This window comes from Heterodontus francisci, chromosome 4 (genome assembly GCF_036365525.1).
Source record: "Heterodontus francisci isolate sHetFra1 chromosome 4, sHetFra1.hap1, whole genome shotgun sequence".
NCBI classification, from domain to species: Eukaryota; Metazoa; Chordata; class Chondrichthyes; order Heterodontiformes; family Heterodontidae; genus Heterodontus; species Heterodontus francisci.
In genome coordinates this window covers 123,968,990-124,113,168 of record NC_090374.1, presented here as the reverse complement: position 1 = coordinate 124,113,168, position 144,179 = coordinate 123,968,990, and the positions used below count along the sequence as shown (strand labels likewise).

The following is a 144,179-nucleotide window of genomic DNA, read 5'->3' as shown; positions in this document are numbered from 1 at the left end:
GTTAAAAAAAAAACCCTTTCATTTATATTGAACAGTGTTTTTTAGTTCAGTGAATAATAGTTGCAATCAAAAACTCAATCTATCCTTAGTTTGTATCACAGTGATTCTGTTCATTTGCACACTGTGTCACAGTGGTGCACATTCAAATTCCCTTGAAATTTCCCCATGCAGTGAGTTCTAAACCTCAGGCTACATGTGGAAGACAATAAGCAAAGGTGAGATATGGAAATTACACAATTCTACTGGGAGCAGCTTCAGCAAAGACCTGAGGAGAGACTATCTGTTTAGTCTCTCAGTTAATCAACAGAGCATGGCTTCAGAAAACGTAAAGAAGTTGGGGAGAATAAGTTTAAAGCTGAACCTCTTTGAAGGTATTAATGCAGCAGTATGTTAAAATGCCAATTGTTAGAAGAATTAAATTTTAAAAAGGCAGAAAGGCTGGTTTACTAAAATGTTCAAAAACACTAACGGGCATAAGTTTAAAAAGTGAGATGACAAACACAATTCTACTTGTTAAGTGGTTATGAGTCTCTTGTGATTCACTGTAAGTGATCTCAGTGCTGTCATACACCTCATTTGAAGAGAGAGCGAGAGCTGCAATAAACTGGACATTATCTTTGGTGTTATGCTTGAACATCTATTACTCTTATTTATTTATTTTTTTATTTAGAGATACAGCACTGAAACAGGCCCTTCGGCCCACCAAGTCTGTGCCGACCAACAAACACCCATTTATACTAATCCTACATTAATCCCATATTCCCTACCACATCCCCACCATTCTCCTACCACCTACCTACACCAGGGGCAATTTACCTATCAACCTGCAAGTCTTTGGCTGTGGGAGGAAACCGGAGCACCTGGCGGAAACCCACACGGTCACAAGGAGAACTTGCAAACTCCACACAGGCAGTACCCAGACTGAACCCGGGTCGCTGGAGCTGTGAGGCTGCAGTGCTAACCACTGCTCCACTGCGCCACCCTCACTTCCATTTTGAGTTTGAGTCTGTTTCTGCTCTGCAGGCAAGAATTTGTGTTTTCAGTACACAAACTCAATTCTATGCCAGCTATACCCTATTAGTAATGGCATGTGAAGTTTACATGATGTGGAGGGGGTTAGGATACTAATTGTTTTTAGTTTAGTTTAGTTTAGAGATACAGCACTGTAACAGGCCCTTCGGCCCACCAAGTCTGTGCCGACCATCAACCACCCATTTATACTAATCCTACACTAATTACATATTCCTACCACATCCCCACCTGTCCCTACATTTCCCTACCACCTACCTATACTAGGGGCAATTTATAATGGCCAGTTAACCTATCAACCAGCAAGTCTTTGGCATGTGGGAGGAAACCGGAGCACCCGGAGGAAACCCACGCAGACACAGGGAGAACTTGCAAACTCCACACAGGCAGTACCCAGAATTGAACCCGGGTCGCTGGAGCTGTGAGGCTGCGGTGCTAACCACTGCGCCACTGTGTGTTTCTATATGATCAGCCATGAATGTAACTTAATTAAATTTTAGGGAACGCACCAGAATTTCAGAGTATTATCAGACCCAATGTCAAATTTCTGGGAGACATTCAGGTTGCTTTATGTGCTCTTGTTTAATCACCCCCATCTCAGGTTGATTACATTCTGGCTCTCATTTGAACAAATGTCAGTACAGCAAATGATATCAAATTGTCTTACTGCATTTCTTTTTTGCCTTTTTTTTTCCATTGTATCTTGTCCTTAGCTCAGCCATTTCATTCCACCTGCTGTCATATACTATACCGTTTCAATGTTTAAAAAAAGTTGTTAAAAATTCCAGTACATCCACAAGTATCCAATGCAGAATGGACACTGTGTGTAATGTAGAGGAGAGATTAGAGGTGTCCAGGGAAAAGGGAAAGGGTTGCACAGGTGCCAGGTCTCTGGAGGGCGAGGTCATACACGAGTTTTGCTTCAGTGGATTCAGATGAGCACTTCGATGGGACTGGCTACAGGAAAAGCCGATGAGCAACATTCCCTTTAAGCTGAGAGGGTGCGTGACTGCACAGCAATCAGGAATGTGCCGCGCAGGGCCAAACAGACCATGCACAAGTAGCAGCCCCTTTAACATGCACGGATGCACAGCTACACTTAAAGGGACCATCTAGTACAACAAATGGGCCGAGCACAGCTAAGTGTGCGTACCCATCAGCAACATTCCCTTTAAATTCAATGAAATGCTTGTTGCATTGGCTGGCTGCCAGAAAGCCTGCATGCAATTTCAAGCTGTATAGAAGAGTCCAGCACCAACTTTATTCAGGGCTTTGCGCAGAGCTTGAAGCCCATCCTTTCCAATATGTAAGTAGCGGGCAACTCCATTAGCACCCTTGTGGACCTGACCATGATGCAGCGAGCGATGAATGATGGCTCAGCTTCCATTGTAAAGGAAGCAGAATCTATCCAATGTCTGGTGCTGAAGTGGAAGTTCAGATTTCTATTATGCAAGGTCAGCTTGCTGCCATGTGAGTTCAGACAGCTGCCATCATGGAAAGAGATACCAGTATTCAATCAGTATTGCAGGGTGTCGCAGTAGTCCAGCAATCTGTTCTCCAACAGATTACTAGGACTTCTGAGGTGCTGCCTCGAAGGAGTTGAAGTAGCTCTATGGAGCACGAACCTCGCTCTTGGGGACCTGTCTCTTCGCCCTGCCCCTGTTAGCAGAATACAGATGTTAGTCTGTGATGCCAACACAATGGAAGCAGAAGCAGAATCTGCTGGCTTGTCTCATCTCTGCCACTTGACCAGTGTCCTTGCTGTTGCCAGTCAGCCAGCCAGCCAAGACTGCAGCTGCCCATGCCAAGATAGTGCAGTCCACAGCCAGGCGTTCTTGGCCCAGTGCTACTAAAGGTTGCCCTTTAAGGCCATCAGTCTTCCCCATTGAAAGTCAGCAGCTTTACACCAGTCATGTTGCAGGCACTAGGGTATCACTGGATAGGAGCAGTAGTACAGGCAAAGGCACAGGAAGACAGGCACTTAGGGAATGCATAAGGATGATTCGTTGATGTTTGTATGATTGTATAAGGATGATTTGTTGATGTTTGTATGATTGTATAAGGATGATTCGTTGATGTTTGTATGCCATATGACATGGTTTGATTTATAAATTTGATTTGGAATGTTTATTTTATGTTGGCTTTTATTTTTTGCATTGTGCCTAAGTCGACGTTGAAAAGGCAAGGTAAGGTGTGGAACTGTAGACAAATGGGGAATTGGTCCGGTATCACAGTCAGATGAGTTGCTCACAGTCAGCCCGGTTAGAAGGGTGCTGTCTAGGTTGCCTCCTCCTCGAACTCCTCCTGCACCTCAGCTGATTGCAGTATAACTGGTGGCAAGGGCTGTTATGATGGCAAGGTTGTGCAGCATGCAGCAGACCATCATGAATCTTGACACCCACTCTCTTGAGTACTGCAGGGCACCTCCAGAGTGGTCTGGGCAGCAGTAGCGCCTTTTCAGCATACTGATGGTCTGCTCTATCACATTTCATGTGGCAGCTTGGCTTTTATTGCCTGCATGCTGCCCAAGTGTGGGTGGATTGCAGAAGCCATTAGCCATGTGGTTAGCATATAGCCCTTGCCACACTTTAGTCTGTTATGGTGATTCAAGTGCAGGTGGCACAGCGGACTGCTGCACAATAAAGGCATCATGACTGCTGCTGGGATGCAGGGAATTGTTCTGCATGATTTGCTGCATATGGTCGCACACCAGCTAGATGTTGAGGGCATGGAATCCCTTTCATTTGCTGTACATCTCAGAGTTGATATGCGGTGCCCATAAGCGATGTGCATACAGTCAATGGCATCCTGCATCATGGGGAAGTCTGCAATGAGAGAGAATGAAATGTAGTCAGCTCTCTTTGAATGAAGAGCATCAGTGACCTCCCTTATGCAAGTGGATGCTAAACTTCAAGATGTTGGCTGGGATTTTACTAAGCTTCTGACGCGGGCTCCATGGCGGGGGTGGGGGGGGCCGGAAGATCGTTCCGGCAGCAGCCCGCCACAGAGCCCAACACCGGGAGTGCCGGGCCCAATCTTCCCGGCGGTGGCGAGGCTCCATGGCGGCCCCCCTGCCGCTGGGCGACAGGACCCAGATTAACATATTTAAATTAATGAAATGAATACATTTAAATAAAATCAACAATGATCTTACCTTTGGTCTGCGATCTTCCGAGTGGTGGCCGGCACTCGCGCTTTCACTTTCCCGTCCTGTGAAAGTAGGTGCCACCATGGTGGGGAAGGGGGGAACTTATGATTTTTAGTGCAGTGGGGCGGGGTGGGGAAACGGGCTCTAATGCAAACTTTTTTTTACTCGTTCATGGGATGTTGGTGTCACTGGCTAGACCAGCATTTATTGCCCATCCCTAATTGCCCTTGAGAAGATGGTGGTCAGCCGCCTACTTGAGCCGCTGCAGTAGGTACACCCACAGTGCTGTTAGGAAGGGAGTTCCAGGATTTTGATCCAGTGACAGTGAAGCAACGGTGATATAGTTCCAAGTCAGGATGGGTGTGGCTTGGAGGGGAACTTGCAGGTGGTGGTGTTTCCATGCAACTACTGTTCTTGTCCTTCTAGGTGGTAGAGATCGCGGGTTTGGAAGGTGCTTTCTAATGAGCCTTGGTGCATTGCTGCAGTGCATCTTGTAGATGGTACACACTGCTGCCACTGTGTGTCGGTGGTGGAGGGAGAAAATGTTGAAAATGGTGGATGTGGTTCCAATTAAGCTGGCTGCTTTGTCCTGGATGGTGTCGAGCTTCTTGAGTGTTGTTGGAACTGCACCCATCCAGGCAAATGGAGAGCATTCCATCACACTCCTGACTTGTGTCTTGTAGATGGTGGACAGGCTTTGGGAAGTCAGGAGGTGAGTTACTCGCCGTAGGATTCTTAGCCTCTGACCTGTTCTTGTTGCCATGGTATTTCTATGGCTACACCAGTTCAGTTTCTGGTCACTGGTAACCCTCGGATGTTGATAGTGGGAAATTCAGTGATCGTAATGCCATTGAATGTCAAGGGGAGATGGTTAGATTCTCTCTTGCTTGAGATGGTCATTGCCTGGCGCTTGTGTGGCTCAAATGTTACTTGCCACTTATCAGCCTAAGCCTAGATGTTCTCCAGGTCTTGCTGCATTTCTACACTGACTGCTAGTGTAGGGGAAGGTAGGAAGGGGAGACCTCCGCATTTTAATCGGCTTGGGGTGGGGGGAAGATCAAGTGTTGAAGGTAAGTGTTTTGTGGGGTGGGGGAGAGACGGCAAATGTTGAATTTAATTGTTATTGCAGGGGGAAAGGGGAAATAGATTTATCAGTGGGGCATTGTGGGGGGATAGCCCTTTAAAATTTCTAATGACCCGGTAGGGCTGGCTGCCCTTTAAAAATTGCGTCATGCCTGCGCACAGGCAGCTGATACCATTGCCAGTGTCAGAGAGCCCACCCCCTCCACATGATTGGGGGTGGGGGTGTGGTGGCCTGACTGGCTCATTATCCTATGCTGCCACAAAGAAGATCACGGCGGCATGGCGGTGCTTTTTTTTTGCACCCGTTGTCGCTCCCGGTGGTGGGAGAAGAAAATCCAGCCTGTTGTATATTCTCCAGCTCAAGCCTGAACGTAGTCTGATGCATAAAAGCTCATGGCCACAGTCACCTTCACAGCCACTGGCAATGCCATCCTTGCCCTGCTCTGAGGTTGCAGTAGTGGCAAATTTCATTGAGGACACGCTTAGTAAAGCACAGACCTCTCACACGCTGTTCCTAGCTGACACTTAGTTAGCAGAACTGCTCCCTGAACACCCTCTTGCTGACAGCCCTTCTCCCACAGGCATACTCCCTCCTTAGTAGCTTGTCCTGTTCTGCATGCCCTCAGCTCACTCTCCCAGTAATGCTGCATTCCTAATACTGCACTTTTGTCTGAAAGCAGTTAGTTTGTGCAGAGACCTTGAAGTCAGGATGAACTACTTCAGCATCTGCCACACCATACCTGTAGACTTTAGCAAATTTAAAGAACTCTGGAATGCACCAAAGACTTGTACGATCATGGCTACAGCTAATAGTGTTTAGCCATGCGTGATTAAGAGATGGTGTTAGTTGATACATTGACCTCCAAAATGGCAGGTCTGGCAGCAAATCAGCATTACATGCTGATTGATGTCATGATCTGCTGACTCTGCATATTTCTGGTGGACACCCACTGTGTGCGCGCTAGTGTCCTCACCAGTATGGCGTCTGGCGCGACTTGCACCCGAAGAGTTTGTGTGTGTCGCTGGAGTCATTTTGGCACTTGTTGTATTGAATAAATGGATGCAGTGCATCCAAACTTTGTACCAGAAGAATGCACCACTTCAACAAGGTACCAGAGGGTGCTGTGGAACTACACCTCAGCAATGATTCATTGCCTTCAGTGCAGGGGTGGGTGGGGGGGGGGAATTGATGAAAAAAAAATTAATATGTATATTGGTCAGTATGGTGCCAGAGCACACTGCAGGAGAATCCCAGTTTTGGAAGACATTGATCTCATCCTCATTCCACTAAGTTCTTGATCTCAGTTGTGTCATTATACAGAAAATTAGCACTTCCCTGCAGGGAAGGAGTGGAATTGGATAGTTGTTCTTGTTCACATCCCATGGATTACTAGTTTGTATGTACTTTCCTGAGGTCTGGAACCATAAAACGAAAGCCAGAATTACAGTTTTTACATAATTACATGCACAAGCTTATTGGATTCATGTTGCTCATGTAGCCCTGCAATATAAAAGGGCAGACTCTTGAATGCTGGCTGCAAGGATAAGCACAATATTAATAGAATCATAGACTGAGGTTTTATGGCTCCAAAGTGAATGACATTGGAGGCGGACGTGTGGGGGTGGGGGGGGGGGTGCGGGAGCGGTTGCGAAGGAAGTGGGGGTGGTGTTGGCATATGGCATTGGGTGGTGTTAGAACCGACCTGTGATGTCATCATGGTAGGTACACATTTTACAATGCTGGATGGCAAGTCGAGTGAGCACAGCATGTGCATTTTCAAAACTGGTAATTGAGAGCTTGTTAAGATTGTTGAAGACACAACTGAATGGCATTTTACATGACCATTCGAATTTTACGAGGAGTGCATGGGGGCTATTTTTAAGGGCAGCAACAGGGCGACAGCTGAGATCATTGCTTCATTCGTCAACCGTAGGGGTCAGGGAGTTGCCTTCACAGGAAGGCTAGTGCAGCACGGCCAATGTGTTTAATGTGGAGGAGGGGGAGTTGAGGAGCCAGGCATCTGGGGTCAAGCTGCCATCATGCCATCAAGCTCCTGGTACAGGGTCAATTGAGTGGTGGCTGAGAGGAGGTGGGATGGGCAGTGTGGAGGAAGAAACTGGCACAGTGGGACTTCAGACCAGTAGTGCCAAAGTGCCATGGCCATTGTCCATTTAGGAGGCTGGTCCTCCAGCAAGGAGGAGAACCTGAGAGGGAGGGAGGTGTAGGCACAAGGATCTGGTCAGCAACAACCTCATTGCCACCTGCAGGGGCAACCTCAAGAGGGGAAAGCAGCAGAAGGCTGCAGAGGGGACAGCGAGCAGGCGCCAGCGTAGGGAAGAAGGTACCTGTAGCAACAATGCACAGACAAAGGATGAGGTACCTCCAGATGTCTGAGTGGCAGTGCCGCCTAAGACTGCGCCTCTCCCTAGAGGCCATCAAAGATTTTTGTACCATGATGGCAGCTAAAATCAAGGAAAACCCAAAGATGTTCTATCAGTACATTAAGAGCAAGAGGATAATTAAAGAAAGGGTAGGGCCTATCAGAGATGTACAAGGGAACATATGTGTGGATGCAGAAGATGTGGGCAGAATTCTTACTGAGTTTTTTGACTCTGTCCTCACAAAGGAGAGGGTTGAAGTAGACATTGCAGTTAAAGAGTGTGGGAAGAGTGAGGTAAGGAGTGTGAAATATTAGATACGATAAGCATAATGAGGGAGGAAGTACTAGAGGGTCTGACATTCTTGAAAGTGGATAAATTGCTAGGGCCTGATGGATTGCATCCCAGGTTGTTAAAGGAAGCCAGGGAGGAAATAGCGGTTGCACTGAGGATCATCTTCAAATCCTCACTAGATACAGGAGAGGTGCCAGACGATTGGAGGTCTGCGAATGTTGTACCATTGTTTAAAAAGGGTGCAAGGGATAGGCCGAATAATTATAGGCCGGTCAGTCTGACCTCCGTGGTGGGTAAATTGTTAGAATCTATTCTGAGGAACAGGATAAACTGCCACTTAGAAAGGCACAGATTAATCAGAGGGATAGTCAGCATGGATTTGTTAAGGGATTGTCATGTCTTACTAACTTAATTGAGTTTTTTGAGGAAGTAACAAGAAGGATTGATGAGGGTAGTGTAGCAGATGTGGTCTACATGGATTTTAGTAAGGCATTTGACAAGGTCCCACATGGCAGACTGGTCAGTAAAATGAAAGCCCATGGGATACAGGGGACTGTGGTAGGTTGGATCTGGAATTGGCTCAGGGCCAGGAAACAAAGAGTAGTAGTCGACAGATGTTTTTGTGAATGGAAAGCTGTTTCCAGTGGCGTTCCACAGGGCTCAGTGTTGGGTCCCTTGCTGTTTGTGGTATATATTAATGATTTGGACTTAAATGTGGGAGGCATAATTGGGAAATTTGCTGATGGCACAAAAATTGGCCTTATAGTTGATGGTGAAGAGGATAGCTATAGACTCCAGAAAGATATCAATGGTTTGGCTGAGTGGGCGGAAAAGTGGCAAATGGAATTCAATCCGGAGAAGTGTGAGGTAATGCATTTGGGGAGGGAAAACAAAGCGAGGGAATACACAACAAATGGGAGGATATTTAGAGAGGTAGAAGAAGTGAGAGACCTTGGAGTGCATGTCCACAGGTCCCTGAAGGTGGCAGGACAGGTAGGGAGAGTGGTGAAGAAGGCATATGGAATGCTTTCATCTATTGGCCAAGGTATAGAATTCAAAAGCAGGGATGTAATGCTGGAACTGTATAAAACGCTGGTGCAGCCGCAGTTGGAGGAAGTATTGCGTACAGTTCTGGTCACCACATTAAAGAAAGGACATAATTGCTCTGGAGAGAGTACATTGGAGATTTACAAGAATGTTGCCAGGCTCGAAAGTTGCAGCTATGAGGAAAGATCGGATAGGCTAGAGTTGTTTTCCTTAGAACAGAGGAGGCTGAGGGGTGACTTAATAGAGGTGTACAAAATTATGAGGGAACAGGAAGGGCCTGTTTCCCCTAGCGGAAGAGGTCAATTACCAGGGGGCACAGATTTAAGGTGATTGGTAGAAGGGTTAGAGGGGACATGAGGAAAAACTTTTTCACCCAGAGGGTGATGGGTGTGTGGAATTCACTGCCAGGAACGGTGGTGGAGGCAGAAACCCTCAATTCTTTTGAAAGGTACCTGGACATGTACCTGAAGTGCTGTAACTGGCAAGGCTATGGACCAGGTGCTGGAAGGTGGAATTAGATTGGGCAGCTAGTTTTTTCAGCCAGCACGGACACAACGGGCTGAATGGCCTCCTTCTGTACCAAAATTTTTCTGTGGTTCTATGATGGCGGATGAGGTGAGCTCCAGTTGCATTGGTGGTCACCTGATACCAGTGACCCTCAAGGTCACTGTGGCCTTAATTTCTATGTGTCCGGTTCATTCCATGGGGCCACTGGAGACATGTGTGGTATCTCCCAATCAGCCGTACGTTACCGCATCAAGGTGGTGACCGATGCCCTGTTCAGCAGGACCAACCAATACATACACTATCTACTGATGTGGACAGTCAGTCCAAGACAGCCAGAGGTTTCTGCACCTTCGCTGGATTTCCCCAAGTGCCAGGTGTCATACAGTGCACACATGTGGCCCGCAAGGCTCCCACAGGCCAGCCAGCAGCCTTCATTAACATGAAGGTATTCCATTCCATTCTAACTGGTCTGCGACCATTGCCAGCAGGTGTGTGCTTAATACCTTGGGAGCAGCCAAGGCGCCTACATACTCAGCACCTGGGAGTGCCTGAGCTTTTCAACCATGCCCCATGCTGCCCGACAATGCACGCCTTCAAAGATGAATTCTTGCCGACAAGGGCTACTCACTGAGGAGATGGCTGCTGACACCAGTGAGGACTCCTAGGACGGAGGCAGATGAGTGATACAATGCCAGCTATGCAGCAACCCAAGCCACCATCAAACACACCATAGGTCTCCTAAAGATGAGATTCTGTTGCCAGGATCGTTCCGGTGGGGCACTTCAATATGTGCCCAGTAAGGGTCTCTCATATGGTGGTGTGCTGCGCATTGCACAACCTGGTGCTGCAGAGTAAGAGAGGACCTGGCCTCCGAAGAGTTAGTGGGATGCAAGGGATCCTCAGACGAGGATTGAAACATATAAGGTTCTAAGGGGGCTTGACAGGGTACATACTGAGAGGATGTTTCCTCTCATGGGGTAATCTAGAACTAGGAGGCACAGTTTCAAAATAAGGCAGAGATGAGGAGGAATTTCTTCTCTCAGAGGGTCATTAATCTTTGGAATTATTCTCCCCAGAGAGCAAGTGGAGGCTGGGTCATTGACTATATTCAAGGCTGAGTTAGATTTTTGATCTTCAAGGGAGTCAAGTGTTAAGTGGGGGGAGAGGTAGGCAGGTAAGTGGAGTTAAGGCCACAATCAGATCTGCCATGATCTTATTAAATGGTGGAGCAAGCTTGAGGGGCCGAATCGCCTAATCCTGCTCCTATTTCTTATGATCTTATGACTGATGACCAGCTGCAGTATGGGGAAAGACATGAGAGGCTGCATGTAGGGCGCTAAGACATGGGCACGGGAGGCACTCTTAAACACTTGATTTGGATGATCCTTCTCACTGCAGCCATCAAACCAAATAAAGGTCCACATTCAGCCTCCACTGTTGCCACTTATCTCGGTTCTAAGGCCAGGCCCCCTCGCCCACTGCCATCTGGGTGCTTCAGGACTGTCCAAAAGGTGACCACACAGGCCATAGTCCCTCCCAAACAGCCTTTGGGATGAGACTTAGTACTCCTGCACTTCAAGAGGACCTCCAACAATAGATGTAAATTTGAAAAAAACAAATCACACCTTCTATTTAGAGATACAGCACTGAAACAGGCCCTTCGGCCCACCGAGTCTGTACCGACCATCAACCACCCATTTATACTAATCCCATATCCCTACCTGTCCCTATATTCCCCTACCTATACTAGGGGCAATTTATAATGGCCAATTTACCTATCATCTGCAAGTCTTTGGCTGTGGGAGGAAACCGGAGCACCCGGCGAAAACTCACACAGACACAGGGGGAACTTGCAAACTCCACACAGGCAGTACCCAGAATTGAACCCGGGTCGCTGGAGCTGTGAGGCTGCGGTGCTAACCACTGTGCCACTGTGCCTTTGTTTTACACATAATCAGACACAAGCAGTAATACCTTAACTATCTATTCACCTATGATCCCCACGTACATCTAGTGTGTCTTCTTAATACTTTTATGAGTGCTCCTACATGGTGCTCCCCCTTCACTGCTAGCTGCAGTGGAGGCAGGCTGCAGATCTGGCTGCCCCGGCCAGGGATGCCCTTGGTGGCTGCCCTCTGGCTGTCTGAGGCCTGGTGGGCCCTGGCATGCTGAGGGGCTCCTGCATCGGTGCAGGAGCCTCCTCTCTCATCACAGCAACTTGAGGCGCTTGTGTCACTAGCAGAGGGGCTAAGGAGCCTCTGTCCAAACTCAGAGTGCCCTGAGAAGCGTGCCCAGAAGCAGAAGGCAGCCACTCCTCCTTCCTTGTGAGGCACACTTATACCTCTCTGCTGCGCAGAGATGTACAGGGACCTAATGGAGGCTCCAGGCACCTTGTTTCCCTCTCACCTTGCCAGTGCTCCCTTAATCTCATGGGCAAGGCGATGGCATGCAGGCATCCACTTACTGGTCTGCTGGATCCGTCTCTCCACGAGTCACCAGTCTCTTAATGGAGGAGGCCAAGCTTGCAGATAAGAGGGAAATGGCAGCACTCATGGCCTGGATGAACTCCAACCCTGTCCGAGCCAGGGCTTGCATATCCTCTGGAAGCTCTACCAGATCTTCCTGCAGCTCACGCTGTACTTCTAGCATCTACTACCTTACGGCACGTTATCAACCTCAGGCTCAGTACAGGCCTGGCCTCCCACGCTCCTCTGAGTGTCAATAGCCTCAGCTGTCACAGCCTCAGACAGCTGGTCAGGCATGCATGTGGTGCTCTCACCAGGTTGTGAGCCCAAATCTAAGTATGAACGTATACCCATCGACATGAAAGTATCTGTGCTGGTGGAGGGTGTGGGGGAATGTTGAGATGTTGCACCCTCTGAGTTTTCCACTCCTCCTCAGAGGCAGACGAATGTCCCCCACAGATGACAGTTCTCTGTTCTTGTGGTTGACCTACGTGAGAAAACAGAAGAATCAACAGTTTTTTCCCCTCCAAACGAGCCTCCAGAATCAGCTGGTGTTCAGATCGATGTATGTACAGTGGTGGACATATGGACACCATCACTCGTGCTCACCTAAGGCTCCCTCATGCATGCTCATGAGGCTACTCACCCTCTTGCAGCCTCGCCATCCGTGGTGGAGTGGCTGCCATGATGCCCTGCCAGCTCTTGAGCCTCCTCCTCCATGAGCGTCAGGATGGTAAGAATTGGGACCCCCACAGCCAGTCCGGGACCTTTCCTTTGTGTTTTGGGCCCTCTTCTCCTGTGGGAACACAGAGCAGTAATGTTAGTCACCCAACATGAACAGGCACAACACTTAAGCAGCTTGCACCCGAGCTGCTGGCTTTGTGGTCACTGGCATGCATGTGTCATTGGGCCACTCTGGAGCAACCTTGCAAGACTACTGCCAGGCTCGCACCTCTTGACAGAGCTGCAGCCATTCTTTTCCAAGAGGATGTTGCAGCTCACCCCATTGCCACCAACATGGTGGGCTCTTCCTCCCCAGCTGCTGCACCTTTACACTTATCCAGTTGGTAACTCCAAAGGAAATCAAGGTTTTGGTACTCATACTTGTGCAATGGAGAAGGTCATTGATGCACTCAAGGCACTGCAGCCATGACCACATGGCTGCTGACCTCCTCTGTGACCTCCTTCCAAGCTTGCCCGCTTAGGCGGGGATGTCTCCTCCTTCTGTCGCTGGCGATGAGGACCTCCCGCCTCGCCCGAGCAGCCTGGAGGAGAATATGCAGGGAGTCGTCATTGAACCATGGGACACCTGAGATCTTCCTTCTGCCATGCCGACACGAGTGGCTTTCCTCAAGCCTTCAGTACACTTGCTTCGGTGACCTCTTCACCCTCTCCCAATGGCAGGTCTACACTGCTCGCTGGATGTATTCTGAGGCTGCTGCATAGTTAAATTCAGCCCCCCGAGTCTCAGCAACACTGTATGCTGCCCTTGAGGCAGCTGCAGTGGGGAAGAGACCATCGTCCACCTCTTTGTAACTTTGTACAGAAAATCTGGAAGGAGATGCATTGGTTTTATTGAGGTTTATCATGAGCAGCTCCGTAACGCAATACTCTGTGCTCTTTTGGCTCTTTCCAGGAATGCACACCGAAACGAACATAACTGCTGCTGGAAGTCTATCAACTTGGTGAAAGATGCTTTTTGGTCTGCCAGAAACTTGCTGGTCTTCCAGTGCAAAGAGCTGTCAACGACCGAGCGTTGTAGACTGGCACATTCGAAGGTCCAGGACTACATGTTGAGGGACACACTAAAGCTTGGGGTAGCTGCTGCAAAGGCTCAATGGGGAAAGGCCATAGTCTAAGGCATAGTATACTGAGGGGCTGGAACCCATGTAAAACCCCTCTGGCTGCATGCACCAGAGAATGTTTGACATTAAATATATTTTGTAAATATAACCTGTAATTGTAGTGCGTCATCTCGGCGTGCCACGTACTGTATTGAAAAAAATTGAACTGTATTGCACTTTATGTAATGTTAATTTGAACTGTTATATAACGTACTTTTGTAAATTTTACAAATAATGTATATTTTTTGAAAAAAAGAGTTACACAGCTAAATGCCTTCATGTCTGCAGTCAAAGTAAAACCTGTCACACAGAATAACAGAATCCCAGCTTTGAATCTATGAGGCCAATAACAATTCCTTTAGTCACTCAATACAGTGATGATTGGACTTTTCAAAGTCATTCGAAGGAAGCTGGCAGGCTTAATTCTGTACCAAAAAGCTATTGTGAAGGGATTCAGAAAAGCTGGAGTAAGATACCAGAAGACTAATATAAGTCTGAATCAAATTATATCAGAATTTCACTTGATGCTCATTATCTTGTTAACTAGATTAATTCCATCAAAACTTTCTTTCACCCTTTCTGTCAAGAAACTAACCATTATTGCCAGGGTACTTTAAAACAATCTTGCACTCACAAATTCCAGAATTCAGTAAGAGCAAATCTTGAAGAATCAGATGGAACTTCCATTTCTGAAAACACCACGATTTCCTGCCAAGCTCGCAAACAAAAACTGTTTTTAAGCTGTTTTGTTTCTCAAAAAAAATCCTGTCCAGCTGATTTGTTTCTTACTGCATAATAAATAGGATTCAGCATGTCGAAATGCCTCATCAGACTGATTGGAACTCTTCAATACGGTCATTGATGTATGCTTCCAAACTAAAGAATATGCGACTATTGATGAATGGTACTGAAGACTTGAATGACATGCTAATCAATATTCAGTTTGATTTCTGCATTATGTGCTTAGTACGTGGCTTGGTTACACTTTATAATTCTCTGATTCAATTTGAAATTGATGGAAAACTATTGAAACATTCTTCCATACCTAATAATTTTATATAAAAATAATGGAATCAAGGGGAAGATTTCCTTGGGTTCACTATTTGTAGTGAAATTGTAAATGACTGCATACACATGTTTACAATTTGCTAGGAATAGCGAATGTAGGAAATCCTCCTCTTCAGGGGCCAGGTGAATATTAGTGCGTAACCGTCTCTAACACAGAGAACCCAGGAAGCTTGATAGCTGCTTTAAATGATCTTGCAATGGTATGTTGGTGCCATCTATTAAACCTCGCACTTTGGAGAAACCAGCAGCACATAGAGCTACAAGGCACTGCTGCCTAGCTGACATGCCAATTGGATGATTGCACAGCTTTCCTAGAAAGTGTGTCAGTTACCAAATGATGGCCACATGGCCGATATTACAGAGATTCTCCTCGGCTGCTGTAAATAAGCCTGTGGAATAAAGTTTGAATGCAGTCCAAGGCAAAGGTGGCTAGAGCAGATGATCTTAGCAACAGGGCTTCATATAGTAGCTGGTACTGCCTGAGGGCCTATTACCTCATAGGTGAAGCACACTCTTCTAGTACAGAGCTCTTCATTAGGATCTTTATAGGATCTGTGTGACCTGTATATTCTTTGAGCGGGTGAGTGGGTGGTGAAGTTAAAATCTTGCAGGCAATGGGTAGTTTCCCGACCGAAAAGGTAAAAAAAGATTTTGATTGCAATTAATCCAGTCGTTAAGATGATTAGCATCAAATGAGATTCTGACATTATTTGATTTGGACTCGCACTCAGATGAATGCTTGTCTTCTGAATTTTGATTCCAGCTTTTCTGCTTCCTCAAATACTGCTTTACTGTCCTTTTCTTGATTCTTCAATGCTTCTCCTTCTGCTCCTCATTAAAATAGCAAACAAGGGAATACCCATTGGGAATTCCATACCTGCTACTCAGAACCTCTAACTGTGGATGGAGACATAAACTTCCAGTGGTCTCAGAGGCCCTCAGGCTGTCAGTGGTAAGTTCAGAACTTTTCAAAGCTCTATTTCAACTCCAGCAATCGCTCTTGAAAGTTGCTTCGGGCTGCAGACTTCAAAGTAAAGCAGTTCCGTCAGTCTCAGTTGATATCAGAAAGGTATTCCTCTATTATTTAATTCTAAATTATCCTTGGGACAATGGGAAAGCAAGCCGTGGGATTTGAGAACTCTAACATCATATCTTCTCATATGGAAGGCACCTGATCACCTTGTAAACTATAACGCAGTCATTAGGGGATGAAAGCCTAATGGAAATGGGTCCCACTCCAGAATCTACCCACAAAATTGACAATATGCTGCTTTTGAACCCCAAACATGCCAAAAATGTTGAGTAAATTGAAGGCCATGAACAATATTTTTTAATAGGAAATGGGGTATTCTATTGTACAACAGTTTTGCTGTCTTAAAATTAAAATGAAAAGAATTCACACTTAGGTCGGTTAATAAAGCAAACTGTGTCTCTTCCCTTTTGTGGCACACTGCACAACAGAATTGCATTGACAAATAGGGAGATCTTATTTGTCCAACGGTAAGATGAACTTGAACATTGATTGTTGTGTCACAAGCATACAATTTATCACAAAATGATTGACAAACTATCTGGGAAAGTGAAGCATTTTTTGCACGTATTTAATTAAATTCCAAATACACCAGAATAAAGAAGAATTTTTTGCAATAGCATATGGTAGTTTATACCATCAATCATTAATGTTAAGCAGAATCAGTATGTTTCCAAGTAATTTTCATACATTCGAATACAACATTTGTTATAATATATATATATTCTGCACTGAAAAAATAAATTTTAGACTGCTTAAAATATAATTAGAAAATTAAGTTACTACATATTAATTGCAATATAACAAAGCTTTATAAGGTGCAGAAAGATAGTGAAGCATTTCTAGTATTTTTCTTCATTTGGTATCTTTTGCAATTCAGTTCTTCCTTCTCCTATTTTCTTCTCCTAAGCTACCTCCACTGAAGACAGTGGGATATAGTTTCATAGATGGCAGCAACCGTCTGGTACCTCATCCAAGTGGCTATTCTTTATATGTGAGCCTGGATTGTGAGTGTTGTTGGGCTATCACAGCCAAACTTAACCCTATCCTCATCTGACATTCATGCACATGCACTTCCAATAAGAGGTTCCAAGATCGCTATCACAACTGGAATCTGCACCAATGTTTCTCCTCTCACTGGGACATTGAAGCCAATTATAACAACCACCATTATTTCCCTGGCTGAGACTGGCAACCTCAACATAGGCCAAAAATTGGGAACTTGGGAGCTCCCTGGTCTGTATGGTTAAGTGTGGTACACTTACATTGAATCTCCTTTACAATTTCACTTCATATAGTGCACAAATTAAACCTTTTCCAAAGAGGAGCTCCATTTATTTTATTAAAACAATCCATTTAATCAGGAATAATAAATTTTCATGGAGAGTGATTAATCGAGATACAAAAAATTCATTTAGTTTAGCTTACCTGTGTGTTATGGTACAGAATAAGGTTTAATTTACAACATTATTTAAATTGGAGAATAAGATGGGACTTTCTAACTGTTCTGCTTACAAAGCATCTGCTACAAATTTTAATTTATTGTGACATTATTCAATACACGAACATTATGGATATATTTTTTGGCAGTGGTGGTAAACAGAAATTGAGTTGGCATTAGCAATGAAGGGGTTTTCCACTTATCAGTGATAGTAAAAAGGCACTGCCACAGGTTTTCCACTTTTCCTGCTCTCAGACAGCATTCACACAGAGAGATTCCAACATAACACAGAACGGGGACTGTTTGGTATTCATAGTGATTGCCACCCTAATCTTTTCCTTTGTTGGCGCTGATAATGTCAGCTGGGAAAACACCAGTTAGTGTATTGTTTATGCCAGACTCATTTTGCTGGCAGCCACTCAATCTTGAAAGTCCAATTATTGTCCATTAGAAGAAAAAAAAACTGCCAGATACTTTGGGGCTGCTGTGACATCTGTCCAGTGAATGAATAATGTCATTTATGTTTGTCTTTGGAGACTACAAGAGAGAAGGGAAATAATGGAATGGTTGATTGTGGACTTGCACGCAACTGAAGGAATTAATAGATGGTGGAAAGTTACCTTAAACAGTGAAATCTTTTTAGGAACTTTTAAGAGTATTCTAAATTATGCTGTTGTATTTTTTAATATCTCATATAAGGAGGAATAAAGGTGTGAATACTAATCCAAAGCTGATCTAAATGCTCTCATTTTACAATAATTGAAACAAAGAAAATACCCTGTATGACTATGCAGGTTCAGGTACCATCCTAAAATATCTTTCTAACTGTGACTGGATTCTGCTGCAACATTTTGAATTAAAACTCAGGCCAAGAAAGGCAGAGGAATTATGCATATTTCTTCACAATCTTTCCATTATAACTAAAATAACTGTAATACATCCATGTTAGAGACATCCAAATAACATCATTATTCCTCACCTTTAACATTTGGTCGTGTAATCCTCTGAGCATTTTACTTCAATCAACAAACCACCTTCTGGTCAGCCACTGAAATGTGCCACAAATAAAGGCAACATACCTACAGTGAAATCATGCGCTAACTGTCCTCTATGTCCCTAAATCTGACTCAAGTGAGTTCTAATATTCCATGTCATTTTCCTAATGGAGTGGATAGGTTCTTCACAAAGCATCACGCATCATCTGTTCTCTTGAGATCCAGTTCACATTTTGATGAATTTTGGTAGCACACGTTGTCAGAGCTGTAGGCTCAGAGATACCCTTGTAGTATAGGCAGGAGCTGTTTCTGCAGCAAAGCAAAGGTTGTTTTATATTACAAATAAATAATGCTGATATGGACTGGTTGGGGGAAATTTTTTACTTTTGTGCCAAAAAGCTGCTGGAGCAGATCACCTGCCCTTTATAGAACCCACCCAATTTTCAGTCTCCAGAAGGGTCACAAATTGCACAGAGTAATTTTTTTATTAAAGTGAATTAAGATAAGTTATGACTAGGACCAGAAATAAAATGTTACTTCAATGTATTTCTCACAATGCTCCAAATAGTTCCAGGTAATATAAACAGCCTCATTAAGTTACACTACTTTTCTAAATACTAGAATCTAGCGATCCACAAAGTGTAGTATTTAAATATCCAGCACAAGTGGGGAGAGATGCTCATTATTTTTTCAAAAAGAGGTTAGGGCATGTAAAAATAAAAGCAACTACCGTTGAGAAATCTAGTGACTGCTACCAAGCAGGGTAAATATGGATCCCAAACCAAACCCCATCCCCACCCTCCCTACTTCCAACCCTCGAACAAACTGCTCTCAACTCCTGAGAGGATTTTAACATTCTCCACTCAACTGAAACTAGGCAGGATGGAAGTTAAAATGAAAATGGTGTACTGTTTCTGTCCCACAGCCTTTCTCACACGGCTGTTTTTCTGAGCGGTCAAAGCCATATTAATGCACTAATGAGAGGGTAATCTGTCATTCATACTCCATTCAGAAGCAGTTGGGGTAGTAGTAGCGAAGATGCCAAAAGGTTAAGTACAACTTATCTTTGTTGAGTTCCTCCTGCTCCAAGAAAGAAAACATGAGTTGCTACTGCCCCAGGTTCTCCCCACCCAGCCTTTCTCGCTCTTGGTACGCTCCCAACCTCCACAGCCCCTGCATCCCCACCCCCCTCTCATCGCCCTGATGACTTACCTGAGGGCCAGCTGGACAGACTCCAGGTTTCCCGATATTCATTGGCCAGAACCCAGCAAGCTGCCACTGGACTCTGATTTCAGGTAGGCTGTTTGGTTGCTACATTTAAACAAGTCTCAGTTGTTAAAATTGAATTAAAATTCCCTTCTCTAGTCTTTGGATGGAATTTTATCTGAAGAAAGCCACACGCGGCAGGAAGGTCAATGGCAAGTCAAGAGGGGCTCTTTAACTCAGGTCTGGCTTTTGCATCCCACTTCCGGGTTTCCTGACCAATCACAGAGTGTGAGCATAATGATTATCCACACTGTCAATGAAGGATGTCTATTTAAAGGGAATTCAACAGAGGTCAGAATGGCTGTGGTTGCAGCAAATCTTGATTGTGAAAGCTTCCGGAGGTAAATAAATGGAAAGAAGATATGGGAAGGCTGCCCCGCCCCCCGCAACCCCACCATTTCTCTGAGTCTTCCCTGTAGACTATGCTGAGGGTGGTGAGGGCCAGAAGGGACATGCTGCTTTAATAAAAGCAAAATACTGCGGATGCTGGAAATCTGAAATAAAAACAAGAAATGCTGGAAATACTCAGCAAGTCTGGCAGCATCTGTGGAGAGAGAAGCAGAGTTAACGTTTCAGGTCAGTAACCCTTCTTCAGAACTGGCAAATATTAGAAATGTGAAAGGTTATAAGCAAGTAAAGCAGGTCTGGGGCAAGAGATAACAAAGGAGAAGGTGTCGATAGGGCTAGGTCACAGAATAGCTGACCAGAAGGTCATGGAGCAAAGGCAAACAATATGTTAATGGTGTGTTTAAAGACAAAGCATTAGTACAGATAGGGTGTTAACGGACTGAAAATTGAACAGCCGCAAGTACAAACATGAAAAAAACAGTGGGTAAGCAAACTGAACAAACTAAGATGAAATAAAATAAAATAAACACAAAGAAAGATAAAAAAGAAAAAAATAACTAAAAATAAAAGTAAAATGGGGGGCCCATCATGCTCTGAAATTATTGAACTCAATTTTCAGTCCGGCAGGCTGTAGTGTGCCTAATCAGTAAATAAGATGCTGTTCCTCGAGCTTGCATTGATGTTCACTGGAACACTGCAGCAAGCCCAAGACAGAGATGAGAGCAGGGGGGAGTGTTGAAATGGCAAGCAACCGGAAACTCAGAGTCCTGCTTGCAGACTGAGCAGAGGTGTTCCGCAAAGCGGTCACGCAGTTTGCGTTTGGTCTCCCCAATGTAGAGGAGACCACATGGTGAGCAGCGAATACAGTATACGACATTGAAAGAAGTACAAGTAAATCGCTGCTTCACCTGCAAGGAGTGTTTGGGGCCTGGGATAGTGAGGAGAGAGGAAGTAAATGGGCAGGTATTACACCTCCTGCGATTGCAGAGGAAGGTGCCGTGGGAAGGGGGTGAAGTGGTGGGGGTAATGGAGGAGTGGACCAGGGTGTCGCGGAGGGAACGATCCCTTCGGAATGTTGACAGGGGAAGGGAGGGGAAGATGCGTTTAGTAGTGGCATCACGTTGGAGGTGGCGGAAATGGCGGAGGATGATCCTTTGGATATGGAGGCTGATGGGGTGGAAAGTGAGGACAAGGGGAACCCTGTCGCGGTTCTGGGAGGGAGGGGAAGGGGTGAGGGTAGAGGTGCAGGAAGTGGGCCGGACATGGTTGAGGGCACTGTCAATCACAGTGGGGGGGAATCCTCGGTTGAGGAACAAGGAAGACATATCAGAAGCACTGTCATGGAAGGTAGCATCATCAGAGCAGATGCGTCGGAGATGGAGAAACTGGAATAATGGAATGGAGTCCTTACAGGAGGCAGGGTGTGAAGAAGTGACATGCTGGGACATGCTGCTTCACACTTCTCTGCATTAAAATGCATCTATTCCACCAACTTGTCTATATCCTCTTGAAGACTGTCATTATCCTCCTCACAGTTCACAATACTACCAAGTTTTGTGCCATCTGCAATTTTTTAAATTGTGCCCTTTACACCCAAGTTTTGGGCATTAATATATATAAAGAAAAGCAGTGGTCCTACTACCGACCCCTGGGGAGCCCCACTGTATATTTTCCTCCAGTTCAAAAATCAACCGTTCACCACAACTCTGTGTTTTCTGTCACTCAGCCAATTTTGCATCTGCACTGCCACTTTCTTTTTTATTCCATGGGCTTAAGCTTTGTTGGGTAGCCAATTATGTGGCACCTTATCAAACGCTTTTTGGAAGTCTATATACACCACATAAACCACATTGCCCTCATCAATCCTCTCTGTCAACTCATCAAAAAGCTCAATCATGTTAGTTAAACATGATTTGCCTTTAATAAATCCATGCTGGCTTTCCTTAAGTAATCCACATTTGTCCAAGTGACTATTAATTTTGTCCCAGATTATCATTTCTAAAAGTTTCACCCCCATCAAGTTTAAACTGACTGGCCTGTAGTTGTTGCTGGGTTTATCCTTAGACCCTTTTTTGAACAAGGGTGTAACATTTGCAATTTTCTAGTCCTCTGGCGCCCCAGTATATAAGGACGATTATGGCCCGTACCTCCACAATTTCAACCCTTACTTCCCTCAGCATCCTCGGATGCACCCATCCAATCTTGGTGACTGTAACCTTAAGTCCAGCCAGTCTTTCTAACACCTTCTCTATCCATTTTTAGCCCATCCAGTATCTCAACTATCTCCTCTTGCACTATGACTTTGTCTGCATCTACATGCTGGGACATGCTGCTTCCTCGGGAGAGGAGGAAAAGGCCACAAAGAGCACAGCCACTCAAACAATGATCGTAGTATCATAAGGTTTAGGTTAGCTATGGAAAAGGACAAGGAGCAATCTAGTGTAATAATGTTTAATTGCAGGAGGGCCAATTCCAATGGATTTGTCCCAGGAAAATTGGAATCAATTGGAATCAGGCAAAACTGTAATGGAACAATGGGTTGCCTTTAAAGAGGGAATGGTTCGGGTACACTTGAGGTACATTCCCACAAGGGGGGGGGAAGATAGGGCAATAAAAGCCAGAGCTCCCTGGATGATGAAAGGGAAATAGACTAAGATGAAGCAAAAAAAGGGTGCGTATGACAGATGGCAGGTTGATAATACAAGTGAGAACCAGGTTGACCAGAAAGTTCAGAGAGTAAGTGAAAAAGGAAAAACCAAAACCAAAGAGGAAGTATGAAAAAAGACTGGAAGCCAACATAAAGGGAATCCAAAAATATTCTATCGGCATATAAATAGTAAAAGGTCCGTAAGAGGATGGGTGGGGCCAGTTAGGGACTAAAAAGGAAGTCTACACATATGAAAACAGAGGGCATGGCTGAGGTACTAAATGAGTACTTTGCATCTGTCTTTACCAGGGAAAAAGATGCAGACAAAGTCAGAGTGCAAGAGGAGATAGTTGAGATACTGGATGGGCTAAAAATTGATAGAGAAGGTGTTAGAAAGACTGGCTGTACTTAAGGTTACAGTCACCAAGATTGGATGGGTGCATCCGAGGATGCTGAGAGAAGTAAGGGTTGAAATTGTGGAGGTATGGGCCATAATCGTCCTTACATACTGGGGTGCCAGAGGACTAGAAAATTGCAAATGTTACACCCTTGTTCCAAAAAGGGTCCAAGGATAAACTCAGCAACTACAGGCCAGTCAGTTTAAACTTGATGGGGGTGAAACTTTTAGAAATGATAATCTGGGACAAAATTAACAGTCACTTGGACAAATGTGGATTACTTAAGGAAAGCCAGCATGGATTTATTAAAGGCAAATCATGTTTAACTAACATGATTGAGCTTTTTGATGAGGTGACAGAGAGGATTGATGAGGGCAATGTGGTTTATGTGGTGTATATAGACTTCCAAAAGGCGTTTGATAAGGTGCCACATTATTGGCTCCCATGGAATAAAAAAGAAAGTGGCAGTGCAGATGCAAAGTTGGCTGAGTGACAGAAAACACAGAGTTGTGGTGAACAGTTGATTTTTGGACTGGAGGAAAATATACAGTGGGGCTACTCAGGGGTCAGTAGTAGGACCACTGCTTTTCTTTATATGTATTAATGCCCAAAACTTGGGTGTATAGGGCACAATTTTAAAAATTGCAGATGGCACAAAACTTGGCAGTATTGTGAACTGTGAGGAGGATAATGACAGTCTTCAAGAGGATATAGACAAGTTGGTGGAATGAATGCATTTTAATGCAGAGAAGTGTGAAGTGATGCATTTTGGTAGGAAGAAAAGGAGAGGTAATATAAAATAAAGGGTACAGTTCTAAAGGAGGTGCAGGAACTAGATATTAAAGATATTAAGGGATGTGGGGATAGTGCAGGAAAATGGTATCGAGGTAGAAGATCAGCCATGATCGGGTTGAATAGTGGAGCAGGTTCAAGGGCCGAATGGCCTACTCCTGCTCCTGTTTCCTATTATATTCCTCGGAACAGGGAAATCTGGGGGAATTTGTGCACAAATCATTGAAGGGGGCAGGGCAGGTTGAGAAAATGGTTAACAAGGCAGTTCCACGCATTCCTTTCTCTCTAGGCACCTCCTCAAATCTCCATCTGAACTGCCAACACTCACACTCACCCTTATCCTATTGCCCTCTCACACCCATCCCTCACAGTCACTCTCCTCAAATATTCTCATTCCATCCTCAACACTCATTCCACTTCTTAGACTCAGAACTCTCTGCCCAGTGAAACGAGGTGACCTCCCTGCAGGCTTGGGGTGGGTCCCTCCGTAGGCAATCTACGGCCCACGGAGGGCCACCGGCAGCAAAGGCCACCCCTCCATTAACACCTCCCCCAACCTCATCGACCCCCCCCCTCGCCGCCCCCCCCCCCCCCACCCCCCATCTCTGCGGCCTGCCAGACCGGCCCCAACGACCCCACCTCACTTACCTCCTCTCTGGGTTGCCAGTGCTGGGCTTGCTCCCAGACCTCCACTAGTACCGGTAGTGGCTACCACTCCTGGTGGCGCGGCAAATACTACTGAGTTGTCAGTCCTCTGATTGGCCAGCAGCTCTTGGAGGTGGGATCCCTGTCCTTAAAGGGACAGGGATCCTGCTGATAGGCTGTTAGTTGCCCAAGCACCATTGAATTTCCCTGGGAGGGGGCTCCAAAAGGCCAAGATAGGGCGATGGGAGACCTGCCGACATGACTAATTTCAGCCCTCAGTCTGCCACGTTTCACAGGATGGAGGGATGCCTCACCTTAGTGACTCACTGAAATACAACCATGTGCTCTCCAACTATGAGTTAGCAGCGAAGTGGAGGTGCACCATGAGATGGAAGATGGAGAAAGTACGCAGTGCAGAATCTTCTCAACGTGCTTGCACTTCTCATCCCTTTGCCCTCCCACCTCTGACAGCCATGCTGTCTCCTGCCCCAATGATGTGTCTGCCCCTGCACAGGTCCAGGAGGGACAGTCTTTGGCGGTGCCCTGACAGGTTCCAAAACCCAGAGGACATCTGTCACTGGCATCTCATCTGTCAGAGCAGGGGAATGAGCAACCTGCCTCCAGCTCAAGTGAAGTCACAGGAGTTGCACCACGGAAGCAGATGAGAAAGAATTATTAGCTGCACAAGGGGACTCACTTGGGTATGCATAGCAATGTTTATGGTGTTAAGTTAATGTTTATTTCAATGAATGAAACACTTTATTTGAACTCCTCATTCTCCTGGCCATTTACCCATTTACACTAGACAGTAGCTTTCAGGTGAATGGTATGACCATGTTTTATGAGAGGAAAAGTTGGAATGTACTGTGTTGGGAGCGTGGGGACAGGGTTTCTGATGGTACTTTCAGATGGCCTCACACACTCAGATTAGGTGAAGTGTCCTTGCATGAGGCCATCCCAGACTTCTCTGGCAGCCAGTTGAGAGGCTGCAGGCACCATGACCATATTTGCCTTCTCATCCTCTTCCTCAGAGGTTGCCGGGTATTATGAACCTTCCTCTTCCTGCAGCTCCACTCCTCTCTGCAGGGTGATGTTGTGAAGGGCACAGCAGATCACAACCATTCTGAGACCCTTGGTGGAATGTACTGAAGGACACCTCCAGATCTGTCGAAACACCTGAACTGCATCTTTAGCAATCCAATGGCTTGTTCTATTATTGCCCTGAGGGAGTCATGTGGCTCCTGTTGTAGCTCTCCTCTGGTACACTGGTAGGGTTCCTTACAGAAGTTATCAGCCAGTTCTGATCAAAGGTCACAGACCTGAAACATTGACTCTGTTTCTCTCTCCACAGCTGCTGTCAGACCTGACGTGTATTTCCAGCACTTTCGGTTTTCACTCCAGAGCCTTTGTCTCCCTGGAGCCAGCTGCTGAGGCTGTGTGGAGGAGTGAAAACCTAAGGGAAATGTGACTGCTGCAGAATGAATGGCAGCTTCCAGGATATTTTACAGAGACGTACATGATCACCTTCCGATGGTCACAAACTATCCGAACATTAAGGTATTACTTGCGATTGACGAAGACTCCAGGCTGATCTGAGGGTGCCTTGATTGCCACATGTGTGCAATGTATGAGTCCCAGCACCTGTGGGAAACCAGCCACTGCAGCGAAGTCGCCAGCTCTCTGTGTTTGACTGGCCTAATCCATGACAAAGTGGACATTAATGGGAACCTTGGAAAATAAGGCATCAGTGACCTGGGAGATACACTTGTGGGCAGCAGGTTGTGAGATCCTGCAGATGTCACCAGCAGATTCCCGTAAGGAACTGGAAGTGAAGAAATTCAGGGCTTGACGGCCACTGTCAATGCATGTCTGCCTGGTCCTCTTGGAAGAAAACTTTCTTCCAGGAGGTTATAGATGCCAGCAGTCACCTGGCACAAATAGCTGAGACTCCTCAGGCATTGTTGCTCCGTCATGATGAGGAAGCTCACCCTCTGCCTATATACACTGTGCTGTGGTATCGCCTCCTTCGAGCTACAGCTCTGTGTCCAGCCCTCTGTCCTATGCATGTTTTTTTAAAAATCATTCATGGGTTGTGGGCATCGCTGCCCAGGCCAGCATTTATTGCCCATCCCTAGTAGCCCTTGAGAAGGTGGTGGTGAGCTGCCTTCTTGAACCGCTGCAGTCCATGTGGTGTATGTACACCCACAGTGCTGTTAGGAAGGGAGTTCCAGGCTTTTGACCCAGCGACAGTGATGGAACGGCGATATAGTTCCAAGTCAGGATGGTGTGTGATTTGGAGGGGAACTTGCAAGTGGTGGTGTTCCCATGAATATGCTGCCCTTGTCCTTCTGGTTGGTAGAGGTCGCGGGTTTGGAAGGTGCTGTCTAAGGAGCCTTGGTGAGTTGCTGCAGTGCATCTTATAGATGGTACACGCTGCTGCCACTGTGCGTCGGTGGTGGAGGGAGTGAATGTTTGTAGATGGGGTGCCAATCAAGCGGGCTGCTTTGTCCTGGATGGTTTCGAGCTTCTTGAGTGTTGTTGGAGCTGCACCCATCCAGGCAAGTGGAGAGTATTCCATCACACTCCTGACTTGTGCCTTGTAGATGGTGAACAGGCTATGGGGAATCAGGAGGCGAGTTACTCGCTGCAGGATTCCTAGCCTCTGACCTGCTCTTGTAGCCACGGTATTTATATGGCTACTCCAGTTCAGTTTCTGGTCAATGGTAGCCCCTAGGATGTTGATAGTGGGGGATTCAGCAATGGTAATGCCATTGAATGTCAAGGGGAGATGGTTTGATTCTCTCTTGTTGGAGATGGTCATTGCCTGGCACTTGTGTAGCGCGAATGTTACTTGCCACTTATCAGCCCAAGCCTGGATATTGTCCAGGTCTTGCTGCATTTCTACACGGACTGCTTCAGTATCTGAGGAGTCACGAATGGTGCTGAACATTGTGCAATCATCAGGGAACATCCCCACTTCTGACCTTATGATTGAAGGAAGGTCATTGATGAAGCAGCTGAAGATGGTTGGGCCCAGGATACTACCCTAAGGAACTCCTGCAGTGATGTCCTGGAACTCAGATGATTGACCTCCAACAACCACAACCATCTTCCTTTGAGCTAGGAATGACTCCAACCAGTGGAGGGTTTTCCTCCTGATTCCCATTGACCTCAGTTTTGCTAGGGCTCCTTGATGCCATACTCAGTCAAACGGTGCCTTGATGTCAAGGGCAGTCACTCTCACCTCACGTCTGGAGTTCAGCTCTTTTGTCCACGTTTGAACCAAAGCTGTAATGAGGTCAGGAGCTGAGTGACCCTGGCGGAACCCAAACTGAGCGTCACTGAGCAGGTTATTGCTAAGCAAGTGCCGTTTGATGGCACTGTTGATGACACCTTCCATCACTTTACTGATGATTGAGAGTAGGCTGATGGGGCGGTAATTGTCCACGTTGGACTTGTCCTGCTTTTTGTGTACCGGACATAACTGGGTAATTTTCCACATTGCAGGGTAGATGCCAGTGTTGTGGCTGTACTGGAACAGCTTGGCTAGGGGCGCTGCAAGTTCTTCAGTACTATTGCCAGAATATTGTCAGGGCCCATAGCCTTTGCAGTATCCAGTGTCTTCAGTCGTTTCTTGATATCACGCGGACTGAATAGAATTGGCTGAAGTCTGGCATCTGTGATGCTGGGGCCTTCAGGAGGAGGCTGAAATGGATTATCAACTTGGCACTTTTGGCTGAAGATTGTTGCAAATGCTTCAGCCTTATCTTTCGCACTGATGTGCTGGGCTCCCCCATCATTGAGGATGGGGATATTTGTGGAGCCACCTCCTCCAGTTAGTTGTTTAATTGTCCACCACCATTCACGGCTGGATGTGGCAGGACTGCAGAGCTTAGATCTGATCGGTTGGCTATGGTATCACGTAGCTCTGTCTATCGTATGCTGCTTATACAGTTTGGCACGCAGATAGTCCTGTGTTGTAGCTTCACCAGGTTGACACCTCATTTTGAGGTAGGCCTGGTGCTGCTCCTGGCATGCCCTCCTGCACTCTTCATTGAACCAGGGTTGGTCTCCTGGCTTGATGGTAATGGTAGAGTGGGGGATATGCCAGGCCATGAGGTTACAGATTGTGGTTGAGTAGAATTCTGCTGCTGCTGATGGCCCACAGCACCTCATGGATGTCCATTGCTCGATCTGTTCGAAATCTATCCCATTTAGCATGGTGGTAGTGCCACACAACACGAAGGAGGGCATCCTCAATGTGAAGGCGGGACTTCGTCACCACAACAACTGTGCGGTGGTCACTCCTACCAATACTGTCAGGGACAGATGCATCTGCGGCAGGCAGATTGGTGAGGACGTGGTCAAGTATGTTTTCCCCTCTTGTTGGTTCCCTCACTACCTGCCACATACCCAGTCTAGCAGATATGTCCTTTCGGACTCGGCCAGCTCAGTCAGTAGTAGTGCTACCGAGTCACTCTTGGTGATGGACATTGAAGTCCCCACCCAGAGTACATTTTGTGCCCTTGCCACACTCAGTCCTCAGTGCTTCTTCCAAGTGCTGTTCAACATGGAGGAGTACTGACTCATCAGCTGAGGGAGGGCGGTAGGTGGTAATCAGCAGGAGGTTTCCTTGTCCATGTTTGACCTGATGTCATGAGATTTCATGAGGTCCAGAGTTGATGTTCAGGACTCCCAGGGCGACTCCCTCCCTACTGTATACCACTGTGCCGCCACCTCTGCTGGGTCTGTCCTGCCAGTGGGACAGGACATACCCGGGGATGGTGATGGCAGTGTCTGGGACATTGTCTGTCAGGTATGAGTCCGTGAGTATGACTATGTCAGGCTGTTGCTTGACTAGTCTGAGGACAGCTCTCCCAACTTTGGCACAAGCCCCCAGATGTTAGTAAGGAGGACTTTGCAGGGTCGACAGGGCTGGGTTTGCCATTGTCGTTTCCGGTGCCTAGGTCGATGCCGGGTGGTCCGTCCGGTTTCATTCCTTTTTATTGACTTCGTAGCGGTTAGATACAACTGAGTGGCTTGCTAGGCCATTTTAGAGGGCATTTAAGAGTCAACCACATTGCTGTGGGTCTGGAGTCACATGTAGGCCAGACCAGGTAAGGACAGCAGATTTCCTTCCCTAAAGGTCATTAGTGAACCAGATGGGTTTTTACAACAATCGACAATGGTTTCATGGCCATCATTAGACTAGCTTTAAATTCCAGATTTATTAATTGAATTCAAATTCCACCTTCTGCTGTGGTGACTGCGGAGAAGGCAGCTACTGTTGCTGTTGTTGCTGCTTCTGGTGCTGCTGGTGCTGCAGCTGTTGGTGTGGTCCCTGATGCTGCTCCTCATCAGAGATCCATGCTATGGCTGCTTAAGTTGCTCCCATGCTGCACTGAAGGCTGACAGCAGGGAAGTTGAAATCAAGGTGAGTAAAGTCCAAGATAAAATGGTTTTCAAAAGTTGGAAATCCCCTTCAAAGCAGTGAAATTAGGCTCTTAGGACAGGTTCTGTGAGCGCAAGCCTTTCACAGAGGCTGGCCACAAGCTTTGCAGTTTCACTCTTTAAAGGCTTTCCAGCACATCAGTTTTATTTAACAATGACACCCCCGTTCCGACTTTGGAGGGGAGAGCATATAATCAGGCAGGATGGTGGCGGGGTTGGGGGGGGGCCCTGCCACCTTCCCACCTCCACCCAAACTAAGTCCTGGGTGGGAAGGCCTCTGAATGGCCTTCCCGCCCCACCACCAATTGAGGCCCTTAACTGGGCAATTAATGCCCAATTGAGGGCCTCATCCCACCTCTGCTGGTATCAGCTCAGTGGCAGGCGGGCCTGTCACCTCATGGGGAGCATGCCAAGCAACCCCGTGCAGGTTGCTTGCTGGGTCTGTGGGGGGACGGGGGGGGGTCCCTCGTTAAAAGGCACGGTGCCTGATCGAGGGACCTGGCAATGGGAAGGGGTGGGGTCTGCTGAGAGCTACCCCCTTGCCCTTGCTGCTGACCCCACTACACCCCATTCTCCCATGACCCGCACCCTACGAAACACCTTCCGCCCTGACTCACCTGTGGCCTAGATCCAGTGCCTCCAGTGAGTCCAGTACCAGAGTAGCCACTGCCTCTGTGGTGGTGCTGCTCAATGAAAGAGCTGCTGGCCTCTGATTGGCCTGCAGCTCTCAGCAGGTGGGACTTCCATTGCCAGAGTCCTTAATCCCGGGGAAGGTCCGCTACTGTCCACTTAAGTGCCTAATTGGCACATAATGCAGCAGGCCTTCCCCAGAGGAGGCGATGCGGTGCTCTTGCCAGCTGTTTAGCCAGTGGCTGAGACACCCATTGCCCAGATAAAATCTCAGCCTCTGTTTCTCTTTTGTTATATTGATCAATTTCCACTCGTCATGCACCATTCACTGACAGTAGAACTGTGAAGTAGAGATTCTGTTATTTCTTACCCATTTTTCTTAGGATTACTGGAGGTATTCCATCAGGTGCCAGAACTTTGTCCTCCTTTAACTTAACTAAACTATCCAGTAATTTATTTTTATTTATTCTGTTATGCCCAGTAAACACATATCATATTCCTAACTTTTAAGATGTGAACTTTATTCGATGTGGACTCTTTGAAATTGACTTTTCCTTTTAAAAAGTGGACAATGTGCTGAAAAGAGGGCTGTCAAAGATCATATGACCCGGCCCGAGTATTCAAACACTGCCTCACTGTCTCAAAAGGATAAAAGGATACATTCCAGACTAAAAGGTATCAACTACACATATCCTGAAACCATCAAGAGACATTTCTGAATTGAATGGTTTTCTTTTGAGACAAAGGTGTGAAGTAGCCTTATCATAACAGAGTTGTACCCAACCAGACATCAATAGATAGCCATGAAATTCCACATCTTGCTCCATTATGTGGTCACATCAGGGGAGAAGGCCATGTGTTAACTAACAGAAATGCTAATGTGCTGGCTTTTGACCTTAAAAGGTTGCCTTCTGGAGAGAGAGGGAAGATCACAACATCACAGAAAGCAGTCCAGCGAGAGGCTGTGGAAAGAGATTCAGCCAAAACAAGGAAGAAGCCCTGCTGCTAATTCTATACTTCAACTTGGTGCAGCAGAGAACTGAAAGTGACCACCACCTCCGATCTGAAGTCTTAACCACCAGGAATCTACAACACCTCAACAAGTTCAAAACTACAAACACCCAGGCCTGTACCTTTAAAAGAGACTGTCCTCCTTAGAAGATTCAAAAGGTTTACTGTGAACCACGAACACCTACCTCACTTTAAACCACTTACCCTTTTCCTCTCTATCTATTCTTGTGTATGTGTGTGTGAGTGAATGCGTGCGTGAGTGAGGTTGCAACCATTTTGGGAATTGTGTAAAGATAGTTATTTTTTTTTAACCTATAAGAAAACCTGTCGTTTGTCTGTTTTTTTGACCCTAAAAAACAATCAGAGACTAACTGTTCATTTTAAACAAAACACGATTGCGGTCAGTCGGGAAGTGAACAGTGAGAACCACCCACACCCCTTACCACCTGCCCACAACAATTCTAATATCTCTCATCTTACTTTTAACTAATTCAGAATTTGTCTTCTCCCCAATATCGTTCTCTCTTATAAACCATAAATTAAAGTACTTATTAAGTATCTCAGCTAATTTCTGCTTATCCCCTATTAACTCACTACACTCTCTTCTCAAAGGTTCTGCCTCACAGTCAACAAAGCAGCACACAAAAACCTACATCTTCATTGTGCTGAAATTGAGACTCATTGCACCACCTACTAATCTAAATCTACTTCCTAGGAACTTAAAAATATTCTTCCTTTGGTCTTTCCCTCCTACAATTTGAAGACTTTCAAACAAATGCTTGCTGATGCTTAACTACTCTTTCTTCATTTTCTTCACCTTTCCTACTCTTTTTAACCTTGCTGGTTAAAATCCTAAACTTCAATGTGGGCTTTTTCTTAGTTTCTCAGTAAAAAAATCTCCAATTTGCATGTAAATTAACAAATTAGCAAATCTTCAGGCTGGATTTTCAGCCCCTCCTGGGGCCAGGATAAAATAGCTCTGCCACCTGGCATGCCAGTTCCCCAGCACCATCCCACTTCTAGGCCATTTTTGTGGAGGTGGGATCCGGGGTCAGCAGGGCTACCCACCCGCACACGGCGTATAGCCAACACGGCTCACTAACAGCCTAATTGAGGCCAATTAAAGGAGGTCAACTGGAATTTTCCAGTTGGCCTCCAGGTTCCCGCAGGTAGTGGGGGCCAGTTTAGGTGCCTGGAGGGGGGCACATGATGTCAGACTGGGGGGGCAGCATTCCAGGCAGACCTAGAGGCCCATCCTGTAGAGGGGATCCCCCACACACAGTAGTGACCTGGCTGCTGACTCTGCTTTTTAAATAACGATTTTACAAAGTTGGAGAAAGGGTGCCTCTATCTTGAAGCACCCTCTCCCTTACTTACCTTCCATTGCAGCCTGCTGCTCCTTTTGAGCTGATTGGCCCTCCAGTTCCAAGAGTCCGCCTACCTTCCTTACTTGTACAGCGAACCTACCCTCTGGCCATTAATTGGCCACCCTGGGGAACATCATAGGTGAGTGACTGTTTTCCCCCTGGGGACAGGTTTGGGACTCCGGGGGGGAAATTCAGTCCTTCATCTTTATATCATTACATGCCTTTATTGTTATTTATAGCCACTCCCCACGAGTGGCTCTCGAGCAGAGCAAGACTACACCTTCTTCTGGCAGGGCAGGGATCCTGAAGAACCAAGACAGCATGGTGTGGGCTTCGCCATCAGAAACTCCTTGCTCAGCATGATAGAGCCTCCCTCAAATGGCTCGGAACGCATACTGTCCATCCGACTGCTCACCACCTCTGGTCCAGTACACCTACTCAGCATCTATGCTCCAACACTCTGCTCCCCACCTGAAGCTAAAGACCAGTTCTATGAATAACTCCATAACATCATTAGCAGCATCCCCAACACCGAACACCTATTCCTGCTGGGGGACTTTAATGCCAGGGTTGGGGCCGACCATGACTCATGGCCCTCCTGCCTTGGGCGCTATGGCGTTGGAAGGATGAATGAGAACGGGCAGAGACTGCTTGAGTTGTGTACCTATCATAACCTCTGCATCACCAACTCCTTCTTTCACACTAAACCCTGTCACCAGGTTTCGTGGTGGCACCCAAGATCGCGTCGTTGGCACCAGCTAGACCTCATTGTCACAAGGCGAGCCGCCTTAAACAGTGTTCAAATCACACGCAGCTTCCACAGTGCGGACTGCGACACCGACCACTCCCTGGTGTGCAGCAAGGTTAGACTCAGACCAAAGAAGTTGCATCATTCCAAGCAGAAGGGCCACCCGCGCATCAACACGAGCAGAATTTCTCACCCACAGCTGTTACAAAAATTTCTAAATTCACTTGTAACAGCCCTTCAAAACACTCCCACAGGGGATGCTGAGACCAAGTGGGCCCACATCAGAGACGCCATCTATGAGTCAGCTTTGACCACCTACGGCAAAAGTGCGAAGAGAAATGCAGACTGGTTTCAATCTCATAATGAAGAGCTGGAACCTGTCATAGCTGCTAAGCGCATTGCACTGTTGAACTACAAGAAAGCCCCCAGCGATTTAACATCCGCAGCACTTAAAGCAGCCAGAAGCACTGCACAAAGAACAGCTAGGCGCTGCGCAAACGACTACTGGCAACACCTATGCAGTCATATTCAGCTGGCCTCAGACACCGGAAACATCAGAGGAATGTATGATGGCATGAAGAGAGCTCTTGGGCCAACCATCAAGAAGATCGCCCCCCTCAAATCTAAATCAGGGGACATAATCACTGACCAACACAAACAAATGGACCGCTGGGTTGAGCACTACCTAGAACTGTACTCCAGGGAGAATGCTGTCACTGAGACTGCCCTCAATGCAGCCCAGCCTCTACCAGTCATGGATGAGCTGGACATACAGCCAACCAAATCGGAACTCAGTGATGCCATTGATTCTCTAGCCAGCGGAAAAGCCCCTGGGAAGGACAGCATTACCCCTGAAATAATCAAGAGTGCCAAGCCTGCTATACTCTCAGCACTACATGAACTGCTATGCCTGTGCTGGGACGAGGGAGCAGTACCCCAGGACATGCGCGATGCCAATATCATCACCCTCTATAAAAACAAAGGTGACCGCGGTGACTGCAACAACTATCGTGGAATCTCCCTGCTCAGCATAGTGGGGAAAGTCTTTGCTCGAGTCGCTCTGAACAGGCTCCAGAAGCTGGCCGAGCGCGTCTACCCTGAGGCACAGTGTGGCTTTCGTGCAGAGAGATCGACCATTGACATGCTGTTCTCCCTTCGTCAGATACAGGAGAAATGCCGTGAACAACAGATGCCACTCTACATTGCTTTCATTGATCTCACCAAAGCCTTTGACCTCGTCAGTAGACGTGGTCTTTTCAGACTACTAGAAAAGATTGGATGTCCACCAAAGCTACTAAGTATCATCACCTCATTCCATGACAATATGAAAGGCACAATTCAACATGGTGGCTCCTCATCAGAGCCCTTTCCTATCCTGAGTGGTGTGAAACAGGGCTGTGTTCTCGCATCCACACTTTTTGGGATTTTCTTCTCCCTGCTGCTTTCACATGCGTTCAAGTCCTCTGAAGAAGGAATTTTCCTCCACACAAGATCGGGGGCAGGTTGTTCAACCTTGCCCGTCTAAGAGCGAAGTCCAAAGTACGGAAAGTCCTCATCAGGGAACTCCTCTTTGCTGACGATGCTGCTTTAACATCTCACACTGAAGAGTGCCTGCAGAGTCTCATCGACAGGTTTGCGGCTGCCTGCAATGAATTTGGCCTAACCATCAGCCTCAAGAAAACGAACATCATGGGGCAGGACGTCAGAAATGCTCCATCCATCAATATTGGCGACCACGCTCTGGAAGTGGTTCAAGAGTTCACCTACCTAGGCTCAACTATCACCAGTAACCTGTCTCTAGATGCAGAAATCAACAAGCGCATGGGTAAGACTTCCACTGCTATGTCCAGACTGACCAAGAGAGTGTGGGAAAATGGTGCGCTGACACGGAACACAAAAGTCCGAGTGTATCAGGCCTGTGTCCTCAGTACCTTGCTCTATGGCAGCGAGGCCTGGACAACATATGCCAGCCAAGAGCTGGCATCATTCCATCTTCGCTGCCTCCGGATAATACTTGGCGTCAGGTGGCAGGACTATATCTCCAACACAGAAGTCATCGAGGCGGCCAACATCCCCAGCTTATACACACTACTGAGTCAGTGGTGCTTGAGATGGCTTGGCCATGTGAGCCGCATGGAAGATGGCAGGATCCCCAAAGACACATTGTACAGCAAGCCCGCCACTGGTATTGGACCCACCGGCCATCCATGTCTCCGCTATAAAGACGTCTGCAAACGCGACATGAAATCCTGTGACATTGATCACAAGTCGTGGGAGTCAGTTGCCAGCGTTCGCCAGAGCTGGCGGGCAGCCATAAAGACAGGGCTAAAATGTGGCGAGTCGAAGAGACTTAGTAGTTGGCAGGAAAAAAGACAGAGGCGCAAGGGGAGAGCCAACTGTGCAACAGCCCCGACAAACAAATTTCTCTGCAGCACCTGTGGAAGAGCCTGTCACTCTAGAATTGGCCTTTATAGCCACTCCAGGCGCTGCTTCACAAACCAGTGACCACCTCCAGGCGCGTATCCATTGTCTCTCGAGATAAGGAGGCCCAAAAGAAAAAAGAATAGAGAGAGAGTAAATTATAAAGATACTCCAGCTTTTACCTCTCTCTTTCAAATCCTTAAAGTACATTCGCATCAAGTCTTTTTCAAATTCTTCTTGATCTTCATCATCTTCAAAGATTTCACTGAGCATCTCATCTTCTATGCTGTCAAGTGGATTTTCCCGCAGATCAATGTATCTGTTAATACAAAAGAGAAGAGGTTTAATCCACCCATCTAATTTGACATTGGCCTTTTATTCAGGACAATATCAAAACATTAACCACTTTTTTTGTATACTGCTGAGTTTGGAAAAAAACAGATGGCCTTACTTTCTGACTGCCAGCTCCCTTTCAACCAGCACCAAGGGATTTTTAAGCACCACTTTTACCAACCAAACAGATAGATTGGACGCTGAAATAAAAGCAAAATACTGCGGATGCTGGAAACCTGAAATAAAAATAAGAAATGCTGGAAATACTCAGCAGGTCTGGTAGCATCTGCGGAGAGAGAATCAGAGTTAACGTTTCACGTCAGTGACCCTTCTTCAGAACTGACAAATATTAGAAATATAAAAGGTTATAAGCAAGTAAAGCGGGGGGGGTGGGGCATGAGATAACAAAGGAGAAGGTGTAGATAGGACAAGGTCACAGAATAGCTGACCAGAAGGTCGTGGAGCAAAGGCAAACAATATGTTAATGATGTGTTGAAAGACAAAGCATTAGTACAGATAGGGTGTTAACGGACTGAAAATTGAACAGCTGCAAGTACAAACATGAAAAAAAACAGTGGGTAAGCAAACTGAACAAACTAAGATTAAATAAAATAAAATAAACACAAAAAATATATATATAAAAAAAGGAAAAAGAAAAAAATAACTAAAAATAAAAGTAAAATGGGGGGGGCCCGTCATGCTCTATAATTATTGAACTCAATGTTCAGTCCAGCAGGTTGTAGTGTGCCTAATCGGTAAATGAGATGCTGTTCCTCGAGCTTGCGTTGATGTTCACTGGAACACTGCAGCAATCTCAGGACAGAGATGTGAGCATGAGAGCAGGGGGGAGTGTTGAAATGGCAAGCAACCGGAAGCTCGGGGTCCTGCTTGCGGACTGAGTGGAGGTGTTCCGCAAAGCAGTCACCCAGTCTGCGTTTGGTCTCCCCAATGTAGAGGACGCCACATTGTCAGCAGCGAATACAGTATTCTACATTGAAAGAAGTACAAGTAAATCGCTGCTTCACCTGCAAGGAGTGTTTGGGGCCTGGGATAGTGAGGAGAGAGGAGGATGATCTTTTGGATATGGAGGCTGATGGGGTGGAAAGTGAGGACAAGGGGAACCCTGTCGCGATTTTGGGAGGGAGGGGAAGGGGTGAGGGTAGAGGTGCGGAAAATGGGCCGGACACGGTTGAGGTCCCTGTCAACCACAGTGGGGGGGAATCTTTGGTTGAGGAAAAAGGAAGACATATCAGTAGCGCTGTCATGGAAGGAAGCATCATCAGAGCAGATGCATCAGAAACAGAGAAACCGGGAGAATGGAATGGAGTCCTTAGAGGAGGCAGGGTGTGAAGAAGTGTAGTCGAGGTAGCTGTGGGAGTCGGTGGGCTTATAATGGATATTAGTCGACAGCCTATCCCCAGAGATGGAGATAGAGAAGTCGAGGAAGGGAAGGGAAGTGTCAGAGATGGACCATGTAAAGGTGAGAGAAGGGTGGAAATTAGAAGCAAAGTTGATAAAGTTTTCTAGTTCGGAGCGGGAGCAGGAAACGGCACCGATACAGTCATCAATGTACTGGAAAAAGAGTTGGGGGAGGGGGCCTGAGTAGGACTAGAACAAGGAATGTTCGACTTATCCCACAAAAAGACAGGCATAACTAGGACCCATGCGGGTACTCATAGCAACACCTTTTACTTGAAGGAAGTGAGTGGAGTTGAAGGAGAAGTTGTTCAATGTGAGAACAAGTTCAGCCAGGCGGACGAGGGTGGTGGTGGATGGGGGCTGGTTGGGCCTCTGTTCAAGGAAGAAGCGGAGAGCCCTCAAACCATCCTGGTGGGGGATGGAGGTGTAGAGAGATTGGCTGTCCATAGTGAAGAGGAGGCGGTTGGGGTCAGGAAACTGGAAATTGTCAAAATGATGTTGGGCGTCAGAAGAGTCATGGATGTAGGTGGGAAGAGACTGGACCAGCGGAGAAAAGATAGTCAAGATAGGAAGAAATAAGTTCAGTGGGCAGGAGCAGGCTGACACAATGGGTCTGCCGGGACAGTCCTGTTTGTGGATTTTGGGAAGGAGGTAGAAGCAGGCTGTCTGGGGTTGTGGGACTATGAGGTTGGAAGCTGTAGAGGGAATAGAGATAGATTGGACCTCAGTTTAACATTTCAACTGAATGATGTGACCTTCAACAATACACTCTCAATACTAGATTATATACTTAAATCTTGGAGTTGGACTTGAGCCCATAACCAAGTGACCAAGGCAGGAGTGCTACCAAATGACTTTACCTGTAAGAAAGTAGTGGGGGTAAAGGCTAAGTTAATAGTAGCCAAAAGAAATTGCCAACACCAGATGAACCTTCCCAAACCCTCAGCTGCTCATCTCCACTTCTGGTATTGTACCTCCTCCTACCTAACTCTTCAAATCAATGGAGGAAAGGTATTTGAAAGCAGAATTAAATACTGATGTGGTAAATTTTCAGGGTTACAGAGAAGGCACAATCTCTGTAGCTGGTGGTAATAATATTTTACTTGGAATTAAATAGAATGTACAGCACAGAAACAACCCATTCGGCCCAACTAGGCCATGCCTCTTCCCACCCCTCTTCATTGTTATCAGTTTCACTTTCTATTATTTTCTTCCTCATGTGTTTATCTCGCACCATCTTAAATGCAACTGTTATTTGTCTCAACTACTCCTTGTAGTAGTGTGTTTCACATTCTGACCACTCTCTGGGTAAATAAATTTCTCCTGAATTCTCCACTCAATTTGTTAGTGACTATCTTATATGTATGGCCCCTAGTTTTTGTCTTCCCCACAATTGGATACAACTCTTTGTGTCTACCCTATCAACCCTTTCATAATTTTAAAGACTTCTATTAGGTCACCTCTCAGCCTTCTCTTTTCCAGAGAAAAGAGTCCTAGCCTGTTTAATCTTTCCTAATAGAAATACCCTCGCAATTCTGATATCACTCCAGTATATCTTTTTTGCACCTTCTTCAGTGTCTCTCTGTCTTTCGTAAAATAAAGGAGACCAAAACTGTGCACAGTCTTCAAAATGTGGTCTAGCCAAGGTTCTATACAAGGTTAACATAATTTTTCTGCTTTTCAATTCTATTCTTCTATAAATTAACCCCAGTGCTTTGTTTGCTTCCTTTATGGCCTAATTAACCTGTGTTGCTACTTTTAATGATTTCTGTATTGTAAGGAGAAGCTTTTTATGTTGTCTGATGCAACATAAATGAGATGCGTGGAGTTCAGTTGGTTGAAGATCTCAAACAGTTTATTAACAGCCAACAAGTATATACAGTGCAGAGCAATCTATTTACAGGATTTGCCTCTTGGTGTTACAGTAGCAGAGTGAGACTAGTATGTAGTCACATAACTGCATCCTGGTACTCAGCACATTAGCATACTAAGATCTTAAAAGGACATCACTCTTAAATGCAATCATACAACATATATCTGCAACCCCTGTGTCCCCTTGCTTCTCTGCTCCATTTGGACTCTTATTTTCTAAGGAATATGTGACTTCTTATTCCTCCTACTAGAATACACTATCTTACACTCGTGTAATGAAATGAATTTGCCAATTACACATAATTTCTGCATGTTTATTACTATGTATATGAGGATGAGCAGAATGACATATAGAAGCAATACATTTTTATTCTGCTAATTAAACCTGTACTCTTAAAGTGGACGATTTTAGAATGCATACCCAGGAAAATCCCACCAGTTGAGCACCTGATAGCTCAACAGGACCTAAGTCTCCTTGGAGGAGGGATATGTCTCTTGCAAATCTAGATTGGGGCCAGAAGTTGCAAAGCTGAAGGGCAATCAATGCTTGAAAGAATGGGTCCCATTGCAGCGGGGACAATACATCACCCCAATAATTAAAAAAAAATCTTGGCCTTTTCTTCAGCATGATTCAAGCCTTGGACCATCCCTTTTGGAACAGCTGGATGCCAATCTGAGTTTCAGCTATGTCAGCAAGGTGGGAGCCCCTTTTTTTATTTGTTCATGGGATGTGTGCATTGCTGGCTAGGCCAACATTTATTGCCCATCCCTAATTGCCCTTGAAAAGGCAGTGGTGAGCTGCGTTCTTGAATGATTGCAGTCCTTGTGATGTAGGTACACCAACAATGCTGTTAGGAAGGGAGTTCCAGGATTTTGACCCAGTGACAGCGAAGTAACAGCGATATAGTTCCAAGTCAGGATGGTGTGTGGCTTGGAGAGGAATTTGCAGGTGATGGCATTCCCATGCATCTGCTGCCTTTGTTGTACTATTCGAGGCACTGGTCCCTGTGCAGATTATTTCAATAATCCCTTTGCTGGGATTTGGGATAGAAACATTGACGAGTGAAAATATCAGGTGTAAATTCTGCCTTACTGCATTTCCAATGATGCCATGAGATTTTTAGGACTGGGAACAGTGTCACCCTAAGGAAGTAACACAGTGCACTTCACAATGCAATGCTCAACTAATTCTAACTGCATTACTCTTAATTATTCATGCATACTGTTGTAACATGTGCCATGTCAGAACAAAGTGTTGCAGTTTCAAAAGTTATACAAAACAAACTTCAAAAATATGGAATACTGATGAAAGGTCACAGACCTGAAACGTTAACTCTGTTTCTCTCCACAGATGCTGCAAGACCTGCTGAGTATTTCCAGCATTTTCTGTTTTTATTTTAGAAATATGGTACCTGTTTGTTTATAATTGAGATATGTATATATATATATATATATGTATGAAATAAGTTTATGCCAAAGCTGTTTTGAAAATGCAAATGTAGGAAGAAAAAAATTATTCTTGATTGTCTGCTAGATTTACAATGTTTGATCACGCCCATTGCAATAATTTTACTTAGCTTTTTTCCTTCCATAGTTATTTTCAGATTATTTTTATTGTAGGAATGCTACCTAATGTAGTCAATAAAAGGTTAAGTTTATTGTTTGCTGGAATAAACGCTTTGGTGCTACACATTGTATTGTGGGACATTCCTCTCTGATTAGGAACAAAGGCAACAGAGCGAAGACAAGTTTGATAAATCATTTTACCAAAGCGCAATGCTGCTTTTTATGAAATACACAAGGCCAAACAAAACAGAGCAAACAGAGAAAAAGCGATAAATCTGTTTGACTGACTGGCTGAAAATGATGTTGCTAAAACATCCAAGATAATTCTTAAAACAACGGTTTGTGCCAGTGTTAACTAATTTACCTTCAGTTTCAAATCACTGCAGGAGCCCATCCAGTAAAACCTTCTCAAGTTTAATGTCCCAAGATTTTCCACCTTTTTGGTCTGGTTTACAGTGTGCCCTGTACTCTTGACTGCACTATCAGCCTTTAGCTGTCACCTCTATGTACCTCTCCTCCCAAACCCTTCTTTCTTGCTACATCTCTCCTTCAACAGCCTTCTCAAAATCTACTTGACTACTCCTTTGCTCACCTTTTCTAAATAGTCTCCTACTCCTGGTTGGTGCTTTGCTTTGTTAAAGATGCTGTGTAAGTCCAAAGTGATGTTGATTTGTGACATTGGACCCCCACCCCCAGCCCATGCCAGTTCTAGTACCTCACATCGTCCCAGGATGCCCTCCATAAGTGCTGTACATCGAGTCCATGCTGTTCATTCAGTGAGTGCCATTCATTCAGTAAGTGTTGTTCATTCATGTGCACCAGTAGATATTCTTTCTGTCAATTAATTAATGTGCAGGAGTAGCCTCACAGCTAATGATAGTCAGCCAAGAATTTAAATCTCAGCTTCGAATGACACTGGGTAAGTTTCGTCAGTCAGACTCTTTCCACTAAATAGAAAATTGCACAGCAATGGAATGGTCTAGTTAAGGGGGTAGGAATGATCTATTGGAACTGGTGCCACCTCGCACCCCTCACAATAGCAGATTTTTGAGTGAGTCAAACGGTAGCATTGAGAACACTATGGAAGTACCAGACCATACAGCTCTTGCAGTTGAAGGATTAGCTGGTGACAGTAAGCATAATTGAGGGCTTAAAGGGAGAGTCAAGGGGCAAAAAAGGAAAGGTAGACAGAGTATTTAAGTATTTATAAAAGTTGAAAAAGGAAAAATTATATTGTGTAGTACTTACTTTAGATTGGGGTCAGTTGTCAGAGAAGTTGGTAAATTCTTTATGTCATCGCCACTGACAACTAACATCTTTAGGTTAGTCATTCTGCACAAGACTTTGGACAGGTAGGTCAGCTTGTTCTTCTGAAGAAACAGAGATTCTAGCTCATTGAGTCTGTGTAAATTATAAAAATAGTACACAATATTGGTCCTAGCTTCACAATCATAGTAACGGAGACATTGATCCTGAGTAGCTCAGTTTTCCTTCCTTACAAGTTTTTTTAAAAATTGTATCGATTAGATTATGATTAGAGATACAGCACTGAAACAGGCCCTTCGGCCCACCGAGTCTGTGCCAAACATCAACCACCCATTTATACTAATCCTACACTAATCCCATATTCCTACCAAACATCCCCACCTGTCCCTATATTTCCCTACCACCTACCTATACTAGTGACAATTTATAATGGCCAATTTACCTATCAACCTGCAAGTCTTTTGGCTTGTGGGAGGAAACCGGAGCACCCGGAGAAAACCCACGCAGACACAGGGAGAACTTGCAAACTCCACACAGGCAGTACCCGGAATCAAACCTGGGTCACTGGAGCTGTGAGGCTGCGGTGCTAACCACTGCGCCACTGTGCCGCCCTCCTGTATCCTTAAAAAAAACTGGAGGTTTCATTATTTAAAACAATGTATTTTTACACTTAAGATTGTGGGGCCAATTGTGCAGTTCTGTTGCTGTGGTGTTATTGGGGGGGGGGAGTTTTATGGATATAGCGAAATTTCTGACGGCAAAATCGTAAATTGGTGGCACTTCCACTTCCACCCATTTTGCCAGTTCCCACACGATTATATATTAAAAGTTAAGTTCTGACAGCGGGAAAGGGAGACACTTGCGATCATGCAGTGGAGATAGCTTTCCATTGGTGGATCTCGCTGTTATTCTGCAAAGCACCATTAACACCACGGCTATAAAATCATTCCGCGTTGCAAGCATGGAGGATCACCAGTCTGCCTGTTCTTTAATCGTTTGCAGACATTTATTTGAAATATAGCTTAATTCATTCTTATTGTTTATCCTCCCTCATCTGTTACTCATTCTCTGCCACACCAGCACCAATTCCCATTTATCTTTAACTCATCTCTCCATCACCACTCCCACCACCACCGTTATGGCAGCCAGTAGGCAGAATCCTGCCCCACAGTTCAGTGATGCTTCCCTGCATGTCCTCCTCCAGGCTGTCAGGGAAAGGTGGGAGGTCCGTTCCCTGCAGATGGACTCAGAAGAGCCTCCCGCCTGACCAAGGCAGCCTGCATGGAAGTGGCGTGGGGTCACTCGTAGGACCTGGGTTCAGTGTTGGAAACGGGTGACTGACTTGCTCAGATTGGCGAGGTTAAGTGATGTGGACAAAGCTGTACAAATGTTTAGTTTAGTTTTAGTTTAGTTTAGTTTAGTGATACAGCACTGAAACAGGCCCTTCGGCCCACCGAGTCTGTGCCGACCATCAACAACCCATTTATACTAATCCTACACTAATTCCATATTCCTACCACATCCTCACCTGTCCCTATATTTCCCTACCACCTACCTATACTAGGGGCAATTGCTAATGGCCAATTTACCTATCAACCTGCAAGTCTTTGGCATGTGGGAGGAAACCGGAGCACCCGGAGGAAACCCACGCAGACACAGGGAGAACTTGCAAACTCCACACAGGCAGTACCCAGAATTGAGCCCGGGTTGCTGGAGCTGTGAGGCTGCGGTGCTAACCACTGCGCCACTGTGCCGCCCCATCTCGTTGGCTCCGTAAAACCTTATCTCTGGCAGTGGGCAGCCATGCCTGTGTTCGAATGTGTGTTCAGCCTTGGTACCATATAGTAATTGATTCTGGAGAATGTGTAAGTCTGGCGCCTGCTTGCGCTTGGATGCAACCTGCGACTGATAGGTGAGAATGACTGATGTCAATGTATGTAGACAATGGATGTTGGGCATCATTTGACATGTCATGAAATCAGAACATTCTCCTGCAGGACAGGCAGACTCATAACTAAAGGGAGCGGACCAAGACAGGGGGTGGTGTCCCAGATCTCCATCTCCTGACCCCAGCAGAGAAGGAGGCTCCACAGATAACTGGAGAGGAGGGACGAAGAGCGGTAGCATATGGCGAGGCAGGATCATCAAGGCATCAGGATGAAGTGAAATAAAAGCAAAATACTGCGGATGCTGGAAATCTGAAATAAAAACAAGAAATGCTGGAAATACTCAGCAGGTCTGGCAGCATCTGTGGAGAGAGAAGCAAAGTTAACGTTTCAGGTCAGTGACCCTTCTTCAGAACAGGTGGTGACAGTAAGCATAAGAAGGGTCACTGACCTGAAACGTTAACTTTGCTTCTCTCTCCACAGATGCTGCCAGACCTGCTGAGTATATCCAGCATTTCTTGTTTTTATATCAGGATGAAGTGTCAACTTTACTGTTGCAGCCATATGTGCACACAGGAGGATCATGTGAAAAAGTGTCGACTTCATGCTGTGATGATGCTTAATGTTTGTTTTCCACTGCAGGCACCCACACTCGAACGATGGGACGTCATGAAGCCGAAGACACCAGCTCTGGGGAAGATGAAGCTAATGCCCCAGAGGGTGCACTATCATCTGCCTCTTCTTCCATCTCTGTCAGCACAGATCCATCCACACAGTCTGCAAGGGATTTGCAATCAGAAGCAGGGTCACAATCTGGTGGGCATGGCACAGACACATCCCAGCAACTGCTCAGCCCCACGCTGATGATGATCCTCTGTTTGAGGCTACAAGAAGACTGCTGGAAGTGCAGCGATCTCATGGGGAAAATATGTCGGAGATGCCTGAGGCCAAGTGTGGCTTTGCGCATGCCATGGAGGAGTCCCCGCAAGCCATGATGTCTGCCATGCCCCAGCCGTATAAGCGTTTGGCTTACTCAATGAAAAGTTTGGTGAGCTCCGTGGTGAGTCTGGTTGAGCACTCAGCCCATATGTGCTCTGACCTGCACTCCATTGCTGTAGCCTTGGTCTCCATGCAGCAATGCCTAAGCAAAAAGGGGACAAAAAACCTGGACCTCCCTCCAGGTGACCCTTCCCTTCATGGAGACAGGCAGTGCCATCGTGCACCCAGATGGAGGAGGAGCACGTGCCAGATGCCCTGGGACCTTCCACTCAGGACATCCCCAGGGTAAGCGGTGTCTCTTCTCCACCGCCCCCCCCCGACATTGACCCTCTTACCTCCAGCAGGCAAGCACACGGGGGATGCTCAAGAACCAGTGCTGGAGACCCTTAGTAGAATGGAGCCATCAAGGCCCGTTCCTCCAAAGGACACTCGCCACGGTCATCCAGGGCAGAAGGGCAGCACAATGCGCACACTGCCTCCACCTCAGCTGCTAATGTTGGGGTAGCACCAAGACCTACTGGGAGGAAATGCAAACTGAAGGAATTATGAGCACAAAAGTGGCATGGGTGTTTAAAATAGTTTCTCTGCAAATGTTAATATTTGTCAATATATTTATTTGATTTAATTTTTGATACATTATCATATCTTATTTAAAGTTGCCGAGGTGAAAAGGATAATGATTATGGATCCTTTATGGCCGGCGTGCTTTGATGCTTACAAAGGATTACCAGACATGGCCATTGTGTTGTCCACGCTGACATTTGAGCCTTCAGTCTTCACTGACAGCTAGTTGTAGCTTGAAGTATCATAACAGTTTTCCATAGGGACATGCCTTCAAATGTATGTTCTGTATGCCCCCCCTTATCTGCTTTTATAGGAGCTGTTGCGGATCCATCACAACCCGGATCCATAAGAAGGTGCAGGTATAATCAATGTGATGTAATTGTGTAGGAGCCTCTGATCAAGGGGTAATGCCTGGATGCAAGACACTTTTTCCAGTGAGCCACAGGTTGTTTTAAAAGTCGTTTCGAACATATAGGGCATTCAGCATATCTCCACTGCAGGTGCAATTGCTGTTAGTACACGATGCCTGTTTTTAGATTGCAGTAATGTTTAAACTCACATAGATATGTGAACATTCCAGGAAGGTAAAGTTTTTTTGCATTTGAACTTTAATTGTACACGTGCCTCACTCTTCGCTGAAGCGTCCAAAGATAAGGTTCTCTCTGATGTCTTTTGCATGTCACCCCATGGTCCTAGCATCCATTAAATTCTCGTTCACATTATTGGCCTCTTCCTCAGGGTCTTGAAATTCATCATCATCTGAAAAGGACTGCTGCTCCTCCCATTCCTCCTCATGCAAAATATGTCCACGTTGTATTGCCAGATTGTGCAGTGCACAGCAAACTTTGATTATTTGTGAAGCCCTCTCTCTGTGGTGCGTACTGAAGCGCCCCTCCAGACCATTCAAGGCAGCGGAAGCACATTTTCAGCATGTCAATGGTGTGTTTGCTGATGGCTCTGGTGGATGCGTAAGCAGCTTTGTATTGCTCTACTGCTGCACTTCGGGGATGCCTCACTGGTGTCATTAACCAAGTCCAAAGTGGGTAACATTTGTCACCTAGGATTCAGCCATCAACTTGGGCTGGTTCTTCAAAAACTCCTGGTAGTTGTGAGAGTCGTGACAGCTTCCTGGGAAACGAGCACAGACCTGCATGATTCTTCGCCTGTGGTCACAAACCAGTTGAATGTTTAAAGGGTAAAACCCTGGAAAGCACCGCCAGCAAAGAAATTGAGTACAGCAGTCACCCTGAGGACAACTGGCATGGGGATTCCCACCAAAACCACACGGTTGCAGGTCATGTCGCAAGATCCCATAAATTTCAGTGCTCATGTCATCTCTCCCCCAATTCCCACACTCGTCACCATCGATATGTGCACTCTCACCCTTGATCCTCAAGTTCTCCAACTCAATGTCATTGCCGAGTCCCATTCACCTCCCTATGATTCCATCGATAACCCAACCCTAAGATTAGACCTGCCTCCCCCTACCGAATCCAACTGTCCTCTGTGACTGTGACCATTCCCTCTGCCACTCAGTACCCTGAGTTCGTCCCACAGGACCCCGACATTGACAGCACTCACCTTTAGGCCCGCCATGACCATCACATGACCATTATCTGCTCCAAATACCACCACCCCCCACCAACTGCAGTAACAGCAAAAACTAGTTAACACCATAAACGCTAGATCATTTCCTCCCCTGCACCTCCAGGGACCCGAGACCCCTCCCTGTGTCCTCCTAGGCTACCCTCCCTCTGCACCTCCAGGAACCCAAGACCCCTCCCTGTGTCCTCCTAGGCTACCCTGCCCTGCACCTCCAGGGACCTGACACCCCCCTGCGTTCTCCCCTCCTCCCCTCCCCAGTACCCTCCAGGCCCCTGAGACCCCACCCTGTGTCCTCCCCGGCTACCCTCACCCATACCTCCAGGCCCCCGAGACCCCACCCTGTGTCCTCCCAGGCTACCCTCCCCTACACCTCCTGGCACCCGAGACCCCACCCTGTGTCCTCCTAGGCTACCTTCCCTCCGCACCTCCAGGGACCCGAGACCCCTCCCTGTGTCCTCCCTGGCTACCCTCTCCCTGCACCAGGGACCTGGGACCCCACCCTGTGTCCTCCTAGGCTACCCTCTCCCCGCACCTCCATGAACCCAAGACCCCTCCCTGTGTCCTCCTAGGCTACCCTCCCTCCGCACCTCCAGGAACCCAAGACCCCTCCCTGTGTCCTCCCTGGCTACCCTCCCCTGCACCTCCAGGAACCCGAGACCCGACTCTGTGTCCTCCCAGGCTACCCTCCCCTGCACCTCCAGGGATCCGAGACCCCTCCCTGTGTCCTCCCCGGCTACCCTCACCCATACCTCCAGGCCCCCGAGACCCCACCCAGTGTCCTCCCAAGCTACCCGCCCCTGCACCTCAGGCACTGGAGACCCCACCCTGTGTCCTCCCTGGCTACCCTCTCCCCACACCAGGGATCCAAGACCCCTCCTAGGCTACCCTGCCCTGCACCTCCAGGGACCTGACATCCTTCCCTGTGTCCTGCCTGCCTCCCCTCCTCCGTACCTCCAGGCCTCTGAGACCACACCCTGTGTCCTCCCAGGCTACCCTCCCCTGCACCTCCAGGAGCCCGAGACCCTACCCTGTATCCTCCCAGGCTACACTTTCTCCGCACCAGGGACCTGAGATCCCACCCTGTGTCCTCCTAGGCTACCTTCCCTCCGCACCTCCAGGGACCTGAGACCCCATCCTGTGTCCTCCCTGGCTACCCTCTCCCTGCACCAGGGACCTGAGACCCCACCCTGTGTCCTCCCTGGCTCTCTCTCCCTGCACCAGGGACCTGAGACCTCACCCTGTGTCCTCCCCGGCTACACTTTCTCCGCACCAGGGACCTGAGATCCCACCCTGTGTCCTCCTAGGCTACCTTCCCTCCGCACCTCCAGGGACCTGAGACCCCATCCTGTGTCCTCCCTGGCTACCCTCTCCCTGCACCAGGGACCTGAGACCCCACCCTGTGTCCTCCCTGGCTCTCTCTCCCTGCACCAGGGACCTGAGACCTCACCCTGTGTCCTCCCCGGCTACACTTTCTCCGCACCAGGGACCTGTGATCCCACCCTGTGTCCTCCTAGGCTACCTTCCCTCCGCACCTCCAGGGACCTGAGACCCCATCCTGTGTCCTCCCAGGCTACCCTCCCCCTGCACCTCCAGGGACCCAAGCCCCCACCCTGTAAACCACACCCATGTTTTCCCCACCTCCCCTGCAAAGGAATCATCCTTGCTGGTCCCAAGCCTGGAGCCAAACATTCATTCCAATGTTGGCCTTCCTTGTGCCGAAGAGTTTAAGAAAGAAAACCACAGACCTCAGACACAACTGCACAAAGCTGACTGGTGCACACCACCTTTAAATGAATGTGAACCGGGTGCCACGAGATTCCCGTGTGACGCTGACTAAATCGGGTAGGTAGGAATTAATTGGAAATAATTGTAAGGTAATTATAAATATTTATGCTTGATGAATGTATGGACTGGCCCTCCCACTGGACGCCATGAACCCCGACCAGCCGCAAATATGCCGCTGACTTAATCTCAAAAATAAAACCCGCCGTCGAGAATGCAAAATATCACCTCCCCCCTAATTAAGTCACTCCGTCCGCCACAAAAGCCATTCTTGCAGGCCCCATTAAATTCCCCCCATGCAGTGACTAGACGTCGTTCCGCCAGGGACGGATCTTAGCAAGAAGTGGTTAACTCATTTATGAATATTAAAAATGCTCTGTGTCTATGCTGGCCCAGGCAAGGAGTGTGATGCATGTATGGGTGGAATTTCCAATGAAGTTGTACTTTCAAAGTGCAGGATAGATACAGAGAAACTATTTCCTCTCAAGATTAAGGGGACATAATCCTCAAATTTGAGCTTGGCCATTCAGGCGCAAAATCGGGAGGTGCTTTCCACATAAAGAGTAATAGAAATCTGGAACTCTCTCCTGATACCACTTTCAGGCAGATCTCAAAATGGGAAACAAACACTCCTTATGAAATAGGCAGAAATCTTCATTAAATAGTTAACTCTATTAAGTTACTTCTATTAAATCTATTAAATCATTGTAAAACCCCGATGTTATGTTTACGTACTAATATGTGGAGCATGTGCCATGCACATTCTGCCCATTGGTGCCAAGCATTAAGCAGCATAATTAGTTGTCCTTAAATGGACCATTGGAGGCTTCTCAGTAAAGGGTCCCAAAAGCTTTTCTTTTACAGTGACTTTTGTGGAGTCAGGAGGTGTGTGAAGTGTGTTGAAGGTGGTAAAAGTAGGATGGGTGCCAACCCTGGCAGCATTTAGCTACAAGAAATAGAGTGGGGCATGTGGGCCTGGCAGGTATTTTGGTTAGAGGGGAGCCAGAATAATCAGAAACAGAAAGTACTTGGAACTGTATTTTAGCAAGGTGCAGGCCAGGAGTTATTTCAGTGGGGAACTGAGGCTTGCTAAGATGGCAGGTGAAGTTACTTGACAGGATCAGGAAGGATTTACCTGAAGAATTACAAGATCAAGGAGATGCAGCAAGGGCAGTCATGTGAAGGGTCTGTGGAAGAGAGGTTTGGAAGTACTACATGGAATTCTGGGTGGGGGAGGAATGGGAGAGGGGTTCTGGGATGTGGAAGCACTAGTGAGGAAGTGCTGGGTGCAGTGGGAAGGTGGACTTGATTGTGGCAGCATGGAGAGTGCAGTGATGGGTTGTGGTAGCACTAGAAGAGGAATGCTAGGTGTGGATGTGGTGGGAGGGAAGTCTTAGGGGAGTGGCAGCACTGGAAAGGCAATGGTGGGGCATTGGAGCTTTGGAGAGGGGGTTGATTAATGTTTTAGGGTACTGCTGACAAATGCTCAATGAAAGGGGTTTTGTTGGGGTGAGACTGGCAGTGGGCTTAAAGTAATGTGTACTTGGCATCAGGCTGGTATTAATTGGCAATCTCATTCTGAGAGGCTGGTTTGAGAAATGGAAAAATTGTCATATGTCTACTGGGAACTGTATTGATATTGCCCAGACTCATTTCACATCGAACCTTTGGAGGAGGCTGTCAATTTATCAGTCTGGGATGGATTTGAATCCAAAGGTGAAACACTAGGACTAACAAACTGCAGCATCGTATTACCTCCAGTAATGTACGTTTATGAACAAAAACCCACCTGAAAGGAAGATTCCTGCATTGCAGTTTCTATTGTATATGGGTTTATAGCCTATGCGGTACTAGTCAGGTGCATGTCACATTGTTGGGGTCCTCTACTCTTTTGCGTATGAATTGGAGCTCTAATGAGCCTAGCACACAACCAAGGCACAGAGTCTGATTTTTGGAGGTATTTTTGGGCCTTTTACATAGCACTGTCCACATATGGCACTCTGAAGGCTTCAGGATCCCATAATGTGTAGAGCCAGAGCCTTGGAAAGACTGAATTGAAATTCTGCCAACTCCTTTTACTGAGAACCCTTAATGTAAAGAAGAGAAACCTTCATCCCCTTAGTTTGGATTGGATTTAGTTTAGTTTAGTTTAGAGATACAGCACTGAAACAGGCCCTTCGGCCCACCAAGTCTGTGCCGACCATCAACCACCCGCTTATACTAATCCTACCCTAATTCCATATTCCTACCATATCCCCACCTGTCCCTATATTTCCCTACCACCTACCTATACTAGGGGCAATTTATAATGGCCAATTAACCTATCACCCTGCAAGTCTTTGGCATGTGGGAGGAAACCGGAGCACCCGGAGGAAACCCACGCAGACACAGGGAGAACTTGCAAACTCCACACAGGCAGTACCCAGATTTGAACCCGGGTCGCTGGAGCTGTGAGGCTGCGGTGCTAACCACTGCGCCACTGTGCCGCCCTGGATCAGAGGTAGAGGCCATTGCGACACGCAACTCCCTCTAATCTACTTTCTGTTACAAACATGATATGTGGCAATTCAAGAACCTACACCACAAGGACTGCAGCAGTTCAAAAAGGAGGCTCACCACCAGCTTCTCAAGGGCAATTAGGGATGGGCAATAAATGCTGGCCTTGCAAGCAATGCCCACATCCCATGAATAAATAAAAACAACTATACATTGGGCTGTATTTGCGGGCGTGGAATATAGCGGCCGTCCCCCATTGGGACTCGTGCCGCTCTGCTGCCACCGCTTAAATTATGTGGCAGGCGGCCACTTTAAATATTGATTCAAATATTGTTCACGGCGTCATCTGTTAAGGGAGCAGATGCTGAAGCCATTTTTAAAAGGTTGCCAGCACTGCAAACGGCACAACATAACGCAGAGTTCACTCCTTCCATTCCCCATATCCACCAGAGTGCAGAGTTCACTCCTTCCATTCCCCATATCCACCAGAGTGCAGAGTTCACCCCTTCCACTCCCCATATCCACCAGAGTGCAGAGTTCACCCTTCCCCTCCCCCACACCCAGAAGAGTGCAGAGTTCACCCCTTCCACTCCCCATATCCACCAGAGTGCAGAGTTCACCCCTTCCACTCCCCATATCCACCAGAGTGCAGAGTTCACCCTTCCCCTCCCCCACACCCAGAAGAGTGCAGAGTTCACCCCTTCCACTCCCCATATCCACCAGAGTGCAGAGTTCACCCTTCCCCTCCCCCACACCCAGAAGAGTGCAGAGTTCACCCCTTCCACTCCCCATATCCACCAGAGTGCAGAGTTCACCCCTTCCCCTCCCCATACCCATCAGAGTGCAGAGTTCACCCTTCCCCTCCCCATATCCACCAGAGTGCAGAGTTCACCCTTCCCCTCCCCCACACCCACCAGAGTACAGAGTTCACCCCTTCCCCTCCCCATATCCACCAGAGTGCAGAGTTCACCCTTCCCCTCCCCCACACCCAGAAGAGTGCAGAGTTCACCCCTTCCACTCCCCATATCCACCAGAGTGCAGAGTTCACCCCTTCCACTCCCCATATCCACCAGAGTGCAGAGTTCACCCTTCCCCTCCCCCACACCCAGAAGAGTGCAGAGTTCACCCCTTCCACTCCCCATATCCACCAGAGTGCAGAGTTCACCCTTCCCCTCCCCCACACCCAGAAGAGTGCAGAGTTCACCCCTTCCACTCCCCATATCCACCAGAGTGCAGAGTTCACCCCTTCCCCTCCCCATACCCATCAGAGTGCAGAGTTCACCCTTCCCCTCCCCATATCCACCAGAGTGCAGAGTTCACCCTTCCCCTCCCCCACACCCACCAGAGTACAGAGTTCACCCCTTCCCCTCCCCATATCCACCAGAGTGCAGAGTTCACCCTTCCCCTCCCCCACACCCAGAAGAGTGCAGAGTTCACCCCTTCCCCTCCCCATAGCCACCAGAGTGCAGAGTTCACCCCTTCCCCTCCCCATACCCATCAGAGTGCAGAGTTCACCCTTCCCCTCCCCCACACCCAGAAGAGTGCAGAGTTCACCCCTTCCACTCCCCATATCTACCAGAGTGCAGAGTTCACCCCTTCCACTCCCCATATCCACCAGAGTGCAGAGTTCACCCCTTCCCCTCCCCATACCCATCAGAGTGCAGAGTTCACCCTTCCCGTCCCCATAGCCATCAGAGTGCAGAGTTCACCCTTCCTCTCCCCATACCCATCAGAGTGCAGAGTTCACCCTTCCCCTCCCCATATCCACCAGAGTGCAGAGTTCACCCCTTCCCCTCCCCATACCCATCAGAGTGCAGAGTTCACCCTTCCCCTCCCCATATCCACCAGAGTGCAGAGTTCACCCTTTTCCTCCCCCACACCCACCAGAGTACAGAGTTCACCCCTTCCCCTCCCCATATCCACCAGAGTGCAGAGTTCACCCTTCCCCTCCCCCACACCCAGAAGAGTGCAGAGTTCACCCCTTCCCCTCCCCATAGCCACCAGAGTGCAGAGTTCACCCCTTCCCCTCCCCATACCCATCAGAGTGCAGAGTTCACCCTTCCCCTCCCCCACACCCAGAAGAGTGCAGAGTTCACCCCTTCCACTCCCCATATCTACCAGAGTGCAGAGTTCACCCCTTCCACTCCCCATATCCACCAGAGTGCAGAGTTCACCCCTTCCACTCCCCATATCCACCAGAGTGCAGAGTTCACCCCTTCCCCTCCCCATACCCATCAGAGTGCAGAGTTCACCCTTCCCGTCCCCATAGCCATCAGAGTGCAGAGTTCACCCTTCCTCTCCCCATACCCATCAGAGTGCAGAGTTCACCCTTCCCCTCCCCATATCCACCAGAGTGCAGAGCTCACCCCTCCCCATACCCATCAGAGTGCAGAGTTCATCCCTTCCCCTCCCCCACACCCATCAGAGTGCACAGTTCACCCCTTCCCCCACCTCAGTGGCGCCAATTTTCCATGGACGGGTAAGTGAAGACACGAGTTCCGCACATCACGCTGAAGATCGGGAACTGAAGGTAAGATTGCTGCAGTTTGCATTTTAATTAGTGCTAATATGTAAATTAAATATGCTAACTCTGGTCCCATTGCAGAACAGCAGAGGGGCCACCATGGAGCTTCCCAGATGCCAGGAAGTTTGGGTCCGTCAATCCTGGTGTTGGCTTCCGTGGCGGCCACTGCCGCTCCAATTCTCTTGTCGCAACACCGCCCCCACCCATCCCTGCCACAGAACCCGGGGTCGGGCTGGGAACAAAATCCAGCCCATTGTGTGCCAATTTTGGCCAGTTCAGGTTTTGCATAACTCTCTTTCCATGCTAATCAGGCAGTTACCTGTCTAGATCCTGAGGCAGGTCTTTCAGTTTATTGTTGCTAATGTCTAGGCTCTTGAGGTTTGACATTCGAAGCACACAGATAGGCATGCTGTGAAACTGGTTTGAGGACAGATCTAAGCAGCTGAGTTTTTGTAGATCACGTAGCTGAAACATAAACAAAATTCAAATTATTTTGGTTGGATTGCACTACAAACATGGCTGAGGCATTCTAACTCCTATATGCGATTGAAATTATTCTAACCACTTAATATATCTTCTTTAATCTTTTTCTATTAATTTGGCTTTTTTGCTGCATTTCTGGACTCAACAGGGTCTTAGACCAATCCACTTGCTCTCCCCCTGCTTAAAGTATCTGATGTCAACAGCATCAATACAAGAAGTGATCAGAAAGCTGTACTACAGGAAAGGGGACCACACACCAGTCATTGAAATTGTCATGTTGTTGAGAATGTCAGCCTCTGAGAGGGCTTCAATCAGAAATCAGAAGTAGACCTACGAGCTTTCCTGCGTTGATCAGAAATCTCCTTCATTTTGATTTCATCTCTTGTTTATCTCTAGATGCAATTTTCTACATTCAGCTCTGACCATTTTCTCTTATTTCGTAGATACATTTGTGCATTAGGATATCTCAGAATATTTATGTCCCACAGCCACTCTTCCGGGTGTGAAGAAGCTACCTATTCAATTGTTTCAACTAAATGGAGGCATTGCTAGCTGAAACTGTGCTGCTAATTGCAATATGACCAGCTTTCACCATGAAAAGCAGCATGGTGGCGCGAGCTAGTGTACTTTGTTAAGAAATGCTTTTGGGACTATCCCAACCCATTTTCGTTAGGCAAGGGCACCAAGCAATATGGAGCAAAGGTGGATAAATGGAGCTGAGATACAGATCAGCCATGAACTAATTGAATGGTACAGCAGGCTTGAGGACCTCAACGACCTACTCCTGTTTCTAATGTTCCTATCGTGAATCTTTGCTCGTTACAAGTTCTATAGAAATGTTTAGACTTCTTTCTATCAATTTTCTCCTTTCTTCTTCCTCTAGTGCTAATTGCTTGCTGTGGTGCAGTTCCATGGGTGCTAACAGCCCTCTGGTGCCTTACCCAAATGCTTATTCCTCATACGTGAGTCAGGAGAAGGAATGTTAGAGGGAAATTGGACTGTGAGCATCATCACTGAACGAGATCCTGTTCTCACCTGATGCCCGCACGTGCAAATGATGTAGCTGGGAAACTGGATAATGATCAGGAGTGGAAATCCTTGCTGATTTTACCATATCCTAGTCCAACTGTAGCTTCCCTGCTGCCCCAGTTGAATGGTTAGTTCAGTGGGAACTGAGGATTAAACCTGGAGCTTCTTGGTCTGGCGTAATACTACATAAGGCAATGCCTTTGTCCCCTCATCTATCAGTGGAGCAAGCCCTTCCATTTACAAATGTAGGCACATACAAAAATGATGGGTGGGAAAAGACTAACTAGTCTATCATACCTGCCCCCAGCCCCCACCCTGCCACTGCAGCCATGTAATCTCTTGGGAAAGGCAAGACAAAGATAAAAGCCCAGGGCCAATAAAGGAAAAGTACCCTGGAAAATCCCTCTCCAATTTAACATACATTGGGCAGAATTTTAATTGCCAAGAGGAGGCAGGTTCAGGTGCGGGCATGGGGTAAAGTCCCCAAAAAGGGGTGTTGGGATGGGAACCCAGCATAATCACGCTCACTTCTGGGTTTGACCCAGACAGGCTTGCAGGTGAGTGGGGAACCTCCGTGCAGTTGTCAGGAAGGTCATTATTTTATGCAACATGTAATTAACATTGAATTTAACCCTGCATTCTGGCTTAGGACAGCCAGTGCATGAGTTTCCTGTGCACTGTGCATCTTGCCAGAATCATCAACATGCGTGCACAGCAGGAAGTGACTGTGTGCTGAAATTGACATACTGGGAAGGCTTTAAAGACCGAAATCACAAAGCTTATGATCATCCATAGTGAAAGACTTGGGCTTCTAGGATTAGTTCTGAGAGCCTGGAACCATGACCTTGAGGATCAATTTTAACTTTGTGGAAGTGTTTTCAACTGCCTTGGAGTAAACTCACATTCATCTCAAAGAACAAAGAACAGTACAGCACAGGAACAGGCCATTTGGCCCTCCAAGCCTCCGCCGATCTTGATGCCTGCCTAAACTAAAACCTTCTGCACTTCCGGGGCCCATATTCCCTTCCTATTCATGTACTTGTCAAGATGTCTCTTAAACGTCGCTATTGTATCTGCTTCCACCACCTCCCCTGGCAGCAAGTTCCAGGCACTCACCACCCTCTGTGTAAAAAACTTGCCTCGCACATCCCATCTAAACTTTGCCCCTCTCACCTTAAACCTATGTCCCCTTGTAACTGACTCTTTCATCCTGGGAAAAAGCTTCTGACTATCCACTCTGTCCATGCCGCTCGTAACTTTGTAAACCTCTATCATGTCGCCCCTCCACCTCCGTCGTTCCAGTGAAAACAATCCGAGTTTTTCCAACCTCTCCTCATAGCTAATGCCCTCCAGATCAGGCAATATCCTGGTAAACCTCCTCTGTACCCTCTTCAAAGCCTCCACGTCCTTCTGGTAGTGTGGCGACCAGAATTGCACGCAATATTCTAAGTGTCGCCTAACTAAGGTTCTGTACAGCTGCAACATGACTTGCCAATTTTTATACTCTATGCCCCGACCGATGAAGGCAAGCATGCCGTATGCCTTCTTGACTGCCTTATCCACCTGCGTTGCCACTTTCAGTGACCTGTGGACCTGTACGCCCAGATCTCTCTGCCTGTCAATACTCCTAAGGGTTCTGCCATTTACTGTATACCTCCCACCTGCATTAGACCTTCCAAAATGCATTACCTCACATTTGTCCGGATTAAACTCCATCTGCCATTTCTCCGCCCTAGTCTCCAACTGATCTATATCCTGCTGTATCCTCTGACAATCCTCATCATTATCCGCAACGCCACCAACCTTTGTGTCGTCCGCAAACTTACGAATCAGACCAGCTACATTTTCCTCCAAATCATTTATATACACTACAAACAGCAAAGGTCCCAGCACTGATCCCTGCGGAACACCACTAGTCACATCCCTCCATTCAGAAAAACACCCATCCACTGATACCCTTTGTCTTCTATGACAGAGCCAGTTCTGTATCCATCTTGCCAGCTCACCTCTGATCCCGTGTGACTTCACGTTTTGTACCAGTCTGCCATGCGGGACCTTGTCAAAGGCTTTACTAAAGTCCATATAGATAACATCCACTGCCCTTCCTTCATCAATCATCTTCGTCACTTCCTCAAAAAACTCAATCAAATTAGTGAGACACGACCTCCCCGTCACAAAACCATGCTGTCTCTCGCTAATAAGTTTGTTTGTTTCCAAATGGGAGTAAATCCTGTCCCAAATAATCCTCTCTAATAGTTTCCCTACCACTGACGTAAGGCTCACTGGCCTATAATTTCCTGGATTATCCTTGCCACCCTTCTTAAACAAAGGAACAACATTGGCTATTCTCCAGTCCTCTGGGACCTCACCTGTAGCCAATGAGGATGCATTGGGCTATCAAGGCCCCAGCAATTTCTTCCCTTGCCTCCCTCAGTATTCTAGGGTAGATCCCATCAGGCCCTGGTGACTTATCTACCTTAATGCTTTGCAAGACACCCAACACCTCCTCCTTTTTGATAATGAATTGACTGAGACTATCTGCACTCCCTTCCCTAGGCTCATCATCCACCAAGTCCTTCCCTTTGGTGAATACTGATGCAAAGTACTCATTTAGCACCTCACCCATTTCCTCTGGCTCCACACATAGATTCCCATCTCTGTCCTTGAGTGGGCCAACCCTTTCCCTTGTTACCCTCTTGCTCTTTATATACGTATAAAAAGCCTTGGGATTTTCCTTAATCCTGTTTGCCAATGACTTTTCATGACCCCTTTTAGCCCTCCTAACTCCTTGCTTAAGTTCCTTCCTATTGTCTTTATATTCCTCAAGTGCTTTGTCTGTTCCTAGCCTTCCAGCCCTTACAAATGCTTCCTTTTTCTTTTTGACTGGGCTCACAATATCCCGTGTTATCCAAGCTTCCCAAAACTTGCCAAACTTGTCTTTCTTCCTCACAGGAACATGCTGGTCCTGGATTCTAATCAGCTGATGTTTGAAAGACTCCCACATGTCAGATGTTGATTTACCCTCAAACAGCCGCCCCCAATCTAAATTGTTCAGTTCCTGCCTAATATTGTTATAATTAGCCTTCCCCCAATTTAGCACCTTCACCCGAGGACTACTCTTATCCTTATCCACAAGTACCTTAAAACTTATGGAATTATGGTCACTGCTCCCGAAATGCTCCCCCACTGAAACTTCGACCACCTGGCCGGGCTCATTCCCCAATACCAGGTCCAAAATGGCCCCATCCCTAGTTGGACTATCTATGTACTGTTTCAAGAAGCCCTCCTGGATGCTCCTCACAAATTCTGCCCCATCCAAGCCCCTAGCGCTAAGTGAGTCCCAGTCAATATAGGGGAAGTTAAAATCACCCACCACCACAACCCTGTTACCTTTACATCTTTCCGAAATCTGTCTACATATCTGCTCCTCTACCTCCCGCTGGCTGTTGGGAGGCCTGTAGTAAACCCCCAACATCGTGACTGCACCCTTCCTATTCCTGAGCTCCACCCATATTGCCTTACTGCATGACTCCTCTGAGGTGTCCTCCCGCAGTACAGCTGTGATATTCTCCTTAACCAGTAATGCACTCCCCCACCCCTTTTACATCCCCTTCTATCCCGCCTGAAACTTCCAAAGCCTGGAACATTTAGCTGCCAATCCTGCCCTTCCCTCAACCAAGTCTCTGTAATAGCAACAACATCATATTTCCAAGTACTAATCCAAGCTCTAAGTTCATCTGCCTTACCTGTTATACTTCTCGCATTGAAACAAATGCACTTCAGACCACCAGTCCCGCTGTGCTCAGCAACATCTCCCTGCCTGCTCTTCCTCTTAGTCCTACATCTCAACATCTCAACATCCTTGCTGACAGCCTTCAGAGTGGGAGTAACCTATGCAGTAGTAACCTGGACCAGGAACAGTTGAAGCAGCCACACCAACAACAGCAGCACCAGAAACAAAAACATAGCAACAGCAGCTGCCTTCTGTGCAGCCACATGCCATTCCACAGTAGAGTGGATGGACAGAGAGCTGCAATCCAAGAAAAGAAATATCCCCAACACAGGGTATAGGGACAGAGAGTGAGCTTCCGCAACATGACAGCGCAACAGTGTCTCACAAGGCTCAAACTTTTGCGACAGGTCATTGCTGTCATCTGCAACCTCATGGAAGGAAACCTCCTTCCAAGACGACCAGGTAGGCATAAGTTGCAAGTAGCCATCACCACAGCCCTGAAACTCTTTGCCTGTAGCTCCTTCCTGAGGATCTGCTGGTGACATCTTGAGGATCTCTCAATCTGCTGCCCATAAGAGCATCTCCCAGGTCACTGATGCCTTGTTTTCCAAGGCCCTCAATTATATGAACTTTGACACATATGAGATCAGTTGAACACATAGCGCTGCCGGCTTTGCTGGTGTGTCTGCGTTTCCACTGCTGCAGGGAGTCATTGACTGCACACATATGGGAATCAAGGTGTCCTCAGATCAACCTGGAGTCTTCATCAATCACAAGGAATTCCACTCCCTCAATGTTCAGATAGCTTGTGAACACCAGAGTGTGATAATGCATGTCTGCGCTAAATATCCAGGGAGCTGCTCCCATAACTCATTCATCCTGTGGCAATCACATCTCCCACAAGTTTTCTCTCCTCCACACAGCCTCAATGGCTGGCTCCTGGGAAACAAGGGTCATCCTCTGAAGACCTGGCTGATAACTCTTGTAGGAAACCCTACCTGTGAATCAGAGGAGAGATACAACAGGTATCATATGACCCCAGGGCAATAATAGAACAATCCATTGGATTGCTGAAGATGCAGTTCAGGTGCCTTGACAGATCTGGAAGTGTCCTTTAATATGCCCCTTCAAGGGTCACCAAGAGTTTTGTGATCTGCTGTACTCTGCACAACATCACACTGAGGAGAGGAGTGGAGTTGCAGGAGGAGGAAGGTGCAGAACGCCCGGCATCTGAGGAGGAGTATGGGGAGGAGGAGGAGGCAGATATGGCCATGATGCCTGCAGCTGCACACATGTCTGCCAGAGAAGCCTGCAATGGAGTCATCCAGGCACGCTTCATTTAATATGTGTGCATGAGATCATCTGAGAGTTCCATTAGAAACCCTATGCCCTCACCCTGCCCCAACCAACACACACTTCATTATAACAGTCACACGGGATCAGAGGTGAGCTGGCAAGATGGATACAGAACTGGCTCTGTCATAGAAGACAGAGGATGGCAGTGGAAGGGTGCTTTTCTGAATGGAGGGATGTTACTAGTGGTGTTCCGCAGGGATCAGTGCTGGGACCTTTGCTGTTTGTAGTATATATAAATGATTTGGAGGAAAATGTAGCTGGTCTGATTAGTAAGTTTGCAGACGACACAAAGAGTGGAGTTGCGGATAGTGATGAGGATTGTCAGACGATACAGCAGGATATAGATCGGTTGGAGACTTGGGCGGAGAAATGGCAGATGGAGTTTAATCCGGGCAAATGTGAGGTAATGCATTTTGGAAGATCTAATGCAGGTGGGAAGTATACAGTAAATGGCAGAACCCTTAGGAGTATTGACAGGCAGAGAGATCTGGGCGTACAGGTCCACAGGTCACTGAAAGTGGCAACGCAGGTGGATAAGTTAGTCAAGAAGGCATACGGCATGCTTGCCTTCATCGGTCGGGGCATAGAGTATAAAAATTGGCAAGACATGCTGCAGCTGTACAGAACTTTAGTTAGGCCACACTTAGAATATTGCGTGCAATTCTGGTCGCCACACTATCAGAAGGACGTGGAGGCTTTGGAGAGGGTACAGAAGAGGTTTACCAGAATGTTGCCTGGTCTGGAGGGCATTAGCTATGAGGAGAGGTTGGATAAACTCGGATTGTTTTCACTGGAACGACGGAGGTGGAGGGGTGACATGATAGAGGTTTACAAAGTTATGAGTGGCATGGACAGAGTGGATAGTCAGAAGCTTTTTCCCAGAGTGGAAGAGTCAGTTACTAGGGGACATAGGTTTAAGGTGAGAGGGGCAAAGTTTAGAGGGGATGTGCGAGGCAAGTTCTTTACACAGAGGGTGGTGAGTGCCTGGAACTTGCTGCCGGGGGAGGTGGTGGAAGCAGGTACGATAATGACGTTTAAGAGGCATCTTGACAAATACATGAATAGGATGGGAATAGAGGGATACGGTCCCCGGAAGTGCAGAAGGTTTTAGTTTAGGCAGGCATCAAGATCGGCGGAGGCTTGGAGGGCCGAATGGCCTGTTCCTGTGCTGTACTGTTCTTTGTTCTTTGTAACCGGCCAACCATCACATTCACACCCACTCTTTCTCTTAAAGGCTGATCAGACCATTCGCCTGAAAGCAACTGTCTGTGGCGAGTGGGGGATGCAACATAGCAGAGGCCGTGAGAATGAGGAGATGGCATAAAGTCTTTTATTCATTGAAATAAACATCAGTATAACCCCATTAACATTGGTGTAAGCACTCAAGTTAATCACCTTGTGCAACTAAAAAGTCTTTCTCATCTGTTTCCTCTTATCCTATGTAGTGCTGTGGCTTCACCTGAGCTAGAGGAAGGCTGCTCATTCCACTGCTCTGGCACATGAGATGCCTGTGGTGGACATCCTTTGTGTTTTGAAATCTGTGAGGGCCCCGCCAAAGACTGGCCCACCTGCACCAGACTCAGTCATCGGGCAGGGGGTAGCAGGTGTGGCTTTGTCTGAGGGGATGGGTGGAATTGGCATAGGATGAGAAGCGGGAGTGCCTTGAGAAGAGTCTCCACTGCCATGTGCTCTTGACACAGCCTGTCATGACACACCTACATTTCCCTGCTAGTCAAAAGTTGGAGAGCATTATGCTGCATTTCAGTGAGGTGTTGAGCCACCAAGGCAAGGCTTTGCTCCATTCTGTATAAACTGGCAGTCAGAACGTGCAGGCCATTGGTTTGGTCCAGCTTGCACTTGGTGACTTGCCTCATCTGATTTTCCATGAAGGTGGCCTCTCTTTTCATGGAGGTGGACATCAGCACAAATGTCTGAGACATCATGGCACTCATGTTAGAAATAGACTCCTCCAATCTCTCACCATGGGTGCGCACTGCCTCTGGAAATGCTGACAGAAGCAGTTCGCTTTGCAGCTGCACAAGTTCCCTTTCATTGATAACCCCCGAGGCTCAACATCGACATTCAGTTGAGCAGATCTTGGAGTGTCCTGCACCCTCCAACTTCTCATCATGCTGAGTCATCCAGAGGGGTTTCCCTTCTAATCCAAGGAGCCTTTCTATTTGGCCCATCTGAAATTTTATCTTGAACTTCCCCTTCCGAGGGTGCTTCTATGTTGAGGCACCCTCTCGATCTCCTACCTGCCTCGGTAGCACCCACCTCTCCTGGTGATTGGGCCAGCAGCATCGGGTGTCTACTCGCCATCCTTACTTGGACAGTGAGCTCGGAGGTGGCCAATTAGGAGGTTGCCTCTGTGAATATCGCTGTGCTGGCCTCAGTGCCAGCAAGTGCAGGCTTGGGACCCCATTTGGTCCCAACATTGGGGTCCTGTAGCCGGTGGGAAAGTGCTACCCCAAGTGTCTATAGAAGTCTATAGAACTTTCCAAAGTTGAGTTGGCACAAATATGATGCATTAATTCCTGATTAACCATAATACCACAGAAGCATGACAATCTCAATACACTTTCAGTAGGAGCAGATGAAAGAAAACATGCCAACTTTATCAACAAACAACATAACCTGATTGGCTGGACCCAAGATGCCACCAACTATTGCACAGGCAACAACCATAGGGAACTATCTTCACAGGGTCTGTCCTAAAGTGATGCCTGTCTGAGCTTAGTATTTAGCTTTGGTGACACTGTATGTCATGTGCGTTCCAGATCCTAACCTTTTACTCCCTCTAGATGATCCGCTTCTGACAGAAGTCAGAGAGATGGCTGTGTGTTGTATCACAGTTAAGTCTCTTGGAGCTCCTTAAGCTAATTATTAGATGACCCAGCTACTAGCTCTGCAAAGTCCTCAGCACTGGGGGCAACCTAGTATTGCACACTTTCTGTCACATCTGCCATCATTAAATTGAGGGGAATGTGATACAATGGTCTAAATATTTTGTTGGCCTGCTCCAGCCTTGCCCCTGTTATTGAGCACTATCTTGTAATGCCTATTGATCCAAATGATAACAGAGCTGATGGTACCAATGTGATCTTTGATGCCCTCAGTAATGTGTCTCCCAATGTGATCTTTGAGCATGTGGGAACCAGAGGAGAGAGCCCAGGGCCTCTATAATATTAGTCTGAGCATAGATGAGAAATGTAGTGACTCATACTAAGACCTCTGGCAGTGGGAACTGTAGTATAAGGGTCTGAAAAGGTTAATCTTGAGAGAGTGTAAAGAAGACCACCCACCATAATGACGTAAGAGATCATATGGGAGAGACTTGAGAACAGATACAGTGTGACTTTTGAAGGAGCCACACAAGCAAGTGTGAAGTGTATGTAATAAAAACTAGAAATGCTGAAACTACTCAGCAGGTCTGGCAGCATCTGTGGAGAGAGAAACAGAGTTAACGTTTCAGGTCTGTGACCTTTCATCAGAAGTGAAGTGTATGTAGTAGTTGTTATGAAATATTAATGTCTAAATACTACAGTCCAAAAACCTCTCTGCTAGACTCAATATGGTGGCAGCTTACAGAGCCAAACATATAATATGGTGATCAGTGGTGAGATCCTGCACCCAGAAGAAAAAGTTTGAAACAACAACCCTTCTATTACCCAGAAGAGAAAATTTAAAACTAGCTGAAAAGAGAAAAAAACTGCAGACCTTAAAAGGCTGAGAAAAGCTCCACAGAGCAGAAGTGTGACTGCCTAAAAATCAATTCCATTGATCGGGTGAGTTATCGTGCCAACAGTCAAGGAATCGCAGTAAGAAGCTCTGAAGTGTTTAAAGTAAATTTCTGAAGGCATCGGGCTAGAGAAAAAAAAAGTGGGGAAAAGTCCAATCCTGCACTTGGGCTGAATGCGAGGTCGAGGAGCGGGAAACCCCCGAAAAGCGCATGAACTGCCGAAAAGTGTGGGAAACCCCTGAACACAGCAGGGAGACTCCATTAATGCAGCCAAGCCTGAAGAAGAAAAACAAATAACCTGCAGTTCTCCAAGAAAGGGGAAAACCCTAGAGCAGTCTATTCAAACAACAGGGAACTCTCAAGCAGCTGTGTCAACTCCATTCAATAAGCTGAATAAACATGGGGAAGTACTCAAGCAAAGAAAAAAAAACGAAACAGCCTATTAAAAACAGCAGGGGACACTCAAAAACACCTGCTGCAGTCCATTAAAGCAAGCTAGCCTGAAAAAAAGAGTTTCTGAAAGGGGAGCACTAAAAAACAATCTATAAAATAAAACAACATGGATCAAAAAATAGAAAAGCCTGAAAGTTTCAAAAGTCAAGAGAATTCCAATCAGATTCAAAACTGGGTATTATGGAAAACAAGTTTTCTCAGAAAAAGAATTGTATCTAAGATAGACAGCAAGCCTGAATCACAGCAAGTGGATACACTGTTATGTTCAATTGGTGCTACAGCAGATGATATAATTGCAAGACAATGTTTTAATGAAACATCTGCCAAATTCGATGACGTTTTAAAAGCTTTTGATTCTTATTTCAACTTGCGGAATATTAAGATTTTAGAAAGAGCAAAATTCAACAAATCGGTTCAGAAACTGGGCAAAACGTTTGATACTTTTATCAATGAACTTTACAGGCTTGCAAGAGGGATGTGAGTATGGAGACGTTAAAGCAGAATTGATAAGAGATCGTACTGTTATGGGTGTTGCTGATGAATCCATATCGAATCTTTTACAGTCCAAAGAAGACCTCACCCTGGATAAAGCTATTCAGCTAGTGAGGCAAGCTGAGGACAGGAAGAACAACAGAACAATCCTGCGAGGTGAAGAAAGACCTTGGTTCAGGAAACCTCCAGCAACAGTTCAGTTCCTTCACCAGAGGGCTGAAAAAGAGGCACCAGGAAAAAAGGTACACTGGGGGGCGGGGGCGGGGTGTAGGTAGTAAAAGAGGCCATTAAACCCTGCTGGTGATGTGGTACCAAAAGTACCCATAAGCGTGAACAATGTCCTGCCAATAGAGTAGAATGCTTTTATTGCAGAAAAATAGGGCATTTCAGTAAGATGTACCAAAATAAAATCTCCATTGCCTCAAGCTCTAAAGGAAAAGCATTTAAGAATAGAGTGTTTAACTAAGTTAAACAGCCTCCTGCAGCAGAGAAATTGACACATTTTCTTGGCGAGATCAATGGTCCGATCAGGCATTTTGGTCTGCAGACATATATGTCAACGGACATATCACTAATTTCAAATTTGACATGGAGCAAGTGTAACAGTCCTATCAGACAAAGAGGCGTAGCATTCCACATACTTTCTGCAACCAAGGGAAACTCAGTTACATGGCCCAGGAGGGGTTGAACTTGAAGTAAAGGGGGAGTTACAAGCAACACTTCAGTACAAGGGAAAGCAGATATTAGAAACACTGTATGTCCTAAGAATTCAGCAGTTCTCACTCTTAAATAGAAGAGCTTGTATTGACCTTCATCTTATAGAGAAAGTAGAAGAAGTTAAACAACAAGAATCCAGGAGTCACTTTCAAGAGAAATTCCCAAAATTGTTCATGGATCTAGGGAGACTGAGCCGGGTCAGAGGGAGAGCCCCACACCCTGACCTGAGCACTGCAGAGAGTCTGGACTCCACCAGAGAGCCTGCCCAATGGAGAAAGAACCCGAACAACACAGCACAGCCCACCATGCTGCTCAAAGATTACCAGAGCGAGAAAGAGAAATGTAGCACATTCTTGTAGGAGTTCTACATGGACAGAGAACTCAGGAAGAAGCAAGTCCAACAGATTCGTCAGGCGCAGAGGCAAGATGAAGAATGCATCTATGTCCGGCAATATTGCGAGCAAGTTTGACCTCAACAGAGTCCCTAGGGTAAGAGAATGAAAATATTCTTTGAACACAAAAGACTATAGCGGATGATTTATTGGTATATGACGAGAGAATGATGATTCCAGAGTCACTCAGAGTAAATATCTTGGAGCAAATACACCAGAGTCATATGGGTGTAACTAAATGTAGAGCACGGGCTCAGGCAGCCGTGTGGTGGCCAAGAATCTCGAAGGATATCTAAAACTGATTTTGAATGTGATGTATGTGCAGTTCACAGATAGAATCAGAGAGAACCTCTAATTTCAACCCAATTCCCAATCAGACTGTCGGAATGGTTGGCGATGGATCTATTCTTCTTTGATGGGAGATCCTATCTAATTATAGTCGATTACTTCTCAAGATGGATCAAGATTAAACGGATGTGCACAACAACAAGTGAAGCAGTCATCAGAGTTTTACAAGCAGTTTTCATAACACATGGTATACCTGATCAGATAGTAACCAATAATAGACCACAACTTGCAAATAATTACTTCACGGATTTTGCGGAAAAATGTGGATTTGTTCATCTAACTAGTTCTCCTAAGTATCCACAATCAAATGGAGAAGCTGAATGAGCAATCAGTGGGGTTGGAGTGGCGATACAGTATTAGCGTCTGAAAGGGTTCATCTTGAATGTAAAGAATACCGCTTACCATGATGATGTAAGAGATCATGTGGGAGAGACTCGAGAACAGATACAGCATGGCTTTTGAAGGAGCCACAGAGGCTATGTGGAGAGTATATAGTTGTTATGAAATAAAGATTAATGTTTAAATTCTGCACTCTAAGAACCTGTCTGGCTAGATGCATAGAACATAGAACATTACAGCGCAGTACAAGCCCTTCGGCCCTCGATGTTGCACCGACCTGTGAAACCATCTGACCTACACTATTCCATTTTCATCCATATGTCTATCCAATGACCACTTAAATGCCCTTAAAGTTGCCGAGTCCACTACTGTTGCAGGCAGGGCGTTCCACGCCCCTACTACTCTCTGAGTAAAGAAACTACCTCTAACATCTGTCCTATATCTATCACCCCTCAACTTAAAGCTATGTCCCCTCGTGTTTGTCATCACCATCCGGGGAAAAAGACTCTCACTATCCACCCTATCTAACCCTCTGATTATCTTATATGTCTCTATTAAGTCACCTCTCCTCCTCCTTCTCTCTAACGAAAACAACCTCAAGTCCCTCAGCCTTTCCTCGTAAGACCTTCCCTCCATACCAGGCAACATCCTAGTAAATCTCCTCTGCACCCTTTCCAAAGCTTCCACATCCTTCCTATAATGCGGTGACCAGAACTGCACGCAATACTCCAGGTGCGGTCTCACCAGAGTTTTGTACAGCTGCAGCATGCCCTCGTGGCTCCGAAACTCAATCCCCCTACTAATAAAAGCTAACACACCATATGCCTTCTTAACAGCCCTATTAACCTGGGTGGCAACTTTCAGGGATTTATGTACCTGGACACCAAGATCTCTCTGCTCATCTACACTACCAAGAATCTTCCCATTAGCCCAGTACTCTGCATTCCTGTTACTCCTTCCAAAGTGAATCACCTCACACTTTTCCGCATTAAACTCCATTTGCCATCTCTCAGCCCAGCTCTGCAGCCTATCTATGTCCCTCTGTACCCTACAACATCCTTCGGCACTATCCACAACTCTACCGACCTTCGTGTCATCCGCAAATTTACTAACCCACCCTTCTACACCCTCTTCCAGGTCATTTATAAAAATGACAAACAGCAGTGGCCCCAAAACAGATCCTTGCGGTACACCACTAGTAACTAAACTCCAGGATGAACATTTTCCATCAACCACCACCCTCTGTCTTCTTTCAGCACGCCAATTTCTGATCCAAAGCTCGAAATCACCTTCAACCCCATACTTCCGTATTTTCTGCAATAGCCTACCGTGGGGAACCTTATCAAACGCCTTACTGAAATCCATATACACCACATCCACTGCTTTTTCAAAGCCATGTCCTGTAAAGCCTGGACTCAAGGGCTCAACAGCTGAGGACAATTGTGAGTTGACCCTTCGAAAGCAGGTTCCCATTCCTCTTTTAGCACGACCACCTGTTCCTGCTCAGATGTAAGCTGTGCATCAACTGGTGCACCCACTTCTACCTCACTTTAAATTCTCCAGAGTGGATGCACCTTAACTGGTGCTTACAAGGGTAGGAGTGAGTGACACTGGAAGCTGTGAGGTGCTGGCTGATTGTGGGCTTCTCAGCCATGGCACAAATTCCAGCGGCACACCTAGAGAAAGAGAACAATGCTGTCACCATGACAACCTATAAAATAAAGCTTAGGGCAGATTAAATCAGCATTACAGCATGTCTGGGAAAGAGGTGGAGACAGGCTTGAGGTTGCAGACTTACATTGCTTTCTGGCTGTGCCAGGCCAATGTCATGTAGTAGCTGCAAGTGCAGATAGCACAATGTTAGTTTCTCTGCAGACCAGAACCCCATGGGTGCCAGATTGATGTTTCATATCCTGCAAATAGGATTGGTGGCATCTTAGCAGCTGTGATCTATTAAACTATGCTGGCATATACTTTCCCTCATGCAGTGTCAGTGAAAGCATGACATACCAGAGTGGATTTTCGTCTTCACCACTTGGGTGGTAATCTGGTGGAGCAGATTTCCCACCCGTTGTATACGCTCTTGATTTTCATTCCTTTGAAATCAATGGGAATGCAAATCATGCAGTTTTATAATGGCCAAGTGATCTGCCATTCGATTCACTGCTCAACGGGTAAAGATAAAGGTTACCCACATTGTTTTTAAGAAAGTGATTAACACTGAGCATCCCGCACGCACGAATGTCAGAAAATTACTTTCTTGACAACCCTACCCATATTTAATACTTAAATGGCGCTCCCGCTTGTTTCAGATGGGAGCTTCCTGTGCACATCTCAACGACAACTGGGAATGTGCTTTATTGGTCTCAGCCTTTTTTGTTGTTCATTACCATGTGTAACTGGTGCACAAAGGACATTCCAGACTCCATACAATTTTAAATGTGGTATCTAATTATGAACTTTCTACAAAGTGACAAATGTTTTTGAATGGTGATGTATGCAGTTAGTCCAAGGCCAGTTCTGGAACGAGGACATAGCTGCCCTCTGCAGGTAACTAATGCCAGTCACATGCTGATACATAACAAATCTTCAATGAAAGGTTGGTCAACAAAGAATGAACAACAACAACAACTTGCATTTACATAGCATCTTTAACATAGTAAGACATCCCAAAGCATTTCACAGGAGGGTTAATCAACAGCGAGTTACAGAAGGAGATATAAGGTCAGGTGATCAAAAGCTTGGTCAAACAGATAGGTTTTAAGGAGCACCTTATAAGAGGAAAGAGTGATAGAGCGATGGAGAAGCTTAGGAAGGGAATTTCAGACCTTAGATCCTAGGAAGGCATGACCACCAATTAAAATCGGGGATGCCCAAGAGCCCAGATTTGAAGAAGTGCAAAGACCTCAGAGGACTGTCGAGTTGGAGAAGGTTAGAGATAGGGAGGGACGAGGCCATGGAATGATTTGAAAACATGATAACTTTAAAACTGATAGGTGGTCAGACCGGCAACAAATGTAAATCAGCAAGCACAAGGCGATGGGTGAATGGGACTTGGTGCAAGTTAGCACAGGCAGCAGCTTTTTGGATAAGCTCAATCTTATGGAGGGTGGAAGATGGGAGGCCGACCAGGAATAGTCAAGTCTAGAGGTAAGAAAGGCATGGATGATGGTTCCAGCAGCAGATAAGCTGAGGCAGGGCAGAGATGGACAATGTGACAGAAATGGCGGTCTTGGTGATGGAGCTGATATGTGGTCGGCAACTTACCTCAGAGTCAAAGACGATGCCAAGGTTGTGAACTGTCTGGTTCAGCCTCAGGCAGAGACCAGAGAGAGGGATGGAGTTGGTGGCTAAGAAATGGAATCTTTAGCAGAGACCAAAGACAATGGCTTCAGTCTTCCCAATTTTAGTTGGAGAAAATTTCTGCTCATCCAGGACTGGATGTCGAACAAGCAACATGACAAATCAGAGACAGTGGAGGAGTTGAGAGAGCTGGTGGTGAGGTGGAGCTGGGTGTTGTCAGTATACATGCAGAAACTGATGTGTTTTTGGATGGTGTCGCTGAGGGGCAGCAAATAGATGAGAAATAGGAGAGGGCCAAGGGTAGATCCTTGGGGGACTCCAGAGGAAAGAAAAGCCATTGCATGTGATTCTCTGGCTATTGGTGGATAGATCACAATGGAACCAGAAAAATGGAGTGCCACCCAGCTGGATAATGGACCTTGTCAAATACTGCAGATCGGCTGAGAAGGGTGAGGAAGAATAGTTTAATCTTGTCACAGTCACCTAGGATGTCATTTGTGACTTTGATAAGAGCTGTTTCAGTGCTGTAGCTGGGGCGGAAACCTGATTGGAGTGGGTCAAACATAGATTTGTGAGAAAGATGAGCATGGATTTGAGAGGCTACAACACATTCAATGACCTTGGAGCGGAAAGGGACGTTGGAGATGGGGTGGTAGTTTGCAAGGATCAAAGTTAAAAATGTAACTAAAATTTGTTTGCTGATATTGTAATTTTATCCTTGTTTTTAAGGATACTTTGGAAGCCAGAGTTGGATAATCAGTACAGCAATACCACAATGATACACCACGACGCAAAGTGCAACCACTTTAAATAGCTTCAATTGAACAACTGAACCAATAAAGACTTCTGTATGTGCACATACACACCAAATATGTTTTCAATGGCATCAGGCTGTGACAAATCCAGGCCTTGATTAAAATCATCTACAGCACGCAGGTCCTTAGTTGTATAATCCAAAGATATTACCTCAAATGGGAGCTCTGTCAGTTCCAGGTTACTCGATAAATTCAGTTTCTCTAGGTTCTCACAGCACCCAAGCTCCAGTGGGACAGACGTGAGCTTGTTGAAACCAACATTTAGTTCTTTCAGTTTGGTCATCTTGCCTGTCAAAACACAACCAGCAGACCTTATATTTAAAAGTGTCTTAAATCCTTACTGTAATAAACATCTGGCTGGTCCAGTTTACTCAGTGAGCAATTAGATGATAGGATTTTCTTTATGCTTAGTTGTTTTTTTCTTTCTCCCAGTTTTTTCTCCTTCCATCATACATTCCTAGTGGGTCACTGGGGCACAGTCAGTTATGGCTAAGTTGATAGCACTCTCATCTCTGAGTTAGAAGGTTGTGGTTTCAAGTCCCACTCCAAAGACCTGAACACAAAAATCTAGGCTGACACTTCAGTGCAGTACTGAGGGAGGCCACACTGTCAGAGGTGCTGTCTTTCAGATAAGATATTAAACTGAGGTCCTGTCTGCCCTCTCAGGTTAAAAAGGATCCAATGATACCAAGAAGAGCAGGGAGTTCTCCTGGTGCCCTGGCCAATATTTATTCCTCAAACAAAATCACCAAAAGCAGATTATCTGATCATTGTCACATTTCTGTTTGTGGGAGCTTGCTGTACGCTAATTGGTTGCCACACTTCCTACATTATAGCAGTGACTACACTTCAAAAATACTTCAATGGCCGTAAAGTGTTTTGGGACATCCAGAGGTTGTGGAGGGCACTAAATAAATGCAAGTATTTCTTTTCTTGGGCCCTCAATCCAAGTGGTCATCATTCATGTGTCAGGCTTAAATGTTGGCAGGATATTTGACCCCATGGGGTATCATATCTAATCCCAATCACATCTTCATTCAAAAACCAGAAGACACTCTTCTCGATGGCAATTACCGCAGAATCCCAAATCAATTTCTCCCCTCCACGTTTCCCCTTCCTAAACCAGGGTCACTTAAGCCAATTGAAAGATCATTAGTGATACCTCGGCTAAGAACAGATAACTCAGCACAAATTGGAAATCAAACCTGGAACCACTTGGTCTATGTCTTAGCAGGAAAGCAGACAGAATTCTAATATTGTATTAAAAAAATGATATCCTCTCACAAGGTCAATGGAGTGTAATATTGGGTGGGTATAAAACCATCATTCTTATCAATCCCATGGGTTTCAGCCTGATGAGTTAGATTAAAATTGCCCCATAGTTTCAGAAGACTCTATTAAAACAGGAAATAATACAAGCCCTGAAATTCCATGGCCCCGATATTTATTAGGAAGCTGTGGGGGAGGCTGAATACAGCCAAAGAATCCAGCAAGGCCGGGGCTGCAGAGGTCCTTCCTTTCACTGCAGGCTTTACCAACCTCTGGGAAACCCATGCAGCAGCAGTGAACTTTAAATCGGACTCCCAACTTGAACTGTGGAAGCCTGATTTAAATATGTTAAGTCTGCCCAAAAATCCAATGTTCTAACATTGGTTCCGATTTAGTCAGCAGCAGGGCGCGATGGGAATACAATTTAAATTCCAGAATATCTAGTTATAATATATTTGCATGTAGTTGTGACCAATTCAACTGGGGGCTTGGAAATAAGTGGACGACAGGCGGCCCTCAAGTGCCTTCGGATCCTTGGCTATTGAAAGCTGGCGGCACTGAGGTGAGGCCTCAGTTCCGCGACAGGTATGCAGCCATGACCAGCACTGCGTAGGGGAAGAAGGGAGAGTGGAGACCATTGTCGGTTTACAGTGCTGTGTGCTCTGCATGGGTGGGCTTGGTCTCGGGTGGGAGTACCGGATGAGCTGGGTCTCGGGTGGTCTGCAAGGGGGTGCTGGGTCTCGGGTGGTCTGCCCAAATTGTTGGGTGAGAGGGTCGGCTATCAGCAAGGCTGGGCACTGAGGGCCATCAGGGAGTCTGTTGGGAGAAATAGCAAAGGGACAGCTGCTAAGGCAGGGTCGTCTCTGCAAGGACTATACTCTGGAGGTCCACTAATCACCTGGCATAGCTCTCATACATCCTGTCTTTGTGGACCTCCACGGCCTGATGCAGCACCTCCGATGGAGGGTGGGCCAGGAGGTAGCTGCACCTGCCCATGAAGCTCCACGACGAGAGCAACAGCAGCAAGCCATGCAAAAAGGGCCCACCAGCACCAGAGAGTGTACCGGACTCAAGTCAGCTACCTCCAAATGTCCGAGCAGCATTGTCAGCAAAGACTATAGCTCTCCAGGCAGGCCATAACCGACTTATGCACCCTGCTGCAGGACGAGTTACAAGTATGGGATTTGATGGCCACCTTATGCCCTTGGCTTTGAAAATCACCATGGCACTTAACTTTGACGCGTCAGGATCATTCCAGGGATCCACTGGGGACATGTGTGGGGTCTCCCAGGCAGAACCCACCACTGCATCAATGTTCAAGAGGGCTGATGACTATGTGCACTACCGATCGACCCTGACTATCAGGCCAAGAGGGAGATTGGATTCAGCGGCCATCACTGGAATCACCCAGGTGCAAGGTGTGATAGATTGCATGCATGTGGCCATCAAGGCTCCTACAGACCAGTCAGCTGCCCTTACCAACAGAAAAGGCTTCCATTCTATCAACGTTCAACTGGTCTGCAACCACCAAAAGTTTCCTATAGGTGCGTGCCCACTTCCTGGGAAGCAGCCATGACGCCTACAAACTTCGACAGTCCCAGATGCCACAGCTTTTCAGACCCCCCATAGGAACATATGAATTAGGAGCAGGAGAAGGGCACTCGGCTCCTCGAGACTGCTGCGCCATTCAATAAGATCATGACTGATCTGGTTGCAACCTCAACTCCACAGAATTTGTTAGTGTCTGATAAGTTCTGTTAATATTAACACTGACTTCTCTTTAATGAGAGCATGGATCAAAAAGTACAAAAGTAGTAGTTGAAGGTAATAGAGTGAACAGATGTTGGGTGTTGATTAATTAATTGTACTCAGATGGATATGTAAAGAGCAAGCCAGCACTGGCTGGGTCTTGTTAGGAGTGGAGAAGAAAGCTCTGGGGCAAGCACTAAACAGTCTTCACCAAAGCACCCTAGTCTCAGTGTCTTCTTCACAAACAGGCTTGGAAGTTTCTCTAACATTGAAGATGACATTCCATTGCCTAGATCGATCCGGGGGAGTCCTGCAGTATGCCCCAGTGAGCATCTCGCGTATCGTGGTGGTCTGCTGTGCTCTGCACAATCTAGCACTGTAGAGGGGGAGGCCTTGCATGACAAGGGAAAATTGACAGCCACTCTTCAACTCACGAGGAGGATGCGGAGGTGGGTGATGAGCAGGGAGCACTGGATGTTGAAGGCCTTGCACCGGAGGCCAGACACATTGCCAAGGAGGCAAGAAACAGCCTCATACTGACCCGTTTCCAGCCACCATGATGACCTCTCAGAGTAAAATCAATAAAGACTAACCTCAATGCCTGTTTTCTACTTGTCTTCCATGCCTAGTGTCCAGTTGAACCACACTCTAGTGCCCATGGGAGATCCTATTCAAATGAGGGCTGTGCCTACATTGGCATCCACTAAAGGGGAAGGGTGAAGTCAGCAGCTCACAATTAAAGCATGATAGAATAATCATTTTCCACAATGAAAGTTAATTTCAAAAACAAAAGAACTTTATACGAGAAGACAAATGTCAAATTCCAAACACCCGTGAAACCCCAACGGTCTCTAGGTGGTTTCCTTTATACGTTTACGAGTACTTCTATGAGGTGTGACCCTGCACTAGCAGCTGTGCTGGAGGCAGGCTGCTGATCAGGCTGCCCCTTGGATGTGATGACCTCGGTGGCCGTCCTCTGGCTGCCTGAGGCCTGGAAGGCCCTGTCTGCCTGAGGGTTTCCTGCACAGGTACAGGACTCTCCTCAGGCTTCACGGCTGCTAGAGCTGGGCTCACTGGTGGAAGGGCTGAGGAGCTGCTGTTCACACTCGGTGTGCCCTGAGGAGCGACCCCAGCTGTGGAAGTCAGCCTCTCCTCCTCCCTTTCAAGGTTCGCTTGAATCTCTCTGCTGACCAGAGGAGGACGAGGAGCTGGAAAAGACTGCAGGGGCCTCGGCCTTCTCTTGTCTTGCCACTGTTGTGTTGAGCTCATGGCCAAGGCGATGGTGTTGAGGTCTGTGTGCATCTGTGGGATCTGACTCTCCAACAGGGTTGCCAACCTCTCAATGGAGGAAGTCATGCAGTCACATGCCTGAGATAGGACAGCACTCATGGCATGGATGGACTCCTCCATCGTTCACTCACTGCCTCTGGCATCTCCACCAGATGTCGCCTTACCCATCTCTGCAACTCCAGCATGCCCTGTGCTGTCAACACCAGAGGCTCGTCATCAGCCTGGGGCTCAGCATGATCCTGGCCACCCACAGTCCTCCAACTGAGAGAGGTCTTGGCTGTCTCAGCCTCAGCCAGCTGCTCAGGCACATGTGTGGTGCTCTCACCAGCTTGGGACTGATTCTAAAGCCGAGCGGAAACCCACCGAGATGAACATCTCTGCGCTGGTGAAAGGTGCAGGAGAATCATGGGATGGTGCATCCTCTGAGTGCTGCTCCTCCTCAGAGGAAGAATTATGTCCCCCTTCTGCTGGAGTCTCCTGTAGACGCTGACCTGCATGAGAGAACACAAACATGTGTGAGTTAGATTGTGCAGCTCTCATCCAACCATGCATCATGGGGATGTCCAGAAATGAACTGTATGTCAATGAAAGACAATCCTCACTCTCTTGCGCAGAGACTCCAGCCTCACTATCAGCTATTGAGTGGCCACCATGGGTCCCTGCAAATTCAAGTGCCTCCTCAGTTCTTGAGAGAGGTCGAAGATCTGGGATGCCTCCGCCAGTCTGAGATGTCTCTCTGCTGTTATGGGCCCTCTTGTCCTGCACAGAGATCAACAAGACATTTCTACTAGTGGCAGCCCCTTTTGGGGCTTCCAATATAGTTCATGCTTCTGTCGCCCTCAGGGGAGCAAATGAAGGTGAGCTGTGAAAGAAGGTGACCTGTGGCCGAGATGCAGCCATGCATCTTTCAGGTTAGGGTGATGCTTAGGCCCCTTTGTTAGCACCTTTGTGGTGCCTCCCTCCCCATGTTGCACTTCCTCCTGCGTATACAACTGCAATCCCTCAAAAGGAGAGAGGTATGGAGCAGTCACCTTGGCAGAACCAAGGATATCGTTGACTCTCTTGCGACACTGTACCCATGTCCAGAGGGGTGACCCCATGGCTGCTGACCTCCTCGGCGATCTCCATCCAGGCTTGCTTGGTCAGGCAGGAGGGGGAAGAGGACCTCCCGTCTTTCCCTTGCAGCCAGGAGGAGAATCTTGAGGGAGGTATCACCGTGTGATTGGCCAGGCCCTGCCCCTCCATTAATATAACTGTCCACCCACCCCTTGATTGCTGTGGGCCATCTGTACACATGACGAGTGCGGACAACACACATGATGAGTGTGGACGGCGCCCATTTCTGGATCTGCCACCGGGACCCGTGACGGGCTCACTAAACACAGCCTTCGGACAGTCCAATATCTGCTGCCATAAAAGTGGCAATGGGTGTGTGCATGGCATGCTGGGGAAGTGTTGGAGTGTGTGGGGAAGGGGGTGCAGAGTGGGGGTGTTGGTGTGGGGTTAATATTGAGGCCCAAGTTTTTTTGATACAATAATGATATGGTTCTGAAGTAGGAGATCAGAATTTTAAGTGTAAAGCAGACAGAAGAGTTACAACCATTCTGAAATAAATGACACATTGTGGTAAAAGATCTAGCTGCAGTGGTCCTCCTATTCATTGCTGGGTTTCGCAACTGTGGGAAAACCACAGAAGCAGTGAATTTTAAATCGGATTCCCCGTTGCACAGTGATTTGTTGGTATCCTTCCATTTACAAAAAATGACGGACACGCAGCAAACAATCCATTTAGGTGAGGTGTCTTCTTTTGGTGCTGTGAAGGCCAATCTTTGAGAGGCAGGTTCTGCCACAAATGTTGCATGTAAAGTTGCCAGTGATGCTGTGAGTTGTTGTTTTTGATGTTGGCGCCTGTTGCCAAGCTGCTGTAGCAACTGGTTATTGTGGTAGTGCACACCAATCCACTGGATGTGTCGCCATTTCACTCTTTCGCCAGCTAGTGACTCCCAGGTGCAATAGTCAACATTTAGGGCCTTCATGACACACTTGCGAGCATCCTTGAAGCGCAGCTTTGGGTGCCCCACTGGTCATCTGGCCCCGGCTACCTCACCATACAGAAGATACTTGGGTATGCGACCGTCTTCCATCCTGCAGGTGTGTCTGATTCACTGAAGCCACCTCTGTTTGAGTCGTGCCTACACACGTGGGAGCTCTGCCTTTGAGAGGACTGCCACATTTGTGATTTTGTCCAGCCAGGATATACCCATAATGCACTGCATACAGTGAAGATGGAAATTATTGAGCTTCTTTTCCCGGTAGCTGTAAGTCACCCATGTTTCACAGCCATACAGAAAGGTGCTGAGAACACAGGCCTTATAAACCATCAGCTTGGTCCTAAGGGTCAGCCTGGTGTTATCCCATGCCCGTTTCATAAGTCAGCCAAAGGTGGTAGCTGCTTTCCGTATGTGTGTATCGAGCTCTGCATCAAGGGACAGATTGTCTGTCACCGTGGACCCAAGGTAGCAGAATTTGCTAACCACTTCCAGTGGGTGTTATTTAGTGTGATCAGGTGCAGACATGCAAAACCTTGTCCCATGACCACTGTTTTCTTGGTGCTTATAGTCAAGGAGAAGAAGTTACAGGCCTGAGAGAGACAGTCCATGAGTTTTCGTTTGAGCGACTAGTGCAGCTTCATCGGCACAGAGGAGCTCTCTGATCAGGATGTGATGTGTTTTTGCCTTCGCTTTCAGCCTTCATAGATTGTAGAGCTTGCCGTCTGACCTAGTGTGCAAGTAGACTCCTTCCTATCTGCAGGGAAGGTGAAGGTCAGGATCATGGAGAAGAAGATGCCAAACAGAATGGGGGCTGGGACACAACCCTGTTTCACTCCATTCTTCACTCTGAAACTGTTGGAAGTGGAACCAAAAAACTGTACAGTTGTTAAGATCCTGTAGTTTTTTTCTGGGAAGAATGCGGTATACCTTTAAGGCTGGAAAAAGGAGCAGTACTGCTTTAAGGCAACAAGCTCCAGAGCCTGAGTCAAAGAATGCATTCTCATTGCCCCTGGATACAGCCACTCAGAAACTGAGGATTGAGAGATACACTGTTGCTGATTGACATTTGAAACTAGCTGAAAAACTGGCTTTTGAGACACAGTTAAGAGACAGACACAGACAGCTGGACCAGCAAATACTGAAGGAAAAGAGAGCTTTCTCTCAGTTTATTTAAACCCTATTTATTATACTCTCAGAATTCTGATGCCAAGCCAGATTAATTTCTTAAAAGAAAATAAACAATGCCTTTAACTACTGAACTGTAATTGTTGAAATTCATCACTGGAAAAGAAGAGTACCAATTCAACTGCTGAATTAGACTACGGACTGTTCTACTGTTGAAGAACCTTCTTTTTCCCCCATCAGATGGCTTCAAGCAACCTTGAACTATTCCACATTGGAAGATTTCACTCTGTAGGAGCATAAATATGCAAGGACACTATTTTTTTCTATTTTAAATGTTGTTTATATCTTAGTCGTGTTTAAGAATTTAGTTTTTCTCATTAAACAGTTAATTTGTTGATCTAAAGCCACCTGGTTTGGTTAGCCTCATTCAGAGGTTAATAGATGGTACAATTTGGCTGAGCCTTTCTTTAATTTGGAAAGTTTAACATGATATGTTAGGCGATCTATGGAGGGACGGGATTGAATTAACGGTGCTTTTCTCCCACCACAATCAGAATCGTATATTTTGATTGGGGGCTTTGACTTGAGTGGTCGTTCATAACACAGTGCAGTATATGTTGTCATGGAAGGAACGGATGAGACTGAGGAGCTTCAGTGGACAGCCACTTTTTGCCAAAATCTTGTAGAGCCCTGCCCTGCTGATAGTGTCAAATGCTTTAGTGAGATCTACAAAAGTAAGGTAAAGGGGTATACTTTTTCCCTACACTTCTCTTGTAGCTGGTGTATGGAAGAGCTCATATCCACAGTACATCTGTTGGCACAGAAACCACACTGTGCTTCCGGGTACGCTTTTACTGATGACCCGAGCAAAGGCCTTCCCTGTGATGCTAAGGACTGAGATACCCCTGTTGATCCTCTGCAGCCTTTGTTTTTGTATAGTGTGATGATTTTGGCATCATGCATCTCCTATGGAACAGAGCCGACTTTCCAGGAAAGAAGGAGAAGGTCATAAAGGTGTGGCAGTAGCTGGGACTTTCCGTGCTTGAGCTATTCAGCTGGGATTCCGTCCTTGCTGGATGCCCTTCTGTTTGCTATGTAAAATGATAGGATAATGAGGGCAAAACCTGCTGTCCTTGAAATGCTATCAATTATACCAGGATTGCAGTTGATTTAAGTTTAGGATTAAGTTACCTGTATGACCAAACCAGGAAGCTGTTGAATTCTCAGGCTTTAAATGTCCACAAACTTTATTTGAAACATTACTTTTGACCAAAGCAATTAAAAAATCTTTTTTCTGTTGGTTTCTATTGTTCTCTACAATCTCTGATGATAGCATCCACTTTGGGCGCACTGATTGATCTGAAAGGCCTCTCTCAAGTTGCAGATCTCTATGATGCTACCACTCGCTTTAGGTATCACTGCAATGTGTCAAACCCTTCTCAGATATTGGCACTGAGGTTGGCATTGGACCTCACCATGACTCCTACCATCTGTTTCAGGTCTTCCAAGATGGTCGTCAGTGCCCATATGTGAGTGTAATACTCAGCCTACATCCTCTTTTTTAGAGCAAGACCCCAGAGATCTATGTCCACATGCTGAGGAGCATGTGGTTGATTCCTGTGGAGCTTCTAATCCTCACTGTCAGATTCCACCTCTGACTCTTCTGGTATGATAAGGATGATGAATGAAAGAATGTCACCCATATAAAGAGATTGCAAGGAGAAGTCATAGGGAGCAAGTAACTTTACCCTTGCTGCTCTGATGAGGTTGTTAGACTTCTTCCTCTACTACAAAGGAGGCGCCACTCACTGCTATGGCCATCTCCCTGCACAAAATGCATACAATGTTCTTGGTGGGTCTCCAGCCTCTGACTCCAAACAGACCATTCCACCTGATCTCTATCCTCCATTAAGGAGGACATGCAAATCTAACTGCCTGAAGTTTGTCACTGATCTTTTCAATCTGGCTGTCATCCTTGGCACCCAGTTTGGCTGATTCCTCCAATGCTTTTACATCCTGGTTGCAGCTAGGTTTGCCTTTCCTCCAGGGATTTTCCAGTTTAAAAGCTTCTATTCCTGCCCCCTGCTCCCTGCCCCCTGCCTCTCCCTCCCCATTCCCTCATCAATGCAGTCGTGCCATCAGAATTTTGGGCCAACAGTTTCTTAAATCTGCATTTGTATAGCATCTTTCACAATCTTAAGGCATCCTAAAGCGCTTAACATCCAATGAAGCACTTTTTGAAGTATAGTCTATGTTGTAATTTAGGAAATGCAGTAGCCAATTTGGGCACCACAAGAGTTGCATAAAAAGCAATACCATAATGACCAGATAATCTGCTTTTTTTTTACTGGTGTTGGTTGATTGATAAATTTTTGAAAAAGTGATTTAATTTTGTATACAGTCAAGTCCATGGTTAATATCATGTATTGAATGATTATATAAGTTTCTTTATTTTTTAAAAACTTGAAACAAGTGAAAGATTTGTTCTGTGGGAAATCACTAGAGTAGAAGACTGCTATGTGATATATAGCTCTGATCATGAAACTGTCATATAGCAGTTGCTGAATTCAATATTGGAGTGGCTGGCTGATGTGTGCGTCATGGAGTAGTGGAAAATATTAGGTTGACTTTGATCTTTTAAAAATTATAACAGACGCTTCAAGAAATGCGTGTTGTAGCAAAGATTAGATGATTGTAACTGATTAGCGTACGGAACAACTGTTTAAAAAGCTGCCAAAATGCTTGAATCGTGTGATGCTTTCCACAATTTCAGGAATCCAAAAGGGCACTTCACAACTAATCCACCATGAATAAAGCATTGATATTCAGGACACAGTGTGGTATGGATGAACTTACATTACTGCTAACACCATACAATTGGAAAAATTGTCCTGTGATTGCTCAAGTACAAAACGTATGACTAAATCTTAACAGGAAATAGATATAGCGATTCAGCTGGCTTAACTGAATGAGCACAACATGCTTTGATCACAAGAAAAAGAAATAGTGAGAAACTCCACAGTAATTAAATTAAGAGACAAGCGAATAATGCAATGAAAGGATTACTCTGTCCCTGGAGCTTAGATTTTGCTTTAAATTATGCATATGATAAACTGTACATAGGTATGAGAGATTATAAATTAATACTGCTTGGTAATTAACTCATATTCTTTGAGATCAGTGTGAAGGATAATAATGTAAGATAGGTTAACCTTGTTGTACTGTCATTGTGACATTTATACACTGTTGGCAGATTTAGCCGAAGGGAGAGAGATTATTGACTCTGTTATTAGCTTATGCCAGAGAGGGAGCTCTAAAATGTAAATCAAAGTAACACAGTGATAAAACTGAATCTAATAACAATTGCACGTCATTCTTTTTCTATCAATAAGCTGAGACCCTGCAGTACAACCAGCACAAGTATCCAAAGTAATACCTGACAACAGCAAACTTCATTTTAATTTTTTTTAAAAGAATCAACCACAGTATACTGAATAATTATCTCAATTGAACAATTTTGAAATAAAATCTAAAACGTAGCAGTCTTGTGAGACATAAATGCAGAACTGGGTTGTTTACTGTGATCTGGTGAAATATGCTGCTGAAGCAATAGACAATAATATTAGCCCACAAATCATTGCTTCCAGCATTATCATAGAAGCGTTCAGCACATTTGTATGGGATTCCAGGGAATTAACACATCTAAAGTAAACAGGTTGACAGCACTGCTAAAATAGCAGACAGAGGAAATTCATGCAAACGGATTAAGTGATACTATGCTAATATCACAAACAGTAATTTCTAGGCTATCATTCTTTGAAAATGGAATGGAATTGAAAAGATGCAATTAAAGCAGTATTGGCCAGGTGTCCTGATGTCATAGTTGCTAAATGCACTGCATGAAACTGAGCCAGACTGATCAGATTTTATCCTTAGTTTGTGGTTAGCTAGCTCAGTCAATGGAGCACTGCAGTACTACAATTGGCCTCACCATCCATGAGGCAGGGAAGGAAAAGATTTGTGAAAGTTCCTGCTTCTTATTGCTATTCAGTACTCCCTGCTGAAAATATGCACTTTGATGTCTGGTGAGGACAGAATTGGGCTAGATATCCCATATGGCATTCACCTACTGATGCTCATGGTCCAGGTTAACACCTGAAAAATGAACACTTGACTCTATTAACAAGTCTACGCCTCCAGGTCCCATCAATGGGTTAGACTGACTGCTTAATCATAAGTGTCACCATGGAATACTACACACCTGCCTGACTCAAGGCTCAACTAATAGAGCCTGCGACAGGGGATTGACTCAACTCCAATAGCCCATCATTATGTTATACCATCTTGGAGCTACTGGAATGCAAAGAGAACCCAGCTATGTTCTTCTGAAGGGTGGTGGTCATTAGACAACTGACTAGCACAGGCTTGAGCCTTCTCTTGGTTTATACCAAGCAGCAGGAACACCTCCCCAGTGATATGGCACGCAGTACAATTCACCACAAAATGTGTGAGGTGACCACCGCATGGACACATTACATGCCCCCAAACAAGGGTGTTTTCACCAGTCTGATATGTGGTAGGGAGGGGTGGGAAATTATAACCCCCAAAAACAAGTGGGTTTGGCTCAGGTGGCATGTAAAAATGAAAAACATCTGAAACCACTGACTACCAGTTTTAATAGATGTGGGGTGGGGCAACCAACATGCAGGCAGGAGGAAAATTGGTCATTTAAGTATTATCTTGAGGCTGCGTGCCTCAGAATTAAACAACCATTCTAAATTTAACTCTAGACAAAATGGTTTACGGGCCTTGGGAAATCTGTCAGCTAACAGGAGGCGAGAATTACTGGATCAAGGAGCTAAGAGCCCTTCCATTTACTGCTGGATCCAGTTATCCAAATTACAACACCCAACCTGATCCTTCTGATCTCCCCTGCAACTCTTCTGATCTTCCCTGAGGCCCTGCCAATTTCCCCAGACTCTTCCAATTGCTCCCCCCACCGAGACCTCCAAATTCCCCTCCCCACAACTGAGGCCTCCTATTCCTCCTGCACTGACCCTTCCAATTGTTCCCATTCTTCCAGGTTTCCCAACCTCAAAACAACACCCTCTTCCCTCCAATCCCCTTGCCACCAAGCTCATATCCAGCTCAAGGACTTTCACCAGAGCTGTCTGCTTCTCAGCATGCATATCAAGTTAACTGTTGAACACCAGATAAATGAGCCTGTCTTCAGATACCCAACTTCCAGGTAATAACTTCCAGCAGATGTCATCAGCTATGTGGCAAACATCGGCCCTCAGCAGAATGTAAGATGCAGGAAAACTTACAATGTCCCACCCACCTTAATGTTCTAGATGCTCAAATCAAATGCCACATACTCACCACTAGTTTGTTAATGCCATGCAAGGAACCAAAGAAACATCCCCAGTGGGGCTGCCTCTCCCCTCCACCTCAGGGTGCTAACTTACAGGTCAATGTAGGATGGTGTCCTCCCTCCCAGCAGCCATTTTCCTTTAGTGTCCATGATCTTTGTAAGTGGATGTGTGAGTAAATGAATTTCCAGCAGAAACTGCTGAGTAATCAAGAGTTATTGAGGAGGTACAGGAGGTCCTATATTTCAATGGAATTTAAGCTTAATGTGCTTAATTTCCTAAGCAGATGTATGATTTGCCCCATAGTCAGCTGGTGAATCTTATTCTTTCTGAATACTTAAACAGGCTGGTGATAATCTCTAAGGGAGGTCTTTTTTTACTTCCCAACCAACTGGACCACAAAACAGCAAATCTGTAGAAGCTGGGATCCTGTCTGCCATCTTTAAATACTGTTTGCTCTGGGTGAGTAACCTATGGCTATGGATGAATGATGGGATGCCGCTTGGGAGTTTTATCTTCAAGGTGCCCCAGAGGACTGAGAATGTCTGATTCACATTGCTTAACAGTGTAGTGTTGATTGATTTGGAGACACTTCTGTCTTTCCATGGGGAGAAAAGTAAGAAGAAAAAAAGGAAATGATTTAATTGCAATTCCATATCAAGATAGAAAATAAGAGCTGTAATGAAATAGGTAATTACAGCAGTGTATAAAATTGTGGAAAGAGAAGCAGAGTTAACGTTTCGGGTCAGTGGCCGAAGAAGGGTCACTGACCTGAAACGTTAACTCTGCTTCTCTTTCCACAGATGCTGCCAGACCTGCTGAGTGATTCCAGCATTTCTTGTTTTTGTTTCAGATTTCCAGCATCCGCAGTATTTTGCTTTTATTTTAGGGTATAAAATTGTCCTGGAATGCTGATTTCTATGAGGAGTAGTTTGAGAGACAATATAAGTGATTATCTAATGAATAAAGAATTCAACTGTCATAGCCAGCCAAATTTCAGGTAGGAGGAGTTTTCTTGTACTATTAAAAATAGAAATGGATTTCAAACCTGCACTAACTAGGTGGTCTCTCCACTCCACTGGTATCCCAGTTCACATGCCTTTGCTTGCAGTATGACTTTAGTTTCTTGAGCTTTAAATTCAATTTAACTGTTGTTTCCACTTTTGGAGGGGTTGGGGAGGATGCAAAAATAGGTGTCATAAATATAAGATAGTAACTAATAAGTCCAATAGGGAATTCAGGAGAAACTCCTTTACCCAAAGAGTACTGAGAGTGTGGAATTTGCTACCACATGGAGTGGTTGAGGCAAACAGCATAGATGCATTTAAGGAGAAGCTAGATAAGTGCTTGAGGGAGAAGGTAATAGAAGGCAATGTGGATAGGGCTAGATGAAGAGGGGTGGGAGGAGGATTGTGTGGAACATAAACACTGATATGAGCCTGTTGGGCTGAATGATCTGTTTCCGTGCTGTAAATTCAATGTAAGATACCAGGTTAGACCAGGAATATTTATATGTAATAAAGTCGATGGGCGGACAAGTGGCAGATGACGTTCAATGTGGAGAAGTCTGAAGTGATTCATTTTGGTAGGAACACAGGGAGATAATATAAAATAAAGGGTACAACTCTAAAGGTGGTGCAGGAGCAGAAGGACCTGGGTGTATATGTGCTTAAGTCATTGAAGGTGGCACGACAGGCTGAGAGAGGTTAATAAAGCATATAGCATCCTAGGCTTTATTATTAGGGGCATAGAGTACAAGAGCAAGGAGGTTCTTTTAAATTTGTATGAAACACTGGTTTGGCCTCAACTGAAGTATTGTGACCAGTTCTGGGTGCTACACTTTAGGGAAGATGGAGAGAGTGCAGAAAAGATTCACAAGAATGGTTCCAGGGATGAGGAACTTCAGTTATGAAGATAGATTGGAGAAGCTGGGGCTGTTTTCTTTGGAAAAGTGAAGGCTGAGAGGAGATTTGATAAGAGGGATTCAAAATCATGAGGGGTCTGGACACAGTAGATAGAGAGAAACTGTTCACATGCGGGAAAGGTTAACAAAGGCCTTACATTAGTGATAAGGTCTATTTTTTTCAGGTAGCATTTTTTTCCACCTGTTGTAATTATTTCAAGGTTACCATATCTATTTGTTTTGTCTCTAATTGATAACTGAAATAATGATAACTAAAACCCTTTATTTGGGGATAATATAAGCTCCTTCCTGCAATAGGACTATTGCTAGACAATCCAATGGGTCAGCTGAATGCTCATTAATTGTATTGAACATGTATCAGGGATTTCTCCTTGTTTAAATATAATTTTTCCATCTAATTTCTAGTCAGCTTATTTTTCCATTCCACAAAAACTTAGTTTCCCATCTGGTAATGCTGGCAAACATTCCATTAGGAAGTTTGGTAAAATGGTTTCTACTAAAACCTGTAAAATCTGACCACAAGTAAAAGATTTTTGTTATTGTTATTTTGGTTATGAATTACAAACAGACCAAGTAGATATGGTCACCATAACAGCAGTAACTTTAGAATAAATGATAACTGGTAGAAATGCATTCACTGAAAAAGGAGAACTCATCTGTTACGCAAGGTCTTTGTCAAGAACAATAACTTTGATAAAATAAAGGCTGGAGTCCCAGAATATTGGGGGAGGAGAGCTTTTCAGAGTTGAAAAGTCAGATCAGAGCTAAAGGCTAATCAATAAACACTCAGGATGCCTTGCACTGAGATTAACTCCTGCCGCTTCTCCCCCCCACCCCCCACAGGAGCCATGTTATTTCCTAATACCAGTCATGGAAATGAATGAAAATGGGGTGCAGCCACTGTGAGAGTACCTTTCAGTATACACCAAATAGATTGTGGACAGCTGTGATGCCCCCATTCCTTCACCAAGGGCAGCATTCAAAAACTGAAGCAAGCTTTATCTGGAGTCCACATGAATATCTTTTTTTTTTACTGTAGTATATTGAAGTAAACCATTGGTACAAGAGGCAACCCACTAGATATACAAAATTAATCTTCAGTACAATCGTTAATTGTGTAAAAATCACCCTTCCTTAGAGATAAGAGCCCCAATCTTAGCAGGGGTGGGTTTGACAAGCGAGGAGAGATGCAGTTGGAAAAGGGTTTCCCTGCATGTGGTGTGAACCTTTTTTTCCAGCCGGTTCCCCGCCCAGAAGCCAGCCTTGGCTCCCAGTTGGGCGGAGAACACAGCCCAGGAGCAGGTAGGGAGCCTGCTGTTGAAGTAGTGATAGCATATGGCATGGTGGGAGCAGTCCAGATCCTGGAAGCTTAGGTGATCCTACAGTAAGAGGAAGGGGGTCAGCGATCTTGTGGGGGTTGGGGAGCAGCAGGTGTGGTTGGCAATCTTGGGAGGAGAATCAGCAATCCTTGGAGGTGGAAACCAGATTTGCTTGGGGGCCCGGGGGAAGAACTCCTGCTCCTCCTGGCCCACAAGCAGTGCTGGAAAAGTATTTACCTCTTCCTGCTCAGCAGTCTTTGCCTCTCTTTAGCTCTGTGTTTTCCGAGGCCTGGGGAACACAGCCGGCCAGTGTTGAAGCTGGAAAAGAGATCAAATCTGAGGCACGCAGCCTCAACAAAATGTTGAACTGATCAACCCATTACCCACTCCCATCAAAGCCAGAAGTAGAAGGGTTTGAGGTGGTTTGGGGCCAGGTTTGAGATTTTTAAAATTCTCACAAACCACCCAACCTAAACCCACCCTTCGAGCGTGGACACTGTATAACATTTTATCTTCATTTCCCAATATAATGGATTGTACACCTCTGGCTGAAAGCACTCGTGCACTTTCTGACAGCCATACTGGGTGCTAAGTAGGATAGTTAACTCCCGAAAATGGGCACTATGCAGCTGAAGTTATCGGCCCAAGAATGGCAGATCAATTACCTGGCCTCTGTTTTGTCCCAAGTTGATCCTATATGCAATATTCTTTACTACCGTTGCTGTCTTGAAACACAGCCTTTAAGCTGTGTTATCAATGAAATGTGTCTAAAAGCACTATTTCGTAATGTTACAAAGCCTCCCATGTAATACCTGAGCTCATTAACAATCACAAAGAAATGGGAGTGTTAGGGCAGCCTAGAACCCTCTCTGCCAATTTTCGCGAAATGTAAAACCTACAAGTCAGCCATTTACAGTTACATGAAAAAAAATGAGTGAAACATCTTTACTGGATGGAACTGAACATATGGAACTGATTTAAAAGATTATTATGTGTTAATTTAGCATTTTATAAAATTCAACTTATAAACAGCCTCTGTTCCTGCGCTTTCCTCTGCAGGGCTGGTTGCTACAGCAACCAACTGTGCCAAGCTTTGACCTATAGGACACGGCGTTCAGGCTTTAAATGTAAGCCAATCTATTTTCAGTTTGACTGTCAGCTTTAACTGCTTGTCATTGATCATTCAAGCAAGCATCTAGAGTTGTGTCTACAGTGGGAACAGCAGCAAAGTGGTTATGTTTCTGGACTAGTAATCCAGAGGCTTGAACTAAAGATCCAGAGGTATGAGTTTAATCCTACTATGACAGCTGGAGAATTTAAATTCAGTTAATTAATAAAACAGGAATAAAAAGTTAGTATCAGTAATGGTGACCAATGTAACTACCAAATTGTTGTAAAAACACATCTGGTTCACTGATGTCCTTTAGGGAAAGAAATCTGTCATCCTTACCTGTCTGGCCCACAGCAATAACTCTGAACTGCCCTCTGAAATGGCCTAGCAAGCCATTGCACCAAATGGTACAAGTTGTACCAAACTTCTACGACAAAGTATAATACGTAGAACAAAACCGATGGACCACCTGGCAGTGAACTAGGCATTGGATTCGGACATGACAAAGGCAAACCCAGCCCAGTTGACCCTGCATAGTCCTCATTAACAGCTGAGGGAGGACTAGTGCCAGAATTGGGAGAAATGTCCCACAGACTAGTCAAGCAACAGCCTGACATAGTCATACTTACAGAATCATACATTTCAGCCAACATCCCAGATACCTCCATCACCACCCCTACGTATGTCCTGTCCAACCGGCAGGGCAAATCAGTTCTGATGAAAGGTCATTGACCTGAAATGCTAACTCTGTTTCTGTCTCCCCAGGTGCTGCCAGACTGCTGAGTATTTCCAGCACTTTCTGTTTTTATTCCATCCAATTGCTACCCCTTCAGTCTACTCTCAATCATCAGCAAAGTGATCGAAGGTGTCGTTGACAGTGCTATCAGCAATAACCTGTTCACTGTTGCTCAGTTTGGGTTCCATCAGGGCCATTTGGCTCCAGATCTCATTACAACCTTGGTCCAAACATGGACAAAAAAAGCTGAATTCCAGCAGCAAGGTGATAGTGATTGCACTTGACATCAAATAGTGATCAAAAAATGCTAGCCTTTATATGTAGAGGATTGGAGTATACAGAGGTTATGCTGCCGCTGTACAAAACCCTGGTTAGACCCCACTTGGAGTTCTGGGCACCACACCTTTAGGAAGGATATATTGGCCTTGGAGGGAGTGCAACGTAGGTTTACAAGAATGATAACTGGACTAAAGGGGTTAAGTTACGAGGAGAGATTACACAAATTAAGCCTGTTTTCGCTAGAATTTAGAAGGTTAAGGGGTGATCTGATCGAAGTCTTCAAGATATTAACAGGAAAAGACAGGCTAGATAAAGATAAACTATTTCCACTGGTTGGAGATTCTAAAACTAGGGGGCATAGTCTAAAAATTAAGGCCAGACCGTTCAGGAGAGATGTTAGGAAGCACTTCTTCATGCAAAGGGTGGTAGAGGTTTGGAACTCTCTCCCAAAAACAGCAGTTGAAGCTAGAACAGGTGTTAATTTTAAATCTGAGAGATAGATTTTTGTTAAGCAAAGATATTAAGGGATATGGGCCAAAGGCAGGTATATGGAGTTAGGCCGTGGATCAGCCATGATCTCATTGAATGGCGAGACAGGCTCGAGGGGCTGAGTGGCCTACTCCTGTTCCTATCTTCCTATGTTCCTATGTTCCTATGACTGAGTGTGGCATCAAGGACTGCTAGTAAAATAGAAGCCAAGGCTCCTTCGACAACACCTGCCAAACCCGCGACCTCTACCACCTAGGGCAGCAGACACATGGTAACACCATCACCTGCAAGTTCCCCTCCAAGTCACACACCATCCTGTCTTGCAACTATATCACTTTCCTTCACTGTCACTGGGTCAAATTCCTGGAACTTCCACCCTAACAGCACTATGGGTGTACCTACACCACATGGACTGCAACGGTTGAAGAAGGTGGCTCACCACCATATTCTCAAGGTTAATTAGGAATGTGCAATAAATGCTAGCCTTGCCAATGATGCTCACATCCCAAGAAAGAATTTAAAAAAGGGAATCAGGGGTGGGGGGACCTCTCCACTGGCTGGACTCATACCTAGCACCTAGTTGATGGCATTGGGCGCTATTCATCTCAGTCCCAGGGCATCACTGCAGGAGTTCCTCAGGCCCAAAAGTTTTCAGCTGCTTCATCAATGACCTTCCCTCCATCATAAGGTCAGAAGTGAGGATTATCGCTGATGATTGCACAGTGTTCAGTTCCATTCTCAATTCCTAAGTTAATGAGTCATGCAGCAAGACCTGGACAACATTCAGGCTTGAACTGATAAATGGAAAGTAATATTCATGTTATACAAGTGCCATGCAAAGATTATCTCCAACAGGCGAGAATCTAACCACTTCCCCTTGACATTCAATTGCAATATCATCATTGAATCCCCACCATCAAGATCCTGACAGTAACCATTGACCAAAAACCAAACTGGACCTGCTATATAAATAGTGTAACGACAAGAGCAGGTCAGAGGCTTGTTATTCTGGGGCGATTGACTCCCCCACCTACTCACACCACCGCCCCCACTCCCCCCACACCAACCCCGCCGGCTTCTCAAACCTTTCCGCCATCTACAAGGCACAAGTCAGGAATGTGATGAAATACTTTCCACTTGCCTGGATGAGTGCAGCTCCAACAACACTCAAGAAGTTCAGTAGAATCCAGGATATAGCAGCCTGCTTAATTGACACCCCATCCACCACCTTAAACATTCACACCCTCCAGTACATCATGGCTGCAGTGTGTACCATTTACAAGACACACTGCAGCAACTCGCCAAGGCTTCTTTGACAGCACCATCCAAACCCGCGACCTCTACCACCAAGAAGGCCAAGACCAGCAGGCGCATGGGGACACCACCATTTCCAAGTTTCCCTCGAAGTCACACACCATCCTAACTTACATACGAACATATGAATTAGGAGCAGGAGTAGACCACTCGGCCACTTGAGTCTGCTCTGCCATTCAATAAGATCATGGCTGATCTGATTGTAACCTCAACTCCACATTCCCACCTACCCCTGTGGAAATACATCACAATTCCTTCATCGCTGCTGGGATAAAATCCTGGAACTCCCTCCCTAACAGCACTGTGGCAGTACCTTTACCACACAGACTCCAGCAGTCACTTTGCCAGCGACACCTGCATCCCATGAATGAATAAAAAAAAGTGTCAAAGAAACAAATAGGGAAGAAATATCTTAGATTTGTTGCCAGTTCGTGCTTGACTTCGAATTTATTTACAGCATAGAAACAGGCCATTGGGTTGAACTGGTCTATGCCGGTGTTTATGCTCCACACATAAGAACACGAGGACATATAAATTAGGAGCAGGAATAGACCACAAGGCCCCTCAAGCCTGCTCCACCATTCAATACCATCATGGATGATCTTCTACCTCAACTCCACTTTCCTGCCCTCTCCCCATATCCCTTGATTCACGGAGAGATCAAACATCTGTCTATCTCAGCCTTAAATATACTCAACAATGAAGCATCCACAACCCTCTGGGGTAGAGAATTCCAAAGATTCACAATCCTTTGAGTGAAGAAGTTTCTCCTTATCTCAGGGAAACATCACCTTAGTGTCGACCTTGTCAAGTTCATTCAGAATCTTGTATGTTTCAATGAAATCACCTCTCACTCTTCTAAACTCCACATAAGCCTCTTATCAAAGGACAACCCTCTCATCCCAGGGACCCATCTAGTGAACCTTCATTGTACTGCCTCCATTGCAAGTGTATCCCTCCTTAAATATGGAGACCAAAATTGCACGCAGTACTGCAGGTGTCTCACCAAAACCTTGTACTATTGTAGCAAGACGTCTGTTTTCTTGTACTCCAATCCCCTTGCAATAAAGGCCAACATGACATTTGCCTTACTAATTGCTTGCTGTAGCTGCATGCTCATTTTCTGTGTTCCTTGGACTTCAGTAAAGCCTTTGACAAGGTCCGTCATGGCAGACCGATACAAAAGGTGAAGTCACACGGGATCAGAGGGGAGCTGGCAAGATGGATACAGAACTGGCTCGGTCATAGAAGACAGAGGGTAGCAGTGGAAGGGTGCTTTTCTGAATGGAGGGATGTGACTAGTGGTGTTCCGCAGGGATCAGTGCTGGGACCTTTGCTGTTTGTAGTATATATAAATGATTTGGAGGAAAATGTAGCTGGTCTGATTAGTAAGTTTGCAGACGACACAAAGGTTGGTGGAGTTGCGGACAGTGATGAGGATTGTCAGAGGATACAGCAGGATATAGATCAGTTGGAGACTTGGGCGGAGAAATGGCAGATGGAGTTTAATTCGGACAAATGTGAGGTCATGCATTTTGGAAGGTCTAATGCAGGTGGGAAGTATACAGTAAATGGCAAAACCCTTAGGAGTATTGACAGGCAGAGAGATCTGGGCGTACAGGTCCACAGGTCACTGAAAGTGGCAACGCAGGTGGATAAGGTAGTCAAGAAGGCATACGGCATGCTTGCCTTCATCGGTCAGGGCACAGAGTATAAAAATTGGCAAGTCATGCTGCAGCTGTACAGAACTTTAGTTAGGCCACACTTAGAATATTGCGTGCAATTCTGATCGCCACACTACCAGAAGGACGTGGAGGCTTTGGAGAGGGTACAGAAGAGGTTTACCGGGATGTTGTCTGGTCTGGAGGGCGTTGCTATGAGGAGAGGTTGGATAAACTCGGATTGTTTTCACTGGAACGACGGAGGTGGAGGGGCGACATGATAGAGGTTTACAAAGTTATAAGCGGCATGGACAGAGTGGATAGTCAGAAGCTTTTTCCCAGGGTGGAAGAGTCAGTTACTAGGGGACATAGGTTTAAGGTGAGAGGGGCAAAGTTGAGAGGGAATGTGCGAGGCAAGTTCTTTACACAGAGGGTGGTGAGTGCCTGGAACTTGCTGCCAGGGGAGGTGGTGGAAGCAGGTACCATAGAGACGGTTAAGAGGCATCTTGACAAATACATGAATAGGATGGGAATCGAGGGATATGGACCCCGGAAGTGCAGAAGGTTTTAGTTTAGGCAGGCATCAAGATCGGCGGAGGCTTGGAGGGCCGAATGGCCTGTTCCTGTGCTGTACTGTTCTTTGTTCTTTGTTCTTTGTACACCCAAGTCTTTCTGAATGTCAACATTTAGAAGTTTCATGCCTTTTATAAAATATTCTGATTTTCTGTTCTTACTACCAAAGTGAATAACTTCACTCTTCCCCAGATTATACTCCATCTGCCACCTTGTTGCCCACTCACTTAACCTGTCTATATCTCTTTGCATCCTCTTTGTGTCCTCCTCAGTTTACATTCCCACCTAACTTAATATCATCAGCAAACTTAGATACATTACTCTCAGTCTCTTCATCTAAGTCATTAGTACGGTATGTAAATAGCGGAAGCCCCAGCACTGATCCTTGTGGCACTCCACTAGTTTCATCCTACCAATCTGAAAATGCTCCATTTATCCCTACTCTCTGCTTCCTTTCAGTTGACCAATCCTCTATCCATGCCAATATATTACCCCCAACTCCATGCAGTCATCATGTGTATTAGCCTTATGTGTGGCACCTTTTCGAATGCCTTTTGGAAATTCAAGTATACTATATCTACTGGTTCCCCTTAGTTCCCACACGGATCCCCACACGAGCCTCCTCCCAACCTACTTCATCTAACATTATCTGCATATCCTTCTATTCCTTTCTCTCTCTGTACTTATCCAGCTTCCCCTTAAATGCATCTATGCTATTCGCCTCAACGAGTCCTTCTTCCATATTCTAACCACTCTCTTTGTAAAGAAGATTCTCCTGTTGTGCGAGTGTTAATCATACTTCTTAGTGAAGATAAACCAAGCAGTTACTTATCTAGCTGACCATCTTTTTTATTTGGGGTCCTTGGCCTGAATCTTCCCCGAGTTCCTGTCTGAATAGAACAGGAAACGAGGCACAACTGGCCAGTGAGACCTGCCGCTACATTAATTTTCCACTCTCCCACCACTCACCCAGTCATTGCAGAGACTGCCTCTGGCCACTCTTTCCTCACCCAATGTATGCAATTGTCAGTGGGGAGGTAAGGTCCAGGATCCTGGCAGGCTTTCCTGCAGTCTGCCTTGTTCCCACCATTCCCTGGGTTGGTCAGGAGAAGTCTGGCAGCAGGAATCTTGTTGGGAGTGCGCCTTCCATGCTTAACTAAACTCGGCCCAAGAAAAGTTGAGCCTCACCTCAATGAGGGAAATCCAGCCAGTTGACAAAAAATACTTGAGAACAAATTTTAGATCATCAAAGCTCAGACAAAAATGGTGAAGGCCCAATGTCCTCATGTGCAGTGTCAGCAGGGAGCTCGGCAGCCAGTCTCACATCCCAATGATTGCCAATGCGATTTCCGGATATGTGCGGTCTGGAGGTGACACTCCTTGCTGGCAGCATGTGTTTGGAAAATTGGTCCTTTAGGCCTTCACACCAATCCCAATTCGGCCCCACATACCTCCTCCAAATTCGGCCTTTGCTCCACCAATTCAACCCCGCATCCCCGATTCCTGCCCCAAGTTAAAAATCAGGGCTATTATTTTGTGGATTTTTTTGTTTTATTTTCTATTCACCCTCCCCTTAGTGTTCTTGGGCGACCAATCCCTGGCTGTAGGACAAACCTGGGGGCTTGTTTCCGGTTTTCCAATAACTCCCTCCGTAACCAACAACCAGAATTTGCACAAGAACAGCTGAGAGACTGGCAATTCTACTTTCCTGCTCCCCATGGGAAAACTCTTGGCTTCTGCCCAACACTATTTTGTGAAATTGTGGATAATAAACATTTACCTAGAAAAACAGAAAAAGATTTATGGCACAGAAAGAGGAAATTCAGCCCATTGTGTCCGTGTCAGCTGAAAAAGAGCTTTTCAGTCCAGTTTCACTTTCCAGCTCTTGGATCATAGCCTTGTAGGTTACAGTATCTCCAGTGCATATCCAAATGTTTTTTCAATGCGATGAGGGTTTCTGCCCCTACCGTCATTTCAGTAGTGAGTTCCAGATCCTACCACCCTATTGATTTAAAAAAAATTCTCAGTTCCCCTCTAATCCTGCTACCAATTACTTTAAATCTATACCCCCTGGTTACTGACCACTCTGCTAACATAAATAGGTCCTTCCTATCCTCAATATCTAGGCCCCTCATAGTTTTATACACCTCAGTTAAATCTCCTTCAGCCTCCTCTGTTCCAAAGAAAACAACCCAGTCTATCCAATCGTTCCTCATAGCTAAAATTCTCCAGTCCTGGCAACGTCCTTGTAATCTCCTCTGTACCCTCTCTAATGTGATCACATTCTTCCTGTAATGTGGTAACCAGAATTTTATGCAGTACTCCAGCTGTGGCCTAACTAGTGTTTTATACAGTTTTAGCATAACTTCCCTGTTCTTATATACTGTGCTTCAGCTAATAAAGGAAAGCATCCCTATGCCTTCTTAACCACCTTATCTACCTGACCTGCTACCTTCAGATAACTATGGACATGCCCTCCAAGGTTCTTCTGTTCCTCTACACTTCTCAGTATCCTACCATTTATCGTGTATTCCTATCCCCAATTGCATTATCGCATACTTCTCCAGATTAAATTCCATTTGCCACTTTTCTGTCCACCTGGCCAGTCCATTGACATTTTCCTGCAGTTTACATCGTTGTTCCTCATCATCAACCACATGGCCAATTTTTGTATCATCTGCAAACCTCTTAATGATACCCCCTACATTTAAGTCTAAATCATTTATGTATACAATGAAAAGCAAGGGACCTACGACTGAACCCTGCGGAACCTCACTGCAAACAGCCTTCTAGTCACAAAAACACTCATCGACCATTACCCTTTGCTTCCGGTCACTGAACCAATTTTCAATCCAGCTTACCACTTTCCCTTTGATCCCATGGGCTTTTATTTTTCTGACCAGTCTGCTATGTGGGACTTTGTCAAAAGCCTTGCTAAAATCCATGTAGACTATATCACACATGCTACCTTAATCAATCCCTCTTGTTACATTCTCAAAAAATTGAATTGTTAATCAGAGATACCATCCCTTAACAAATCCATGTTGACTGTCCTTGACCAATCTGTGCCTATCTTGATGATGATTAATACTGTCCCTCAGAATTATTTTCAATAATTTGCCCATCACTGAGGTTAGGCTGACTGGCCTACAATTACTCGGCCTATCCCTTTCTCCTTTTTTTTAAACAATGGTAAAATGTTAGCAGTACTCCAGTCCTCTAGCACCACGCCTGTAGCTAGAAAGGATTGAAAAATGATGGTCAGAGCCTGCACTATTTCATTGCTTGCTTTTCTCGACAGCCTGGGATACATTTCATCTGGACCTGGTGATTTATCTACTTTCAACGATGTCAAACCCGTTAATATTTCCTCTCTCATTACATTTATCCAATCCAAAGTTTCACACTCCTCTGCCTTAACTGGAGACTCAGCAGACTGGCCATGGCACTGTGGTACAGGAAGCCATTCAAATGGGGGGAGAAAAAAGGAATGTAGTGGTAATAGGGGGTAGTATAGTGAGGGGATTGACACTGTTCTGTGCAGACGAGAGCTTGAGTCCAGAAGACTGTGTTGCCTACCTGGTGCCAGGGTTCGGGACATCTGCTCAGGGCTGGACAGGAACTTGGAGTGGGAGGGGGAGGATCCAGTTGTCATGGTCCATGTAGGTACCAACAAAATAGGTAGGACTAAGAAAGAGGTTCTGCTTAGACAGTATGAGGAGCTAGGCACTAAATTGAAGAGCAGAACCTCAAGGGTAATGATCTCTGGATTATTACTTGAGGCACGAGTCAATTTTCAGAGGGCACAAGATTAGTGAAATGAATATGTAGCTCAAAGACAGGTGTCGGAGAATGGGTTTTGTTCATGGAGCACTGGCACCAGTACTGGGGAAAGTAGGGGCTGTACCGTTGGGGCAGTCTGCATCTGAACTGTGCTGGGAGCAGTGTTCTAGCAAATCATATAACTAGGGAAATAAACAAGGGGCGGGGGATGAGGGATCAAGTAGATGTAGCAAATCAAGGGGTAGAATCAAGGCAGGGGAGAGCAGAATAGTGATATGGGAAATGAAGGTCAGAGAATGGCAGGAATGGACAGAGAGAAAAAACCCAAGACCACATCAACAGTCAAGACTAGATGTTACAAAGATAACAAAAAGACAAAACTAAAGGCTCTGTATTTGAATGCACGTAGCATTCATAACAAAGTAGACGAAGTGATAGCGCACATTGAAATAAATAAATATGATCTGATAGCCATTACAGAGATGTGGCTGCAGAATGACAAGGATTGGCTCCTGAATATTGAGGGGTATATAACATTCAAGAAGAATAGGAAGCTAGGTAAAGGTGGAGGGGTAGCACTGTTAATCAAGGATGGCATTGGTGCAATAGTTAGAGATGTAGAATCGGTTTGGGTGGAGCTGAGGAATAGTAGGGGAAAGAAGTCACTAGTGGGAGTGGTCTACAGGCCCTCGAACAGTAATCACAATGTAGGACGAAGTATACAAGAGGAAATATTGGGTGCTTGTGATAAAGGGATGGGAATAATCATGGGTGATTTCAATCTATATATAAACTGGAAAAATCAGATTGGCAATAGTAGCCTGGATGAGGAGTTCATAGAATGTTTTCAAGATAGTTTCTTAGAGCAGCACATTCTGGAACCAACCAGAGAGCAGGTTATATTAGACTTGGTATTGTGTAATGTGACAGGATTAATTAATCACCTCAGAGTAAAGGCACTTCTAGGCAGCAGCAACCACAATATGATTGAATTTTACATCCAGTTTGAAAGAGAGAAGAGTGGGTCTAAGGCTAGTATTTTATACTTGAATAAGGGCAACTATGTGAGCATGAAAGCTGAGCTAGCTGAAGTGAACTGCATTACTAGGCTAGGAGATAGATCAATAGAGAAGCAGTGGCAGACATTTATGGGGATATTTCAGAATACTCAGAATAAGTATATTCCTACTATAAAGAAAAATTCTAAGGGGAGGACCCACCATCCATGGTTAACTAAAGAAGTTAAGGAAAGCATCAAACTTAAGGAAAAGGTATATAATTATGCAAAGATGAGAAACAGTTCAGATGATTGGTCAAAATATAAAGAACAGCAGAGAATGACTAAAAGGTTAATCAGGAGAAAGAAATTAGAGTATGAGATGAAGCTAGCTAGAAATGTAAAAATGGATAGCAAGAGCTTCTACAGGTATTTAAAAAGGGTCCTCCCCGTCAGATCCTTCATGCACACCCGAAGTCTCGCCCCCTCCGCACATTGCCCCCGCGTTGGCTGTGGTGGGGAAGAGACGGTCGCACACCTCCTCCTGGAATGTGCCTCTGCAAAGCAGGTGTGGAAAGAGATGCAGTGGTTTTTGTCAAGGTTCATCCCAAGCAGCTCTGTAACACAGGAGTCTGTGCTCCACGGGCTGTTCCCAGGGACGCACACCGAGACAAACATCAACTGCTGCTGGAGGACTATCAATTCGGTGAAAGACGCCCTTTGGTCTGTCCGAAACCTGCTGGTCTTCCAGCGCAAAGAGTTGTCCACCACCGAATGTTGCAGACTGGCACATTCCAAGGTCCAGGACTACGTGCTGAGGGACGCACTAAAGCTTGGGGCAGCCGCAGCAAAGGCTCAATGGGGAAAGACCACAGTGTAAGGTTCTCCCACCAAGCTGGACTGAGGGGCTGGATCAATGGGAAACCCCTCGAACTGTATCGTTAATATTCTCAATTGCTGTAAATGTAAAACTGTAATTGACATGACAATTGTGAAACAGAAGGGTTGGGAAGAAACTCATGACAGTATTGAAGGAAACTGATCTCCCTTGCAATGTTTGTATTTTTTGGTGCTGTTTGGAAACTGTTTGGCAATGTAATTTTTACAGATTTTTATGAATAAAGTATATTTTGGAAAAAAAATTTAAAAAGGAAAAGAGTAAGTAAAGTGAGGGTTGGTTCTCTAAAGAGTGAGAATGGGGAGCTAATAGTAGATAATAAGGAAATGGCGAATGCAATGATTAATATTATCCTTCTGTCTTCACTATCGAGGATACACAAAGCATTCCAGTAATAGCTATAAATCAGGAGGTGGAAGGAAGAGAGGAACTTGGTGAAATTACAATCACTAGGGAAGTGGTACAGACCAAACTGATGGAGCTGCGGGCTGACAAGTCCCTGGGTCCTGATGGGCTTCATCCTAGGGTCTTAAAAGAGGTGGCTATTGAGGTAGTAGATGCATTGGTGTTAATTTTTCAAAATGTGCTAGATTCTATCAGACTGGAAAGTAGCAAATATAACCCCTCTATTCAAGAAGTGGGGGGTAGAGTGAGGCAGAAGACAGGTAACTTACAGGCCAGTTAGACTGACTTCTGTCATGGGGAAGGTGTTAGAATCGATCATTCAGGAAGTTATAGCTGGGCACTTAGAAAAACTCAAGGTAATTGGGAATAGTCAGAATGGTTTTGTGAAAGGGAAATCATGTTTAACCAATTTGTTTGGAGTTCTTTGAAGGCATGACATGTGCTGTGGATAAAGGAGAGCCCATTGACATACTGTACTTGGATTTCCAGAAGGCATTTGACAAGGTGCCACATAAAAGTTTATTGTGCAAAGTAGGAGCTCATGGTCTAAGGGGTAACATATTAGCATGGATATTGGCTGGCTGGCAGAAAAAAGAGAGTATGCATAAATGGGTTATTTTCTGATTGGCAGGATGTGAAGAGTGGAGTCCCGCAGGGGTCTGCGCTGGGGCCTCAACTTTTTACAATTTTTATCAATGACTTAGATGAGGGGAGCGATGCCATGGTAGCTAAATTTCCAGATGACACAAAGATAGGTAGGAAAGTATGTTGTGAAGAGGACAAGGAGATTGCAGACTGACATAGATAGACATAGAGTGGGCAAAAATCTGGCAGATGGAGTATAATGTGGGAAAATGTGAAGTTGTTCACTTTGGCAGGAAGAATAAAAAAGCAGAGTATTTCTTAAATGGGGAACCACTGCAGAATTCCGAGGTGCAGAGGGATCTAGGTGTTCTAGTGCATGAGTCACAAAAAGTTAGTATGGAGGTACAGCAAGTAATAAAGAAGGCTAATGGAATGCTATCCTTTATTACGAGAGGAATTGAAAATAAAAATGAGGATGTTATACTTCGGTTATACAAGGCATTGGTGAGACCACATCTCGAATACTGTATGCAGTTTTGGTCTCCTTATTTAAGGAAGGATGTAAATGCGTTGGAGGCGGTTCAAAGGAGATTTACTAGTTTGATAGCTGGAATGAGCAGGTTGTCTTATGAGGAAAGGTTGGACAGACTGGGTTTGTTTTCACTGGAGTTTAGAAGAGTGAGGGGAGGCTTGATTGAAGTTTATAAGATCCTGAACGGTCTTGACAAGGTGGATGTGGAAAGGATATTTCCTCTTGTGGGTGAGTCCACAACTAAGGGACACTGTTTTAAAATTAGGTGTCACCCTTTTATAGAACATAGAACATAGAACATACAGCACAGAACAGGCCCTTCGGCCCACAATGTTGTGCCGATCCTTTGTCCTCTGTCAAGGACAATTTAATCTATACCCCATCATTCTCCTTTATCCATATACCTATCCAAAAGCCTTTTGAAAGTCCCTAAAGTTTCTGACTCAACAACTTCCCCGGGCAAGGCATTCCATGCCTCGACCACTCTCTGGGTAAAGAACCTTCCCCTGACATCCCCCTTATATCTCCCACCCTTCACCTTAAATTTATGACCCCTTGTAACGCTTTGCTCCACCCGGGGAAAAAGTTTCTGACTGTCTACCCTATCTATTCCCCTGATCATCTTATAAACCTCTATCATGTCACCCCTCATCCTTCTCCTTTCTAATGAGAAGAGGCCTAGAATGTTCAGCCTTTCCTCGTAAGACTTATTCTCCATTCCAGGCAACATCCTGGTAAATCTCCTCTGCACCCTCTCCAAGGCTTCCACATCCTTCCTAAAATGAGGCGACCAGAACTGCACACAGTACTCCAAATGAGGCCTTACCAAGGTCCTGTACAGCTGCATCATCACCTCACGGCTCTTAAATTCAATCCCTCTGCTAATGAACGCTAACACCCCATATGCCTTCTTCACAGCCCTATCCACTTGAGTTGCAACTTTCAATGATCTATGCACATAGACCCCAAGGTCTCTCTGCTCCTCCACATGCCCAAGAACCCTACCGTTAACCCAGTATTTTGCATTCATGTTTGTCCTTCCAAAATGGACGACCTCACACTTTTCAGGGTTAAACTCCATCTGCCACTTTTCAGCCCAGCACTGCAACCTATCCAAGTCCCTTTGCAGACGACAATAGCCCTCCTCGGTATCCACAACTCCACCAACCTTTGTATCATCTGCAAATTTACTGACCCACCCTTCGACTTCCTCATCCAAGTCGTTAATAAAAATCACAAACAGGAGAGGACCCAGAACTGATCCCTGCGGCACGCCACTGGTAACTGGGCTCCAGGCTGAGTATTTACCATCTAAGACCACTCTCTGCCTTCTATCAGTTAGCCAATTCTTAATCCAACTGGCCACATTCCCCACTATCCCATGCCTCCTGACTTTCTCCATAAGTCTACCATGGGGGACCTTATCAAATGCCTTACTAAAATCCATGTACACCACATCCACTGGTTTACCCTCATCCACTTGCTTGGTCACCTGCTCAAAGAATTCAATCAGGCTTGTGAGGCAAGACCTACCCCTCACAAAACCGTGCTGACTGTCCCGAATCAAGCAGTGTCTTTCCAGATGCTCAGAAATCCTATCCCTCAGCACCTTTTCCATCAACTTGCCTACCACTGAAGTAAGACTAACTGGCCTGTAATTCCCAGGGTTGTTCCTATTCCCTTTCTTGAACAGGGGCACAACATTTGCCACCCTCCAATCACCTGGTACCACCCCCGTCAGCAGAGAAGATGAAAAGATCATTGCCAGCGGCTCTGCAATTTCATCCCTTGCTTCCCATAACATCCTTGGATATACCCCGTCAGGCCCGGGAGACTTGTCTATCTTCAAGTTATTCAAAAACCCCAACACATCTTCCCTCCTAACGAGCACTTCCTCGAGCTTACCAGTCTGCTTCCCACCGTCCTCTTCAGTAATACACCCCTTCTCATTCGTAAATACCGAAGAGAAGTACTCATTCAAAACCTCACTTATCTCTTCCGGCTCAACACACAGTCTCCCGCTATTGTCCTTGACCGGACCTACGGTCCCCCTAGTCATCCTCATATTTCTGACATACGCGTAAAAGGCCTTGGGGTTTTCTTTTATCCTACCCGCCAAGCATTTTTCATGCCCTCTCTTAGCTCTCCTAATCCCTTTCTTCAGATCCTTCCTGGCCATCTTGTATCCCTCCAGAGCTATGCCTGTGCCCTTTTTCCTCAACTTTATATACGCATCCTTCTTCTTCCTAACAAGACTCTCAACCTCTCTTGTCAACCACGGTTCCCTCACATGACCATCCCTTCCCTGTCTGACAGGGACATGCTTATCAATGGCCCCTACTATCTGCTCCTTGAAAAAGTTCCACATTTCGACCGTGCCCTTCCCTGCCAGCATATGCTCCCAACTTATGCTCCTCAGTTCCTGCCTGACAGCATCATATCTACCCTTCCCCCAATTGTAAACCTTGCCCTGTTGCACATACCTATCCCTCTCCATTACCACAGTGAATGCTACAGAATTGTGATCACTATCTCCAAAGTGCTCGCCCACCAACAGCTCTATCACTTGCCCTGGTTCATTACCTAGTACCAAATCCAATATTGCCTCCCCTCTGGTCGGGCAGTCTACATACTGAGTCAGAAAAGCTTCCTGGACATACTGCACAAACACTACCCCATCCAAACTATTCGATCTAAAGAGTTGCCAATCAATATTTGGGAAGTTGAAATCCCCCATAATTACTACCCTGTGACTTCTGCTCCTTTCCAAAATCTGTTTCCCAATCTGCTCTTCCACCTCCCTGCTGCTATTGGGGGGCCTATAGAAAACTCCCATCAAGGTGACTGCTCCTTTCCTGTTCCTGACCTCAACCCACAGTGCCTCAGTCGGCAGATCCTCCTCGAAAATTCTTTCAGCAGTTGTTACACTATTTCTAACTAACAATGCCACCCCCCCACCTCTTTTACCACCATTCCTAATCTTATGAAAACATCTATAACCAGGTACCTCCAAAAACCATTCCTCCCCCTCACCTATCCACGTTTCAGTGATGGCCACAACATCGTAGTCCCAAGTGCCCATCCACGCCTTCAATTCACTCACCTTATTCCTGATGCTTCTTGCGTTGAAGTATACGCACTTTAACCCTTCTCCGTGCCCATCTGTCCTCTGTGACAGTGCTACCTTCCCCAATACCTCACTACACTCTTTGTCTTTCTGAGTGGACCCACTGGTCCCTGGATTACAAGTCCGGTTCCCATCCCCCTCCCAAACTAGTTTAAACCCTCCCGAACAGTACTAGCAAACCTCCCTCCCAGGATATTGGTGCCCCTCTGGTTCAGATGCAGCCCGTCCTGTTTGAACAGGTCCCATCTTCCCCAGAATGCAGTCCAATGACAGAGATGAGGAGAAATTTTTTTCTTACAGAGGGTTGTGCGACTTTGGAATTCTCTGTCTCAGAAGCTGGTGGAGGCGGAGTCATTGAATATTTTAAAGGCGGAAATAGGTTCTTGTTAGGCAAGGGAATCAAGGGTTATCGGGAGTAGATGGGAGTGTGGAATTCAAAACACAAACAGATCAGCCATGATCTTATTGAATGGCAGAGCAGGCTTGAGGGGCCGAATGGCCTACTTCTGCTCCTAATTCGTATGTTTGTATGTTAACTGTAACGTCTGCTTCATCCCCCTGTTTTATGGAGCTAGGCACAAAGTATTCATTAAGAACTATGCCCATGTATTCCATTTCCACTTACAGGCTATCTTTTTGATCTGTAATAAGTCCTACTCTTTCCTTGTTATCCTGTTGCTCTTTATGTATTTATAAAACATCTTTCGGTTTTCATTGATTTTACTTGCCACAATTTTTAATACCCTCTCTTTGCTTTCCTAATTTCCTTTTAAATTTCACCTCTGTACTTTCTATACACCTCTAGGCTTTCTGCAGTATTGAGCTCTTGATATCTGAGGTCTCTGTTGAGGAAGGTGGAGTTGCTCTGATTGTGCTCTGCTGTCCTGTCTCTATTATGTTTTTGCTCTGATGAATAAAGTGAACATAAGGAAGAAACTGCCAGATAAGTGATTCATATCTACTGCAGTGTTAGTGAATTTGGTAGGAGTGTTTCATAAAAAAAGGACAGGTTTCATTTGCCCACTGTGCAACAGTGTATCATATTTTAAAGGGATAGACACCAAAAATATGAAAACATGGGAGTTTCAGTAACAATTTCAAGCCCACAGCTTCTCAATAAAAATCATGAGTACCTATTTCAGCTGGAAGTTCCTTGATACAATTCCTGGATAAATTCATCACAATCAGGTCCTGGAACATGACAATAAAGGATGGAATGATTTCTAGGCTTGTTTTCTTAATATGCCACTCTTTAAGGTAAGTCTTGTCCTTTAAAGTATCAGGAAGTTCCTGCAGAAAAAAAAGACACAATCACATCACAAAGCAATGTTCGATCTGGCAATAAAATTGGACGTTTACAAATCATTTAAACAATCCTTGAAACTTTTGCTCAGGTAACTTTATGGAACATACCTCCCTATAGGTGACAAATAAATCTATTTTGTTTGCAAATTCTCCAGTAAAGCAGCTACAGTTTTATAGGTTGCCTATCAGGACTTAAAGGTAATCTGAAGGACTAAATCTTTCATTATCCACATATTTGCAAGGCTCAGTGAGAAATCAAAATCGTCACTCAAATCATTTTAGAAAAATGTTTTGAGCAATTTCATCAGTTGGTATTGTGCCACTTATTAGTTCTTCATTGGTTATTTTTATTGTCTTCTCTTTTATGTTTATCAGTCACTCACTGCTAGTGCAATACCCATAATAGGGCCATTCAGCATCTCCCAGTTAATACTGATTAGTTAAAGATCTTTGTTTTATTTTTGAACCAATAATTATTTTATTTTCCTTTAGATACTTCCCATGTGTGACTCTGTGGGCTGATTTTAACCCAGCAGGAATAGTGCGGGTGAGGGATTTAAGATGCCAGGTTGGAAGATATGGTGGTGGGAGGGGGAGGGGGCGGGGGTGGGGGGATGCGCTTCACACCATGTTCACAATGTTCAGCTTGACTGCCTATGGGAAAGGTGACTTGGAGAGCCCAACAGGACAAACCTTCCTTGCACCCACCACATGGAGCAGCACATCCACTTTACCAGCTGTTAAATAGACCTAAGAGCTCTACTGCCTCATCAATTGCCCACAGATATCATTTTATGCCTCCCCACCCCCCAAACTACAATATACAGCATTTGGCAAGGATCAAAAATATTTTAAAACATTTTCAGTCCTCTAAAATAAAAGCAAAATCCTGCGGATGCTGGAAATCTGAAATAAAAACAAGAAATGCTGGAACCACTCAGCAGGTCTTGCAGCATCTGTGGAAAGAGAAGCAGAGTTAACACTTCCGAAGAAGGGTCACTGACCCGAAACATTAACTCTGCTTCTCTTTCCACAGATGCTGCCAGACCTGCTGAGTGGTTCCAGCATTTCTTGTTTTTATTTCAGTCCTCTAAATGTGGGAATTTCCCCCACCCCTGATGCTGGCACTTACCTTTAAGTGACCATATCCTTTTAAATTTTCCCACAAGACCTTGTGGATAGAGAATCCTCCCCATCCAGCTCTCTCATTAGTGTGTTCACTGTACCTGGGCCAATGTATGCAGGGAATACATTCTTTTATTTAAATGACCTGACTTTGCGAACTCAGTCAAGAGTGCTACTGGGGTAGCCTGTTGTGCTTGCAGTGGTCTTGACACCAGGCATTCATTTGTTTCAGACAAGTATCTAGACATCTCAGTTACCATTTGATTATAGTTATTTTTTGAATGAATGAATTTTGTACTTCATAAGGTGAAGAATGTCAATGAATGAGTGATGAGGATCAAAGCATATTCATATTTTAGACATCAAGGGCCGAATTTTATTCGCGAGATGCCAGTCCCGCCATGGGGACCGAAACCGGGCGCATGGCACATTGGGGGCAGGCTGCTTAATCACATGCAGCCGGCCAATTTAGCCTAATGAGCTGTGACATCCAACCAATTGCGTGATCGGAGTCGGGCCCAGAGGTGGGGCGCACGGCATCAGGAGTTGACTCGGCAGGTGCTGGCGCCATTTTTAAAGGGTCCCTGTAAAAGGGACACATGCAGGAACTGACTGTGTGCCCCTGTCGGTGGCAGCTGCACTGCTAGCAGCCTTTGTATTGGGATTGATGTTGCTGGGAAACCAACATCTCCCTTCCTTCTGTCTGTAGGAGAAGATAGCACATAATTGGAGAGAGTGGGCCAAGACTGGTGCTGGGCTGCCCATGCTGCATAATTTAATACCGATGGAGGAGGAGGCCATGGAGCTGGCTGGGCTGCAAGACGGTCAGAGCATTGTGGATGGAGAAGCAGGGCACCTTCCCAAGACAGTGAGTAAGGTCGCCATGGGGCACAAGGCTACATCTGTAGTGATGGAGCCATGCTGCTCATCAGGCATCCGGTGCCCACAGGGGTCTGAATCTCAGGGTTGTGTGCTATAGCAGGAGGGCAGGACCTTGACCCTTACATGTCTCTGTTCACTCATGCAGGTCAAACAGTGCCAAATCAGTGAGCTTCTGAATCCTTGGGAGAACCTGCCGCCTCCGAAGGGGAGAAAGGAGCTTCAGTGGGTCCAACGGCACCTCATATTCCTGGACCCTCCACCAGTGCAGATACTCACACCTTGATGGGTTTGTGCTCAAATTTAGATCTGGGCAACAAGCTGGTGAGCACCGCGCACACGAGCCCGGGAGCTGATGGAGGCTGCGACAGTCCAGGCCTCTGACAGTCGGAGGATTGTGGAGGTCAGACTTATGCTGAGCCCCAGGCCCATGCTGAGCTTCTGGTGTTGGCAGGATCATGGGAAATGTTGCAGCTGCAGCGAGAACTATGGCAACATCTGGCAGAGATACCAGAGGCAATGTGTGTACAAGTGCGGACAGTGGAGGAGTCCATCCAGGCCTTCAGCTCGGCAGTGTCTCTGATTGGTGCACGAGTGGCACCCTCCATTGAGAGACTGGTGGTTCTGATGGAGAGCCACATCCAGCAGAGCACTCAGTGGCTGCTGGATATTCGTGCAGACCTCCATACCCTCATCCTGACCATGGGCACACGGCAGTAGTGAGAGGGGCCAGGCGACCTTGAGTTACCACCAGGTCCTTTACCCTGTCTGCTTAGCAGGGAGGCAGAAATCTGCCTTGCTAGGGATGAGGAGCGACTGCCTCCTGCAGATTGGGGCTTTTCCCAGGGGGCTCCTGGTGTGGGCAGCTGCTCCTCTGCCCCTCTGCAAGTGTCACCACTTCCTCCAACATCTCTGCCGACAGCCAGAGTGCTTCTGTGCTCGAGGTCCTCAGCGTGCCTAAGCCCTCCAGGCCTAAGGCATCCAGAGGATGACCACCATGGCCATTCCTAGCCATGGGGCAGCAAGGTCTGCTGCCAGCTTCCACTTCAGCTGACAGTGCAGGAGCAGCACTGCATAGGAGTTCACAGAAGAGAATTAAGACGCGCACATAGAATCATGGGCTTATTACGGGTGAGTGTATGTCTCAGATGAAAAGGCAGTCTGCAGGCTTAATGTGAATAAATCTTTTCTGCTAAGCATGGATTCCCTCCCTTTCTCTTCCATTAAGCCTTTGGCCTTTCACTGCAGCCCAGCCTCTATTAAGAGGCTGGAGGCGATAGAACATGTTGCAAGGGGTCAACTCTGGACCTTCACCAGATCTGCTCTGCACAGATGTTCAATAGGCCAATGCCTCCTTAAGGAAGGAAGGCACCAACATGGCTGCATAAAGGACTTTATTGGTAAAGGTGCAAGGGCAGTAAGGATAAAAGGAAATGCGAATATATAAGGGCATCACGAGCCTCCCTTGCGCGTCTCTCATGGTCCTCCTGTTACCCCTGGGTTCCTTCATCTGGCGTGGCTTACCCATCTTCCCCTCCACATCCTCATCATCCGAGGAGGAACCCACTCCTCACTTACCTCGTTGCTCATCAGCTCCCCTCTCTGCAGCGCACAGCAGACCACTACGACATGTGAGATCCTTGCTGGGGCATACTGAAGGAGTCCACCAAGCTGATACAGGCAACTGAATCTCATCTTCAGCAGACCAATAGTCTGCTCCATAGTAGCTCACGTTGTCCCTTGGCAAGCATTGTACCACCTCTGCATCTGTGTGTGGGCTCCTCACAGGCATCAGTAGCCATGTCCTCAGTAGGTAGCTGTTGTCTCCAAGGATCCATCTCTGAAGGGAGGGCAGAAAAGCTCTGGCGCCTGGTACTGCCTCAAAATGCAGACATTGTGGCAACTTTCCAGGAAGTGTGTATAGGCCTACAGGATCCAGTTATGGTGGTTGCAGACCAGTTGTACATTGAGGGAGTGGAAGCTCTTCCTGTTGATGAAGACTACTGGCGAATATTCTGGAGTTTTGATAGCCACGTGTATGCAATCGATGACACCCTGCGCTTCGGGGAATACAGCAGAGGCCCCAAACCCGATGGCCCTCTCAGCTTGAGAGTTGGGATCCGTGAGGAGGTGCATATAGTTTCCAGCCCTCCTGAACAGGGCATTGGTGACCTCCTTGATGTACCGATGTGCCGCTGACTGTGAGATCCCACATGTGTCCCCTGTGGATCCCTGGAATTATCCATTGGTGGTGAAGTTCAGCACCACAGTGATCTTCGGGGCCACTGGCATTGGATTCCCAACAAATCCCCTGGGCTACAGCTCATCCTGCATCATGGCACACAAGTCCGTCACAGCCTCCCTGGAGAGGTGTAGATATCCTCTGGGATATCTGCATATAGTTGAGCCTCGACCTGCAGATCCTCTCTGGAGGGTACCTCCTTCTGCATGGGACAGCAACCTCTCTCTCCTCTGTGGCCTTCTGCAGTGTCCAGAAGCTGCTGCTGACCCTCCTGTGGGCTCACGGGCTGTTGCGGTGCCATTACAGGTGTCTGGCCGTCCCTCCTCCTCTGCTGTACCTTGGCTCCGATGGGATCCACGAAGCCGAGATGAATGAGGCCCAGTATAGGTGGCCTCTCCCTGAAAGGCAGTCCCTTCCTGCCAGTGGCCTCCTCTTGCCCCTACTTGTGAGCCTTGCCCAGGTGTCACTTGCCCATTGCCCTATTTGTAACAGCACCCCCTGCAGCTCAACCAACCTTCCCCTCTCTCCTGACACGATGCCCTTTGTGGCCCTGCCAGGCCCTCGATGGTTGCCTTCCTGATGGCCTCCCCTTGAGGTCAGCCATGCTCTGCCGCCTCCAAGGAGACGAGCCTCTGAAGCCCCGTGAGACCTGTGCGTCCTTTATAAAATTCAATCCGATCCATAAAATCACACTTAGTTGGCCTGTTAACTTAATAACCTGATTTTGCTTTACAGATTGTCTGAGTACGTATAAATTTAATAATACATTATAAGCAATTTTATGTTGGCCAGCACACATGAAACACTGGAGTCAGTTTGCCCAACTCACTTCAATTAATCAACGAGACTTTTCATCCATTCAGCCCAGGCTAGATCTCAAACTTCTTTTGATTACCTCACTCCAGTCTTATAAATATGATTAATGTATTTTCTAACAGGAAGATTTTTTTGAACACAAACCTTCCACTCTATTCCTTGCAGTTCAAATATAAATCTTTTGTCCTCAATTGTGATGTTCTTTCGTGATTCTGGTAAAATTAGGTTTCCATATCCGACGAGCTGAGTGTCTTTTTCAGGGCTAGTTAAATGGTTCATTTGAACATGCACTTCACCATTCATTAGATCTTTTCTCTGCTGAATATACTTGTTAATGGTTCTCCTTCGACGTTCAAGTCTCAGCGTCCACTCCTCATTAATCCTTAAATAAAAGATGATAAAATGAGATGAGATTTAAAAAATTTTTGCACAAACTGATGTAAATTCAAAATCATAGCCCCAATACTTGGCTCCATAGCGCCCATAGATTGAGTACAATGTGCACCATTTTGATACCAAGATGGCACCACTGCTGCGTGCATACTTCCGGTGCAGGCTGCACTGGATGTTGTTTGGGTGAGAGCATTAGCAGGGGCATAAGAAGCGTGTGCCAGAAGTACACTGAACTGACACTAGCGCTGTTGTTTTTGACCTCACTGCTCCAGCTAACATCCTCCCTTAAACACGCACAGCTGACATGAATTCAGCAGCAGGAAGGACCCTCCCACTAGCGCTATTTAAAGGGATCATCAACCGCCCTCAGGTTAGTTGCTGATTAATTTCTGTCTGAGTAAAATTGCTGTGCATTTTCTAGTACTATTTAATGTTGGTGAAGTTTACAGGGAGTGGTGTTGCACATGGTGGACCATCCGCCTTGGCCTGCAACATGACGGGGAGATTGAGCAGAGGCAACATTAAGCAGGACAAGTTGCTCACTGTGGGAAGAGGAGGAGAGGGAGGAGAGCTGTTAGCAGGTGGCCCTATCTACCCAGGATCTTGAGGAAGCATATTTCTTACCTTGACCTAAGCAAGGAACAGGGTGTATGACATCTCTATTTTATGAAGGAGGTGCTCACTGAGCTCTGCCACCTCTTGCAGGTGGACCTGCAGCTTTGGAGCAGGGCATCGCCAGTGGATGTGAGGGTGACCGTGGCCATGAATTACTTTGTGTCCCGATCTTTCCAGGCTGGAGAAGGCAACATTTGTAACATCTTCCAGCCATCCACTATAGTATAAGGAAGGTGACTGATGCTGTTTATGCCAGGAGAGGGTATTATATAACATTCTCTCTGACCAGAGAAAGGCATGTGATTTTGCCAGGATTATGGGCTTCTCCGTGGTGCCGGGCACCATCACATGTCTTTGCAGGTGCCACATTTAAAAGTAGAGATGTTCTCCCTGAATGTGCAGTTGGTACGACCATACTCAGCATATCATGTAGGTGAATGCCCATTATCCTGGCAGCAGTCATGAAGCAATTATTCCGTGCCAGTCCGCTGTTCAACAGTATTTGAGCTACCATGTCAAACCAGAGGGTGGCTGCTGGGTGACAAGGGCTATCCGCTGACAATGGCTCAGAACTCTGATGCACAACCCAACCACATGTGGACAACATGCATATAATGAGAGCTATGCTCCCACATGAAACATCATAGAGAAGATCATTGGGGTTCTCAAGCAACACTTTCGCTGCCTGGACCACTTTGGAGAAGCCCTGCCATACTCACCAGAGTGCATGTCACGATTCGTCATGGTCTGCTGTATCCTGCACAACCTTGCCATCATGATGGCATAGCCCTTGCAGCCAGGTATATGGTGAGAAACTGAGGAGGAGGAGCAGGAGGAAGGGAGGAGGCAAGTAATACATCCCCTTTCTGCCTGGATTGTCTGTGATCGGCTCAGCTGACTGCGGCACCAGTAAACGCAGCCCCAATACCCCATTCCAAAACAGTCCCACACCTTGCCTTCCCTCTCTCACTGACCACCTTAATGTCCTCTTGACCACAATACTGAAATAAATGCCACCACAAAATAACTATTCCAAACCAACTTTATCCAACAAATCATTCAATATTCAGTACAAAAGTCAATAATCAAAATGTGCATTTCCTTAGTGCCTGTCTTGTGGGTGCCTTTGCCTGGCCGAGTGCTCCTATGCAGTTACTCCCCAGTGGCTGCAGCATGGCTGGTGGAAGACTGCTGACTTTCAGAGGGGGAACTGCCAATGGCCTTGGAAGATGTTCTTGAGTAAGTCTGGCCCTGAAAGTCCCGATTTAGAAAGATTCCCTCTTGGGATGGGTGGGAGCAGTCTGGGCTGGCTGGCTGACAGGCAACACTGTGTACAGTTCCGGGCACCACACTATCAGAAGGATGTGATTGCACTGGAGAGGGTGCAGAGGAGATTCACCAGGATGTTGTCTAGGCTGGAGCATTTAAGCTATGAAGAGAGACTGAAAAGGCTAGGGTTGTTTTCCTTAGAACAGAGAAGGATGAGGGGGAAATTATTGAGGTATACAACATTATGAGGGGCATTGATAGGTTAGATAGTAAGATACTTTTTCCCTTAGCAGAGGGGTCAATAACAAGGGGACATAGATTTAAGGTAAGGGACAGGAGGTTTAGAGGGGATTTGAGGAAAAAAAATTTCACCCAGAGGGTGGTTGGAATCTAGAACACACTGCTTGAAGTGGTGGTAGAGGCAGGAACCCTCACAACATTTAAGAAGTATTTAGATGAGCATTTGAAACGCCATAGCATACAAGGCTACGGGCCAAGTGCTGGAAAATGGGATTAGAATAGTTAGGTGCTTGATGGCTGGCACAGATACGATGGGCCGAAGGGCCTGTTTCTGTGCTGTATAACTCTATGACTCTATGACTCTCAGGCAGTGGTGGAGTGATGGGTGGGAGAACTAAATCTGTCATCCTGAGAGAGGACAGCAGGTTCGAGCTCTACAGTGCCATTACCAGTCTCCCAGGATGGTGTCTCAGCAACTCTAGCAATGTGTTTGAGGACAGATTGCTGTACTGCTGTGAGACCCTGTAGGCCTCTTGAAGCACTTATACCAGCAGATATGATGGCAACAGTCTGAACCTGCATGGCAGCAAGCTAGGCTTGCATGGTGTCAAGCTGAGATTGCATGACCTCAGTCTGAGCTTCCACTGCAGCACACAGACGTTGTGTGGCTTTTGCTTGTGCTGTAATGGAAGCTGAGACATCAGCCATCAAACCTGCTTTATGGTTGGGTCTGCAAGTGTTCTCGTGGAATTGGCTGCCACTTCTACACTAGAAAGGATGGGCTCCAAGGTCTGTGCAAAGCCCTGTGCCAATTTAGTAATGGACTCCTCCATTCTCCTTGTCAGTGATATCAGGCTTTCTGGCAGGCCAGCCAATGCACCAAGCATTGTGCATACCAATCAACCTTTTTCTGTATGCCATCCCATCAAAGTCCCCACCTGAGACCTCTGCAGCAGAACTTGCATGTGACCTCACCCTCTCGGGTGTTGAGACCTGTGTGACCCTTTGCCTCTAACCTGGCTGCAGCCCATTCATGGCCGGTGATTCACTGGAGGGAATATTCCTAGGCCATTGGAGGAGGGTTTGAAGGAGGGTGGGAGCAAGGAAAATAGGGAAAAGAGACTTGGGTCGGTAACCCAATGTCTTTCCGCCTCCCTTCGGGTTTCCTATGGGTGGGTTGCCAGTGAGATTGGGAACCCCTGTGGGTGAAACACAAAGTCAATTAGGACAACTAAGAAGCTAATAAAGAGTCATTCTACAGGTGCAATGGCTCTTTCCCAACGGTGCATGGGTCGCATATGGTGTCGGCAACATGGCAAGGTAAAGAAGGCAGGTGTACGGTGAGCAGTCATTGAAGGCTCAACCCACCATCATTGCACTATAAAGGTATTCAATGTGCCTGCCATTGTGTAAGGCTAGTGCTGACAGGAGCAATTCCTTGAAGCAAGTGGACAGTTTACAGAAAGAGGAACTTGGTGTCATTCCATTGAGGCCAGTTGGAGAGATAAACGATTGTATTAATATTAACATTTAAGGCTCTGACCTTACACGGGGAATGTGCGTTCCACGTACTCTGCTCTATGGCTGGCCTCCTGCCATTCTCTGGAAGGAAAAGGTGCCTCTGTACCCTCACAGCTTCCACCATGACCTCAAGTGGCACGGCAGTGCATCATGGGGCTACACCTCCCCTTCTGGCATCCATCTCCCTCCTCCTTCTGCCTCTGATAATTTACTGTCCACATCTCAGAGTCCGCCAGTGTGTGTGCTGCCGGTGTTGTTTTAAATAATCAGCCTTCATCGGGTTCTGACAGCTCCTCCTGCCTGCTGTATCTAATTGGACACCAATCCCAGAGGCACCCTCTTAATTGGCTGGCTCCTGTAAATTTCAGCCAAAAGGCCCATTACTAGCAGGGTTGGGCTGCTCTGCCAAAATCTAAATCAGTATCTGAGCTGGTTGCTGTGAACGTGAGATTGAGCGATGGTGTTTCATCATCAGGCTCTCATTCCTCCTGGACTTCATGTCGGTACCACTGCCTGGTCAACTGGCAGGTCTTGTGTATCTGAAAGGCACTAGGGTCGGAATGCAGTGAGGAAAGGCAGGGAAAGCAAGAGGTGGATGCTTAGATCATCTGCAGCTAGGGGGCAGTGGGATGTGAGAAGGTGGACTAGGTAGGAACATACCGTCATTTTCAATGGTTTCAGCCCCGCCACTAGCCACGGCCTCAACTGTAGCCACTCCAATGATTTCCAGCATAGTCTCCCCCATCGAGGTGAGGACATGCACCCCTGCCGTTTAGGTGCTGCTGCCTGCGGTTTTGTGTCACCTTGTCCTGCAAAAGAGGGAAGTGTGTTAGTGAGTGTGGAGCAATGTGTTTTGGTGGTAAGCCTGTCATTGTTGAATATCTGACTGTGCGCAAGCTATGAGATTGTGGGTGAGGGATTTGCAGCACTGTTACATGCGAGAGGATCAGGTGAAGCTATGAATGTGAAGTATGAGTTGTGTTTGATAGAGAATGTTGATAGGTGAGCGAAATCGGGGTGGTGAATGGAGCAATGTGTGAGGCTAGTAGTTCATTTATAAGGATATGGCATTTGAAGATGTATTCACTGACCTTGACCACTCGTGTGAGGTAAGCGAACTTCTTGTAGCATTGCATCCAGGTCCTTTGGACTACACTCCTGGAAATGACTGCGATAGCTATCTGCTCCCACTATCTTCACAGTGTCTGTCTGGTGGGTCTCCTGGTTCCCTGTGGATAGAGGACATTTCTCCTCCTGTCCACCTCCTGCACCAAGACCTCTAGTAATGCGTCACAGAACCTTGGAGAATACTCTCTCTCCTGTTGCACCATATTCACTGTTCTTGCAGGTTAGACATTCTACCCCAGCCACGTCCAGCACCTGCTCCAGCCAGAATGTACCTACCTGTTAAGAAGTGCAGGCTTGCTATAAGTAGTGCAGGCTAGCCTTAACTGGTGCTAGCCTTGCACAAACTTGGGCCCCCTGCTGAGATATGTAGCCATTCAGCAGCGCATTTAGCATGCTACTATCTTTTACATTAGCAGGCACAGTTTAATTGCACATCGCAATCCCCATACCTATTTTGGGGTCTTATCCAATTATTCCCATCATATCTTAAAATATTAGTAGATGGAAATTCTATAACATCATTATGAACCAGTGTTGCCTTTCACTAGTGTATGAATTATTTTAAAACTTTAAATTTGACCCTTTCAAGCCATAATCAGAGAGAGATTGTGCCAAATGTGTATGTTTTTGCCAGTGATGCAGTTCATGACTTGGTTGCTATTGAATTTACTTTAACAAAAAACTTGGACATTGCTTAAGCAGAACAGATCAGCATCTTAGAATTGCAGTTAGCATTTTTGGCTCATGAATTGCTTTGGTACAAACAACAAACACAACTTACTTTGCTAATGCACTTTTCTCCTGTCTTTCCCTCTCTCTTCTTTGCCGTTCTTTATGTTTTTTTATTCTTCCTTCCCATACGTTTCTTACAGAAGACAGATCATAAACAACAACAATAGGAGCCATTTTGGAGTCTTCCACTGACGCTTTTTATCTGTGGGTTAAGAAGTCTGCAGTTAGAAAAAGAACAATTTGAATTATAAATACTGAATTTCAGTTCCTCTTATGGTTACTTGTTAGCTATGTTAAATACAGAATTATAGGCTTAGATTTTATACTAGTAACTGTAAGGCATTTGGATTGGCTATCTCTTGTATTTTTGTTCTGCTGTGAGGCATTTGTTAATATCTCCTGTATTTCTGTTCATAAGTAAAATGTAACCAGTTGTGGTGTGGACCAGCGTGTGGAGCGCACCCAGGTGGTGAAGACATGGAGGCGAAGGACATCAGGACGAAGGGAAAAGAATTCTGACCGAAGACATCATCACTGGGGTTCATTTGGACTTTTTAAAAATAAAAGAGAATGTAAGTGAACTAAGACCTCACATATATACACACAGACAGATGAATCAGGACATGCCAGTGATGTGGTAGCCTGGGCTGTTACTACATCAAACAGCCTGTCTACAACCACACTCATGGACAATGGCCTTTGAAATATGTGTGAATGGTTTCTTTCTTGCCTTCCTGCCTTATCAAGATGCAGATATCACATCCATGGGTGGTATGCACCTACGACCTCCCCCCCTGCTGAAAGCTGGATATGACCTTGCATAGCTAGGGTGGGATTAATAAGGCACTGAAACCCAATCGGATGACCCAATTCAAAACATTGCCTTAGATGTCAAGTCACAAGGGTCAGAAAGGTAGCTCACAAGGACATTGTTGCTGCAGCCAGGAAGTGTGACTTGGTCAGTCACAGGAAGTCTTGTGGAACATCGTTCAGCGGACCTGACCATCCGGGAGCGAGTTTCTGTATGCGGATCTACTAAGCAACTAGTGTTGTAAGTATATACTATTGTTTGGTAAGTTAATAAAGGTGTTCCACATAAAGTGGAAATTGTATCCAAAGTCTGTTTCATGTGATTGATACTCAGTACGAGGTCAGGACATTAGAAGAAAGTGAGACCCCCTTTTTAAGAGTCTTACATAATGACGGTGAAACTGTTGGGCGGGCAGCCATAAAGGTGGGGCTAAAGTGTGGCGAGTCGAAGAGACTTAGCAGTTGGCAGGAAAAAAGACAGAGGCGCAAGGAGAGAGCCAACTGTGTAACAGCCCCGACAAACAAATTTTTCTGCAGCACCTGTGGAAGACTCTGTCACTCTAGAATTGGCCTTTATAGCCACTCCAGGTGCTGCTCCACACACCACTGACCACCTCCAGGCGCTTACCCATTGTCTCTCGAGACAAGGAGGCCAAAGAGAACATAATGACGGTGAAACTGTTGGCACTCACCATCATTAATCATCTGAAACTGACAGCATTTCGGGAGTTCACACATGTGCAGTTAAACATAGAAATCCAGAAGTTGCAGTCAGTAATTCTATGCGCTGTTAAAGCCTGGGCAGAGGGAAATCAAATAGAAATCACTGAACTGACGAGAACTTGCATTTTATGCTGTAATATTGCTGTTAAAAACTCCTGGAAAGGTTATGCTTTGTTAATGAGGTGTAATTGGGTTTTTAATGGTGTACTAAGTCATAACTACTATTGAATTACCTCTCTGGTCCTGGAAAACTAATTTTATATTTATGTAATGCCAAATTTTTCCATTATGATAAAACTTCCATAATTTTGTTATTTATATATATAAATTATCATTTTTTATAAGTTTGTTTATGATATTTCAGCTTCTAATGTGTGTGTGTGTGTGTCCCAATCTTTATTTTGCTCTTTGTAAAATTTATATATAGTGAAGGATAATCAGTGCATTTTACTTCCTGGTTTTCTGTCTGTGAGAATTCTTCAATGTGATTGGCTGCTTATCCTGCTTGATTGCTGTTGCTGGATGCCTGGTGATCCCCTTTACATGGCATCAGATTCAAACTAACATGGGAAAAATGAAATCCATGCCACAGACATTGCTAAATCTTTGTAGATAGCTTTCTTTGAGGTCAGCGATGAGTGCTGTTGTTTTGCCACTGACCACAAAATCTGAGCCTTCACTTTTTTCCCTGAGTTTTCTACTTGGCAATTTCTTACTTCTGTGCTGACCTTGCCAATAGGAACTTACATCAACATTGGATTACTCTCCATGCAGTGTCTAACTGAAGTGCTGCGACACTGCATCACCTAGTGAGTCCCACCTGGTTTCACTCCAGAACTAGTTCAAGTTCTGACTCTGATTTGCACTGCAAGTTTAGATCTGTATCAAGCAGAAATCATTGAACCAAAGTTAAGCTTGTGATCTAAATATGCCCAAAGACAATCACCAAGTGCAGAATTTTAATATAAGAGGCCCGCTTGCAGGGTTGGGGTGGGGAGGGGAGGGGGTGTGTTGTGTGGTGGGGGCAGCTGTGAGTCCGGAATCTGCTTGTCATTGAAATGGCTCTTTAACTCAGTCGCGGCATTAGAATCCCGCTTCGGGGTTTCCCGACCAATAACAGAGGGCGGGCTTTCAATCGAGGCCAACGAAAGGGAATTAAGCTGTTATCTGAAAAGAAAGAATATGCAGGGTTATGGGGAGAAGGCGGGAAATGGCATTACGTGAACTACTCATTCGGAGAGCCAGTGCGGACAGGATTTGCTGAATGGCCTCCTTCTGCACTGTAGCATGTCTGTGATTTTGTGATTCTGTGATGATGACCTGCATCTAGCAAAGGGAGGATTTCTAATTAAAGGGACCCCGGCAGGTGTCAGAGTGATTGAATTGTACATTGATTCCTGAGGCTTCAGCAACCACAGGAAAGGAAAGGAGATGTGGGAAGGCTGCCCTCCCACCCCCACCCTCTGGTCTCCAACACTTCCCTGGAGGTCCTGCTGTGGGATCTGAGGGACTGAAGTGAAGTGATGTTTCCCAAATACGGAAGGAAAAGGCCAACCTCTCAAACCTAGCAGATGTGGGTGCATGTGGCCGAGGAAATGCGCATTGGGAGTGTGGTCTCTTGAACCTGGATAAAGTGCCCCAAGAGGGCAAGGAAGGTGAGTGGCATCCCACTTTCAGGTGCCAACCCCCACACTCTGACTACCCCAGCGTTCTCCTGCAAAGCACTCTTCAGACCAACACACTTGGCTGCTCCTCTCATTCCTTTCTGTCCAGGCACCTCCTCACATCCCCAGCTGAATAGCCATGACTGACACTCACCCTTATCTTATTGCCATCTCACACCCAAGTCTCTTGGTCACCCTCCACCATTGGTGTCATTGCCTCTGCTCAACACATTTCATTTCTCACACTCTTAACTCTCTGCTATCTCTCCTTGCAAGGAAAGAGTGTGCAAAACTCCAGGGAAAGACAGAGAACCGGGATGGCACTCCAGTCATAGCCACCTTGACAGCCACTAACAATGCGTGCCCACCGCGCCACTGGTTAGGGGTCCTTGCTCCAGGAGGCTGAAGATGTCAGCAACAACCTGCTGTGAAAGCCAGAGCCTTTTGACTCACTGGTGCTCAGACATATCGAGAATGGAGTGTTTCTTGACAACATAGAGCGTGTGCAGAGGGATCACCGATATCATCAGTGTGTCCGAACATTTGTCAGTATGGGTTTGAGCATGCGTGCATCAATATCACCACGTAATGATGTCAGATATAATAACGTCACATGTTGCTTCACCCCTCTATGACCACCTCCATCTCCTCCAACAGCATCCCGCTCCCTCCAACAATCGGCGCCTCAATTGCCACTACTCTTCCCCACTCCCTCCAGACATTCTCTCCCGTGCCCGCCTGCTCACCACTCCATCCCGCTGCTCGCTTCCTGCCTCGCTGCTAGCACCCCGCTTTCACCCGCACCACCCACCTCCCCCCCGCCCCCCACTCCGCCGCTTCTCCGGTGAGCAAGGTGGAGAGGGAACAGCAAGCAGACAGGCGCAGGAGAGAACGGCGCAATAGAGCGGCAAGCAGTTGGGATGGCGGGATGGAGTGGCAAGCAATCTGAAGCAGTGGAAGGGAGTGCCAAGAAGACGGGTGCAGGAGGGAGCAGGGAACTGAATGCGGTGATTGCGGTGACGATCTCTGCGGAGGGAACAGGGAACAGAAGTGGCAATCACGAGAGGGAGCGGGGTAATGTTGTGGTGTGTGGAGGCAGCGATTGCAGCCATTGAGGGGTGATGGGGATTTGGTTCAATATTTTTTGTGTCCAATTGAGCAGCGCTATTTTTATTACTGGCAGCTGCCTGAGTCGTCGCAGACAGTGACATTTATGTCGATGAGGCTGCATTTCTAAATGTGCCGGTACTGCACCACCTAGTGGCTGCGTTGTCAGCAAGTGCAGCCTATTGAGAAAGCTGATCCTTTGCCCATAGACCCTATGTTGAGGGTATCACTTCCTTGAAGCTGGATCTCTATGTACAACCACTCTGTCCTATGAAGTGGCCTGGCTGAGGAGAAGGAAGCCGCTGCTGCTGCTTTTGCTCCTGCTGCTCCTAGTGCTGTTGGTTATGGTGCTAAAACAAAGAACAAAGAACAGTACAGCACAGGAACAGGCCATTCAGCACTCCAAGCCTGCGCCGATCTTGATGCCTGCCTAAACTAAAACCTTCTGCACTTCCGGAGACCGTATCCCTCTATTCCCATCCTATTCATGTATTTGTCAAGATGCCTCTTAAACGTCGCTATCGTACTTGCTTCCACCACCTCCCCCAGCAGCAAGTTCCAGGCACTCACCACCCTCTGTGTAAAGAACTTGCCTCGCACATCCCCTCTGAACTTTGCCCCTCGCACCTTAAACCTATGTCCCCTAGTAACTGACTTTTCCACCCTGGGAAAAAGCTTCTGACTATCCACTCTGTCCATGCCGTTCATAACTTTGTAAACCTCTATCATGTCGCCCCTCCACCTCCGTCGTTCCAGTGAAAACAATCCAAGTTTATCCAACCTCTCCTCATAGCTAATGCCCTCCAGACCAGGCAACATCCTGGTAAACCTCTTCTGTACCCTCTCCAAAGCCTCCACGTCCTTCTGGTTGTGTGGCGACCAGAATTGCACGCAATATTCTAAGTGTGGCCTAACTAAGGTTCTGTACAGCTGCAGCATGACTTGCCAATTTTTATACTCTATGCCCCGACCGATGAAGGCAAGCATGCCGTATGCCTTCTTGACTACCTTATGCACCTGCGTTGCCACTTTCAGTGACCTGTGGACCTGTACGCCCAGATTTCTCTGCCTGTCAATACTCCTAAGGGTTCTGCCATTTACTGTATACTTCCCACCTGCATTAGATCTTCCAAAATGCATTACCTCACATTTGTTCGGATTAAACTCCATCTGCCATTTCTCCACCCAAGTCTCCAACCGATCTATATCCTGCTGTATCCTCTGACAATCCTCATCACTATCCGCAACTCCACCAATCTTTGTGTCGTCTGCAAACTTACTAATCAGACCAGCTACATTTTCCTCCAAATCATTTATATATACTGCAAACAGCAAAGATCCCAGCACTGATCTCTGCAGAACACCACTAGTCACAGCCCTCCATTCAGAAAAGCACCCTTCCACTGCTACCCTCTGTCTTCTATGACCGAGCCAGTTCTGTGTCCATCTTGCCAGTTCACCTCTGATCCCATGTGACTTCACCTTTTGTACCAGTCTGCCATGAGGGACCTTGTCAAAGGCTTTACTGAAGTCCATATAGACAATATCCACTGCCCTTCCTTCATCAATCATCTTCGTCACTTCCTCAAAAAACTCAATCAAATTAGTGAGACACGACCTCCCCTTCACAACACCATGCTGCCTCTCACTAATAAGTTCGTTTGTTTCCATGTTGACCCTGGCAAGTTTCACACAGCTCGACAAACCCATGTGCTGGCTGTTAAAGCCAGAATCCTGGGTTAAATCACAATACATTACCTATTTAAATATTGAAATTACTCAGCTGACAGCTCCAAAGGGGGTTCCTGCTCAACTCCAAATGCATCCTGGTTAAACCTGGAAGTGCGTGGGATCATGTTGGATTTCCAACCCATTGCCACTTTTTGGGGCTTTATCTCCCTGCCCTCACTTGAACCCGGGCCACCCCCACCCCAACCTTTGTCAAATGATCAAAAAGCTTCTCATTCTCTATAGGTTTTACAACTTTTCAATCAGTTATTTACAATGGGGCTTTCTGCTTTGGCCACAATCGAGAAGTTGCACTCAAAATGCACTCGAGTTTGTTCTGGTTTGCTTATCGTTCAAGTTTCGCTAAAATACATTTTCACAGCCACAAACTTAAAATCTTCCAGTAACCATTAAAAAATAATCATTGCTATATTTCAGAGAGTTAACCTGGTGCAGTTTTATTAATTCAGCTGAAAATGGGTTTCTCACAATAAATAGGCATTTTTAATAAGAGTATCCAGTTTTCCACCTGTGAGCAACTTGCTTTTTAATGAAAAAACGCTGCACTGAACCCCTTATTAGTTTCACTGGTGAGAACAAGTCAGATTCTTAGTAGATTCAATTTGTTTGGTATGTAAAATCATTTAAAATGTGCCTTGATGTCTAAGAAAATGAGTGCATTTTGAAGAGAGTCCCCTAACCAGCGCAATCACAGAATCTTGCTATGTCGACCTGGGACTGTGGCCAGTTTTGTGGGGAGGTCCTGATCCAAGCAAAGTATATCTTGAACTAATATAAAAGATCATGAAAAACCCTAAAATAAATGGCTTTGGGAGTAACTCACTAATGTTTGAAATTCCCTGATCTTTTGTGCTCATTTGGCCATTGCGCTGAAAACTGGTCTTCAAATCCATCTCTTTTATTCAGTGTCGTATCCTTCTGTGGGTAAAGAGACTCCACAGCTGGGCTCGTCATGCTGACTACAACCATGTGAGACATCGATGTCTTGTAATATCTGTGCCTGCCTGCTTGCCTCCCGACCAAATGGAAATTCTATCTCTATATCTGTATCATTTGCCTTCAGTAATGCTCTTGTACTATTTCCAGGGTCCAAGACTAGATGTGATAATTCATCTCAGTTGGCTATGTTTATTAAATCTTAATTTAGCTCTCAAAGTCAAAAGATTATAGGTTCAAGCCCCAATCCAATATGTAGGAACATAGGAAGATAGGACCAGGAAGTCAACCCTTCAATACTGTTCTGCCATTTAATTAGATCATGGTTATTCTGTACCTCAACTGCATTTATCCACCTTTGCTCCATGCCTCTTGTTACCCCTACCCAACAAAAACTACAGATCTCAGACTTTAAAATTTCAATTGACCTAGCATCCACAGCCTTTTGAGAAGAAAGTTCCAGATTCCGCTTACTCTTTGTGTGATAGTGCTTCTTGATTTCACTCTTAGATGTCCTAGGTCTAATTTTATTATACCCCCTTGTTCTGGATTCCCCCACCCGAGGAAATAGTTTCTGGGCTGAATTTTTATCGGAGGCTGCAAGTCCCAATGTAAGGACTGGAAGTGGGTGTGGTTTCTGTTGGTGCCTCCATCAACCCTGACGACAGAGGAGGGTCCTGCACCCCTGCAGGAGGCCCTCAGTAGGCCGGGAGCCTTCCAGCCTCAGGCACTTAAAGCCGTAGGGCAGCAAGGTCAGCAGTCTGCCTACACCTCAACTGACAGCACAGGGGGAGCACCACATAGGAGCACCTCAAAAAGATTTAATAAGAGCACATAAATGCACTGAAGGGTTCGTGGGTGAATGTACATTCTAAATGGATAGAGTTGTGTTTGGTGTCACGCATAATAAAGAAATTATGTTATCTCACTGCATCTCCTTCCTATTGTTGATGCCCTTTGGGACTTCATTTAAGCCCTGCCTCTCAAGAGGCTGGAAGTGAGGGACCAAGCCATGAGCATGCAACACTTCGACCTTGCCACGGAGCGATGGGCACCTGGGTGATGGGCGCTCAAGTGCAGAAGGAAGGAGTGACAACAGGGCTGCTTAAAGATAAGGCTTTATTGGTGTGGTTCCAGAAGTGCTAAGGGTCATAGGAAAAGTGAATGTATAAGGGCGTCTTGTGCCTCTCTTGCATGTATTTCATGGCACATTTTCTGCTGTATCTCGGGCCCTTCACCTGGCACTGTCTGGGCGGCATCCACCTCCACATCCTCATCAGAGGAGGAGGCATTGAACACCACAATATCCTCACTGGTCAATGCATCCCCCTCTGTAGCTTTATGTTGTGCAGTGCACAGCAGACCACCATGCACCTCGCTGAGCATACTGTGTTAATCTATTAATTGTGTACCAATTGTTTAATTATATGCAGGTGGAGGGTGTTAATCGGGGTCTTACTTGAGCACTTATAAGCAGGCAATTACTGAGACTGGTGGAGGTTTTGAGTGAGGTGCTACATGTTTGTAATACTTTTACTCTGCACAATAAATGTGAAACTGAGTAAAGATAGGCTCCAGCATCATCCTTCCACAACATGCTTTCTGGAATTTAACATGGCAGTGGATGGTTGCCTAAAGCTGAAGCTTGGAAACTAGGATTTTTTTTGGAGAAAACTAAAATCTCACTGGCTATTGTGGAAAATATGGCAGGAAGTAAGTGTAAATTGTGAAGGTATGATTACCCTTCAATGTTCTAAGTCTGAACCATATGACCAGTGGAAGAATGAAGTGGATATGTGGACATGGGTTATATCTCTACCAAAGAGGAAACAAGGAATGGCCTTGGTGTTGGCACTTGCTACCAAAAGTAAAATCAGAAGTAAAGTGTTTTGTGAACTGGATGCTCGTCAGCTGGATACTGATAAAGGTTTGGATCTTCTGTTAGAATTCTTGGATGAAATTTACAAGAAAGATGACCTGTTGAATGCATATGAGGCATGGTCAGACTTTGATAGATTTCAGAAAACAGGTGGTTATTCAATGGAGGAATATATCATGGACTTCAACAGACTGTATATAAGATTGAGGAAATTCAATCTGGAGATCCCTGGCTCAGTGCTGGCATTTAAATTGCTGGGTTGTGCTAGGGTGGCGCAAATGGACAGGCTCCTTGTTCTAACTGGAGTTCGGTTCTTGGACAAAGTCTCCGTCAGATCAGATATCTGCTGCCTTAAAGAAATTCCTGGGGAAACAGTCATTTTCTGCAGCCCTGGGAAAACAAACACGGCATTCTGTGGTGACACAAAGAATGGAGCACTCAATGTTTACTGGATTTCAAAATAGTCTACATACTGGATGCAGGCATAAGTACAATGTAAGTGTTAAAAACAGGAAGAATGAAGGTGAAAGCACCTTTAGCAGGTCTGACTATTGTAGCAGAAGACAGAATTGTAACAGCAATCATAGGCAAATTAATCCCAGAAATGTCCAAGGAACAGTTAATAGATGCTTCAGGTGTGATTCAAAGTATCATTATTTAAAAAAAATTTATTTAGAGATACAGCACTGAAACAGGCCCTTCGACCCACCGAGCCAGTGCCGACCAATAACCACCCATTTGTACTAAGCCTACACTAACCCCATATTCTCTACCACATCCCCACCATTCTCCTACCACCTACCTACACTAGGGGCAATTTACAATGGCCAATTTACCTATCAACCTGCAAGTCTTTTGGAGGTGGGAGGAAACCGGAGCACCCGGAGAAAACCTACGCAGACACAGGGAGAACTTGCAAACTCCGCACAGGCAGTACCCAGAATCGAACCCGGGTCGCTGGAGCTGTGAGGCTGCGGTGCGAACCACTGAGCCACTGTGCCGCCCCATTATGCAATGAACTGTCCAAAGCCAAGAGGCAGAGTCCTCAAAATAACACATGACACTGAGAATTCTGAGGCAGAAGATGAAGATAATGATGAATCTGAATGAATTGCACTAGTCACAAGGAGTTTTAGTCCTGTGATGAATGTGTTACTTGAGGATTTGTTCAACTGTGCTCTATTAGATAGTGCTTGCACTGATTGATTACAATGTTATCTGGAGTCACTCAATAATGAGGATCGACTCAAGGTTAAGGAGTATAAAAGTAGATTTAGGTTTGGTGATGACAACGCATTGAAGTCACTGAAGAGAATAGTAATTCCATGTAAAATAGCTAGAGTAAACCACTTTATCAGTACTGATGTAATCTCTAGTAAGATACCTTTACTGAAAAAGGCACAAATGAAACTTGAAGCATGATAATACAATTGTTTTTGTAAAGTCAGTGAATTTGCAGTTTACCCAGTGAGGGCATTATTGTATACACTTAACAAAACCTGTGTTTCTAGTGAGAGTGTTAGAGAAATGTTAATGGCATCAGGTGATAAGAGGTAAAAAGCAAATTGTCTTAAAGTTACACAGACAATTTGCTCACCCTTCTTGTCAGAGATTAAAAACCCTTCCAAAGGATGCAGTTGTGATTGATGAAGAGTACACAACAGGGTTGTCCAACATACAGCCTGCGGGCCAAAATCAGGCCCGGCAAAGGTTTCCATCCGGCCCGCGGCCATTCCTTATCCTTGCCAAAGCTCCATGAATGGAGATGGGAAATTTCTCTTTGTCTTCCTGCAAAGTGGCCTTTTTAAAAGCATCACATTGTCAGTTTCACAGATGACAGCTGCTGAAGCAGGAACGTGCTTCCCAACATTGGACTGATTCAGGGTTTTTCATATTTTTTGAAAAGCCTGTTGGAAAACCCCGAATCTGTCCGATGTTGGGAAGCGCATTCCTGCTTCAGTAGCTGTCAGCTGTGAAACTCAGCGCGACGTTTATAAACAAACTGACAAACCACAAAGCTGCTGTGCTGAGCACTCCTGCTTAGTGCAACTGTCAGAGAGAGGGGGAAAACAGAGAAAGAGAGAGAGGAGGAGGAAAACAGAGAGAGAGAGAGGGGAAAACACAGATAGAGAGAGAGGGGGAAGCAGAGAGCGAGGGGGAAACAGAGAGCAAGGGGGAAGCAGAGAGAGGGGGGACAGAGCGAGGGAGAGGGGGTACAGAGAGAGTGGGGGAAAACAAAGAGACAGGGGGAAACAAAGAGAAGGGGACAGAGAGCAGTGGGGGAAAAGCAGAGTGAGAGAGAGGGGAAACAAAGAACGGGAAACAGAGAGAGAGAGTAGTGGGAAAACAGAGTGAGAGATGGAGGACAGAGAGAATGGGGGGAACAGAGAGAGCGAGGACGACACAGAGAGGGGGAACAACACAAAGTGGGGAACACAGAGAGAGACAGAGACAGAGAGAGAGATCTCAGTCCTGAAAGATGGGACATCTGTCCAGAATACTCTGCATCGCTACATCAAGTCTGCGGGCAGAGCTTGACTACTTATGCAAGCAAAAACAAGGTATGTCACTAAATCAGTTTTCAATAGAGTGACGAGATAGTAAGTCAATAAATTAGTCTTCTCACATAAAGCTGCTTCATAAAAACACATATTTGTTGTTGTTTTGATTCGTAAGATACATTTTTTAATGCCTTAATCTTTTGAAATTTGCTCACCGGCCCCCCGGGCCAAGCAGAAATCGTAATGTGGCCCTCCGCCCGAAAAGGTTGGACAACCCTGGTATACAAGAATAATAGAAGAGACTAGTGGAAAGTGTGAAATCTGTAAAAAGTATTGGAGGACACCATCACATCCTATTGTCAGCCTTCCATTGGCACGTGACTTTAACAAGGTAGTTGCCATGGGTTTAAAGGTATGGGACAAAGACAAGATTATTTTCATTCTACATTTTATAGACCTAGCAACTAGATTTAGTCTTTCTACAATAATAAATTGTAAGGACAAACGGGTGATTATAGATAAAATCATGGGGAAAGGGATAGGGATTGGACTTGGGGCACCAGCTAAGATTCTAACTGATAATGAAGGAGAATTTGCCAATGACGAGTTCAGAGAAATGTGTGAAAACATAAAATTATGGTTATGAATACCGCAGCTCAAAGTCCTTTCAGCAATGGGCTGTGTGAAAGGAATCACACAGTGGTTGATGAAATGCTGCATAAAATCTTAGCTGACCAGCCAAACTGCAAGTTGACAACTGCCCTGGCATGGGCGATTCATGCAAAGAATTTGCTTCAGATGGTTGCAGGATATCGTCCTGATCAATTGGTCTATGGGTGGAATCCGAAATTGCCTTCTATACTGTGCTACAGTCCCCCTGCTCTAGAAGGTACTACAATTAGTTAAATTTTTTCTGCACATTTGAATGCTTTGCATGAAGGGAGACGGGCTTTCATCAATGCTGAGGTCTCTGAGAAAGTTTGCAGAGCCCTGAGGCATCGTATAAGATCATCTGAGGTGGAATTTAAATCAGGAGATTTGATGTATTATAAAAGAGAGGGCCATAGGGAATGGAAGGGCCCTGGTAAAGTAATCGGTCGTGATGGTAAGACATGGAAATCAAACTGTTAAGGTTCATTCCTCGCAATTGATTGGGGTTGATTACAAAATCTCAGAATCTGAGCAGTTGATAGAGGGAAACAATGCACCTTGTACCTCAAATCCTCATGTGTTTTGTGAGGAAGGTCCTGAGGAACAGAATGAGGTCGATCAAGAGTTGGATTGCAATGGGAGGAGTCATGACGCTCAGGAAAGAGCTATTGCATCCAAAGGACAATTGCCCCGAGTAGGTACTCGGTGACATCTATTCAAGAGGCGTCTAATAAATGGAGGGATGCAACAATTGTGGGAGGTGAAGGAAAATATACAGGCTACTTTAAATAATGGTTAAATGTTCAAGATGATGGCCAAGAAGCAAGGTCCATGACCGACAGAATGGGGTGAAAGAGTGGAGGGTAAGAAAGCACAGTGAAAGTTCTAATAGTGGGTATGGAAGTGACTCTTGCATAAGGAAGCGATCACTAACAGGAGAAAAAGCCTCCGATAAAGTGCGAGAGGGAAATCTTCTAGCAGTAGTCCTGTAGGACATCAAAGTGCTAACAGAGGCCGTGGTTTGAGCAAATTCCACGATGAAACAAGGCTAGAGAGCAGTCTCGGAATAGAACTTGAAGCAGAAGTCCTCATGACCATGAAGTTTTAATGGCTGCCAATAAACTTGAGGATAAACTAATAAGAGAAGCAAAACATAAGGAATTAGAGAGCTGGAGAGAGTTTGGAGTCTATTCTGAGGTACCAGGTAGGGCACAGCCAGACTTGTCACGAAGATGGATTTGTACTGAAAAAGTCTTTCCCAATGGGACTTATAAGGCTAAAGCAAGGCTAGTTGCAAGGGATTTAGAAGACCGATTGGGTGATACTGATATTAGAGTGGGATCTCCTACAGCTGGAAAAGTAATCTTGAAAATCTTTTTAGCTCTTTTGGCCACATAGTCATAGGAGTTTAGATCTATTGACATAAAAGCGGCATTTTTGCAGGGTGATACTTTTCGGAGAGAAGTATTTCTGAAACTACATAAGAGCCAGCAGATGCAGAAGGATAATTATGGAAACTGAACAAGTGCGTCTATGGCCTTAATGATGTTTCCAAGGTGTGGTATTTCTCAGTGAGATCTGTTTTGTTGCAAATTGGTTGTGTTCAACTAAAAGCAGATCCTGCAATGTTTTATCGGTATCATAAAGGGAAACTTTCAGGCATCTTCATGATGCATGTTGATGATTTCTTATGGGGTGGCACTGCATATGTTGAGAAATATGTTATTCATAAGGTTAGAGCAGAATTTAAGATTGGGAGTGAGGCTTGTGGGGCCTTTAAATATATTGGTTTAGATATTAAGCAGACTAAGTCTGGAATAACTTTAAATCAACAATCCTATTTAGAGACTGTTACTCCCATCCCTGTTAACCGTGCTAGGCCATCACAGAAAGATGATGATCTACCTAAAGCTGAGATTGAGCAATTGTGAAGTTTGATTGGTCAATTAAACTAGTTGTGCTATCAGACTAGACCTCATGCTAGTTTTGATGTGCTGGAGTTAAGCATAATGATGAAACATCGGAAAGTTAAGAATGTTTTCAGGGCAAATAAAACATTTTAAAAAATTAAAGCTGGAGAAATGTGTACTGGAGATCCCATCCTTTGGTGACCCAAAGAACATGAAGCTCATCATTTTTAGTGATGCTTCACATGCTGATCTTCCTGATGGGTATTTGAGTGCAGCTGGTTTCATAATATTTCTGATAGGTGAAAATGGGAAATGTTGGTCTTTAGCGGGGCAAGCTAAGAAAATAAAATGTTTTGTTAAAAGCACTTCAGCTGCAGAAACACTGGGTCTTGTGGAGGCAACAGATATGGGTTCTATTTGTCAAATATTTTGGGTGAAATTCTGAACAAGGGACATACTGAAGATAGGATACCCATTGAATGTTATGTGGATAATCGTTCTTTGTGGGATAATGTCCACTCGACAAAAGGTGTGAGTGAGAAAAGACCATGTATTGACCTTGCTGGATTGAAACAAATGCTGGAAAGGAAATTTCAAAACTTAAATGGGTAGATGCAAGTCATCAGCTATTTGATTGTTTCACAAAAAGAAATGCTAGTACAAGGAAATTGTTAGGGGTGCTAGAGGAGGGATGTCTCACAATGTAATACTTTGTACATAATATGGAATTTATTTTGAAATGTTGTTTAGTATGTTAATATAAGTTTTATTATAAAAGAAAGAAGGGAATCTGTTAATCTGTCAATTGTTTAATTATATGCAGGAGGAGGGTGTTAATTGGGGTCATACTTAGTGAGCAGACACTTAGTGAGACTGATGGAGATTTTCAAGTGAGGAGCTAAATGTTTGTAATCCTTTTACTTTGTACAATAAATGTGAAACTGAGTAAAGATAGGCTCCAGCATCATCCTTCCACAACAAGTTTTCTGGAATTTAACATACTGAAGGGCTCCACCAGATCGATCTAGGCACCTGAACCACATACTCAGGAGACCAATAGCCTGCTCGATGGGTTGACATCTGTGCATGGGTTCCTCATAGGTGTCAGTTGCCATGTCCTCAGTGGTAGCCCTTGTCTCCTGATATCCATCCTTGAAGGTGCACAGGGGGGATGGAAAAGCTCTAGTACCTGACACTGCCGAAGTATGTAAGCATTGTGGCTGCTTCCTGGGAACCTTGCACACACCTGTAGGATCCGTTTGTGGTGGTTGCAGACTGGTTGCACATTGAACGAGTGGAAGCCCTTTCTGTTGATGAAGGCTGCAGGCTAGCCAGTGGGAGCCTTGATGGGCACATGCGTATAATCTATCACACCCTGCACTTGGGGGAATCCAGCAATGACTCTGAACACTATTGCCCTCTCAGCTTGACTGTTTGGATCGGTGTGTAAGTACACATAGTTGCTGACCATCTTGAACGGGGCATTGGTGATCTCCATTAGATTCCTGTAATGATCTGGTGGCATAGAAGTTCAGCGCCACGGTGCCCTTCAATGACAGTGGCATCGGGTGTCCACCAAGTCCCATGGGGCTCAGCTCATCCTGCATCACGGCACACAGTTCAGTGATGGCCTCCCTGGAGAGGCAGAGTCTTTGGAGAAACTACTGCTCGTACATCCGTAGGTAGTTGAGCCTTGGTTGGTAGACTTTCTCGGGAGGGTTGCTTCCTCTGCATGAAGGAGGCAGTTGGCATGCCCTTTATGTCCTTCTCTGGTATTCCATTCCTGGGGCTGGCCCTCCTAAAGTTGCTGATGTGCCCATGCCCGTGCCTGAACCCCTCTCCCTCTATTCTGCTCCTCCTCCTCCTCAATGGGGGCCCCGAAGCTAGGGAATGAGGCCATGACAGGTTGCCTCTCCCTGAGTACAAGGCCTTCACAGCAAACAGCACCTCCCCTTGCCTCACTTGTCACCTCGGATGAGATGGCACTGTCCCAATAGTACCCTGGTTTCACTCTCCCACAATGCTGGCACCTTTGCCCCCACTCATGACAGTGATTCCCAATGCCTTCCCTCCTCCAACCTCCCTGCCATGTGATGCTGCCTCACCCAATGGCTTCCTAGTGAAGCCAGCACTAAGCTCCCGCCTCCTTTAACTAGGTGAGGCTCTGAGGCACTGTGATTCCCATTAGTTAAATCAGACCCAGTGAATAAAATTGCTGTCTATTGAGCTCTTAAATACCTGAATTGCCTTCCTGCCACGTGGATGTGCGAAGTACGTCCTCCAGGTCAACCGCCGACAGTAAAATGCGGAAGGGACAACAAGATGTTAGACTTCCAGTCCGACATCTTCCATCCCGAATTTATTCCCCCTGTTGCCTCCGTTCCCATCTCTAATAGTCCCTTAAAATTCCGGCCTCTGTATCTACCCTATCAAATTCCTTTAAATCATTTTAAAAACATCAGTTAGACCACTCTTCAACCTTCTAAACTCAAGGAAATGCAAATAACTAAGTTTATCCAACCTTTCCTCCTATTTTAACTCTTTGAGCCCTGGTAGGTTTCTGATGAATCTGCAATGTACCCACCGCAAGGCCAATATACCTGAGGTGCAGTTCCCAAAACTGAAAGCACTTGAGCTTATTATCTAGGCTGATACTTCAGTAGTTTTGAGGGACTCTCAGTTGAGTTCTTCAAGTGAGTTATTCAACTGAAGCCCCTTTTACCCCTTCTGGTACAGATACATGTTTAGATATTCCACAACACTTTACAAAATGAAAGGAGTTCTCCCAATAACTAAAATTCCACCCTCAAGCCACACCAGTAATAAACAGATTAATTATTGGAAGATCTTCTGTGTGCAAAATTGCTGTTCTCTTTGTCTCTATAACAACAACCATTTTACTTCAAAGCAATTCATATGAAGCCTTTTGAGGCAAGGAGTGTTCAACTAATTTGATTGAGTTTTTCAATGACGTAACAGAGAGGGTTTATGTGGGTAATGTGGTTGATGTGGTGTGCATGGACGTCCAAAAAGCATTTGATCAAGTGCCGCACAACAGGCTTGTGAGCAAAGTTGAAGCCCATGGAACAAAATAGACATTGGCAACATGGATACGATGTTGGCTGAGTGACAGGAAACAGAGTTGTGGTGAACAATTATTTTTCGGATTGGAGGAAGTTTCCCCAGGGATCGGTATGAGGACCCCTCCTTTTCTTGATCTATATTAATTACCTAGACTTGGATGTGCAAGGCACAATTTTAAAATTTGCAGATAACGCAAAACTTGGAAGTATTGTGAACTGTGAGGAGGATAATGATAGACTCCAAGTTGACATAGACAGGCTGGTGGAATAGCCGGATACGTGGCAGATGAAATTTAAAGCAGAAAAGTGTGAAGTGACATATTTTGGTAGAAAGAATGAGGAAAGACAATATAAAATAAAGTATATAATTCTAAAGGGGTGCAGGAACAGAGGAACCTGCGGGTATATGTGCACAAATCCTTGAAGGTTGCAGGGCAGGTTGATAAAGCAGCTGATAAGGCATACAAAGAGTTTCTGACGGCAAAGCCCACTCCATGCTGTCTTGGTTCTTCAGGATCCCTACCCTGCCAGAAGAAGGTGTAGTCTTGCTCTCTTAGAGATCCGCTCGCAGGGAGGCATGTCTCCTGAAGTGCTGCAATGTCCACATTGAGACTACTGAGCTCGTTGTTAATGACGGTGGTCTTCTGAGAAGCGTTGATTTGTATAAGGTCATCCGACAGGTCAGGACACATAGTTTTGACGTTCCAGCTTGCAAAACGAAGGGCTGATATCTTCTTTCCTTTTTTTTGTCGGGCTATTTGGTGCGGTGTTGCAGTCCACTTTTCGGGCAATGGCCCTGAGCTCCAAGTACCCATTGAAGCAGGTGGACTGTGGCGGGACAGAACCTTACTGACCGGGGGCTGCCCGGTTTGAGGCGGGCAGTAGCTGTCCAGTGAGATGCGATGAACTCTCCCACCGACAAAGGCAACCCATGGCACCCAATCTCCACGCCAATTGAGCTGGACTTATAACCCGTAACTGCTGCCTTCTGTGTTGTTTTGGTCTCTGTGAGGCGACTATGGAGTGACCTCTCCATGGCGCATGTCTGGGCGGATCTATGGAGGTATGTGAGTTGCCCAAGCGTCAAAACCCCCTTCTCAGCCTTCCTGGTGGGATCCAAAGGAGTGCAGAGCACGAAATGTGGCACCGGTATGGCTGCAGGAACTGCCGGAAACATGCCAAAGGTGACACATGACCGCCTTCGGGGTTCCGCTCCATATTTTCTGTTAGGGTTTTCTCCCTTAGCCTTGGTCTCTCCCGAGACGCCCACAAGGCAGTGGGATTGTTAGGGCCCCTGCTCAGGGATAGGTGGATGCTGGTGGGAAGAGGTGAGGGAGAGGGGTGTGGTGGGAAGGGGTGGAGGGAAGAGGGTGCAAGGGGGAGTTGGGAAGGGGGCTGCAGGGGGGTAGGGGAGGAGGTGCAGGGGTAGGGAGTGCGAGGGGGAGTTGGGAAGGGGGCTGCAGGGGGGTAGGGGAGGGGGTGCAGGGGAAGGGGGTGCGAGGGGGAGTTGGGAAGGGGGCTGCAGGGGGGTAAGGGAGGGGGTGCAGGGGAAGGGGGTGCAAGGGGAAGATAGTGAGAGGGGGAACTGAGAAGGAGGTGCGAGGGGGTGGGGGGAAGGGAGTGCAAGGGGGGTGAGCTGAGAGGGGTGCGCGAGGGGGGAGCTGGGAAGGGGGAGCGGGAGGGGAGGGGGTGGAGGAAGGGGGTGCAGGTAATAAAACATTTAATCAGCTCCCACCATTGTCCTCTAGTGATCTGAATGCTGATGGGGTACCTTCATTAATTGGTTTGTAGTAATGCACTTAAGAAAGGACCTCATCAGGTAAATCGGGCTCTCAGTGAACCTGTTTGCTTCCATCTGCATCGTCTTCGTCAACAAGTGGATCGCGACCTTGGCGAGCAGGCCAACCCACAGCCTGCACGGCCTCCTAGATATCAGCGTCCCCCAGTGTACCTCAAATGGCTCGGAACGCATACTGTCCATCCGACTGCTCACCACCTCTGGTCCAGTACAACTACTCAGCATCTATGCTCCAACAGTCTGCTCTACACCTGAAGCTAAAGACCAGTTCTATGAGGAACTCCATAATATTATTAGTAGCATCCCCAATACCAAACATCTGTTCCTGCTGGGGGACTTTAATGCCAGGGTTGGGGCCGACCATGACTCATGGCCCTCCTGCCTTGGGCGCTGTGGCATTGGAAGGATGAATTAGAATGGACAGAGACTGCTTGAATTGTCTACCTATCATTACCTCTGCATTACCAACTCGTTCTTTCATACTAAACTCTGTCACCAGGTTTCGTGGTGGCACCCAAGATCACGTCGTTGGCACCAGCTGGACCTCATCATCACAAGGTGAGCCTCTTTAAACAGCGATCAAATCACACGCAGCTTCCACAGTGCGGACTGCGACACCGACCACTCCCTGGTGTGCAGCAAGGTTAGACTCAAACCAAAGAAGCTGCATCACTCCAAGCAGAAGGGCCACCCGTGCATCAACACGAGCAGAATTTCTTATCCACAGCTGTTACATAAATTTCTAAATTCACTTGAAAAAGCCCTTCAAAACACTCCTACAGGGGATGCAGAGACCAAATGGGCCCACATCAGAGATGCCATCTATGACTCAGCAATGACCACCTATGGCAAACGTGTGAAGCAGAATGCAGACTGGTTTCAATCTCACTTTGAAGAGCTGGAACCTGTCATAGCCGCTAAGCGCATTGCACTGTTGATCTACAAGAAAGCCCCCAGCGAGTTAACATCCGTAGCACTTAAAGCAGCCAGAAGCGCTGCACAAAGAACAGCCAGGCGCAGCGCAAATGACTACTGGCAACACCTGTGCAGTCATATTCAGCTGGCCTCTGACACAGGAAATATCAGAGAAATGTATGATGGCATTAAGAGAGCTTTTGGGCCAACCATCAAGAAGATCGCCCCCCTCAAATCTAAATCAGGGGACACAATCACTGACTAACACAAGCAAATGGACCGCTGGGTTGAGCACTACCTAGAACTGTACTCCAGGGAAAATGTTGTCACTGAGACCGCCCTCAATGCAGCCCAGTCTTTGCCAGTCATGGATGATCTGGACGTACAGCCAACAAAATCGGAACTCAGTGATGCCATTGATCCTCTAGCCAGTGGAAAAGCCCCTGGGAAGGACAGCATTACCCCTGAAATAATCAAGAGTGCCAAGCCTGCTATACCTTCAGCACTCTACGAACTGCTTTGCCTGTGCTGGGATGAGGGAGCAGTACCACAGGACATGCGCGATGCCAATATCATCACCCTCTATAAAAACAAGGGTGACCGCGGTGACTGCAACAACTACCGTGGAATCTCCCTGCTCAGCATAGTGGGGAAAGTCTTCGTTCGAGTCGCTTTAAACAGGCTCCAGAAGCTGGCTGAGCATGTCTACCCTGAGGCACAGTGTGGCTTTCGAGCAGAGAGATCCACCATTGACATGCTGTTCTCCCTTCGCCAGCTACAGGAGAAATGCCGCGAACAACAGATGCCCCTCTATGCTGCTTTCATTGATCTCACCAAAGCCTTTGACCTCATCAGCAGACGTGGCCTCTTCAGACTACTAGAAAAGATCGGATGTCCACCAAAGCTACTAAGTATCATCACCTCATTCCATGACAATATGAAAGGCACAATTCAGCATAGCGGCGCCTCATCAGACCCCTTTCCTATCCTGAATGGCATGAAACCGGGCTATGTTCTCGCACCTACACTGTTTGGGATCTTCTTCTCACTGCTGCTCTCACATGTGTTCAAGTCTTCAGAAGAAGGAATTTTCCTCCACACAAGATCAGGTGGCAGGTTGTTCAACCTTTCCCGTCTATGAGCGAAGTCCAAAGTACGGAAAGTCCTCATCAGGGAACTCCTCTTTGCTGACGATGCTGCATTAACATCTCACACTGAAGAGTGTCTGCAGAGATTCATCAACAGGATTGCGGCTGCCTGCAACAAATTTGGCCTAACCATCAGCCTCAAGAAAACGATCATCATGGGACAGGACGTCAGAAATGCTCCATCCATCAATATTGGCGACCATGCTCTGGAAGTGGTTCAAGAGTTCACCTACCTAGGCTCAACTATCACCAGTAGCCTGTCTCTCGATGCAGAAATCAATAAGCGCATGGGAAACAAGCCTGTATCCTCAGTACCTTGCTCTACAGCAGCGAGGCCTGGACAATGTATGTCAGCCAGGAGCGACGTCTCAATTCATTCCATCTTCACAGCCTCCGGAGAATCCTTGGCATCAGGTGGCAGGACCGTATCTCCAACACAGCAGTCCTCGAGGCGGCCAACATCCCCAGCATATACACCCTACTGAGCCAGCGGCGCTTGAGGTGGCTTGGCCATGTGTGCTGCATGGAAGATGGCAGGACACGTCGTACAGCGAGCTCGTCATTGGTATCAGACCCACCGGCCGTCCATGTGTCCGCTTTAAAGACGTCTGCAAGCGCGTCATGAAGTCCTGTGACATTGATCACAACTCGTGGGAGTCAGTTTCCACTGATCACCAGAGCTGGCGGGCAGCCATAAAGGCGGGGCTAAAGTATGGCGAGTCGAAGAGACTTCGCAGTTGGCAGGAAAGAAGACAGAAGCGCAAGGGGAGAGCCAACTGTGTAACAGCCCCGACAACCAATTTTATCTGTAGCACCTGTGGAAGAGTCTGTCACTCTAGAATTGGCCTTTATAGCCACTCCAGGCGCTTACCCATTGTCTCTCGAGACAAGGAGGCCAAAGAAGAAGAAGAAGATAAGGCATACAGGATCCTGGGCTTTCTAAATAGAGGCATTGAGTACAAAAGCAAGGAAGATATGGTGAAGCTTTATATAATACTGGTTCAGCCTCAACTGAAGAATAGTGTCCAATGCTGGGCACCACACTTTAGGAAAGATGTGAAGCCAGTGGAGAGGGTGCAGAAAAGATTTACGAGAATGGTTCCAGGAATGAGAGACTTCACTTACATGGATAGATTGGAGAGGCTGGGAATGTTCTCCTTGGAGAAGAGAAGATTAAGAGGCAATTTGATAGAGATGTTCAAAATCATGAGGGATCTGGACAGAGTAGATAGGGATAAGCTGTTCCCATTGGTGGAAGGATCAAGAACCAGAGGGCACCAATTTAAGGTGATTGGCAAAAGAACTAGAGGCGACATGAGCAAAAACCTTTTGACGCAGCAGGTGGTTAGGATCTGGAATGCTCTGCCTGAGAGTGTGAGGGAGGTAGATTCAATCATGGCTTTCAAAAGGCTATTGGATAATTATCTAAAGAGAGAAAATTTGTAGGACAAAGGGGAAAAGGCAGGGGAGTGTGACTAGGTGAGTAGCTCTTACAGACAGCCGGCACGAACATGACGGGCCGAATGGCTTCCTTCTGTGTTGTACCCATTCTGTGATTCTATGGGCTGAATTTTAAGATTCCGCTGCCGAAATAGGTGGTGGGTGTAAAAAAGAATGCGGCCTGCATGCACAGCAACCACGTCGTGGAGCCGCTGCGATTTCAAACGTGGCAGCTCATTAGCATGGCCATGCTGCCCGCCCCCCGCGATGATGTGGAGGGGCGGGCAAGCCATCACCGACAATGGTGTCCGGTGCCAATGCGCAGGAGCTGGCGCCATTTTTAAAGGGCTTATAGCCCTCAATAGGCATTTAAAATTTAAAGGTACATTGGAAGTTAATTTTATAAAAATGAATAAAGTAAATTTTCCATGCCCTCTCCCACCCCCCAATGGCTTTACACATCATTCCTGCCTTTCCTCCCCCCGCCCCCCCGGAATACCTAATGTTAAAATTTGACCTTCCCCTCACTCCGCCCCCACCGCCCCAAAGTCCAAAATCTTTTTGCTTTACCTGTTCCCATGATCCCCCAACCAATCCGAGACGTTGTAACCCCCACTCCCTCACAAAGAAAATCACCTTCTCCCCCCTCCCCACAGGTGGCGTGCCACATTTCCTCAAACGGGGATTCGAAGGTGCGGTATTGCTGGCCTCCACAATGAAGATACCAACCTGCTGGCAGAATCGCTGCGGCCTGCATGGTAAGTAGGTATTTACATATTTTAATGTGGGTTCCGTTGCCAAGCGGCGGGGCGGCTGCCACGAGGCCTCACCTCCGCCGCCGACAACAATACTGGGCCCGGTGGCGGGCCTCCTCCGTTCCGATCTTCATTGCCTCCCTACCACCATTCCTGGCGTCAGAGAGGCTTTAAAATCCAGTCCTAGGAATCTATGAGTTGTGATAAGATGCTATGTGTTTTATATATATATGTAAATGTCTTATTTTTTTCTTTTGAAAAAGTACATTTTTACTGGCTACAGAATTTTTCTACAGTTAACTTTCCTTCAGTAATTATATCTCAAGGTTAACAACCTTCTGTGAATGTCACACTGCACTACTTCAGCTGTCAGTTCAACTGCCAGCTTACCTCATAAACCTGGAATGGACAAAAACAGCACTGCCTCGGCCAAATGATTCTGTTCATAATTTCAGTGTTTGGCGCCTCAGTGCTCAGCAGAAATAATGCAGTGAATAGCTGAGTTCCATGTACAATCCCAGATCTGTCCTAAATTAGGTGATCTCAGTTGGCGCTGACAGTAAGGGCACTACAATTGATCTCGGTCACTCTGGGTTAAGGAAGGGAAAGATTGGCCAGATTTCCCATTCCTAATTTCTAATAAGTGAGCCCCTGCAGGAAATATGCATGGGTGGAGTGGGCTGAGGACAGGATCAGCTTGGCTGTGATGTCTCCCACAGTTGAATAAGCTGCTGATACTCACTATCAAGGTTCTGACAAAAGAACAATAATCACTTCAGCCAGATATCTGGATGGAGACAACAAGTCAATGCTTTCAAGAGAGTTTAAAAGAATGTTTGATAATTTTTTCTTTAGTTACAGATAGCGTGGATTTATTCCAAGGCGATAATCTATTCTTGGGGTTCAGACGGCTCATGTGTCAAAATGGAAAAAACATAAGCGCTCTTCTCAGATTTACAGCATATGTTGAGATCACTATTTAATTTTATAACTTTATTTCCTAAGGTTCCAGATTTGATCCTTCGTCTGTATTGGGGCAATGATTGGGTTGGTACAATTGCACCATTTTTGCAAGTGAGAGTAAAGAAATCAGATTGGGTTCCTAATCCTGATCTAGTGAAGGGTCTTCACCCTCAGCATGAACCTGTCTTTTTTCAGATGCTGATGCACATTCTATATATTTATAGAATTTTATATCTTTATTATTGCTCCTGATTGCTATCTAGTGACCTCGGCCTAACCCAAACGGTGAAGTTTTGTTTTCAGTGCCAGGTAAGAAACAGGCAATTGCAGATCGCCTGATTTTTGTTTCCAATGGAAGGTGTAACGGATGGCTGATCTATTCCCGACCATATTCCACATGGTGATGTTTGAAAAATCTGGCGAAGCTGAGAAGGCTCCCACGGCCCAGAAACGTGGCAGAAGAAAGGCAGGTAGATCCCCACAGGTACAGATCACCCCACCATCCATGAACCAGAAGAAGATGTCCATCCCAAGCACCAACCCACATCACCCCCATTCCAAGTACCTCTGATGAACCCATCCTACTGTCCAAGAGAATATGGGGCCTAGATTTTCCAGGTAGGCTTGAAGTCCTGCTGCTGCTGCTCACAAGTCGATCCACAGATAATAAGCAATCGTGTGCCAGCCAACCAATTAACTGCTAGCAGATGGGGGTGGGGGGCAACCAGTCCCAGAATGGAGGTGGGTAGTAAGGTGCCAGCTATGACACCGCAAGAAGTGTGGGTGCTATATTTAAAGGGTTACTATCACTCTCTGAATATAGCTGTTGCTCTTTGGACCCACTGAACTGTTAGAGCCCACTGAACTCTGTGCAGCCCTGCCAGTGAGAGAAGTCCTATTGCTGACTGAAGCAATCCTGCTGAAGGCATGAGGAAGAAGGCAGTTGTAGGCATGGCAGAAGCAAGATCCCGGATGGCCCCATGGTTCAGTGATGACTCCCTGCAGGTTCTCCTCCAGGCTACTCAGGAAAGGCAGGAAATCTTCTTCTCCAGGAACAGGAGGAGGAGATTGCCCTGCCTGACCAAGCAAGCCTGGACGAAGATCGCAGAGGAGGTCAGCAGCCGTGGAGTCGTCTGGAGAACCTGGCTGCAGTGCCGCAAGTGTGTGCATGACCTTATTCATTCAGCCAAGGTAAGTACTTCACACCTCACTTCAGTTTGGGGCTTACAAGTGTAAGGTGTGAGGGTGAGGTTGGTGGAATGGGAATGCCCACTCAGTCAGTGCCAACGGGGCCAGGCTGCAGCAGATCCTGTTAGAGGAATATAAGAGAAACTCCACGGTTTCAGTCGGTTCCTGTTTATAGGGGCACAAGTGAAGCCCCAGGTAATGCCCACTGCCTGCATACAATTAATATACAATTAGAGTTGATATCTACAGTGAAAATGTAAAAATGAATGAAATCAAAGACCTCCATATTCTGTACAAAGCATTACAGTGTGAGACACCCCTCCTCTAGGACCCCCTAACAATTTCTTCGGACATGCATTTCTTTTTGCAAAACAATCCAACAGTTGATGACTTGCATATCTCCGAGAACCGAAGTCCAGTTAGAACTAATTGCCATATGAGACAACTTAGAACAGTCCAGTAATTGAGACGCACGTACTCATCCACAGTTTCCCAACTTGAATTGTCAATCTTTCATGCAATCTGTTAAGGTCCATGATATATCTTCTGAAATCTATCAAATTTTGACCATTCCTCATAGTCATTTAACAGATCATCTTTCTTGTAGATTTCATTCAAGAATGCAAATATAAGGTCCAAATCATCATCACTATCCACCTGATAGGCATCCATCTCACAAAATACTTTACTTCTGATTTAACGTCTTGTAGAGCACCAAGGCCATAATTTGTTTACTGTTTGGTAAGAATGTAGCCCGTATCCACATATCCACTTCATTCTTCCACTGGTCATATGGTTCAGACTCCGAGAACAACAGAAGATAATCATACACCAACAATTTGCACTTGCTTTCTGTCATTTTCCACAATGGCCACCAGGATTTTAGTTTTCCATCAGAACCTTTTTTTCTTAGTTTCCAATCTGCCCTTAGACAGCCATCTTCTGCCACCATATTTTAATCCAGAAATACATATTACAAACATGCACCTCCTCACCCAACAACCACAGTTTCAGTCTGTTCCTTTTTATAGGGGCACAAGTGAATCCCCAGTTAATGCCCACCACCTGCATATTATTAAATACAATTAATATACAATTAACACACAGCAGATAATAAATTCTTCACCTTAGGGCGAGAATAGGAAGCAGCTCTGACATAGCCCCATGACATTACTGCAGGAGTTCCTCAGGATGATGTCCCAGGCCCAACCATTTTCAGCTGCTTCATCATTGACCTTCCCTCCAACAAAAGGTCAGAAGTGGGGACATTTGCTGATGATTGCATAGTGTTTAGTACCATTTGCAACTCCACAGATAATGAAGCAATCTGTGCCTGCATGCAGCAAGACCTGGACAACATTTAGGCTTGGGCTGAAGTGGCAAGTAACATTCATGCCACAGAAGTACCAGGCAATGACCATCTCCAACAAGAGAGAATCTAACCATCTCCCTTTGTCATTCAATAGCATTACCCTTGCTGAATCCCTCATCATCAACATCTTGGGGGTAACCATTGACCAGAAACTGAACTGGAACAGCCATATAAACACTGTGGCTACAAAAGCAGGTCTGAGACTGGGAGTTCTGTGACAAGTAACTCACCTCCTGTCTCCCCAAAGCCTGTCCACCATCTACATGGCACAGATCAGGAGTGTGGTGGAATACCGTCCACTTGCCAAAGCTCCAACAATTCTCAAGAAGCTGGACACCATCTAAGACAAAGCAGACTGCTTGATCGGCACTCCATTCTACCACCTTGAATGTTCACTCCCTCTACCACCGACGGACAGTGGCAGCAGTGTGTACCATCTACAAGATTCTTTTGGGCCTCCTTATCTCGAGAGACAATGGATACGCGCCTGGAGGTGGTCAGTGGTTCATCTACAAGATGAACTGTAGCAAGTCACTAAGTCTTCTTCAACAGCACCTTTGAAACCCGTGACCTCTACTACCCAGAAGGACAAGGGCAGCAGATGCATGGGAACACCACCTGCAAGTTCCCTTCCAAGTCACACGCTATCATGTTATGAACACTGGACTTTGTAACATGATTTTTTTTTTTAACTGATTTTTAAGAAGTTTAAGATGGAGTATGAGAAGTCCTCATATCCACTCTGCTTAAGGACAAGACAGAAATCTGGGTTACCAGGACAACAGAGAACACAGATCAAAGACTTTTTTTTGGAAAACAGAGACTACAGGGGTAGCACTTGAAGAACAATGGGTTTCACCCTCCCAGACTTTGGATCATAAACAAGGAGTCAGTGATTCTGAGGATGCAAATGTACCAGGTAGCTATTAATACCTGGAAACAATGGAAAGCCCAGGTGGCTCTGTGAAACCAGACTTCTGGAGTTTGCATATTGGAACAGGACAATGAACTATTAACTTTTGAGTCTAGATAAAGTTAACAGATTTTCTGAAAGAAGACAAGCTGTAAGAAAGAAAACCAGTGGTGGCAGCCTCTGAGAAGGCTGTCAGAAAGGAAGACAACCAGTGTTGGCAGCCTCAAGAGAGAGAGAAGGAACACCTGCTGT

General features: G+C 46.1%; 1 protein-coding gene across 1 annotated transcript; it reads right to left on the bottom strand.

The window, feature by feature from the left end:
- Window positions 1-25,538: 25,538 nt before the first annotated feature.
- Window positions 25,539-116,596, bottom strand: lrrc2 (leucine rich repeat containing 2). The gene is made up of 9 exons (XM_068029018.1): window positions 116,472-116,596; window positions 110,669-110,906; window positions 105,291-105,447; window positions 71,720-71,856; window positions 54,686-54,831; window positions 42,493-42,645; window positions 36,237-36,373; window positions 25,991-26,248; window positions 25,539-25,726 (listed from the first exon to the last, which is right to left on the bottom strand). Exons 1-9 carry the CDS (start codon window positions 116,594-116,596, stop codon window positions 25,539-25,541), a joined length of 1,539 nt encoding a protein of 512 aa, XP_067885119.1.
- Window positions 116,597-144,179: the final 27,583 nt, after the last annotated feature.

Bases quoted from the DNA above. Each gene is read 5' to 3' on its own strand.
- lrrc2 (XM_068029018.1), bottom strand. From the start codon at position 116,596: ATGGCTCCTATTGTTGTTGTTTATGATCTGTCTTCTGTAAGAAACGTA. The intron at 54,832-71,719 runs GTAATATCTTTG...TTTATGTTTCAG, and splicing joins TGACAGAGCTCCCATTTGAG to CTACGTGATCTACAAAAACT. The intron at 42,646-54,685 runs GTAACTGCCTGA...TAATTTACACAG, and splicing joins CTGCCTCAGGATCTAGACAG to ACTCAATGAGCTAGAATCTC.